The sequence below is a fragment of the Lactuca virosa genome, chromosome 2 (assembly GCF_052849685.1).
Source record: "Lactuca virosa cultivar CGN04683 chromosome 2, Lactuca_virosa_CGN04683_v6, whole genome shotgun sequence".
Taxonomy (NCBI): domain Eukaryota; kingdom Viridiplantae; phylum Streptophyta; class Magnoliopsida; order Asterales; family Asteraceae; genus Lactuca; species Lactuca virosa.
This window is the reverse complement of record NC_136427.1, coordinates 202,016,874-202,161,052: the sequence shown is the minus strand read 5'-3', so window position 1 is coordinate 202,161,052 and position 144,179 is coordinate 202,016,874. Positions and strand designations below refer to the sequence as shown.

At 34.7% G+C, this 144,179-nt stretch overlaps 1 pseudogene; it reads left to right on the top strand.

Moving 5' to 3' along the window:
* Positions 1 to 46,762: 46,762 nt before the first annotated feature.
* On the top strand, positions 46,763 to 136,504 carry LOC145158143 (isocitrate dehydrogenase [NADP]-like; annotated as a pseudogene).
* The last annotated feature ends 7,675 nt before the right edge of the window (positions 136,505 to 144,179 follow it).

Below are 144,179 nucleotides of genomic sequence, written 5' to 3'. Positions count from 1 at the left end.
AGAAAACACACAATTCCCGTATGGGTTATCCATGCAAATCAGGATAATAGCATAGTCAAGAAAAACAAGTAACATTATATCATAATTTATTTCAACCATATAGTTTTAACTTAACTCAATCGATTATTACATATAATTTAATTCACCGTTCATTATATGTAATTTTTAATTAAACCAATTAACTACTTTGGGGTTCCTTAGCGACAGTCTACCGAACAACTTAACCCCGTTCACTACTCGTGTGCTCAGCCAGTTTAGTGCTCTAAGTGGCTCATGACTTCCACCCGAATACACCAACCCCAAGACTTCCACTTTCGCTACTCCGACCAGCAAAGTACGAGTACTTTACGGTGTCATTCAGGATCGGTACAAACGATGTCAATTCTACCGATACACCTCCCGATTTCCATGTGATGTTTGATCCGGCCACACAATAAAGCCAACACCACTCCAGTACCCGTACGCTGAGGTGCACATGAACCACGTGTCACACGACCATCTAGAAGTTCGTGCAACTATCAACCGATAATGCTTAAGCTCTTTCAACCTATTAGACTTGCAAGGTTCTACCCATGTCATCATTACACCCCACAAAACATGCATACAGCAAAATAATCATGTTACTCATACAGCTTAAACGAGCAATTACCATGTAATAAAGTTCATCAAGATGTCACCATACTGTAGCATATGACTACCAATTCATGAAACAACATCTCCGCATGCAATTTACAACTATCACATAACATGAATATCACCATATCAACCGATTCCAAGGCACAACGATACTCAAGATGCAAACAATATATTTACAACAGTTATCACAACATTTATAAATCTAGAATATATCCTAATTTGCATCAACAATCCACCTATGAGATGTGGTTTTCGGTTATGCACTACAGTCAAGAACAATTGTCGACTCACCTTGTGTTTTGAAGTGAGTTCTCCTCTTACTTCAAGTCTTGGCCCTTCTTGAAGTTGTCAAGTTTTCACCTAATAATCAAACATACCAAACAATCATCAAAATGGGGTCCAAGTTTCATTAACACCCTTAATTTCTTAATGGGTTACATATTTTTTTTAAAGTTTCACAGCCTGACCACTGTTCAATGTTTTGGTCATAAAACAGAATATGTAACTCCGATTGAGCTGAATCTGGACTTTCTGAAAACTAGACTCGATTTCCTACATTTTTTTCTAAAATGGGGAATCGGCAAATTCTGCTCATATTAGCAGCTACAGCCCTTCCAAGATGGGGCAAAGTTTCTGTGCAAATTTCCAATAATTCCCAAAAATCACCATATGATTCATGACCTTGGACAAAGGATTAAAGCCACACAATTTAACACACCAAAAGCTTGAATGAACGTATTAAGACATCAAATAAGTGGTTTATGAAAAGAACAAGAATTGACTAAAAGATGATTGAAAGTAGGATGCCCTTATTCACCAAACACCAAAAATCTACATACACTAATAAAGACTTGTATTAGTTCAAAATCAAGATACATGTAGGGATGAACTTTAAGTGAACTTTAGACACGCATTATGTAGTATTAAAAGTTGTTATTTCAGCCTCCAATTCATGGTTTTGAAGACAAAAAATACAAACAATACTACCAAGAGTTGTGAGAACTTTCAAGTTAGACTTTTGACACAATCTTGGTTTGTCCAAACAACATAATTACCTACATATCAAAGCTTCTAGGGGCTGTTTTGAGGCTCTTATGGAGAGTTCAAAAGAGGATTTTTATGAAGAAAATTCTTACATAGGAATGTACACATTTTTGTGATTCAAGAATCAATAGGTAATTCACCAACAGAAAACAATTCAATCCATGATTTCAGTCAATTCATCAAGCATGAATTCAATCAATTCATAAAACAAACAAACATGGATTGAAGTGAAAGAGTGCATGATCAAAAACACAAGTGGAAGGTGATTAAACTCTAACATAGCAAGCAAATTTGAATCTAATTGAGGTATTGAACTTTATAGAAAGAAAATAAAGGGATTACCAAGGAGTATGTTTGATTCCTAGCCTCAATTGGAGTCACAACCACCGATTCTTCCTCCTGTTGATCGACCAACACCAAGAATCATAGGTCCTTTCCCTTTTTTTCTCCACATCGATGCTGCTACTCCCAAAGTACCATAGATCTCCTGCATTGCTCGATACCACACAATGACCCACAATTTTTTTTCTTTCATTCCTTCTATGTCGACGTCTAGCAATACGAGCCAATGATTGGATAACCGAGGCTCTTAAGTCGCACGAGGGGTAACGAGTGAGGAAAGAATAGATCCAGTTTCTTGAGGGTTACAACCGAATTCTACCTCCTAGTCCCTAAAATTTCTATTTTGGACCCTTTTAACCCTAACCCTAGGCAAGTTGACAATACAAGTTTTTTTTATGACATCTCAACTGCTCAACTTAAATTTACATCCTTCCATGAAATATAATCACATAATTAAATAATATCACCCTAAATTGATATTATATATATATATATATATTCCCACTATTATTTAACTTATTTTTCTTTTAGAATAAAAGAATAAATCGAGTAATGGAACTAACCTTACTGACGAAAGAAAATTTGGGTCATTACAATCCTCCCTTCCTTAAGTGGATTTTGTCCCGGAATCAGGTACCGACACGAACAAACGTGGATAACGAGCTCTCATGTCATCTTCAACTTCCCAAGTCATATCACCACCATGCTTGTTCTTCCACTGAACCTTAACAAGCTTGACCCTCTTCTTATGTAGTTGTTTAGTCTCCCGTTCCAAAATAGCCACCGATTCCTCCCTTAAGCGCTTCGCTTCATCCACTCGCAACTCATCAAACGGTAAGACACTCGGCTCTTCCGCTAAGCATTTTCAGAGATTGCAAACATGGAACACATCATGTATTCCCTCCAGTTCCGGTGGGAGCTTCAACCTGTAAGCCTGATCTCCGATCCGCTCCAACATAATGATTGGACCAATGAAAAGAGGTCCTAACTTACCCCGCTTCCCAAATAGAATGATACCTTTCCAAGGTGATACTTTAAACATCACATTATCCCCCACCTCGAAGGTCTTCAGTCGATGCTTCTTGTCTGAATACTTCTTTTGTTTTTCTAGAGCCACTCACAAGTGATCTATAGCTATTTTCACTTTATCCTCTATAATCTAAACGATCTCTGAACTCGCTAATTGTTTGTCCCCGGGCTCAAGCAAACAAGTAGGTGTATGACACCTTCTCCCATACAAAATTTCATAGGGTTCCATATCAATGCTAGCATGGTAAGTGGTGTTGTAGGAAAACTCCACCAAAGGTAAGTATTTATCCCAACAACCACCATACTTAATCACGCATACCCACAACATATCTTCAAACGCTTGGATGGTTCTCTCGCTTTGGCCACCGTTTGCAGATGATAGGACGTGCTCAAATGAACTCTTATGCCCAATTCCTCTTGGGGTTTATTCCAAAACCACGAAGCAAAGCGGCTGTCACGGTCAGAAATAATGGATGATGGAACTCCATTCCTCGTGACAACCTCATCAACATAAAAGCTTTGGTAGATTCTCCAACTTTTCCTTTTCATTGGTTGCCAAAAAGTGAGCACTGTTTGTCCACCGGTCAACGATCACCCATATCATATCGTTTCCGCGCGAAGTCCTTGGTAGTTTTGTGACAAAATCCATTGTGACCTTATCCCACTTCCATTCCTGTATTTCAGGTTGCTGCAATTCTCCATAGGGCTTATGATGATCAGCTTTGGCCTGAGAGCACGTCACACACTCTAAAACATACTTTTGTATTTCTCTCTTCATGCCTGGCCACCAATATTCCGGTTTTAGGTCACGTTACATATTTGTTGTACCTGGATGAATCGAGTATTTAGATCTTTGTGTGTCTCGCAACAATGTGTTGCGTACACCACCAACCTTAGGGACCTAAAGTCGCCCCCGAATGGTCTTGAGACCTTGTCTATCCTCCACCAGAAGATCCTGTTGTTTCACCATTACCTCGTCCTTCACATGGTCTTCTTTTAAACCCTCGATTTGTGATGCTCGAATCTGATAAAAAATGTTAGGAACAACCACCAGAACCATATGCTTTAGATGGTAGGACGGACTAGGCGCCTTACGACTCAGGGCGTCGGCTACCATGTTTTCCTTCCTAGGGTGGTAACTAATCTTACAATCATAGTCGGCCAGCAACTCAACCCAACGTCGCTGCCTCATGTTCAACTCATGTTGGCTCTGTATGTGTTGAAAACTCTTATGCTCAGTATATAACGTACACTTCGTCCCGTACAGATAGTGGCCTCATAACTTCAAGGCAAAAACCACAGCTGCCAACTCTAGATCATGAACAATATAATTCACCTCAACACTTTTCAGTTGTCGGGAAGCATAAGCTATCACCTTCCCTCGTTGCATCAATACACATCCCAAACCAGAATAGGATGCATCAATGTAAACCATAAAGTCCTCATTACCTTCAGGTAAAGAAAGAATAGGAGCCTGACAAAGGTGTCTCTTCAATGTATGAAATGCTTGTTCTTTCTTGTCAGTCCGAACAAATGGCTCTGACTTCCTTGTCAACTTTTTCAAAGGAGCATCAATTCTGGAAAACTTTTTAATGAACCTCCGATAATAGCCTGCCAAACCTAAGAAACTCCTAATTTTGGTAGGAGCTTTCGGATTGGACCACTTCTTTACTGCTTCAATCTTTGTTGGATCTATTTTAATCCCATCCTTACCAACCAAGTGTCCAAGCAATTGAACCAACCGTAACCAGAATTCACACTTGGAGAATTTCGTGTAGAGCTTCTCCTTACAAAGTGTATCAAGAACCTTGCGTAAATGTATCCGATGATCCTCAACACTATGTCAGTATATCAAAATGTTGTCAATAAGGATGTTGATCGATTTATCCAAGAAAGGATGACGAACCCGATTCATCAGGTACATAAATACCGCTGGCGCATTCGTCAAGCCAAAGGGAATGACCAAGAACTCGTAGTGGCCATATCGAGTCCTAAAAGTTGTCTTAAGAACATCCTTCCCCCTAACCCGCACCTGATGATAACCATATCGCAAGTTAATTTTTCAGAAATAACATGCCCCCCTGAAGTTGATCGAAGAGGTCATCGATCCTCAGAAGTGGATACTTGTTTTTCATGGTAATTTTGTTCAATTCCTTATAATCGATACATATTCGCATGGTACTATCCTTCTTCTTTACGAACAACACCGACGCTCCCCATGGTGAGGAACTCGGTCGGATGAACCCCTTGTCGAGGAGCTCTTGCAGATGAGACCTCATCTCCTTCATTTCAGAAGGAGCTAACCGATAAGGTGCTTTGGCAATCGATGCAACACCAGGGATGAGATCGATGTGAAAGTGTATCTGTCGTGGCGGTGGTAAACCCGACAATTTGTCAGGAAAGATGCCAACGTAGTCTCTAACCACATCCACCTCAGACAGACTTAATTTCCTGGAAGTGTAATCAACAACATGTGCTAAGAACACTGGACAACCCTTCGCGACACACTTGCATGCTTTCATAACATATATAAAAGACGTAGACCTGGAGTGGTGTTCACCGTAGGCGATGGCATAATCGTCAGAAGAGAGAGGTATACGTACAAGGTTTGCTGCACAAAGAATATGGGCTCGATTGGCCGGTAGCCAATCCATACCGATCACAACATCAAAACTACCGACCCCAATAGGAATCAGTTTCAATGGAAAAGTATGTTCACCGATAGAAATGACACACGCATCATAATCCACCCGAACAGTGACTAACTGACCCGTAGCCACCTCAATCTCTAATGCACACTCTAGTGGAGTCTGCAATATATCAAAATGAGCACAAAATGGTAACGACACAAACAATCTACTGGCGCCTGATGGGTTATGAGCATTCTAACACTTTTATGGTGTACATGCAACCCTATAAACCTTGGATCTATGTTTTCTCTATTATACATGCAAATATCAATATTCCAAGGTTTCATCCTAACTAGCATAATAAGAAGTATATACAATACAAGAATCTAGTAGAATGACATACCTTTTGATGGATATTAAAGTCTTGAACCTTTAATAGCTTAGTGCCCCAAGTGTTGCACCTCAAATGGTTCACACAACACCAAGAACCATTGGAATAACTTGAGAATAAGGATACTTGCACCAAAATTGGGTTTTCCCTCTTGTGTACACACACTAGTGCCCATTTCATGAACTAGAGACCTCTTTATATAGTGTGGAGGATTAGGGTTACATTCATGTAAACCCTAATACCCATGACCTTTCATTTCCATAGGATCCATGGGTTAAACACTCCGTGGACTATCCATGAAAGCTTAGCCCAACCTAAATGTACTTGGCCCATCCTATATATATATATATATATATATATATATATATATATATATATATATATATATATATATATATCTATAAGAGTCCATTTTTAATTAGTTCCTTTTTTATCACTAAATTAATTCTAAATCAATTCTTGATCAATACTAATTAAATAATATGATTCCATAACTGCCCATGTTTAATCGCAGTGTCCAACATCCAAATACTTTTGTTTTGTTCTACTTATATTACTGCTTTCGGTACGTATGCATACTTGTATACTTCTTATAAAATACTTATATTTTAAAAGTATAATTTTAGTTCAGAGCACTTCGACCCCTTAGTGTTTATATATGTATACCATGTAAGGTTCGATATACTTAGTTCACTATAAACAAGAGCTCTGATACCAATCTGTCACACCCCCAAACCGGAACGGCAGAAACGTTCGGGGGTGGAGGACGTCATATGTAGTATCACAACAATTATATCATAGCAATCATAGTAAACACAACCAAACATTGAATACATATATTGTGAAAACCCGAAATATTTTACCTTCTAGCCTTGTTAAGGGTCATTCTATTGGGTTTTAAGCCTAGTACACTTAAGGAATGAGTGTTAGAATGTACCTGCTAGAGACACTGCGCAACATTCAAGCCTAAGTACCACCAAAAAGGAGTTCATGGCCAAGACTCATGAGTTTACGGCCATAAAGTCATGGCTGGCCGTAAACTCCACCTTAAAGTATCAATCCCTCCACTTTTCCTTCTATCTTACACTTTCACCTCAAGAACACTTGAATTCTTTCTCAGGTATCATCGAGATTTTTACTACCGATCTTCCAAAAGTAAGTGATTCTTCCCTCTAGTTGTTGATTATCCTTCTTACTCATGAATCACCCTTTGATTTCATCCATGGAAATCAAACTTTTTGCTAGATCTTCATCTTTCACCAAGAACACACACTTGTTCTTGGTGGCCGCAAACTCATCTAAGGCCCTCAAAAGAGTGAGTATTCCATCTATCTTCTAGTTAACCATGTTATACACTAGATCATAGCCTTGAATCATCACCAAACTCAACATAAATGAGAGTTTACGGCCAAAGAGCATCTCCCTTGGCCGTAAACCCTAGTAATTGTCATGTTTTGAGCCTTAAACACTTCTAGATTCTTGCTAACCATTAGAACACTTGAGCCTTTGAAACCCCTTGCCTTTAAGACCCTAAATGAGACCATTTGGAGAGTTTACCGCCATACACTTTTTAGTGTGGCTGTAAACACCTCAACACCTCATAAAAGGTTAGTTTTGCTCACCCTCTTGAAGAGCAATAGTCCCACAAACTTCCCAAGCATTCAAACACCCACTTATGTTCCTTTTACCATGAGTTTACGACCCAAAGCTCCATAGACGTAAACCCATGGCCGTAAACACCATTTCTTGGCCTTAAACATCCCTTCGATGAATCACATGTGATTCTAACACTTGGTCCAAGTGTTTCCTAGTCCCTCAAGGTGTTCCTTGCATGTGGTTGCTTCTAAACACTATATTCATGCCAATATATGTCATTATATGTCATTTAGGACTTGTTGTGTCTCGGGACTTCATTCGTGGAACTTCTCATCCTTACGCGCATATTCGTTGAATCACCCACATAAGGTGAGTTCATACCCCGTAATCAATCTTTTAAATTGTTTTAAATGCTTTTAGGGGGGGGGGGGGATACAAGTTGAAAACAATGATAATTGTGTAATTATTTGATATAATTTTCTTTCAAAGATTGATTATGTCCTTTATAAGTGATCAAAACATTTTAAAACCTCTTTTAAACTTATGTTACTTTTTAGTTTAACAAAACTCCATTTTAAAGTACCAGCATAACTTAGTAGAAAAATGAGTCTTTTCAGTAACAGTTCAAGTAAAACACTAGTAAACTATAAGGGGTATAGTTTAGGGGTTCAGTTCATACTAGATACTAGAACATACTATAAAGAGAAACAGGGAGGTAGAAACAATACACGATAACAAAGAGAACATACTAAGATACTATAATAGAACGAACATACTAAGATGCTATAGCATGAGAACACTACAGGATCTAATTATACCAATGAATCACTAACTCATTGTTCTAAACAAAAGGTGATAGTAAAATTGGGTATACATGATCACATAACATTAATGTGAATTCTACACGACCTAGCAATTTGTTTGCGGAAGTCGCGTTTGGTCCCCAGAATCTCTTGCAGGGAGAGCGTATAGTATGGGTACTATTCCTAACATTATGACCTTAATAAAACAAACATGTTTTAAGGTAATCAGTACTACAGGATGTCAAGTCAAAAGACAACTGTGTACTTATAATTTCCCGTTACTTTCAGTAAGTGACAGTTCCACTTGAAAGTTAATGCAAACTATTTTCGAGTCAAGATAGTTATAAACTAGGGAAAACTTACATTTTACAACCGACACACAGAACAGTCGAGTCTAGTACATTCAGTAGAAAGGGACCTATAATGCTAACTTTATGATTCCTTAGTGTATGCATTCAGGGATATATATTAATCGGGTCCGACAGGTAGTAGGATGTGTGCTTTCCGCTTCATTTCCTGTTCCTTGTTTGGTTGTGGGCTTAGAGCAGATACACCCAGCCTACTATCTATCCGAGCTTAGCTATATATATGTTCCGTATACACCAAGTAATCACAAGGGGTACCATGTATGGGTCAGGTCATAGGACACAAATTCAATGCACCGTTTTCTAGTACGAAACATACTTTTCAAATAATTATCCGTTCGATAATACCTTAGTTTATACACCAGGGTTATATATAATCAATATCCGATAGATAGTTGGATGTGTGCCTTTCGCCTCATTCCCTGTTCCTTGTTTGGTTGTGGGCTTAGGGCAGATTTACACAATTAATTATCTGTTCGATATTAGATTATATATAGCTAGTATAAACTAAGTAATTATAGAAGGAACTACTGTGGTTATCATTTTATTATAAGAAATAAGGGTTTTCTTAAAGGATCTTTTCATCAAATATAAAGGAACTATTACAGTTAACTCCGTGAGTACCGAGTGAATACGCAGGGGTTATATACAACGATGATCTAACAAACAATGGGATGTGTGTCTTCCGCCTCATTTCCTGTTCCTTGTTTGGTTGTGGGCTTAGGGCAGATACACACAACCAATTGTTTGTTTACTCTGAGTTTTATATAACTTGTATCCATTTAATACTCATAGAAAGGATCGTAGAGTCATTTTTACTTATCTTTCATCAAAGCAAGAAATATATGATTTTCTGGAGGAACAGGCAAACTTTTCTAAAAAGAACTTACCACAACTTACTACAACTTTCTTACTACTCACATTACATCACTAAAATCTTATGAACTCACCAGCTTAAATGTTGATCTACGCTTTCAAAATAACTTGTATTCTCAGGAGACCAGTAGACATGTACGCGCTCTGGGATTCAGAAGATGGAGCAGTACAACTTCATGTCTTTTTGTTATTTTCTATATATTCTATATTATGTGAATCAAACCTTGTAAAGACTTTCTTTCTAATGAAATGGTTGTTTATTACTTCGCTTACTATGATGCATGACTTGTGATACTAAACATGACGTCCTCCGTCCCAGAAAGTTTCCGCCGTTCCGGTTTTGGGGTGTGACATATATGAAAAGGTTTACATTTGTTTGAAATATAGTTTTGTTTACGTCAAAAGTATAATAAAAATAGAAAGACGTGACTCTAACGCTCTGTCTTCTCAAAAATCTAGGAGGTACCTGTCTACCGATTTCCTGAGAATACAAGTTGTTTTGAAAGAGTATCAGCATAAAGCTGGTGAGTTCATAAGTTACGTTTTGTAATGAAAACCTGTTGATGACTTTGTAAAAATGTTCGCATGTTTTCAAGAAAATCCAATATTTTCTTTAGTGAAAGTGTGATGTTATCAGTTTTGTCTATAACTATGAATGTTCGTTACTGAAATCTGATGTAGCATGTGAAAATACTAGTTTGTATGTCTAGTTAATGCTAATCATAGTATGTATGTATTCTGTATGAAAATCATTGTATAATAGGTTCCGTTTGAAAACCCTGGCCACCACCAGTATGTATAGTATGTTCTGTTTGAAAACCTTGGCTACCACCAGTATGTGTAATATGTTTTATTATTTAAAATAAAACTAATGAAGAATGAAATCCCGTAAACAAATGGTTTGTTTATACTTATTGTGAGTCGTATAACCATGCTTGATATGACCAATGTGACCTTTTCGACGTTCTTCAGGTGTCGGTTAAATGACATTTGTCACCTCAGGCATGCCTGCCTAACTGTAGCTAGCAGTTCAGGTGTGGGATTGTCAATCCCGAATAGATCTATTCACAAATCTCATGCTCTCCTTCCCGGTGACTCTGGTTATACTATGATAGGATTTAGTTAAGTACCCCTAAGGGTACAGGTTCGAAGTAGAGTCTCACAATCCTGTATAATCTAGTTTACATGTAAATTTGTATTGTTCCCTTTTATTTGAATCCGTTGAATACTGTATGCGGTAATAACTATACTTAAATAATTATTAAATGTTGTACTCTTGTAGTGATGTATATCATAAACTAAATCTGTCATAGTTTATATGCTTAGTAATGTAAATCTCTGAATTCGTAGAAAAACTGTGCATTGAAACCCCAAACTATACCTATTATAGTTTGCATGTATGTAGTGTAGTTGATGAGATTATGGAATCTGAAAAACTATGAAATTGTAGTTGTAAGTTTGAAAACGTCCATTATGCTCAACATGGTACAAAAGGGATAAAATATATAGATGTTTTATACAAATACGGAAATCTTTTGTCTGTGTCAATTGCATAAGTTTTATACTTGTTGAAAGTCCTTTTGTATTAGTTCACAAAATCATTTGTGTTTGGCTTGTATTCCCCCTGAAAACGTTTGAAAATCGTAAAAGCGTAGGGGTATGAACTCACCTCGAGTGAGTAGTTTGTATGAAAGACTGATATGATGTGCTTGTTGGATTAGTGTCTAAGTCCATAACTATAATTGGTATATATACTTGACCCGACCCGACATGGTCCATTTGGGTTGCATGGCATCGTGCATTTGGATAGACTAAAATGAGAGAAATAACACTTAAGGCTTATTAATATATTATAAGTTCTAATATATTAATAAAGATTATTTAATTAGTATTGATCAATAATTAATTTAGAATTAATTAAGTAATCAAAAGAAGACTAATTAAATATATGGGTTGATTGTGTAAATCATCCATACTTATATAGTGGGCTAATGCTCCATGGATTATCAAGTTGGGCTAAAACCCATTAGGATGCTCCATGGTGTATTTGAACCCATGGATCCAAGGAAATGGAAAGACATGACAATTAGGGTTTACCCTAATTGTAACAACTATATAAGCATCTTATTTTGTGCAAAATCGGCTACTAAGAAAAAGAAGTGAGGGAAAACCGATTTGAGGAGTGTTCTAATTTCTCTCTAAGTTATTCCAAGTGCATATGATGTTGTGTGAACCATTTGAGGTGTCACATTTGGGGCACTAGGCTCTTGAGCTCCATGGAATCAAGCACCAACAAAGAGGTATGTATTTCTACTAGTTTTTATATTGCTTGTACTTCATAATATGCTAGTTAGGATAAATACCTTGGAAATTGATATTTGCATGTATAATAGAGAAAATATAGATCCAAGGTATTTAGGGTTGCATGTACACCATAGGAGTGTTAGAATGCTCAAAACCCAATAGTGCTGAGTGTCAAGTGATGTCTTGAACACAAATGGATCCTATTTAGCATGTAACAACACATATAGGAATCAAATTAGGGTATTTCACTACTAGACATGATAGGAAACCACCCTAAGTACTTGGAAACACTTGAACTAATGTGTCAAAATCATGTGTGATTGAATGAAAAAGGTGTACGACCACCCTAAGGGTGTGTACGGCCATGGGTGTGCGGCCCACGAGTGTACGGCCGTACACTCATGAAGAGGTGTTTGTTCGAGGTGTTTTCAAGGTCCTAACTCGCATCAAGGAAGTGTTCTAGGTCCCATGCTTCGTTGTAATGCAAGTTTGAGGCCTATAATGATCATCAAGGTGGGTTTACGGCCCTGTGAGGTGTGTACGGCTGTAGAAAGGGGTGTGCGACCGTACACCCTTCATGTTCATGACAAGTTTGTCGATTTTAGGGTGAATCAAGGCTAGGATTAAAGGTCTAGTATGTCTAACTAGCTGATCGGGGCTAAACTCTCACTTTGGAGGGCCTTTAAGGTGTGTACGGCCAGCCTTATGAAGGTGTGTGGCCGTACTCCTTCAAAGGATGAAGAACATGTTGAAACTTGAAGAATCAAGGCTTAAATCAAGAGGTCTTTTAAGTATAACAAGCCAAATGATGGAATACTCACATTTTTGAAGCCTTGAAGGGTTCACGGTTGAAGAAGCTTGAGAGAGTATGGAGTAGTGTGCAGTCAAGGGAAGGAAGGAATGAAGGAAATGAGGTCCACTCATATATATAGGGGTGGGTGACCCAGAGTGTGCGGCCATGAGGGGGTGTACGGCCGTACACCCATGTGTACGACCGTACACTCCTCCTGAAGGAGTGTATGCCCCAAAATGCTTCCTTACGACTTTGTTAACCCATCCCTAATCTTAAACATGATTGTACTTAAGCTTAGAACACTTAAATGAACCCTTAACAGTGCTAAATGATAACATAAACGAGTCTAGCATTGACTGAATTGAATAGTTGTACAAGATAGAAGTTTCGGGTTGTCACATCATCCCCCCGTTAGAGGGAATTTCGTCCCGAAATTCAAACATAGAATACACGTCATGAGCACGGGAAAAGATGGGGATACTTAAGTTTCATTGAATCCTCACGCTCCCAAGTGAATTCAGGTCCTCACTTGGCGTTCCAGCGAACCTTCACTATAGGGATACGACTTTGTTTCGTTCGTTTGACTTCCCGGTCCATGATTTCGACTGGTTCCTCTACGAAGTGCAAGTTCTTGTCTAGTTCGATCTCATCGAGGGGAATCACAAGTGTCTCATCGTACGGACACTTCTTCAGGTTCGAGACGTGAAAGACAGGGTGAACGTTACTAAGTTCTTGTGGTAAACGGAGTTTGTATGCTATGGGACCGATCCTAGCGAGGATCTCGAATGGTCCAATGTATCTTGGATTTAGCTTTCCACGCTTTCTGAAGCGTATCATGCCCTTCCAGGGTGAGACCTTCAAAAGAACACGGTTACCAACCTGGAACTCCAAGGGTTTTCGTCTCATATCGGCGTAGCTCTTTTGTCTATCTCTTGAAGCTTTTAGTCGTTCTCGGATGATTTTAGGACCTATGAGAGTGCAGTCGGGGACTTGACCCTTGACTAGCTGCGTGTCACCCACCTCAGCCCAGTATAGAGAGGATCTGCACTTACAGCCATAGAGGGCTTCAAACGGCGCAACCTTGATGCTGGTATGGTAGCTGTTGTTGTAAGAAAATACGACCAAGGGTAGATGAGTGTCCCATGACATCCCGAAGTCGATGACGTAGGCTCTCAACATATCTTCCAATGTCTGGATTGTTCTCTCACTCTGTCCATCTATCTGTGGATGATAAGCCATGCTCATATCCAGCTTAGTTCCAAGAGCCTTCTGTAATGACTACCAAAATCTCGAGGTAAACCTGCCATCTCGATCGGAGATAATGGATACAGGCACACCATGCAGATGAACTATCTCTTGGATGTAGATTTGTGTGAGTCTCTCCATTTTGAAGTTTTCCTTGATTGGCAGGAAGTGGGCAGATTTAGTTAGTCGATCGACAATTACCCAAATGGAGTCGTGCCCACTCGGAGATCTGGGTAACTTAGTGATGAAGTATATTGTAATCCTTTCCCATTTCTACTCAGGTATCTCTGGCTGCTGAAGTAGACCTGAGGGCTTTTGATATTCCACCTTCACCTTGGCGTAAGTCAGACACTTGCCCACGAAGGTAGTGATTTCTGCTTTCATGTTCGGCCACCAATATCGTTGTTTGAGATCCAGATACATCTTATCTGAACCTGGGTGAATGGAGTACCTAGTCTTGTGGGCTTCGTTCATGACAACCTCCCTGTAACTACCATACTTTGGGGTCCGGATACGGTTCATGAAATAGTAAAATCTGTCACCCTTGACCTCTAAGTTCTTTTCCATTCCTCTCAAGGCTTCATCCGACATGTTTTCTAGTTTTAAGGCTTCCAGTTGGGCCTCTCTGATTTGATCGGATAAGTGGGAATGGATGGTCATTATCAGTGCCTTCACTCTGTGACCTGAATATTCTTTTCGGCTAAGGGCATCAGCTACTACATTAGCCTTACTGGGATGATATCGTATTTCGCACTCGTAATTACTGAGTAGATCTACCCATCGCAACTGTCTTACGTTTAACTCTTTCTGGTCAAAGGTATGTTGTAGGGTTTTATGGTCAGTGAAGACAGTGCACTTGGTTCCGTAGAGATAATGTCTCCAAATCTTTAATGCAAAGACCACTGCTCCCAACTCTATACCGTGAGTTGTGTAATTGACTTCGTGTGTTTTCAGTTGTCTCGAGGCATAGGCAATAACCTTTCCTCGCTGCATAAGCACACAATCTAGGCCCTGACTGGATGCATCACAGTAGACAACGAAGTCTTCCGTCCCTTCGGGCAGGGACAGGATAGGTGCGCTGCATAGGGCCTGCTTCAAGCTTTGAAACGCAGTGTGTTGCTTTTCTCCCCAACTAAAGGTTACACCTTTCTGTGTCAGGGTGGTTAAAGGCTTAGCGATTTTGGAGAAGTTCTGGATAAACCTACGATAATAGCCAGCGAGACCCAAGAATTGACGGATTTCTGTGGGCGTCTTTGGTGCTGACCAATTCTCAATCGCTTTGATCTTGGAAGGGTCCACATGTATGCATTCCTCGCTAACCACATGGCCAAGGAAGGTTACTCTCCTGATCCAGAACTCGCACTTTGAAAACTTTGTATAGAGGTTTTCTGCCCTTAGCATTTCTAACACCTGCCTCAAGTGCTGTTTATGATCTTCCTCGCTTCGGGAATAGACGAGTATATCATCAATGAACACTATTACAAACTTGTCGAGGAAAGGGCGGCACACCCGATTCATCAGATCCATGAATATCGCGGGTGCGTTGGTTAGACCAAAGGGCATTACTACAAACTCGTAGTGTCCGTAACGAGTTCAGAATGCTGTCTTGGGAACATCATCCTTATGAACTCGAAACTGATGGTATCCTGATCTTAGATCTATTTTCGAGAAGTAACTGGCTCCCTGAAGTTGATCGAAGAGATCGTTGATTCTGGGTAAGGGATATCGGTTCTTGATGGTAAGCTTGTTCAGTTCTCGGTAATCGATGCACATTCGAAAGGATCCATCTTACTTTTTCACAAATAAAATCGGGGCTCCCCAGGGTGAGGAACTCGGTCTTATGAATCCTTCGCTGAGCAGCTCATTGAGCTGGCTGGATAGCTCTTGCATTTCTGCCGGTGCTAGACAGTATGGAGATTTAGCTATAGGAATAGCTCTGGGGATTAAGTCGATACGGAACTTGACTTGGCGCTCGGGAGTAATCCCTGGAAGATCTTCAGGGAAGACATTAGGAAAGTTGCAGACTTCGGGAATGCTCTCGAGGTCTTTAACTTTTTTTCTTTTCATCGACAACATTTGCTAGGAATGCATAACACTCCTTTCGCAGATACTTTTGGGCTTTGATGCACGAAATGATGCGAAGGTTTGAACTGAGTTTATCCCCGTAAATAGTGAGGGCTTCGCCAGCGGGAAGATTGAGACGGATAGCTTTCTCATAGCAAAGGATACCAGCACGATTGGGACTCAACCAATCCATGCCGATTATAACATCGAAGCTCTTTATGGAAACTGGCATAAGATCGATGGGAAAGGAATGATCGTCTAGGGTAAGAGTACAACCTATGAATATGTCGCTAGTCCTCTCTTTCTTCCCGTTAGACATCTCGACGGTAAATGTTTCAGTTAAAGGTTGGGATTTACGTTTGAGTAGATGTTTGAATGCATGACTAACAAAACTCCTTTCCACACCATAATCGAAAAGAATACATGCATAAGAGTTGTTAAGGAGAAACATACCCGTAACAACAGTAGGATCAGCGACTGCTTCCTCCTGGCCCATAGCTAGTACCCTCCCGGTGTTGCCACCTGTTGTTGCCTTGGGGCAATCCCTCTTGAAGTGCCCAACCTCTCCACAGCCATAACAGGCTTCACCAGCGCCCGATCCAGGAGCCTGGTTGGTTGGTTGGACTGGTGTCTTGCAGAATCGATTTGTGTGCCCCTTTTTACCATAGTTGTTGCAATGCAAATCATGGCAGGGTCCACGGTGCTGGAAGTTGCACTTGATGCACTTTGGAAGAGTACCAGCATATCAACTGTTAGGTGCTTGGATGGTGGGAACAGCAGCAGGAGTAGTAGCAACGTGGACTGCCACTGTTTGTTGTTTCTTGGAGGACTCCTGCGAAGAATGGGCCTTTCTCTTGTTCCATAACTTTTTCTTCTTCCCACCACACTCCTTTGATGGTTCAGGAGCAAATGCTACATCATCTAGACCAACCCCGTGATCTATCAAGGTCTGCGCCAGGCACTTGGCGCTGTCAAAAGTGGAAGGCTTAGCAGCCAAGACATTTCCTTGAGTTGGGGGCGTCAATCCCCAAATGTACCTCTCAATCTTCTTGCTTTCTAGGGTGACCATTCCCGGACAGAGGAGAGCCAGATCACAGAATCTAGCTGTGTATGCAGCAATGTCGGAACCCTTTATCTTCAGGTTCCAGAGTTCGTGCTCTAACTTTTGCACCTCGCCCCTTGGGCAGTACTCGGCAAGCATAAGTTCTTTCAGACTCTCCCAACCCATGGCATTTTCCACTGGCAGGGTTAGGGATTTGACTCGACCATTCCACCAGGTCAAAGCCCTATCGGTGAAGGTGCAGGCAGCGAACTTCACCTTGTTGGCCTCAGAACAGGCGCAAATCTCGAAGATGGATTCGATCTTCTCGAACCATCGAGTTAGGGTAATAACTCCTCCATTGCCGTCGAAGGAATTGGGTTTTGCATTCATGAAATCCTTATACGAAACACTCCTTTTGATGTCCCTGACTTCCATCTTGTCTTTGAGAATCGGGTCCACCTCCGGACCCACCAGAGTTTACTTGTGCCATTGTTGCACTCACGGCGGCTGTAACTGCTGCCTGGAACATAACGGGGTCGAACCAAGGAGGTGGTGGTGGCGGAGTGTCGTTGTTCCTTCTGTTGCTTCTGGGAGGCATCTTGTTCTAGAAACAATCAGGAAGAAGAGGATGGTAAGTCCTCAAGATATATGAAACTAGATATATCTCATCCTGATAATTAAAGTGTTCTACTAAGCGATAAGCAAGGAAAGATTAATAATGCAAGTAAGTTATCTCTTAGAAAAGAATAAGTAGCAACACTTGGAATGAATCTCTATACTGTATTCGGCTCTAGCTAAAATACTCCTATAGTATTTTAAGTCATATGATTTGTTCTTTCGATACTTGAGGTATATATACTTGGTAAGTTGTAGGCCTGCTGCAACACCACAGTCACCCCCAAGCAGATGTTGGTCATGTCTCGAATAAATATAGTTGATCAGGCTATATTGATCCTAGACATGATTACATAACTGCCCAGCTTTAACCGCAGTGTCCAACATCTAAATATTTTTGTTTTGTTCTACTTATATTACTGCTTTCGGTACGTATGCATACTTGTATACTTCTTATAAAATACTTATATTTTAAAAGTATACTTTTAGTTCAGATCACTTCGGCCCCTTAGTGTTTATAGATGTATACCATGTAAGGTTTGGTATACTTAGTTCAATATAAAAAAGAGCTCTGATACCAATCTGTCACACCCCCAAACCGGAACGGCGGAAACGTTCGGGGGTGGAGGACGTCATATGTAGTATCACAACAATTGTATCATAGCAATCATAGTAAACACAACCAAACATTGAATAAATATATGAAAAAAGTTTATATTTGTTTGAAACATAGTTTTGTCTACGTTAAAAGTATAATCAAAATAGAAAGACGTGACTCTAACGCTCCGTCTTCTCAAAACTATAGGAGGTACCTGTCTACTGATTTCCTGAGAATACAAGCAGTTTTGAAAGAGTATCAGCATAAAGCTGGTGAGTTCATAAGTTATGTTTTGTAATGAAAACCTGTTGAGGACTTTGTAAAAATGTTCGCATGTTTTCAAGAAAATCCAATATTTTCTTTAGTGAAAGTGTGATGTTATCAGTTTTGTCTATAACTATAAATGTTCGATACTGAAATCTGATGTAGCATGTGAAAATACTAGTTTGTATTTCTAGTTAATGCTAATCATAGTATGTATGTATTCTGTATGAAAATCATTGTATAATAGGTTCCGTTTGAAAACCCTGGCTACCACCAGTATGTGTAGTATGTTCTGTTTGAAAACCCTGGCTACCACCAGTATGTGTAATATGTTTTATTATTTAAAATAAAACTAATGAAGAATGAAATCATGTAAACAAATGGTTTGTTTATACTTATTGTGAGTCGTATAACCATGCTTGATATGACCAATGTGACCTTTTCGACGTTCTTCAGGTGTCGGTTAAATGACATTTGTCACCTCAGGCATGCCTGCCTAATTGTAGCTAGCAGTTCAGGTGTGGGATTGTTAATCCCGAATATATCTATTCACAAATCTCACGCTCTCCTTCCCGGAGACTATGGTTATACTATGATAGGATTTAGTTAAGTACCCCCAAGGGTACAGGTTCGAAGTAGAGTCTCACAATCCTGTATAATCTAGTTTACATGTAAATCTGTATTGTTCCCTTGTATTTGAATCCGTTGAATACTGTATGCGGTAGTAATTATACTTAAATAATTATTAAATGTTGTACTCTTTTACTGATGTATATCATAAACTAAATCTGTCATAGTTTATATGCTTAGTAATGTAAATCTCTGAATTCGTAGAAAAACTGTGTATTGAAACCCCAAACTATACCTATTATAGTTTGCATGTATGTAGTGTAGTTGATGAGATTATGGAATCTGAAAAACTATGAAATTGTAGTTGTAAGTTTGAAAACGTCTGTTATGCTCAACATGGTACAAAAGGGATAAAATATATAGAGGGGGTGTACGGCCAACATGGGTGTACGGCCGCACACACATGTGTGTACGGCCGTACACTCACTCAAATGGAGTGTAGGGCTTGATTTCAAGGCTAGGAACTTACGCGACCCAATCCTATACTCAATGCTTGAATGTACTGAGCTTTGAACCGTTAAACAGGATCTAAACAAGGCTAACTGATAGCGGAAACGAGTCTGACACTCAGTTGAGTTGAATGGCTGGACTTTACAAGGCAAAAATTGTCGGGTTGTCACAGATAGGGATGAACCTACTATACCTATTGAAAAGCCAGAACTGAACCTTGAACAATCTGATGAAGGAAACTATAGTCAGAATGTCAGCCAAGCTGAGACACGAGTGGAAATCATCTTTTGACTAGATCTTCAAATCTCACCAAATCTTCAAGAATGTAAGCCTTTCTTCCGTTTTGATTTGTTTTTTATTCTTCTTAACCTAGTAACGCCCTTTGATTTCATCCATGGAAATCATCTTTTGACTAGATCTTCAAATATCACCAAGAACACCAAGAACACACACTTGTTCTTGGTGATTGTGAACCTTCTTGAGCCTCTGAATCGTAAGTTCTCCTTCCCTATGCTTAGTTCATGTTAGGAACACTAGATTAACACCTTAAAAATGTCTACAACGCAAGAACATAAGGAGTGCACGGCCGTACATCCTTGTATGGCCGTACACCCGTCAAAACACCCCTAAAGGGCCTTCAAAGTGCAAACCTAGCTTCAACACTTGATGTGCAATTGTCCCACAAGCTTCCCTATCATTAGAAGACACTTTTGTGCACTTGTTACCATGAGTGTACGGCCGTACACTCCATGGCCGTACACCCATGGCCGCACACTCCTCATTGTGGCCGTACACTCCCCTGAGATGAATCACATGTGATTCTAACACTTGGTCCAAGTGTTTCCTAGTCCCTAAAGGTGTTTCCGTGCATTTGGTTGCTTCTAAACACTATATTCATGTCAATATATGCCATTATATGTCATTTAGGACTCGTTGTGTCTCGGGACTTCATTCGTGGAACTTCTCATCCTTACGCGCATATTCGTTTGAATCACCCACATAAGGTGAGTTCATACCCCTATAATCAATCTTTTAAATGCTTTTAGGGGGGGGGGGAATACAAGTTGAACACAATGATAATTGTGTAAATGTTTGTTATAAACATCTTTCAAAAGATTGCTTATGTCTTTTATAAGTGATCAAAACATTTCAAAAACTCATTTTAAGTTATGTTACTTTATAGTTTATAAAACTCCGTTTTTAAAGTACAAACATAACTTAGTAGATAAATGAGTCTTTTTCAATAACAGTTCAAGTAAACATACTAGTAAACTATAATAGGTATAGTTTAGGGGTTCAGTTCATACTAGATACTAGAGCATACTATAAAGAGAAACAGGGAGGTAGATACAATACACGATAATATAAAGAGAAACAGGGAGGAAGATACAATACACCAGAGAGAGATACTATACACTATAACAGAACGAACATACTAAATGCTATAGCAGGAGAACACTACAGGATCTAATTATACCAATAAATCACTAACTCATTGTTCTAAACAAAAGGTGATAGTAAAAATAGGTATACATGATCATATAACTTTAATGTGTGAATTTACACGGCCTAACAATTTGTTTGCGGAAGTCGCGTTTGGTCCCCAGAATCTCTTGCAGGGAGAGCGTATAGTATGGGTACTACTTATCACATTATGACCTTAATAAAACAAACATGTTTTAAGGTAATCAGTACTTAAGGATGTCAATTCAAAAGACAACTGTGTACTTACATTTTCCCATTACTTTCATTTTGTGACAGTTCCACTTGAAAGTTAATGCAAACTATTTTCGAGTTAAGATAGTTATAAACTAGGGAAAACTTACATCTTTTCAAACGGCAAACAGAACAGTCGAGTCTAGTACATTCAGTAGAAAGGGGCCTATAATTCTAACTTTATGATTCCTTAGTTTATACATCAGGAATATATATTAATCGGATCCGAAAGGTAGTAGGATCTGTGCTTTCCGCTTCATTTCCTGTTCCTTGTTTGGTTGTGGGCTTAGAGCAGATTCACCCAGCCTACTGCCTATCCGATCTTAGCTATATATATGTTTCGTATACACCAAGTAATCATAAGGGGTGCCAGGTATGGGCCAGGTCATAGGACACTAATTTAATGCACCGTTTTCTAGTACAAAACATACTTTTCAAATAGAACTTTTGGTATACAAAACTAGAAACTTACCCGGTAAAGGGTTTAATCCATTTTATTAAACCAGTATAACTTAAAGGACCTTAGGTGGTTAATTATATAATACCTTAGTTTATACATCAGGGTTATATATAATTAATATCCGATAGGTAGTTGGATGTGTGCTTTCCGCCTCATTTCCTGTTCCTTGTTTGGTTGTGAGCTTAGGGCAGATTCACACAATTAACTATCTGTTCGATATTAGATTATATATAGCTAGTATAATATAAGTGATTATAGATGGAACCACCGTGGTTACCATTTTTTACTAAAAGAAATAAGGGTTTTCTTAAAGAATCTTTTCATCAAATATAAAGGAACTATTACAGTTAACTCCGTGAGTACCAAGTGAATACGCCAGGGTTATATACAACGACGATCTAACAAACAATGGGATGTGGGCCTTCCGCCTCATTTCCTGTTCCTTGTTTGGTTGTGGGCTTAGGGCAGATACACACAACCGATTGTTTTGTTTACTCAGAGTTTTATATAACTTGTATCTATTTTGTACTCATAAAAAGGATTGTAGAGTCATTTTTACTTATCTTTCATCAAAGCAGGAAATATAGGATTTTCTGGAGGAACAGGCGAACTTTTCTAAACAGAACTTACAACTTACTACAACTTTCTTACAACTTACATTACATCACTAAAATCTTATGAACTCACCAGCTTAAATGATGATCTACTATTTCAAAATAACTTGTATTCTCAGGAGACCAGTAGACATGTATGCGTACTGGGATTCAGAAGATGGAGCGGTATAGCTTCATGGCTTATTTTGTTATTTTTTGCTTTGTATTCTATGTTATGTAAACCACATACTTTGTAAACACTTTCTTTCTAATGAAATGGTTGTTTATTACTTTGCTTACTATGATGCATGGCTTGTGATACTAAACATGACGTCCTCCACCCCCAAACGTTTCCGTCGTTCCGGTTTTGGGGTGTGACAGATTGGTATCAGAGCATTGTTTATAGTGAACTAAGTATATCAACCGATAAAAGATATACAACTATAAATACAATGGGGCTGAAGTGCTCTGGATACTAATATATTTTAAATATATAATGATACCTTATAAAAGTATACATACGTGCTTATACATATATACATACTAGAACAACTATCACAAGAAGAACAGAACAGAAGTATTTAAAGGTTGAACACTACGGTCAAACCTGGACAGTTATGTAATCATAGCTAGGATCAATATAGTCTGATCAACTATATTTATTCGAGATGTGACCGACATGTGTTTGGGAGTGATGTGGTGTTGAAACAGTCTTAAAACCTTACCTAACGCTAGTCAAGGGATTTCTAGATCAGAACATAAGGATAAGATACTATGGGAGTATTTTATGATACTATAACACGATAACAAGTTTAAAACATACCAAGTACATTACATTAAAATACTATATGAGTACTTTAGGCACTATATAAATAACTTATGTGAAAACTTAAAAGACCCTTACGGATAGGCCTATAATCTTGCAATGTATACTCCCAAGGTTATATATAATTGAGATTTTATAGACTTAGAATTTGTGATCTACGCTTCACTACCTGTTCCTTGTTTGGTTGTGGTTTTGGAGTAGGATCACTTATTCGAAGGTCTATTTAATCTTAAATTATATACAACTTGTATACATTGTGCAATTATAGGAGGACTCTGTAAGGATCACCCCATAATGTTTCACTTAAACCTCATAGATTCTTTAGACACTTCCATTCTCGCATGACAAACCCAGATAGATGCAACCACTTCCTCATAGTAGACAACAGAAGAGTCAAGGAGGAACAAGAGCAGGTTCATAAGAAGCTTTCAAAGAAGGATCAGCCGAAGTAACCAAAACGTCTTATGCGTCACACTAACAAATAATAATATTGTATAACTTAATGAGTTAGTAGAGACACTGCTCACATTATGTGTTAGGATTATTTTCTTAGATGCAGCTGGTAACAGTTATTCAGGTAACAGATATTCATTCGAGGATAGCCATTTCAAATTCATAAAGTTAATTAGGTATAGACTCTTTTATGAATTGTTTCCAGAACCATGTAGAAGTCAGGACCCGATACATTCAGAACTAGGATAACCTTGTCTTTCAGCTATCGGCTTATATCCACTGCTTTAGACTTATTCCATCTCGTCTTTGTATTCTTTTAGCAAAGATACCTCCTCGCAGATAAAATAGACGCACTACTCCGATAACTCCAACTCCAACGCCGCAATTCGATCATGCTGCTCTCCAAGCAGCGATATCCTCCACAGTGGCAACTGCTCTAGCTCACTTCGGCAAAAATGGTACCTTCGGATCTGGTAGCGGTACCCACTTAACCAACCCCGGAGTTACTCACGAACACCCAAGGGAGTGTTCGTATAAGGACTTCATGAAATGTAAACCCAATTCCTTTAATGGAAATGGTGGAGTCATGGCTCTGATGCGATGGTTCGAGAAAACAGATTTGGCCATGGCGTGGAAGTCCCCGTTCCCGAGCCATCAAAGGGAAAGGACTATAAACGAAAGTAGGGGAACAAGAGGAAGAAGAAGCGAACAACACAGGAAACCCCGCAGGAGGAACAAACGAGTACTATGTACGCCGCCACAACACCTGCTACTCTAGCACCTGCCAATCGATATGATGGAACCCTCCCAAAGTGTGGAAAGTGCAACTACCACCACATCGGAGTATGTCAGGAAATGTAGTGTCTGAACTGCCACAGAAAGGGACACACAGTCCGTTTCTGCAGGGCACCGACTCAACCGATCTCCCAAGTCCCCGGAGCTGAAGAAAACCAAGCCTGTTATGGCTGTGGTGAGACTGGACACTACCAGAGGGATTACCCGATAACAAAGAACTCAGGAGCGAATGGACGAATTCTGATGATCACCGCAGGAGAATCAACCCCGGAGTCGCCAGCGAGCAGCGGTACACTTTCGAAATAGTTATTACTTTAAAATTTTATATTATATATATAAGATTAAAACTTGGGGAAAACACTTAAAAGTAATTTTAATAACTCACTTATTGAAACAAGTCAGAGTATTCAAGAGAACTAAAAGATCCGTTCAGAGAAGCTATGATGGCTTAGTATGTACATTAGAGTTGTGCATAGCTAAGATTTTGCAGACTTAGAGTGAGTGGCTCCGCCTTAATTCCTGTTCCTTGTTTGGTTGTGGATTTGAGGCAGAGTTACTCAGTCGACTGTCTAATTCATCTTAATTATTCATAACTTGTATATTCCAGGCGATCGTAGTGGTACCGAGGAGGATCGTAGTATAAAGTATCGACACTAGTTATCAAAGCACTTTCAAAGTATGTACTTGCTCATCGCGGTACGATACGTAGAAGTGTTAACATCAGGGGGAAAAATAGAAAGCACTAGAACGTTTACAAAGAGTACATTTTCGAGCACACTAGGAGTACATCATCGCATAACAGACATTTCTTTCAAATCGGCCAATCTTGGTTCAGTAAAGAGTCTGTTGCTATCTTTCGTCATGAGTTGGCGTGGTCCTCACCATACTAAGTTCATATGTTTATATCGCCTTGACCGTCAAATTCACGAAACATTCGTCATTTGTAACGACAGTCCAACCTAGACCTCAGTTTTGTCCTTCGAATTCTAAACCCCGAAGTACTCATGCGATGAGTACTTTGTCCTCCGAAGCCTTGCCGTCGTAGGTTCAGCAGACCTTCCCAAAATACCACTCGTTCAGCAGACCAGGTTCAAGCACAGAGGCTAAGGACGAATACATCCCACCTATCACTATTTAGTGTATACGCGAGGGTGGTATATAATTATGATTACACAGACTTAGTATGTGTTCTTCCGCCCTATCTCCTGTTCCTTGTCTGGTTGTGGACCTGGGGCAGAGTTGCACATTCGACCGTTTAACTAATCATAATTATATACGACTTGTATACACGAGGTAATGATAGATGGACCAAGTATGAATCCTATCATTAACATTAGGGCAAAGTGGCCAGGTCTACGAGTGGGTATTCTGCCAATCAAAGGAGCGCAACCCCAGTAGTACTGCTAAGAAAGCTAATTTCGGGACGAAATTCCATCTAACGGGGGGATGATGTGACAACCCGAAAATTTTTGCCTTGTAAAGTCCAGTCATTCAACTCAACTGAGTGTTAGACTCGTTTCTGCTATCAGTTATCCTTGTTTAGAGCCTAGTTAATGGTTCAAAGCTCAGTACATTCAAGTATTGAGTATAGGATTGGGTCGCGTAAGTTCCTAGCCTTGAAATCAAGCCCTACACTCCATTTGAGGGAGTGTACGGCTGTACACATGGGTGTACGGCCGCGCACACATATGTGTGCGGCCGTACACCCATGTTGGCCGTACACCCCCTCTATAAGAGTGATATCCTTCCATTTCTAAGCCATTTCCTCAGTTTCCAAGTCAAGAACATCGATTTCTCTCTCAACTATCATCTAGCCTTTCACCCGATCTTCAAGAATGTAAGCCTTTCTTCGATTATGATTTGTTGTTATTCTTCTTCACCTAGTAACACCCTTTGATTTCATCCATGGAAATCATCTTTTGACTAGATCTTCAAATCTCACCAAGAACACAAACTTGTTCTTGGTGATTGTGAACCTTCTTGAGCCTCTGAATCGTAAGTACTCCTTCCCTATGCTTAGTACTTGTTAGGAACACTAGATTAACACCTTAAAAACGTCCAGAACACAAAAAAATAAGGATTGTACGGCCGTACACCCCTCAAAACACCCCTAAAGGGCCTTCAAAGTGCAAACCTAGCTTCAAAACTTGATGTGCATTTGTCCCACAAGCTTCCCTATCATTAGAAGACACTTTTGTGCACTTGTTACCATGAGTGTATGGCCGTACACTCCATGGCCATACACCCATGGCCGCACACTCCTCATTCTGGCCGTACACTCCCCTTAGATAAATCACATGTGATTCTAACACTTGGTCCAAGTGTTTCCTAGTCCCTAAAGGTGTTTCCTTGCATATGGTTGCTTCTAAACACTATATTCATGCCAATATATTCCATTATATGTCATTTAGGGCTCGTTGTGTCTCGGGACTTCATTCGTGGAACTTCTCATCCTTACGCACATATTCGTTTGAATCACCCACATAAGGTGAGTTCATACCCCTATAATCAATCTTTTAAACTGTTTTAAATGCTTTTAAGGTGGGGAATACAAGTTGATGTTGGGTTTTGAGAATTCTAACACTCCTATAGTGTACATGCAACCCTAAATACCTTGGATCTATGTTTTCTCTATTATACATGCAAATATCAATTTCCAAGGTATTGTTCTAACTAGCATAATATAAAGTACACATAATATAAATTCTAGTAGAATTACATACTTCTTGTTTGGTGCTTGATTCCATGGAGCTCAAGAGCCTAGTGCCCCAAGTGTGACACCTCAAATGGTTCACACAACATCATATGCACTTGGAATAACTTAGAGAGAAATCATCACTTCATGAAATCGGCTTGCCCTCCACACATAGACTTAGTGGCCGATTTTGACAAGAATGATATCTTTATATAGTGTCACACTATTAGGGTAAACCCTAATTGTCATGGCTTTCCATTTCCTTGGATCCATGGGTTCAAATACACCATGGAGCATCCATGGAGCATCTTATGGGTTTTAGCCCAACTTGGTAATCCATGGAGTCTTAGCCCACTATACAAGTATGGATGATTTACACAATCAACCCATATATTTAATTAGTCTTATTTTGATCACTTAATTAATTTTAGATTAATTCTTGATCAATACTAACTAAATAATCTATTAATATATTAGAACTTATAATATATTAATAAACCTTAAGTGTTATTTCTCTCATTTTAGTCTATCCAAAATGCATGATGCCATGCAACCCAAATGGACCATGCCGGGTCGGGTCAAGTATATACCAATTATAGTTATGGACTTAGACACTAATCCAACAGTCTCCCACTTGGATAAGTCTAATAACTATTATTGCAAGTACGCCTTCATAACCTGACCAGCAATCGTAGCTCTTAAAAGCTGCTGCCGAACTCTGAACAAATCAATGACGCGTCCATTAGATAAGTGATCATATATTCCTCCATTCTAGACATCATATGGACTGAGACATGGATTATAATCTATCTGTCCATCTGTTGTTTCCCGATTTCCGATTTATGACGACTGACTAATTGAACAAATCAAATCAGTCCAGGCCCGGCCGAGCACTTACATTTTGTCATCACTAAATCATCGAGGGGCCCATAGATATCGCTTTTATCCCTTTGAGGGTAAAAGGAATGGATAAACTTCGACTCATATGCTTGTACTGACTACTTGTTGAATTATACACAAAGGCACGTTTTATAACATCGAGTTACCAATGCGTTTTTGTGCAATCAATATATAACCAACTCATAGTCAACAACTCATATCTCTAGGTTTGAAGAATATAAGATATTATCGTCTCATGATTCACTCGTGATAAAATCCATGAAGTGATTCAAATGAGCGTGGGTTGAATCCAATACTCAGAACTTATGAGCACTCATGAATGTTGTAGCAACCACTGCTATGTCTAATGCACATTAGACAAATCATACAAGCCAAATTCATGACAGTCTTGATTCTTATCTACTTCCAACATATGACCGACTGTGGATGGTTTGAATAACTTAGTCATTCGGGAGGAATGACCTAGTTATTCTGGAAGTCAAAACATGCAAAGTGAAACACAAAAATAATACTAATCGTGTATGGCCTCAACACTTTGAGTGTAAATAAAAACACCTTTTATCTAAGCACCATATTGATTACTCATTATTCATGTTTCGATTAATCAACTTAATACTTGAATTGAAACAATAGTCATGCCATGCACCAAGCATGCATATTATGTTTACCTATGCTCTTTTCTTTTGTGAAATAGATCAATTGAACACGACTCCAACGATGCTCATTTAACAATCCCAATCCCTTTTGTAAACGTAAGAATACCAAACTCTTGCCATTTACTATAATCTGTTAGACTCTAAACATATATGCAATTATCCCCTTGTAATGACTATGCACACAAGTCACAAAGATTTGGCAACATACATTACAGAGTATTCCAATGGAAAGCAATCCCATGGAAATGATCCCAAATTCAAAGTACATTCCTTTTAACATCCTTCTTTGCATTAAGTTCTTTAATCTTACACAGATTCAAAGAATAACTTCCACCTATGGAAACAATTCCACATTCCTATTTTGACTATCACTTCTGAACAAGAGTTGCCTCCTTTCAGAATATGTCAATATGGTTCTTACTCTATACTTCTAATTGTCCATGAGTAACCAACCTTTGGAAAACCTCAAATTGTTCTCGACAATTGCTTAATCATTTTAGTCATATCCAGTTCTAATCCCTTTTCCCTTCTTAATGCCCTAAGCATTAGGAAAATTTAGAATGGATGAACATTATAGCACATGCAATCGATCCTATATCCGAAGCATATGGGACACAATTCATTCTATAAAAATTTTTATTTGCCATGTTCTCACAATTCGAACTATGAAGAGGTATGCCGTAATCATAATCGAAATTTTAAGAACGCAACATATATAGAATTTCCTTATGTTGAACTATTCCAACATAACATTCATATATATCCTTGACTAAAGTTGATTAAAATCTCAATCTAAGCTTGTAGAATTGGAATGAAGTATAAAATCCTCTCCCTTAATTATAGCAAAACAACTTTTCAAAGTGAATTGAAACTTTTGTTTTCTATAATTAACATTGCTAGCTTGCAACATAATCATCATGCTCCCACTAGCATAATGATTATTATCTTACTAGCATAACACTTATGCTCCCACTAGCTTTGACATGTATCTAGAAATCAACTGGACCTCTAGAAATCAATACTTTATTGTCTTTCTTACCAAAGTTCAGATTTCTGATACGAGATTGTTTTGATAAGACTTTATCAAAATCATACACCTTTCCTTAGATAGCTCACTTGTGTGTCTAAACAATTATGAAGAGGGATGCCGAAATCATAATGTTTAGACCTTTTGTCATTCTCACAATTGTTATCTACTTAAAATCTACTTAGTGAAAGAGTTTCCTCACCATCATTTTCATGAATCAGAGAGAAACCTTATGACACTTAGATTTTATGGTGTATGTGTTCCTATCCATGTGAATTTTTCATAACCATAATCACAAGACAAGGTTAGTGGCAAATCCAAACACATATGGACTGAACTTGTTCAATCTTAATTTCTTGCCACCCGGCAGCACAAGGGCCTACCATTGCTTCCAGGTTAATATGCTAACAATTGAGAACTCATTGAACTCACAAGCATAGTCAACTTTTAACTGGAATAGACACAGAAATAAAAATATGTCAACACGATAGGTTACAAACCTCAAGTCGTGGGCTAGTGATTAACAAATATCTTGATTAGTTCTTGAACCTATCTTAAGATCTTTTAGACTCCCACTGTCCTCTTGACATATAAGACTCTCTTTCCCAATATTCAAGAGATAGTGCGGATTCTTTTACAAACACTTCACACAATTGGCCTTAGTTGGTCTTTGTTTTATCCAAAACATCACAACTTACCAATTTCAAATGTACAAGAGTAAGAAAACATTTTACTCAACATTTGAAAAGTGTTTTAAACCTTTCTTAAGATTATGTCACTCAAGGCTCAATCTTGGAGTATGACTCTAAGATTTTATTTTGGAATGAAGTATCTTTTGATTTAACCATTTCCACAATTCACGATTCCTCTCCTTAGCCAACAAATGCACTAAGGTGTCCTTAGAGGATCAATTGTGATATGGTTCCATAATCACTAAGATAATCATAAAATAAGATACACAAGTACTCTCCCATCTCTTCAGATTGGAGAAACTTTTATCTTTCTGCCTTATTTGATTCTTCTTATTCATTCTGCCACATATTGAAACTTTTCCAATGTTTCAGAATTACACTTAAACTTGTAATCATAATCATATTTACTAAACTTTAGTAAATCATAACGAATAATCTTACCAACATTTGTGGTGGACCTGACTAGTGCACAACCTAATGTACCCGATCCTTTAGTCCTTCGCTTGACTCACATGCGAATGTGAACAAGGAATTAGTCTTAATTTACCAAAGATGAAAAATCTCATTCATCATACAATACAACTTGCATGATTCCAAGTTTCTATCCAACTGAAACTTGGGTGATGAGAATCTTTCCTTATTTGATCAATTATGACACTACCACGAAAGAATCAAATTGATTTTCCAATATTGCTTATCAATGGAAACATATAAAGAACAATTTTTCACAAATGCCCTTGTAAGGATACTTAAAATAAATAAAATCAAAACTTTTTCTTTTATTTTTTTAAAACTTGCGGAAAAGAACTTATCCTTACAATGCAAATTCATATGAAAACTTTGTTGTTATCTATTCCTAAGCAATATCTCATAACTCTTATGCAGTGGCTCAAAATTCTGGTCATCGAACCATGCGATCAGAATCAGCACACCTTTTCTTTAAGCTTCCTTTGATTCTTCAAAAACATCAAAATGTAATTACATTACATCATGTATTAAGAATCTCCAAAAGAGACTTAATAGAGTTAGATAACGGACTTTACCTGAAGTAGAGTCAAACTTTTGACTTTACCATCCTTATGAGGTTTCAGATAAATTCGGCAGCTTCGCAACCAATGCCCCTTTTCTTTGGCAATAGGCACATATGGAATCTTTGGGAATGGTGCATGGGACTATCTCAGACTTAGCCTTTCTCTTTACCATTTGGTCAACCGAGTTGACTATGGCCGATCCCTTTCCATTGGGAAGAGAAAGTTTTTTCTGGATTTCCAGTGTTACCATTGTCAATGTCCACAAAGTTATGGGAAGTCGATCTTTTAATCAAATTTGCTTTACCAGTGTTCCAAATCATTGCTGATTCAGCAGCACCAAGCAAATAGATAAGATCATTAAAAGGGTCATGTCGTGGTCTGTCATCAGGGAGTGACTGAAGAGCCAACTCAACAGCCAGCTTCCTCGAGACTTCGACACCCAACTCTCCCGGCTTGTCAATATGTGACTTAATCTCCAAGACCTAAGCACATATAGACTTTGTTTGCCAATAGGGATTGAGTGACTTAGAACTTATCAAGTATTGAAACTTGTGGGATAGGGAGATTTATTGGAGGAGGTAGAGGAAGTGAAGTATGATTTCCAGTCCCACTAATGCACAACAAAGGGATTGATCTTTCACCTTGGTTTCCATTTGGGATATCATCTTCATTAGGAAAGCTTGTTCCTAAAGATTTGGGAAGACCATAGTTGTCTGAAGGAGACATCTATAAGGGAGAAATTCAAGTTAGTTGATTTAAAGTCCTAAATATAACATCCAATATGAAGTATTAAGGCTAAGATCCAACAACCTATTTATAACTGGAAGAGGGATGCCGTAATCCGAGTTATAAAATAGTTGAAGGTAGGTAAATGACGATTTACCAATTTCCACCATAAAAACGAAATATAATTAAGTTTTAATTGGATTTGAAACTCCTAGATCTTTTGAGATACATTGAACTTTCAATGGCATGTTTGAATCTCGATTGTGCCCTCTCAAGTTTGTGACTGGGATGTCGAGGATCACAAACAAGGTGTGAATAACCATGCAAATTGACTTGGTACCCTTAACTTTATCACCTAATCGATGTGCCGGTTAACCACACACGCTCCACCGATCTATAATAAAGTCAAGTTACCCTTTGCCACTCTTACTAGTCCTTATTAGTGTGTCGGTTAACCACACACGCTCCACTAACGACTTGGTAAGGTACAAAGTGTAATTTCATGGGTTAGCACCTATTTCACATTTTCCTAAGTAACTAAGATTGGGAATTTATAAGTGTTTAGTTACTCAGTATTTATCATTATACTTTTAATGAAGGGAGAATTATAGTCATTTCCTACCCGTTCGGCTAACGACCCTTCACCAGTAAAGGAAGTAGTGGGTGAGAGTGGACACCCATTAAACCGTCATTTTATAGGCAGTAACCTTATACCCCTCTTATAGACCGGCTTCGTGAATGAGGCCTACTAACGGTAAGATTGACTTTATCTTATACATATCTATATAATTAAAATTATAATAATAGTATAAGGGTGTATTTTAAACATTTAAAATACTTGGTGGTTTAATCTATTAATTAAACTATACTCTTAATTTAATTAAACTTAAACCATGTCTTTATGGAATTATTAACTCTTTTAATTAAACACTTTAATTAATTTAATGAAGTCCATAAAGTTTGAATTTTAGCTTTTAAAATTCTAAGGGTTCAATTTGGAATTAAAGTATACATGAAGAGTAACTTTACAAATTTCAAAACTTGAGGGCAAGTTTTGAAACTATTCAAGACTTTTCATTCCATAACTTATGAGTTTAATGTACATTAAAATGAAGACTCTTCATTTTTATGTAACTCCTTATCTTTTAATGACATCTTTTAAAGAAGTGACTCTTTAACATCTATAACTTGAGGACAAGTTATGGAGTCATAATACTATTTAATGAAAAAGACTCTTCACTTTTATGTAACCTATGACACTTTTATGAGTTTTAAGATTCATAAATATGACTTTTCATATAACTTGAAGACAAGTTACAAAAACATATTTTATGAACTAACTCTAGATTAATTTGGATCAAAAACAACTAAAACACAATTTTTTTCATTAATCTAAACTAACTCATAAATCAAGGAAACATAAAAAACTTTTGGTAATCCATAACTTGAGGACAAGTTATGGAGTCCATACAATCTCATTGAGATCAAGAATTATACTAACAAACAATTTGCACATAATTCCTATGATCTACCAAAACTCATAAGCATGAACATTCATAATCAACATTTTTTCAAGAATTACATAAACACATATAAAACTTGAAACTTTGATTATAGCATTGAAATTGGTTTAACATAATCATTACCACATTAAAAACAAGTTTTATAAGACCAAAACAATCAAAGGTAATGATTCTAGACCAATTCCAGCACCAAAACTCGAAGATATGCTGTTTGGGGGTCCAACTCGTCGAGTGCATGAACCAACTCGGCGAGTTGGATGCATTTTGTCTTGGACTCGTCGAGTCCCTTAATGGACTCGTCGAGTCCCCTGTTCAGACAGCACAAAACTTCGATTTTTAAGCAGTTTGCATCAAGTATAAGTGAAAACAAGCCTAGGCTCTGATACCACTGTTGGGTTTTGAGCATTCTAACACTCCTATGGTGTACATGCAACCCTAAATACCTTGGATCTATGTTTTCTCTATTATACATGCAAATATCAATTTCCAAGGTATTGTTCTAACTAGCATAATATAAAGTACACATAATATAAATTCTAGTAGAATTACATACCTCTTGTTTGGTGCTTGATTCCATGGAGCACAAGAGCCTAGTGCCCCAAGTGTGACACCTCAAATGGTTCACACAACATCATATGCACTTGGAATAACTTAGAGAGAAATCATCACTTCATGAAATCGGCTTGCCCTCCACACATAGACTTAGTGGCCGATTTTGACAAGAATGATATCTTTATAGAGTGTGATACTATTAGGGTAAACCCTAATTGTCATGGCTTTCCATTTCCTTGGATCCATGGGTTCAAATACACCATGGAGCATCCATGGAGCATCCTATGGGTTTTAGCCCAACTTGGTAATCCATGGAGTCTTAGCCCACTATACAAGTATGGATGATTTACACAATCAACCCATATATTTAATTAGTCTTATTTTGATCACTTAATTAATTCTTGATCAATACTAACTAAATAATCTTATTAATATATTAGAACTTATAATATATTAATAAACCTTAAGTGTTATTTCTCTCATTTTAGTCTATCCAAAATGCATGATGCCATGCAACCCAAATGGACCATGCCGGGTCGGGTCAAGTATATAACAATTATAGTTATGGACTTAGACACTAATCCAACAGTTGAAAACCATGATAATTGTGTAAATGTTTGTTATAAACATCTTTCAAAAGATTGCTTATGTCTTTTATAAGTGATCAAAACATTTCAAAAACTCTTTTTAAGTTATGTTACTTTATAGTTTATAAAACTCCGTTTTTAAAGTACAAACATAACTTAGTAGATAAATGAGTCTTTTTCAATAACAGTTCAAGTAAACATACTAGTAACCTATAATAGGTATAGTTTAGGGGTTCAGTTTCATACTAGATACTAGAGCATACTATAAAGAGAAACATGGAGGTAGATACAATACACGATAACATAGAGAACATACTATAAAGAGAAACAGGGAGGAAGATACAATACACCAGAGAGAGATACTATACACTATAACAGAACGAACATACTAAATGCTATAGCAGGAGAACACTACAGGATCTAATTATACCAATAAATCACTAACTCATTGTTCTAAACAAAAGGTGATAGTAAACTTAGGTATACATGATCATATAACTTTAATGTGTGAATTTACACGGCCTAGCAATTTGTTTGCGGAAGTCGCGTTTGGTCCCCAGAATCTCTTGCAGGGAGAGCGTATAGTATGGGTACTACTCATCACATTATGACCTTAATAAAACAAACATGTTTTAAGGTAATCAGTACTTCAGGATGTCAATTCAAAAGACAACTGTGTACTTACATTTTCCCATTACTTTCATTTTGTGACAGTTCCACTTGAAAGTTAACGCAAACTATTTTCGAGTTAAGATAGTTATAAACTAGGGAAAAGTTACATCTTTTCAAATGGCAAACAGAACAGTCGAGTCCAGTACATTCAGTAGAAAGGGGCCTATAATGCTAACTTTATGATTCCTTAGTTTAAATATCAGGAATATATATTAATCGGATCCGACAGGTAGTAGGATTTGTGCTTTCCACTTCATTTCCTGTTCCTTGTTTGGTTGTGGGCTTAGAGAAGATTCACCCAGCCTACTATCTATCCGATCTTAGCTAATATATATATATATATATATATATATATATATATATATATATATATGTTCCGTATACACCAAGTAATCATAAAGGGGTACCAGGTATGGGCCAGATCATAGGACACTAATTCAATGCACCGTTTTCTAGTACAAAACATACTTTTCAAATAGAACTTTTGGTATACAAAACTAGAAACTTACCCGGTAAAGGGTTTAATCCATTTTATTAAACCAGTATAACTTAAAGGACCTTAGGTGGTTAATTCTATAATAACTTAGTTTATACATCAGGTTTGTATATAATTAATATCCGATAGGTAGTTGGATGTGTGCTTTCCGCCTCATTTCCTGTTCCTTGTTTGGTTGTGGGCTTAGGGCAGATTCACACAATTAACTATCTGTTCGATATTAGATTATGTATAGCTAGTATAAACTAAGTGATTATAGAAGGAACCACAGTGGTTACCATTTTTTACTAAAAGAAATTAGGGTTTTCTTAAAGAATCTTTTCATCAAATATAAAGGAACTATTACAGTTAACTCCGTGAGTACCAAGTGAATACGCCAGGGTTATATACAACGACGATCTAACAAACAATGGGATGTGTGCCTTCCGCCTCATTTCCTGTTCCTTGTATGGTTGTGGGATTAGGGCAGATACACACAACCGATTTTTTGTTTACTCTGAGTTTTATATAACTTGTATCCATTTAGTACTCATAGAAAGGATTGTAGAGTCATTTTTACTTATCTTTCATCAAAGCAGGAAATATAGGCTTTTTTGGAGGAACAAGCGAACTTTTCCTAAGAGAACTTACAACTTACTACAACTTTCTTACAACTTACATTACATCACTAAAATCTTATGAACTCACCAGCTTAAATGCTGATCTACGCTTTCAAAATAACTTGAATTCTTAGGAGACCAGTAGACAGGTACGCGCATTGGGATTCAGAAGATGGAGCAGTATAGCTTCATGTCTTATTTTGTTATTTGCTTTGTATTCTATGTTATGTAAACCACATACTTTGTAAACACTTTCTTTCTAATGAAATGGTGGTTTATTACTTTTCTTACTATGATGCATGACTTGTGATACTAAACATGACGTCCTCCACCCCCGAACGTTTCCGTCGTTCCGGTTTTGGGGTGTGACACTATCATGCAACATCTGTCTCATCTCCTCTCTTTGTTTGGTCATCATTGCCTTAATCATTTCTTGAACTCCTGCCATTGTGATTGGCTCAGGTGCAGCTGCTACTTCTGGTGCACACTCAATCACATGCCGTTGATTAGCATTTCCGTTAGCGTTTCCGAATCCGCTTCGGGTTCTCGCCATATTGATCTATACACCAAAGTAGGAGAATTTAGATCTTTATTTACGATAGACGTTTAATCCTCCTTTCCACTCCAATAAGTTACATGCTAGTTCTAATACCGTAATTTGTACGTTTAGAATTCCGAACACATAAAGTTTCCAGATCCGGTCAGCAACAGACCATAGATCCGATCAAATAATAGCATATAAGGCATCTTTATATCTATAGCATAAATCATTTAGCACATTAAAGCATTTTAGGTATCTTTCCTAAAATAAGCTAGTGCTCGTGTCTAAAATGTAGTAGACACTCATCTCACAATCATCGCTTATCATTCTTAGTTTAAGTCTAGAAATCCTACAAATTCTTAGTTCTCTTAAACTAATGCTCTGATACCAACTGTGACATCCCCAATTTCACGGCCAAAAAATACCGATTTGTTTATGCTTTATTTGAAAATCAGAGTATACTTTTGAAGAAATATTTTATGGAATTTGTTCCCAAAAATAGGATGAAGAATTTATCAAATCATTTCCGAAGAAATGTGTTTTCATTATATTAAAAACTTTGGGATGTCATTGTAAATACAGATCAAAAGCATAAACAAAAACAACATAGGCCTTACAACATCTATTTATTCTAGTGGCCTATAATCCATTGATCTCTCATCAGATCATCACTCATGCGCTCTCTTCCCATTACCTGTATACAAGAAACTGAGTGGGTCAGGTTTGGGAGCCTGATGACCACATAGGGTTTTCAACCCATAATAATTAAGTTTATTAATTTCGTCAATTCAATCAACCCGATTACCCGTTCCAGTTATCCTCACTTTCTGTCCCTAAAGCATCTAAATTAAGGGACCTAGCCTAAGGATTTTAAACGGGATGACAACACTGCTCAGGGGATTGCTCAGAAATATATGTCAAATAAGGCAACATTGAGGGGGATGAAGTACACCTGGTGAACAAGTAGTTCAAAAACACCTACAGGTTGTGGGCCTGCCAGCGTTCCACTAGACTGTCAAGAATAGTCTGTGGTGGTCATCTATACTCCGCTAGATGACTGGATCATCTTAAACATTGAGGCCTCTCATCAATTTTATTTCCTCTTTCATCATCTATTTCATCTACCCATCTTTACCCATCATAATCAAATGTATAAAGTACATATACAGTTTAAATCAAGTAAAACATGTATATTTTGTTCATCCAACATAAATATCAAGTACAGAGATAATATGCATACACACCACATATTTATATTAAATACTTCATATATATGTGTAAGATGAAAGTAATTATGCACTCACTTGTTAAAGAGATGATTCCAAACTTGGACAGCGCTTCGCTTCTAACAATTCTATTTTTCCTTCGACGAAACCTAGTATCATTACCGCTAGATTTTAGTCTAATATTTATTGTGACTATTTACGAGCGATATCGTTTTATAGGTGTTAAACAATACTTTTCAACCACTATGTACAGATAGAGGCTAGACACGAAACACCGGAGGGTAGGACCATTTTGGCATTATAGCACTTCTAAAGTCCAACAAACCTATGCAGATCCATTGGCTAATTTTTACATTCTTTATATCCACGCGTAGGTATCGACGGGATCTACAACTTTCGTTTAGTCTCCGTCGTCTAATTTTGACTTTATTTTTTAAAATTATATTTTAACAGGCTTAGACACGTTAAGTCCGTTAAAAATTCATAACTTTCTCATCCGACGTCCGTTTTCGTCTGTCTTTTTATCGTTCAGTTCCTATTAATGAGATATTCAATTCTTATTTAGGTTGTGTCGGCTAAAAATCGATCGATCTAACATTCGAATTCAGGGCTGTATATTGCCATTCGAAATCATAACTTTCTCATACAAAGTCAGATTTGGACGTTCTTTTTATGCACGCTCTCAGTTTAACATATACTACGCCTTTAGTTTAGATTGCTAAGGCTAAAAAATAGTTTATCAATAATTCACTTTTTACGTTACGCGGCGTCGTGCCGGTTTTGCCGCAAAACTTCGACATATCATAACTTCTTCGTTATAAGTCGGATTTCAGCGTTACTTATATCCCCGAAATCCTTGCTACGACTACTTCAACTTTCTTCATATATATTGGGTCTATCTATTATTTTATTTTGATGCTTATTTTTTATTATTATTTTATTACGTCGTTATAAATTAGTATAATGCACACAAAATCACATAAATCACATAATACTCAAATAATTCCTCTTTATTACTTCAAAATAGGTTACAATTTTTGACCCTAACTATTACACGATTATAATAATGCTTAGCGTAGAAACACGGGCGTTACACTGGGCGCGATGCACGTCCATTTTTCAGCCTATAAATTCAAATATATGCTCCTTTCTTTCCCACACAAATTCCAAACTTCGTTCTCGAGTTTCTCTCAACCGTAACCCCATTTTACCTTAGTTTTAAGTTTCTGGCGAACCCTTAAGGCCCCTAGGAGCCTGCCATCTAGTAGCTACCAGGTCGGAGTTCTGCCAGTGCAATCTTCAGACTTTTGTCTATGTAATCTTTGTAAGTTAAATTACACTCAACCCTATTTTAGTGTAATTTATATTTATAGTCATAGTCGTTGATATGAATCTATAAATAGGATTTGTAATTGATTCCATTTCGGTATACTGATTGATCTACTTATGAGAGAGGTGTTTAGAATGGTCATGTTGGCTTGGTTGTTAGATTTCAGAAAATCTATATGCTGAAATGATCATGCATCCCATCTATCCTACCTGGCTGATCATTATTTGATAGAACTATTTGTATTCTTTAGGATTAGTGATAGGTCTAGCCTATATTACCAGATTCCCATAGGAACTAATAAATATAGTATTATAGGTTAATCATCATTGGAGTGTTGCTCGTCAGTCAAAGTTGTTTGGTTAACTGTTTATCTCTTGAGTAACTGTCCATGTGAGTTCATATCACTATATTGTATGCTCCAGTATGTATCCATTGTATGCTAGGATATAGTTGTGTATAGTATGCACTTAAGCAATTAGGCTAGATAGTTGCTTGTAATGTTAGAATATTGCTTGTTATATGTGTTAATATATTATGTGAGAGTTGAGGGCAGACCAACTTCTTGCGGAAGGCCAATAGATTCGGGTGGAGAACCTTAAGTATAAAGGCCAAGGTATGGTCGAGCTATATGTTGTAGGCAAAATGGGGAAGACCAACTTTTGCTGAAGGAAAAGGGGCGGACCAACTATATGTTGAAGGCCATTATGTGTATGCATTGTATATATGTTGTGGTATGGAATATTTTGGGGGAATTCACTAAGCCTCGACTTACAGTTGTTGAATAACTATTTTATAGGCTGTTCAACTGAACATGGGAAGGCTCACGTGTGACTGTATTTGCATCGAAGCATCAATAAAGTTTTACAGATTTCCACTGAAACACTCTTATATAATTAACTATGTAATAATTGTAAGGTGTTTTAAGGCTTATATTTTAATAAATAAAACGAAACATTTATCTTGAAATTTGAGACGTAACAGATTTCAACCTCTTCATTAAATGAGTTAAACTACAACCCAACCTATGTCGACCCCTTTGCCAACTTTAATTTCGAAATTGATTAGCAACAATTAACTAGGGATATTAGAAGTTTTATATAAATTTACCTTTGTAGTTTTAATGAATGTGTATATCATATGATATTTTATAACATTAATTTGATCCAAATATTCGACAACAAACACATGTTAAAACCATTTTCCTATGTATTCCAAGAATATCGAATAATAAGTAAACCATTCTTTTTATCAAATAATGAATTTATACATATCACATGTTAAGTATGATTGAAGTTGTGTATATCAAAAAATCGGGATATAAGATCCTTAAGATCCAAAATAATGGTAGTTGATTTCTGAACAATAGCAACCCACACAACATATTAGTCTTTAACAAACTTTCACTTAAATGTCTATCGAATTAAGAAGTAGATACAGTTTTCTGTATCATATGGATCTTATTTCCCGAATTTCCAACAAAACAAGTTTAATAAATTTTGACATGTATTTCACTTTCTACCATCCATCTTTAATGTACAAATAAATTGAGTGGTTCGGGTTGAGAAACCTGGTGGGATACATAAGGTTTTCAATCCCACAATGTTTTAATAATATTTATCTTAAAAACTTGCAAGATCAACATTTATCATTAACATAGATATATCTCATATAAGCAATCTACCCCATATCGTCGATCCTCACATATTGATCATTTATGACCTTGTGACATTTAACCAGAAGGATTAATGTGAACAACAATTTGACTATGCCGATTCGGGGATTCCTTAGCATTATACGAGGATCAATAGAGACAACAAAGAAAAGAATGCAATACTCAGATTATTATATCTAAGCCATACTATCGGATCAGTGATAAATTATTGTACCTAATCCATACTCTCGGATCAGTGATAAATTATTGTACCTAATCCATACTCTCGGATCAGTGATGAATGACTATACCTAATACATACTCCTGGATCAGTGATGAATGACTATACCTAATCCATACTCTCGGATTAGTCATGAATGATTGTCCTAATCCATACTCTCGGATCAGTGATGAATGACTATACCTAATCCATACTCTTGGATCAGTGATAAATAATTGTACATAATCCAGACTATCATATCAGTGGGGGAATACTGAATAATTGTACCTAATCCACAAGAGATACTCTCGTCAAGGGTGGTCATCTATACTCCGCTAGATGACTTGCCAAAATTATTTGAAGAAAAAAGTGGGGGAACACTGAATACCATCCCGATTATCAATGTCATATTTTTCTACCCTCCGTTCACATCTCGCACATACTCTTAAGAAGATGCTACCCAATATCCGCTTAGGAAACACTATCCTACCTTAGTGTATTTATTTGACACCTAGTGTTTTAGGTATTAATATACTTTTATCTTTCTCTCTAATAATATTTCTATTATTAATATCACGTAATATATATATATATATATATATATATATATATATATATATATATATATACCTTAACACATGTAGAACCATAACTGGTTCAAATATCGTATATCATCAAACACATTTCTAACACATAATCTAGGCAATAAACATATAGCTCACATATGAAATTTTTGATAGATACTTAATACTTTAATTAATACTTGTTTTAAAATTATGTTCATGAAATACACTATGCAATCACCTGACTTAGGTGGGTAACTAGAGATTTCGGCAGCGCTCTGCCTAACACCTTGACTTTTCCTTTGACGTGACCTAAGTATTATGTATACTGAGTCTTAGTTTAATATTCGTCATGACTAATGATAGTCTAGAATCCTCAACATTCTCAATGTCTACATCAAGATCTATCAAGTAAGGAATAACCAGGTAGGATCATATCGGAGGTAGGGTTTGTTTGGTATACAAAGTATACTGTTTGGAAATTCCACTTTAAACAACTCACTAAATCCAGCCTAAACAATAACTCCGTAAGTAGAGCAATCAATATTTTGACATTGAATCACTAATAAATCTTATTTATAAATTCATAACGATCATTATGATTAAAAATATAAGTTACACTAAAAGCGATATAAGTACAGAGATTTTCCTAACAAAAGTCCAAAAATTGCACTGGTAGAACTCTAACCAGATAACTTCCACTTGTCGCGTCTATCAAGGTGCGCGTCGTGCACTTTGGTCGATGATGCTCCTCAGAAATACGGCCACATGTCAAGCTCTTTGTGTTATGTGTCGCCCTTCTAGAAGGTGTGCATGCCTCACAACATACCTGCGCGTGGTGTTTTTCTAAAAACTTCATAAAATCGTATATTTCTCATACGATCTCCATTTTGACGTTATTTATATCCACATCGACAAGATCTACAACTTTCTTTTAGATTCTGTCAGTTAATTATCACTTTATTTTGAAAGTTATATTTTTATAGGCTAAGATTGTTAAAGTCCGTATAAATATCTAACTCTCTCATAAGATATCCGTTTTCGTATGTCTTTATATCGGCATATAAGTATTGACGAGATCTTCAACTCTCGTCTAGATTGTTTTTCCTAACAATCAGCCGATTTCAATTTCGGTTTTTGTGTCGCGTATTGTCGCGCTAAAGCTTCGAAAAATCATAACTTCCGCATATAAAGTCATATTTGGACAATTTCTATATATACAGAATTCGCTTTTATGATTACTACGACTTGTTTAGATTATTTATCCTATTATACTTTAATCATCTAGCCCTATCTTGCGGACGATATAATTTTATATAAATTTTACCTTTGTATTTTTAATGAATGTGTATATCATATGATATTTTATAACATTTTTTTTACTCAGAATATTCGACAACAATGACATGTTTAAACCATTTTCCTATATAGTCCATAAATATTGAATAATGAATAAACCATTATTTTTATCAAATAATGAAATTATACATATTATAAAAATTCAAGTATGATTGAAGTTGTTTATATCGAAAAACCGGGATATAAGATCCCTAAGATCCAAAATAATGGTAGTTGATTTTTGAATAATAACAACCCACACAAAAAGTTAGTCTTCAACAAACTTTCAGTTAAAATTTTATCGAATTAAAAAGTAGATACAGTTTTTTGTACCATATGGATCTTATGTCCAAATTTTCCATCTAAACAAGTTTAATCACTTTTGACATGTTTTTCATTTTCTATCATCAGTCCATTAATGTGCAACACACTTCTTCAGATAATCACTCTGAAACACATTCACAACCCAAGTTATTGGTCTGCAACACCCTCATAGCCTTCTTTTATATATAACTAGGCGAATATTTGCATGTTGCGCAAAATAAAACTATATAGTTAAATGCAAAATATTATTTTATTATTCGTAAACTTTTAAAATGATTATTATAATACATTCATTTATTATGATGATCGCTATGCTCATGCTTGTGATGATGCTTATGTTTGTGTTTGTGCTCATGAGTAGTTTCTGGGACATGAGTAGTTTCTGGTGCATTTGATGGTGAAATGAAATTCTCATGAACTGGCATTGGCGTTGGCGGTGGTGGTGGCGGTGGCGGTGGCGGTGGTGGTGGCGGTGGCGGTGGCGGTGGCATTGGTGTATAGACTCGTTTGGAAGTAGATGGTGTTGCGAGAACCACAGTTGCAACAAGAAAAAGAAACATGCCTCTGGTATTCATGGATTCGGATTAAGGGGATTAGAGATATTGATGATATGAAATTGAGAGTAGATTTTGCTTCTTTTTATAAGCTAAAGTTACCAATAAGGATTTGACGCGTGACACTTTTTCATTAATGCACATACTATTAAAATGCATTTATTTACTATCCACCTACGGTCAAAACAAAAATATTTACTCATTAATAATAAACACAAAAGTCAACAAATCATCAAAGTTTGATTTAATAATAAGGTTCTGTTTGATAGTTGTTGTTCGGGAAAATGTTGTGTATGAAAGTTTTCTTACTGAGAAAGAAATCATGTTGTTTGATTATACATCTAATTGACTGTGTTGAATGATGAAAAATAATCATATTAACATGTTGTTCTATATTATGATGGATGAAGTTGCTGAATAATTATAAAAAAAGACAAATTGTCATACAAAATCAAAATTACACAATACTCATTTAAAAATCTAAATACAAACTGTCATACAAAGTAATTTAACATAAATCAATTAAAATCCAAATAGAATGTCGATTATGTTGTTTTTAGTTATTTGTTTTTCAAGTTGATGTTATGTTGTTATTCTCTTTAGCCATTATAGTTTTTTTTATAACCCAACATGTGATTCTTGACCTTGTTTACGTCCGATAGTGGTAGGATGGATGAGATTTTTTTAAAATAAATTACGATGATGGTGGTGTTGTCCAAAAAAAGAATTAATCCAATAAAAATGAATTAAACAAATTAATTAAAAGAAATTTGTAATTCAAAAAAAAAAATATTTATTAATATATAAATATTATATATTATAAATAATATTTATTAATATAATATAATCCAATAAAAAAAAAGAATTAATCCACAAAAATAAAATTAAAAAAAATTATTTAAAAGAAATTAATAATCCAATAAAATAATGTTTGTTAAAACATAAATAATATATATTAAAAATAATATTTATTAATATATAATAGTCCAGTAAAAAAGTAATAATCCAAAAAGAAATTAAAAAAATTATTTAAAAGATATTAACAATCAAGAAAGAAAGAGGCTTGGTTTGGGACACAATTGTCTTTCCGACCCATTCAGTCAAAAAGATATGGTTTTTGGGCTTTCTGGAAAAGACATAACTTACAGGGAAAGACCGATTTTTTTTTGTGCAAATCAAACAGTTTTTCCGATCCATTCAGCCAGAAATATATGTTTGGACCTAGAAAGATGTCTATCAAACGAGACCTAAATATTTAATTTGTTGGCATTCAATTACATCTTTTTTAGAACGACATTATAGGAAGTGTTTGTCACAGAGCGTTTAGGAGCTTCTAGCGTTTGATAAAACGCTCTGTTTTGTTCTCTCGTTTGACACTATAAACTTTTAACGTTTATTTTAAACAAAACGCTCAAAATCTAAAAGATATCTCATGTAGCATTTAACAAAAAGCTACCACTCGCTACCAACTAATTTTTTCGAACACGCCCTATATTTCTTAAATAATATAACCTTTTATCGTCCAATAGTTATAAAAATGGTAAAAACTGCTTGGACAATTTTTGAACATCTATTTTGTTATGAGCAAAAATACCAAACATAATCATTGGATGTTGCACGATCATATTAGATGCACGTCCATTAAACGAAGTTTAATGGAGACTCTAGGATGCAGACTCTATCATACTTCAGTACAAGTCTTAAACTAAAAAATCATAAAGTTTTGAATCATAACATATTAAAAATCATAATTTTTATTAATCAAAATATTTTAGGTTCATAAATTTAAGTATTATAAACTTTTGGAATCATAAACATTCTTAGATCAAATATTTTTTCTCCATATGGATGGTGGTTCGTAAAATTTTGGGTCATATTATTTCGGATCATTGATATTATAGATCATATCAATTTGTATCATATGATTTTGGATCATAACATTTTTTGAATCACATAAGTTGGAACCATAAATTATACGATTAAATATCGTAACATTTTTCAATCATAACAAATTAAAAATCATAAAAATATTGAATCATAACATTTTGGTTCATCAATATTTTGAATCGTCCCATTTGGGATATCATTTTCAATATTAGTTTTTTTTTAAATGGTAATCTTATAAAATAAACTATAATATCTAAACAACTTTATTTTTAAAATTTCGTTTTGAAAAGTTCATAATATAGCATATATAACAAACTTTTAAAATGTTTTTTGATTTGTATAAAAATTCAATCTCTTAGTAAGGTTGAATTTGTAATAAAAAAAGTATTGATGTGTGTGGGAAAATAAAATAATGGGTTGGGTAGTAGAGTGTCCGCCAACAAGGTTGAACATGTAATAAAAAAAAGGTATTGGTGTGTGTGTGTGTGTGTGTGTGTGTGTGTGTGTGTGTGTGGGGGGGGGGGGGGATACATCATATTTCTCTTCTCATTTTTTGTCATTTTATCCTCTAAACATTTAGGCTTCACTAATTGCCAAAATTATATATATATATATATATATATATATATATATATATATATATATATATATATATATATATATATATATAATCAATTTGAGAACCAATTCTTTGCAAAAACATCCTTAGAGAACCCATTCTTTGCAAAAACATGCCTAGGCTAATTCTAGGTGAATATTATCAATTTGATATATGGTTTGAAACTTTTTAAATAACATGGTTATATTTATATATTGGTTGTTTATATTTAGGGTGGAGAAAGCCTATATGCATTGGAAGACATAAGTTTGGTGATCGATATAAAGCTACTGATCCAGTCATTAAAGGACCTGGGAAACTGAAGTTGGTGTTTGGTATGTTTGTTTCTTCTCTCTACATAGGGTACCTATTTATATCTGTGTGTAATGCAAGAAAGAGCATTGTAATTTTGTTTATTTGTGTATTATAGCATTCTACTTCCATTTATTCTTATTACAACATTGTACTTTGAAAAATTATCCAATTATAACAATTTAGCTTTTAGTGCTATAATTTGGTAGATTATTCAAAATGTAATGTCCTAATAAGGAAAAAATGAAAATACAATGCTATAATACATAGATAAAAGTATGTTGCTATTTCTTGCATTTGACCCTTTATATCTTAACATGGTTCAATGGCGTTTGAGTACTAGATTTTTACAATCATCCCTCCGAAATAATCATTAGTTAATTTTTAAACTTTTTTTTTCATGTCAAAATTTTACAAGAGTCTAGATTTTTTGTTGCAGTTTCTGAAGGAGAAGTTGAAACGATAGACTTAGAGGTTTACAACTTCACTGGTGCTGGAGGGATACCTTTTTCAATGTATAACACTCATGAGGTATGCCTTTTAATTTTCTATTTTTTTCAACATAATTTTTCATATTAGTACGTCCACTGTTAAAGACATCCCTAATTTTTCATGATCCGAAAAGACCTTTTATTTATGCTTATTTTAAATCAGAGTGATATTTATAAATGCGGAATTTGTCTCATAAAAAGTATTTCCGAAGAAAATGTTTTTCTTTGATTATTAAAAACTTGGGATGTCATAACTGATATAAAACATAAGCATAAACGTAATCGTTACATGCCTTACGTTAACTAAACTCCTCAAATCTCTCAGTGTATTGTATCTTTGTACCGCTATCTGTGATAAAAAGGAACTGAATGGGTTAGGCTTGGGAGCCTGGTCAGCACATAGGATTTCAACCCAAAATATTGTAATTATATAGTTTTCACAATAAATAATTCCCGATTACCCATTCACATTATTTTTACTCTCTTATCCCTAATGCTCATCTCAAGAGACGTACCGTAAATGATCTCTATGACTAGACAATACCGCTTCAGGGAATCCATAGTAATATGTATCGACAAGGAAACCCTAGGGTGGATAGAGTATCCAAAGGAACAACTTTCCTTTTCCCTTAAAAGTATGATCGTTAACACCTACAAGTGATGAACCTGCTAGTATTCCACCAGACTACCTAGAATAGTCATTGGTCGTCACTTATACTTTATTAGAGGACTAGTCCCAGTAATACAATGTGTGGCCTCTCACCGTTGTTTTATTTTCCCAAAAACCCTTTACTACCCAACCCATTATTTTATTTTTCCCAAAACCCTTCACTACCCAATACGAATATGATAAAGTTGATGGGTTTTGAGCAAAAGAACATCCTATGTGCACATGAAAAACCCTAAAGCTTTGGATCTAGGTTTCTCTATTGTACATACAAATTTATCCAAAGCTTGCAAACCCTAATCTAGCATACTATGAAAAATGAGATCTATAATAAAACAAGTTTAGATTATACCTTTCAATAGTTGCAAGAATCTTCAATCTTCAAGAGCTTAGTATCACAAGTGTAATACCTCTAATGGCTTACAAACACCAAAGCAAGAAGATGATCTAGAAAAGAGGGAGGAGGAGGCACAATTTCGGGTATAGTAACTCTAGGGTTTCTCAAGTGGCCGAAATTTGTAGCCCTAGGGGTTCCTTAAATAGCTGAGTTGCTAGGGTTTCAATCAAAACCCTAATTGGATAACTTAGGCCCTAAGCAACGTCAAGAACCGTCTTGAATAAGTCCCCTTGGACGAAATTAGAGTGGGCTTCCACTCTAGATTTCGTACCCCTTATTTCCATAAGGATTCACAGCCCAAAATCAATTATCTTATAATTGACAGTTTCAGCCCCCCCCCCTTATTTAATTAATCACTTTCAGCCACAGAATTAATTCTCAAATAATTCTTGACCAATATTAATTAAACTATATGATTTCTCTTTTAATATATTATTCATATAATATATTAATAAACCATAATAACCTCTCTCTCTCTCTCTCCATAAATCATCTTGTCCAGTTGCTTTGGTGAAGGCAACCCAAAAGGACCATGCACAATCGGATCAAGTACATACCAAATATAGTTACGGGTTAGACACTAATCCAACAGTCTCCCACTTCGATAAGTCTATTAACTATAAATGCAAGTACGAATTTAGGATCCGATTAACAATTGTAGCTCTCAAGGACGTTGTCCAACTCTGATCTTATCAGTAACTTGTCGTTTAGATAAGTGATCGTATAATCCTCCGTTCTAGATATCGTGCAGACAAATACATGGAACATAGTCATACTTATTGTCCAGCAGTTTGTTTCTCGATCTCTGATTCGTCTGACATAGAACTTAATTAAACACATCAATTCAGTCCTGACTGGGCCCATCACATAAGTCAAACCAAATCATCGAGGGGCCCAGATATCGCTTTTACCCTCTGAGGATAAAAGGAACATATAAACTTCGACTTATATGCATTTACTATTCACTCATTAAATCATGCACAACAATTCGTTTTATAACATCCAGTTACTGATGCGTTTACGCATTATCAATGCACAACCAACTTGCAAACAATAAACCATATATCTAGGTTTAAAGACTATATGATATTATCGTCTTGTGATCACTCGTGATAAATTCCATGAAGTTATACCAGCAAGCGTGAGTTTATTCCAATGCTCAAATCTTAGTTCATAAGCACTCATGAACGTTGTAGCAAACTTTTGCTATGTCTAATACACTTTAGAAAGTCTACAAACCAATTCATGAAAGTTTTCTTTCATACCTACTTCCAAAGTATGAGCGACTGTGGACTGTTCGAATAATCTTATTATTCGGGAAGTCAAAACATGCAAAGTGAAACAATAGGTAAATAATTAACACAAGACAGTAACTTTACTTATAAATAATACACCTTTATTTAATCATCAAATGTGAATTACAATTTATCTATTACACGTTTCGAAGCTATCTAATCTAAACTAATATCGTCCTTCAGCCCAATGCTTCTAGCGTGCTGCAAGTGCTAAACCCTACTCAGTCCCTTCGTAAGGGGATATGTTGGGTTATCCTTTGACGACACCCTCTTCACTACAAGGAGTCCCTCTTCCACCCGATGTCTAATAAAGTGATATTTCCTGTCGATATGTCAAGATCTGCCATGATCCCTTAGTTCCTTGGTCAAGGCAACCGTTCCTACATTATCGCAGAATATTTCCATAGGCTCCTTTATGACTGGCACTGTTGGGTCAAAAATATGGTTTATACTTTACTTTTCTAGGCATTAATAGTTTTTGGTCGTGTAATATATTTTTGCAGTTGTATTTACGGCCCAATGGGTGTTTACGGCTGTAAACAGGTTTACGGCCGTAAACCTTGTTTACGGCCCATGTTTCTCATGTCTAATATATATAGGGTGAGGAGTGCATAATTGTAGTAAGGTGGAGAGCTTAAGTGTGTGAAACCCAAGGTGTTCTAGAGAGAAAGTAAGAGAGAAGAGAGGAGCTTTAGTGTGTCTAAGTGTGTGAATCTTGTATCTGGATCTTAATTCATATCAATTCATACAAAATTCATCATCTTCTTCTTCTCCTTCTCTTCTATTTTGATCTGGCATTATCCGTTTGATTGGGATTCCGCACCATCAAACGGATCTGATTGATACACAAGCAGATTGGGGACTTACAATTGGTATCAGAGCAAGGATTGTATCAGTCAATTTTGTCAGATCTGGAGCTTATTTGATCTTATTTTTTAAAGATTCCTGCGTTTTTGGATAGATCTTTGAAAATTAGGGGGGGGGGGTTGCTCTTCGTGTTTTTGATAAAAACGAGTTTTTGATCGAGTTTTGGAGCAAAAAGGGGTGGAAAAACGCTGTTTTTCACGTAATCTGCGAAGAGTTTACGACCGGAAACAGTTTACGGCCGCCGGAGTTTACGGTCGGCGGCGGCGGCGGCGTTTACGGCTAGGGTTTCCCCGGAGTTTGCGGTCCGAGATTACGGCCCTCCGAGGTTTACGGTGCGAGCTTACGGTCCGAAGTTCACGGTCACGTGTTCGGTCTGTGGTTCACGGTCAGCATCGCATCGCACGTGTACGGTCGAAGCTTACGGTTCTCGCCTCGAATTACATCTCGTCCTCGCATTGCAATCTCGGCCTCGCACATATGAAGCTCGCATCAGCGCTTTACTAAAAAAAAATTTATCAAAGCGAAATTGAGGGTGTCGGGTATCGAACCCGGGACCTCTGGTTCATAAACTCAGTGCGTTACCCAACTCGACTAGCTGATTCCTTGTGTCACTCCTCTCACATTTAATTCATAAGGCGTCCTTCTCGGTTCCAGTTTCGCATTTTTGACACTTTTAACCCCAAAATCAAATTTCTTTCAATTTTAAATTCTATTTTCTTCTAAAAGTTTAGCTTTTAATTTTTAAATTTCTAAATTGATTTTTTACTTAAAATTTTGACTTTGACTTTTAAAATTTGACCTTTAACTTTAAACTTTGACTTTCTCATCTAACTTTTAAATTTTTAAATTTGACTTTTAAGGTTGACTTTTGAGGTTTATAGTCAAAGGACATTTTTAAATTTAAGTTTGACTTTTGAGTTTGATTTTGGCTTCTAGTTGTGCTTTTAATGGCTTTTGAGGTCTACGAAGACATGAAAGAGAGTCAGATATGTTAAGACAAAAATTCAACATGTTCAACTATATCCCTGGAGAAACCCTTGAAGCTCAGTTGCAGCGATTTACTAAACTTACTACTGAGATGAATATAGTTGGGATCTTCTTAACCAAATCTGAGATAAACAAAAAGCTGCTGAATGCACTTCTGAAGTCATGGGATATGAACGTGGTTGTCATCAAGCAGACAAAAGATCTCAATCGTCTTAGTCTTGCTGCTGTAATTGAAGAACTTGACGCTTTGAAGTGTGGAAAAACAATGAGTTCCGCAAACATCCCGGTCAATGAAGTTTCATGTACTCCATCTTATGAAGATACGATTAAACTTCTTCGTGAACATAATGATTTGCTAAAAAGGGAAGTCGAGGACCTAAAATACGAAGGATATCAACTTAGGAAAGGACAGAAACCCCTAAAGGCTGAATTAGAAGCAAAACCCAAAGACTTTAGGAGGCTTCAAGAAGATTATAGCAATAAATGTGAAAAGTATGACTATGTTAAGAGACAACTTGTTGAATTAACTGCTGAGCTTAACACATTAAAAAGCAAATTTGAAACTGCAGATTTTGATTTTAGAAAATTTGATGTGTCAAGCGAAGTAGTTGCGAACATGATAGACCATTGCATGCAATTTAAACATAACCAGCAAAAGGGTTTAGGATACGATAAGGCGCCTCCTCCTTTCAATCATAATTATCAGTATCACCCTTTATCCAAAGAAGAGATTGCCAACGAACCATTCATGGTTTATGGCAAACCAGCTGGTTTTGTTTCAGGAGGTATTCAAGTTGAAAATTCTAATGCTTCTACTTCATGTGCAGGTAAAGTAGAAGAAGATGAGAACAAGGAGAAAACCATTGAACAAACCAACATCTCCTTGAGCTCTGAATCTGTTGCTTCGAACTTAGCTGCTTCTGATCAACCTGCTGTTGAGAAATACAGACCACCAATTCCAGTGAAACAGAGTGCCTTTTGTAATTGTGCTTGTGGGAAAAATAAGAGACAAGGCAAGGATACGCCACCAGGGGAAGGAAGAAACAACTTCACAGTGAAGAAAAAGACATGTTTTCACTGTGGAACACCTGGACACATTTCCAGAAATTGTCCTAATCGCGCATACGTTCCCTACTATGCACAAGGGTGGCAGAACGCGCCAAGAGGGAGATACTCCAAAAGAAACCCCTCAAGGTCACGTTCAGACAATGGTGACTGGAACGCGCAGAAGGCCAAGAATCAAACCCACAAGGCCAAGAATCTGAATCCCAAGGGCAAGACTGGAATGTTGGCCAAGAAGCCCAATCCAAGAGATGCTCCAGTGAAACAAAGACCGGTTAGGTCAAAGTCATCTCAACGAACGACATCAAGATCAAAAGAAAGTACTGAGCCACCCATCAGATCGAAAAAGAAATGGGTTAAACCCAACTACAAATGGGTTCCGAAGGCTCAATCTCCCAAATCAACTAATGACTCTAATATTTCTACGTCTTCTGTTTGTGATAAACAGGATATGTCATGGGAGAGAGTACCGTGCAAGGATGAAAAAGATCAACCCAGTTTCAAAATGGACTGGGTTCCAAAGACCAACTAATCCCGCTCTGTATCGGAGCAGCTATGGAGGCATATCATCAGACTTCGGTTTGTTGGTAATGGCTGTTCCAGGCACATGATATGGGACATCTCTCAACTGTACAACATTCATAACTTTGTTTGGGAGTATGTGTCCTTTGCGGGAAAGGAAGAAAAGAAGGGATCACACATGGGGTTAGTGCTTAATGACATGAATAATTTTCGGATCTGTTCTGAGATTATGCGTGCTGTTCTCAGACCTTCTGGATGCAAATTCAATCGGTGACTTACGGTTTGCGTTTTCTTCTCTATACGCCTGAGTTTATTTTACATTGATTCATTTAAAAGACAATTTTTATTTCTTTATATGTCTTTCTTTAGTAGGTTGTTTTGGGAAGTGATATGAAGTCTAGTGCTAAAGGGCTATATGCAATTCGTGTAATGCACTAAAGCCGAATTGTCTAGACTCTGTATTCAATGTGCTGGTAGGCATAAAGGATTCAAAAGGACTAGACATTGATTGACCATGAAAGGACTAGACAATATAGACTTAGATAGTTTCATTTGGACTGACCATACGACGCTCGGGTAGATTGAGCAGTGAGATAAACATGGGAACCTGCGAGATACACTAAAAGTTAATTATCAAGAACTGTGGCTCAACATTTCCTTGATGTATGGACTCATGTCCTTAATTCCGGTATTGATAGGGCAACTGGGGGGTTCTGATTAAGTAGGTCTGTAGGAAATTATTTTCTTGCTTTCTATCTGTCAGTCATATGTTGCTTCCTTTGCGTGATTGGAACATATCCGACCTGGATTGCAACATATGCAACTCTAATTCTACGCACCTCCTTATCTATGAAATTCTTTCTATCTGTTAGCCATATGTTGTCCCCTCTGCGTGATCGGAAGATCCGACCTGGGACACAGCATATGCAACATTCTACCTCTCAATCCCTCTATCTATGTTAGTCATATGTTGTTCCCTCTGTGTGATTGGAAGACATCCGACCTGGGATACAACATATGCACTTCTATATCTGACCTCTTTGTTAATGATTGAATATTCACCTAATGTAAGGAGTTCTTTGGAAGTTCTTGATTACCGGGGTATATCAGGAAGTGGGAAACATGTTCTAGTACATTTAAAATTGAACCATTTAGAGGTTGTTTGTAGATCTTGCTGCTTAATTTAAGTGGACAACAATATCCTTGGTCGTCGTCAGCTAAATGTCCATTTAGGAATATATATCACAATGTCTTGTCACTTATAATCTGTCCAAATTGTCAACATACTTTGTGTTTAAGTGGATCACAATACCGGTGATTGACCAGATCTAGACATGCAGGAGTGTGCTGATAAACGATATTGGATTGCTTGACAACTTTGATCCCAAATATTTTTGTTTTTGTTAAATTTGTTCATAGTTTTCCTCTATGCACAAATTTAGGGGGAGAATAAAAAAAATCAAAAATCAAACAAAAATCAGAAAAATTAAAAAAAAAACAAAAATAGTGTTATATTCTGTTTTATTTCTTGTTCAAGAAAATCAAAAATCCAAAAATATTTTTGTTTCTGTTTTATTTTTTCAGAAAATATGAAAAACCCAAAAATATTGTGTGCTAAATTTTCTTTTAGTTTTGTTTTGTCTTGAAAAGTGAATTCAGTTGTAGATGAGACTCATGGAGACTGAATCGAAAATTTCTGAGCTAAGGCTTCATCCGTGATGATCGAAATATTCTCATTCGAAGGAGCAAGAAATGAAGATTATTCTTTCGGAATTCAATCTTTTAACCTCAGAAGCAAGGTGAAGCTGCACTTGAAGATTAGGTGACAGATTGCATTGAAGCCTCCTCAATCAGTCTGCTGCTATCTTGAACCTGCTGAAGTGATCCAAAAGATTTGTTCTCTCTGATGTTCTCTCTGAAGATTCTAGCTGAAAGCGCTATCTTTCAAGAATCGGTACATCAAGCCTCCTCACCCGACGTGCGTTCAAAGCCAAATTCTGAAGAAAAACTCAAGTGCTCAAGATGAAGTCATTCATTGAAGATTCATCAAGTTCATCTTGAAGTTGTGAAGAATTTTAAGATAAATGCTGAAGCCAAGCTTACAATGAAGATGAACAAGAAAGCCAGCTACTTTTTGGGGGGAGCTTGTTGGGCCATTTAAGAAAAGAAAGCTGTAAACCAAGGGGGAGATTGTTGGGTCAAAAATATGGTTTATACTTTACTTTTCTAGGCATTAATAGTTTTTGGTCGTGTAATATATTTTTGCAGTTGTATTTACGGCCCAATGGGTGCTTACGGCTGTAAACAGGTTTACGGCCCAACCGTAAACCCATTTACGACCCATGTTTCTCATGCCTACTATATATAGGGTGAGGAGTGCATAATTGTAGTAAGGTGGAGAGCTTAAGTGTGTGAAACCCAAGGTGTTCTAGAGAGAGAAAGTAAGAGAGAAGAGAGGATCTTTAGTGTGTGTAAGTGTGTGAATCTTGTATCTGGATCTTAATTCATATCAATTCATACAAGATTCATCATCTTCTTCTTCTCCTTCTCTTCTATTTTGGTCTGGCATCATCCGTATGATTGGGATTCCGCACCATCAAACGGATCTGATTGATACACAAGCAGATTGGGGACTTACAGGCACAACTCCAAGGTCTCTAATGAAGTTCTTCAACCATATTGCCTCCTTTGACGCTTTGCTCGCCGTTATATACTCTGATTTGCACGTTGAATCAGCTACGGTCTCTTGCTTGGAACCTTTCCAAGTCACTGCTCCTCTATTTAGGGTAAACACCCATCCTGACTGAGATCGATAATTATCTCGGTCTGTCTGAAAACTGGCGTCACTATACCCTCGTACCCTTAAGTCATCACTCCCACCGAGGACTAGAAACCATTCATTGGTCCTCCGAAGGTACTTAAGAATATTCTTGACTGCGGTCCAATATGCTCTGCGAGGGTTCCCCTGATATCTGCTAACCATGCTCAAAGCGAAGGCCACATCTGGGCGAGTATAAGTCATATCATACATGATTGAGCCAACTGCGGAAGCGTAGGGTATTCAGCTCATCTCTGCTATCTCGGTCTCTGTACTCGGGCTCTGTACTCGGGCTCTGAGTCTTACTTTTGGCGTTGCTATGGATTGGTAACTCCCCTTTCTTAGAATTCTCCATACTAAAACACTTTAGTACTTTATCCAAGTATGTATTCTGACTAAGTCCTATTAGTCTCTTACTCCTGTTTCTCACTATCCTTATTCCCAGAATATAGGCAGCCTCTCCGAGATCCTTCATAACGAAACACTTCCCAAGCCAGGACTTAACTTCCTTCAGGGTCGGGACATCGTTTACTATGAGTAGTATGTCATCGACATACAATACCAGAAAGCTAACTATACTCCCACTGGCCTTGACATATACATATGATTCATCCTCGCTTCGTAGAAAACCAAACTCTTTGACTTTCTCATCGAAACAAAGATTCCAGCTACGAGATGCCTATTTCAATCCATAAATGGATTTCTCAAGCTTACACACTCTACTAAGATTCTTTGCATCGACAAAAGCCTCTGGCTGACTCATGTAAACATCCTCAGCCAACTTCCCATTAAGGAAAGCGATTTTGACATCCATTTGCCATATTTCATAGTCATGAAATGCAGCAATAGCTAGCATCACCCGAATAGACTTTATCTTTGCAACTGGTGAGAATGTCTCATCATAGTCAACTCCTGTAGTTTGAGTAAAGCCCTTCGCAACCAATCGCGCTTTATAAGTGTGCATCTTCCCATCCATGTCGGTCTTCTTCTTGAAGATCCATTTGCACCAGACCGTCTTACGACCTGGCACGTTGTCAACCAAATCCCAGACTTGGTTGTCATACATGGACTGAATCTCGCTGTCCATAGCCTCTTTCCATTTCGTAGACTTCGGGCCTGGCATGGCTTCCTTGTAGCTGTTAGGTTCATCCAAATTTATTAGTGTACTGTCACTAATAAACGTATCACCTTTACTTGTTATATGAAAACCATACAACACAGGTGGAACACTAACTCTACTGGAACGTCTAAGAGGTAAGGACTCGTCGATCGGTTCAACAAGAGTTTCCTCCTCAGGTTGAGTGCCAGCGTTAGAGGTTCCTTCATCGTTCGATTCTAGAATCTCTTCAAGATCGCTTTGCCTCCCACTGTCTTCTTGGCTTATGAGTTCTCGCTCTCGAAAAACCCCTCTCCTCGCAACGAAGACAACATTGTCACTCAGTCTATAGAAGAGATATCCAAAGGACTTCTGCGGATAGTTGATGAAAATATTGTTGGATTAGTGTCTCTAAGTCCATAACTATATTTGGTATGTACTTGACCCGACTCGGCATGGTCCATTTGGGTTGCATGGCATCATGCATTTGGATAGACTAAAATGAGAGAAATAACACTTAAGGTTTACTAATATATTATAAGTTCTAATATATTAATAAGATTATTTAATTAGTATTGGTCAAGAATTAATTTGGAATTAATTAAGTTATCAAAAGGAGACTAATTAAATATATGGGTTGATTGTGTAAATCATCCATACTTGTATAGTGGGCTAATGCTCCATGGATTATCAAGTTGGGCTAAAACGCATAGGATGCTCCATGGATGCTTCATGGTGGTTTTGTACCCATGGATCATGGAAATGAAAGGCCATGAAAATTAGGGTTTACATGGTGTAACCCTAATTGTGACACACTATATAAGCATCTTATTCTTGTCAAAATCGGCCACCATGAGAGAACTATGTATGCATGAAGAGGGCTAGTCGATTTCATGAAGTGTTCATTTCTTTCTAAGTTATTCCAAGTGTATTTGATGTTGTGTGAACCATTTGAGGTGTCACACTTGGGGCACTCGGCTCTTAAGCATCAAGGAATCAAGCTACATAAAAAGGTATGTCTTCTAACTTGTTTTATTACCCAAGTATCAAAGTTTGTATGCTAGATAGGGTAATACCTTGGAATATTCATATTTGCATGTATAATAGAGAAAACATAGATCCAAGGTATTTAAGGTTGCATGTACACTTAGGAGTGTTAGAATGCTCAAAACCCAACAGTGGTATCAGAGCCTAGGCTTGTTTTCTTGTTATACTTGCAAAGTTGGCTGAAAAATCGAAGTTTTGTGCTGTCTGCACAACAGAATCGCCGAGTCCATGAAGGGACTCGACGATTCCAAGGCAAAAAGCATCGAACTCGCCGAGTTGGTTCATGCACTCGACGAGTTGGACCCCCATACAGCATATCTTCGACTGTTTTGGCTGGAATTGGACTAGGAACATTACCCTAAGCTGTTTTTGAACTTATAAACTTATTTTTGATGTGGTAATGTTCATGCTAATCCAATTTCAAAGATAATTGTCAATAGATTCATGTTTTGTATTAGTTTAAAAGTTATGCTAATTACTTGAAAACTTTTGATGTGAATTATCTTTGATCATATGAGTTGCTTAGATTAATAGAAAAGTTAATTGATTATGTGTTTTGAATCCATTTTAATCTAAGAGTTGATTCTAAAATGTGTTTTTGTAACTTGTCCTCAAGTTACATGAAAAGTCACATTAAAGTTTCATAAAACTCATAAATATTCCATAAGTTATGAATAAGGAAGAGTCACATTCTTTTAATGGTTTAAAGTCTTCCATAACTTGTCCTCAAGTTATGGAACTTGAAGAGTTTTTTTAATTAAAACTACTTTAAACACATAAGTTATGGAATTGAAAAGTTTTTGAATAGTTCAAAACTTGCCCTCAAGTTTTGGAATTTGAAAAGTTTTCTTTCATGAATACTTTAATTCCAAATTAAGCCCTTAGGATTTTAAAAGTTAAAATTCAACCCTTATACTTTATAATATTATAAGTTAATAATATATATATATATATATATATATATATATATATATATATATATATATATATATATATGTATAAGAGCAAGTCAGTCTTACCGTTAGTAGGCCTCATTCACGAAGCCGATCTATAAGGGGGTATAATGTTAATGCCTATAAAATGGCAGTTTAATGGGTGTCCACTCTCACCCACCGCTTCCTTGACTGTTGGAGGGTCGTTAGCCGAACGGGTAGGGCAAGGACTATAATTCTCCCTTCATTAAAAGGATTAATGATAAATACTAAGTAACTAAACCTTTTATAAATTCCCAATCTTAGTTACTTAGGAAACTGTGAATAAGGTGCTAACCCATGAAATTTCACTTTGCACTTTGCTTAAGTCGGTTAGTGGAGCACGTGTGGTTAAATGGCACACTAGCTTGATTTAACAAGGTTGGCAAAGGGTTTCTTAAAGTTTATCATAGGCCGGTGGAGCGTGTGTGGTTTACCGGCACATCGGTTGGGTGATAAACATTTAAGAGTACCAAGTAATTTGCATGGTTACTTCACACCTTGTTTTGTGATCCTCGGCATCCCAGTCACAAAACCTGAAGGGCACAATCGAGATTGAAACATGCCATTGAAAAGTTCAATGAATCTCAAAAGATCTAGGAGTTTCAATTCCAATTAAAAACCTAATAAATTATTTCGTTTTTCATGGTGGAAATTGGTGAATCGTCATTCACCTACCTTCAAATATTCTATAGCTTGGATTACGGCATCCCTCTTCCAAGTTATAAAATATTGTGTTGGGTCCTAGCCTTAATATTTCATATTGGGTGTTATATTAAGGACTTTAAATCAACTATCTTGAATATCTCCCAAAAGATGTCTAGTTTAGACATCTGTGATCTTCCCAAATCTCTTGGAACTTTACTTCCTCCTCCTCCTCCAATTATTCTCCCTAACCCACAAGTTCAAGGTCACTCAAACCCTATTGGCAAGCAAGGTCTATGTGTGCTCACAACTTGGAGATAAAGTCACATATTGACAAGCCGGGAGAGTTGGGTGTCAAAGTCTTAAGAAAGTTGGATGTTCCATCACTTTCTAAGTCACATAGTGAGTTCCTTTGGGACTACTATGAGATAGACTATGACAAGACCCTTAATGATCTTATCTATTTGCTAAGTGCTGCTGAATCGGAAATGATTTAAGGCCTAATAAAGCAAATTTGATTAGAAGATCAACTTCCCAAACCTTCAATGGACATTGACAATGGTAACATTGGATACCTAGTAAGAGCTTTCTCTCCCCAATGTAAAAGGATCGGCCATAGTCAACTCGGTTGACCAAATTGTAAAGAGAATGACTAAGTCTGAGAGAGTCCTACCAAAGGGTCCATATGTGTCTATTGCCAAAGGAAGGGGCATTGATTGCGAAGCTGCCTATTTATCTGAAAGATCATAAGGTTGATTAAGTCAATAAGTTTGACCCAACTTCAGATAAAATCCACTATCTAACTATGTGAAGTTTCTATTATGAGATTCTTGTTACATGATGTGAATGGGTCACATGTTGATGTTTTAAGAATCAAAGAAAAGTGAAGAAACTTAAAGGAAGTATATGCTGATTCTGATCGCGAAGATGAATTTCGATCGCATGGTTCGGTGATCAGAATTTTGAGTTGTTGCTTAGGAGTTATGATATATTGCTTAGGAATAGATAACAACAAAGTTTTTCCATATGCTTTTGCACTGTAAGGATAAGTTTTCACTACAAGAAAATACCCTTTTATGACGCGCAAACCACGACACTCATTGATTTATGTTACGCAAAAGAGAATGACATTAAAAAAGTGTCATCTCTTCAAAAAAAATTTAAGGATTTAAGTCACGTATTATTGCGTGCCCTTAAATTAGTGTCTCATGTAAAAAAATTTAAAACACGGAAGGCACTGTGCGTCCTCTATGAATGTGGTTTTATATTTTTCTTTTTAAGAAACGCGCGTCTCTCCTCTTAGAGGGAAAATGAAATCCCCAAAAATTTTAAACCCGCTTTCTTCTTCTACATTTGTTTCGATCTGTTCTCTAATATCTCCTCTCCTTCGTCTCCGCCCCTCACCTACCTCCATTACCTCCAACCCACACCGACTCTTCAGGCCTGCACGACGACGATGTACCGGCCTTATCGACCAACACTTCATCCACCGTCACCGTTTGCAACTCTCTCACCCCATCCTCAAGGAAACCAACTCGCTAACACTCACGAAAACGAAAATGACCTATGATTAGGATTATTCGATCGGTGCAAGTCCCAAAGGAGAGGCTCTACTTCTATCAGCAATGGCGTCCTCCAATCCTCTCTTCCATCTCCACTTCATGAAGCTTTCTCATGATTTTTTGTTGTACTTAAAAGCCCTAGGTCCGATTTCAACCAATATCTCATTCGATTAACATAATTCATCAAACCCTAGAATCGTAAAGGAAACCTAGCCCCCATAGCTTTCTTCACACTTCACCTCCACAAAGATCTATCAGTAATAAATCAAATTATTCTTTGCTTTATACTCTTCGTATGCGACCTTCTAATCTCTTCGATCCAAGTTCTATTTAGGCTCCATCTGGAGGAAGTATCTTCGTATGCGACCTTCTAATCTCTTTCATCTCTTTTTACATCTCAACGTGTTTCTCGGAAGCATCATAACTGGAACCGCGCTTCAGCAACTAAAAGAGTTCTTGGATCCGTCGCCATCCCGGAGAAGACAGAGGAAACCATGGATCCTGGTTCATTGCTTTGGCCTGTAACCGAGCCTCGATTACAGTTGTACTTCTTGCTTGGACTCGTGTACTCAACCATCACCCCTATTCTCCTTCCATTCATCATCGTCTTCTTTGAGTTTGCTTATATGTTTTTTCGTCATCAGGTAACTTGATTTTGCTTATATCTGAAACAGAATATAAAGTTTGAATTTGTGAGTAATATCTGAATTGTGGAATTTTCGTTATGTGGTGTTAGATTATCAATGTGTAGCACCAGAAATATGAGAGGCAGCATCGTTTTGGACAGATGTTCATAGACTTATTATTATTGGTTTGATGATTTCACTTATGCTTTTCTTTTTCTCTTTCAACTGGGTCTTTTCCTAAAACCCTAATCCAACTCTTGATCTCTCTCATTAGAACATAAATACTCCATTAGTCTATTTGGACTTTATTTGTCCAAATCAACATAAAGAACTTGCTGATTGATGCAAATAAGTTTCTATTGGCTGTTACATACTTGCTTTGCTAAAAGGTATTTCCATTGACAGGTTAAAGAAGAAGATGATGTAAATATTGATTGTAAGCTTCTATCCCATTTGGAGCTGGACGCATACTGGTGGAGCATTATGCTACAACGTAAGTTGTTTCATTTACTTGCATGACTGATAAATGAATTACAAAAATAATTCCAATTGTCAAACAGTTATCAAAGTCTCATTATATTGATGGCCTTTTTTGTAAATATTCCAGGTCACTGCCTTTGCTTCAGCCAGCTGTATAAGACGAGATATTCAACGATAATTGACGAATCCTTCAAAGTTCTGTGGAACTTTTGGGTGATCTTTTATTTAAGGTTGATGGTACTTCTGGAAAAGCACTTCTTGAAGGTGGTAGTGATGATGAAGGTGCCAGTACTGAAGCACAAGGGCGTGCAATCATTGAGGTTCTTGGCAGAGAGAAGCGTAATGAATTGCTTGTTGCACTCTATTCGTACATCTCTTTGTAATAGGTACATTTATGTTTTTACCTTTTTCTCCTGTTTGTTGGTTTCTGTTAGTACTTGACATGTGAAATCTATCTCACTTACAGTGAGGTTTATGGTTTAAATTTGGCATTTCAATACAAATTCTAGTGTTATGCAATTTACCCTATGTGATATGCCATGTAATGGGTTCAATACCCAATAAATACAATGAAATACTATTTGTCCCGGTTAGTGGTTAATTTTTCAGAATAGGTTAAGAATTCAAACATTGACACGTCAAAGATATTTCTAGTGTTGTAAGTAGGTTCAAGATTCAAATATTAACACACCAAAAATATTACTAGTATTTTACATTCTACAATATACCCCCAAGTAATTGGAGATTATGACGATTTGACATGGGCCTCAGAAATCGTAACCATTATATAGAGTTTGGATGAAAGTTACCAGTGGTTGATTAATTCTTAAAAGTAAGTGATTGATAAAGAAATACTAAAAAGTAGTTATTTTGTGATGTTACTCCATGGGCTCTTTGCAATTAATACTTAAAAAGAAGCCTAAAATCTCAATTCAAGCTCGATACAGTTAAAGCCTACGTCTATTAGAACTTTCTTTTTAACAGTTGGATCTATATGTAAGAAGTTACCTCAAATTCCCTTTAAACGTTGAAATTTTTTACTTTGTGAAACAATCACATTTTCAAACAATATCACAAAGGTACATGAACAATGAACAAGGTACAACAAATGATACAAAAATATCATACAAAAAGATGGATAAAGAAATTATTTGTTGGTTCGTGAATCTGCAGGGCTTGCGTTTAGCACTCTGTACAAGGTACTTTACATACTTTTAAACTACCTTTTATCTTTTGTGTTGTACTCTGCTTCTTATGTTAATTATGCATCTGTAGAGTGCGGGAATGCAAGCAATTGATGAAATTGTCCCAACACTCCTCCGTGGTTTGGAAGATGATGACATGGCAAATACTGCCCTTGATGGCCTTAAACAAATTTTGAGGTATCAAGGACCATAATTTATAGTTTTGAGATAATCTTACACTTAACTAGTATCAAATACTAAAAAGCTTCCTGGAATTATGACAGTGTCCGAACAGCAGCTGTGTTGCCTCATATATAGGAGCTGTTGCGTAGGTTGGAGGTGCTGGTCTAAATGTCCATCTTTCAACACTTCTTCCTGCTTTGCTCCTTCAAGGATTTAGGACGGTCAGGGCGGTTGAGAGAAGTTTGCACCATAAGCTCCTTCAAGGATGAAAAAGAGACAGTCAATTTCTGCATCTGTGTTGAGATCTAGTCCATTTTCCCCTCCTAAGTGGTAACGTGAGCATCAGTGCCCCTCAAGTGATGCAACAAACTATGACATCACTTTACACCTGTCCTATTTTCTTCTTGCGTGAGTAGACCTTCCAAGGCCTGGGCTCTTTGGTGGGCTTGTTAGTTGGACTGACCTGTTCCTTATCAGATACACTTGAAGAATCTGCTCACCATGAGGTATTTCACTCTCATTCTGTTAAAAATATAGTAGAATTAGATGCAATAAGTAGCAACATACTTTCATTGATCTGTTTTTATAATGAAATGAAGTTATATTGATTCTTATTTTGTGTTCAGAATAAGTTGAAGATAAAAGCTTTTGGAGGGAGATCTGCAGTTCATGCACATAGATTGTTATCGTAGTCTGAAAGATTCTACAGGTCCATGGTTTTGTGAGTTATGTGAAGATTCATCGTCTTCTAGAAACAGGGGGTCCCATCTTTCAGTTACTCAGAGAAGGCGTCTCGTGTAGCGGAATTTTGCTTATGTGGTGGCAATACTGGTGCTTTTAGGAAGTCAACTGATGGTCAATGGGTCCATGCCTTCTGTGCTGAGGTAATATTCTTTGATTGTGATTCTTACTTGTGTTCCTTTTGTATTATATGGTGATTAATAGATCTTCATGAATGTGAGAACAAGTGGTGGAAAAATACAACACAAGGCTTACTGTGAGAAGCACAGCCTGGTGGAGAGGACAAAGGTGATATATTATTATTATTATTATTATTATTTACCATAACATTAATCACATGGAGTTGAAGAAAGTGGTGAAAAACAATTATATAACGAATTAACATTTTTGGGGGTTTATTATATTTTATATGTAAGAAGAAAGTGGTGAAAAACTGAAAATGATAACAAGCTTTCATTATGTTTAATATTTTATTTTATGTATAAAAATTCATTAGTTATAATTATATTGCAGAGATTATCCACATTTGTTGCTTGCCTAACCAAATAATCAACTTGCTCTGCAATACTTATATCTCTGCACCCATCAAATTTTAAATTCTTTTTATATTTATTTGTGATAAATAAATTTCAGGTAGAAGTAGAACTCAACACATATGTATGTACCTGTTATCAGTGATATCTCGACCTTCTATTTTCATTTCTACTCGCCTTAAAACTGACACAGCATATGCATTTTTACCTACTCAAACATCAAAAAGCAATAACCAGATGAGTTTAAAGTTTGAACAGATGCAAAGTAATGGAATGAATGATTACATTCAATGATCATGTTTGGTTCGCTTGCAGGAACGGAATCAGCTTTCAAATGATTTTTCTTTAAATTTTATGTTTTATGTAAATGGTAAATACAGTTTGTGATTATAATACTCTATTGATTATTATAATTATAACTAATGAATTTTTATACATAAAATAAAATATTAAACATAATGAAAGCTTGTTATCATTTTCAGTTTTTCACCACTTTCTTCTTACATATAAAATATAATAAACCTGGTGGAGAGGACAAAGGTGGAAAAATACAATACAACCTTCTTGTTTTTCTGTTTCTGGTTTTTATCAAATATGATACTAGTTTCTTACAATACTTTATTTGTTGTTTATTCTAGGCCGAGACTCAAAAACATGGAGTTGAAGAATGGAACATGATGAACCTGGTAAAGTTGTACTTCTCACATTTGTTCTTGTTTGTGTAGAAAATGATCATTAATGGAGGTACAGTGTGAATTATTGGGCGATTGCCAACTTTTTTTCTCCTTCTTCTTGAGACCAATTTGATAAAGCCTTTTTTTATATTGAATTTGATTGATTTGTTATAGTGTTTGTGCTTTTTTATCTTGTTCTTGTCCGATCAAGTACCTTCAATTGTGATTGGGAGCTGACAATCATATGATAAATGTCCAGGAAAATGATTTATGGTTCTAAATTCTAATGTCCTTTTTGCAAGTTTAATCTTAATCTTATCATGATTTAGGGTTCTAAATTTCCATTCAGTTTCATTCTTTGCTCCTTCAGTTCAATGCCATATAGTTCTCACAAAGGCAGCAATTACTATGATGCTGCTTCATATAGATCAAGGTATTTCTGAATTGTGATTCTATATCATTTTAACAAGTCAATAGAAAAGTAAACTTTATCCATTTTTTTATTATGTTTAAATATTTCTTGTTCTTAATTTTTTTATAAGTTTCAAAAGGAGGATACAGTTAGTTGCTATTCATGTGAAGAGTTTTTCACTTTCACATGGCATAATGAAAAGTTATTTTTTTTAACTCAGCTTTCTTTATGTTGTGCCTTTGTTATGCAGGAACCTTGACTAAAAAAGTTCCCCTTTTATAATTCTTCTTTATCTGAAACACTGAAAAGCTTTGTAAAAAGTCCAAATTCGGGATATGTGTTTTCTTTTGTTCTCCTCTTGAATGTGGTTGCTGTTATAATTGAAACAACAGTATGGCCATAAACCCTTACATTTCACATGAATTTACTATTAGCTTGCTTTGTTTTTGAATCGATTATTTAACTGATCCTCTAAAGTCAAACTCTTTCTTTCACAGCTTGATATACAAAACAACTCTGGTCAGAAATTCTGGCAGAATGTGGAGTTTGTCTTTGGTAAAGAACTCATGAATTATACTAATTCTGATGAAATCCAGCTTCGAATTGATCCAGTGCATGCTGACCTGGATGATGAGATTGGTGGCCTCTGCAAACAAGTTAGACAGTTAAAGAATGTAAGTAGCTTTTTTTTTAATACTTATCTTTTGTTCTTATGTTACAATATCATTAACAGGTAGTCACAGAGATTGAGTTAGAAGCCAAGAATCAAAATGAGTTTATCAATCAACTGGTATGGAATTAATTATTAATCTAATCCTTGTAGTTTCTTATTTCTTTTTTCCCTTTATGGATTAAGTGGCTGAATGGGTTAAGTCAAAAAGAAATAACTACATATATCTGAAAATATTGAATTCTATATCCTTTAAAAAAAATTAGACTTTCCTATTAAGTTTTAAATTTTACAAACTTGCCCTCATCTGTCTTTTCCTTCTCATTTTCTCAAATTTTGATGGATGAATTATGAACTTACAACACTGGCCCTTAAACATTGATATTGAAAGTATGCTCCTTTTATGTTCAATTTTCCCTTTCTTTCTTTCTTATCTTTTTATTTTTTATAATATAACAGTTGTGTTATTAAGCAAATTTTTATACATTTGTTTAATTAGGTTTGTATAAAACCTTTGCTTGCAGGAATCCCTTAAGAAGTGTTGTAGTCAGCGTGTTTTCCTTGTATGGTTCATTCGTGTAAGAAACATTGCAAAAGGTGTCCCTTAATAGAATGTAGTATTAGGTTATATAGTTAGGGAAAACCTCTTAATAACAATGTACAATTAGATCTCTTTAATATCAATGTATTACAATTTTTTGACATGATGTTATTGGATGAAATTGATTGTTTTGGTATATATTTGTTTACATATTTTTGTATTATGCGTAAATGAGTATCGTAAGTACGCGTCGTAAATGCATATTGGAAATGGTTACTGAAGTTTATGACACGCAAATACGTGTCATCTTCATTTATGACAGGGGCTTTCTTGATACGCATTGCGTGTCATAAGCACGCGCGTTGTAAGGTTACGACACGCAAATGCGTGTCGTCTTACTTTATGACAAAGCCTTCCTTGATACGCATCGCGTGTCATAACTGCGCGTCATAAATGCGTGTCATAAATGCGCGTCGTAAATAGATGACGCGCAAAAGCGTGTAGTCTCTCGTTATGACAGGGCCTTCCTTGACACGCATTTGCGCGTCGTTTGAGCGTTTTACGACACGCATTGCGCGTCGTAAAAGGCTGTTTTTCTAGTAGTGTTTCCGCGAAGTTTTTAAAGGAAATTTTTGATTTCATTTATTCTAAGTATCCTTACAATGACATTTTTTGAAAAACTGTTGCTTATATGATTCCATTGATAGCAATATTGGAAAATGGATTTGTTTCTTTCATTTGCGGTAATGTCTAATTTACCAAATAAGGAAAGATTCTCATCACCCAAGGTTTCAGTTGGATAGAAACTTGGAAATCATGCAAATTGTATAGTATGATGAATGAGAATTTTCATCTTTGGAAAATTAAGATTAATTTCTTGTTCACATGTATATGTGAGTCAAGTGAAGGACTAAGGGATCAAGTACACATTTTGGTGCACTGATCAAGTCCACCACAAAAGATCGATAAGACTATTCGTCATGATTTACTAAAGTTTAGTAAATATGTTTATACTTACCTGTTTAAGTATAATTCTGAAACATTGGAAAAGTTTCGATGTATGGTAGAACGAATGAGAAGAATCAAATTAGGCAGAAAGATAAAAGTTTCTCAAATCTGAAAAGATGGGAGAGTACTTTAGTATCAGGTTTTGTGATCATCTTAATGATTTAGAAACGGTATCACAATTAGTCCTCTAAGGAAATCTTAGTGCATTCTTATGGTGTCACACCCCGCCAAAGCGGAAACACGAGGCGTGGCAGTATAAAGGGTTTCATAGCAAAAGTTAAAAGACAACACCAACCATAGTATTAAAAATCATTACAATTTTACAATGGGTTTGAACAACTTTTAAAAGAAATTACAATGTAAATTGAAATACAACACATGCGAATGCTCCTAAAAGTGAAGTGTCCCTAAGTGCCACTTACTCGACGATTCCTGAAAAAGCATGTAAAACGAGCGTCAACTATAAAAATAGTTTGTGAGTACTCACAGATAAACAAAATAATATTGGTTCTATGAATTGAAATCAAAGTTTTGATAAAAGTTTCCAATAATAAAAGTATATTGTTAAAATGAGTAAATAAGTTTGTAAAAACAAAGTTCTTTGTCATCATGAGAGATAAAGTATGTTGCCCAAATAAGATGCAACATTCATATTCTCATGGAAGATAAAGTTCGTTACTCAAACGAGTAAACAAGTTTCATTGCTAAAATGAGCAATCAATTTCGTTGCTACAAGGAGCAAACAATTTCATTGCTAAAACATGTATATAAGTTTTCAGTAATAAAAGTTCGTTGTTGTAATGAGAAACAAAGTTCATTGCTATAATTAATAACAAGTTTATTGCTATAACGAGAAACGAGTTTGTATGTGTATGAGCAAACAATGAGTCTCAACCAAACCTATGACTGAAGCCCTATCAAGATCTATACTTATCGTTCCATAGATGAATATGGTATCATGCACTCCAGCAATAGGGCGAGTGAGGAGTTGTCAATTCCTAATAGCGCTATCCACAATGACCATTGGCTCAAAGAGTTAATGGTTAGAGAAAAGTGTAAGGGAAGGGCCTTAATACGATAAGTTCTCATGTTCCGTGTTGCATAGACATACATAGAGAGATATAGCAATAAAATAGCAATCATGTTTGATACAAATCAATTTAAATACAACGAACAAATAATAGTTTTTCGGGACATGCTTTTCCACCCCAAAACATAAAAACTGAAAATAGGGGAGTGCGTGAATACTCACAATGCATTTAGATGATGCAAATGGTGCCTTGAACTACGTTCCACGTGTACCACTACCGATTCCTACAATAATGGTATTCGCTAGTGAGTCTCTAATCGAAATCTAACACTAGTATACTTACTACTACAATAGAATTATGCCAATAATGTGTCAAAATTTAATATTGATAAGTTACAAACATTTTTCTGTGGAAATTAAGTTTCAAAGAATCAATTGTTATATAACAATTTAAGTGGAAAATTTCCATTATTGAAATGTTAATATTTGACATTTTAGAGGTGTTCCAATGATTAAATATTCAAAACTAAATCAATTTAGTTCTAAACTTTCCCAAACTTTGCATTTAAGTTTTAATTGAAGTCAAAGACCTTAAGATAAATTTTCTTGAATTTTTGATTTGTCTGACTATTTTTCACGATTTTAGTTTCTTGAATAACCATAAAATCATGAAAAATACTAAACAGTTAATAAAAATTACCAAACTTCAGATTTTGGTTCTAAATGTACTAAAAGACTTCTAGATAAATTTTCATGGATTATGAATATGTATAACCATTTTTCACATATTTAATTCTCTAAATAGATACAAATTCATGAAAAATAGAAATCAGTTATGAAAATACTCCAAACTTTTTATAACAATGTCATTACACATACTTAAGCTGGGAAAAATATAAAAAGGGGTTTCTAAACTGTTTAACCTAATTTTATGATTTTTATGCATTTATTCTAATAAAAATGGGGATAAATAGAAAACAGTTTCCAAAATTACCCAAACTTTTTGTGATATTGTTATTAAACATTCTTAAGTTGGGAAAAATATAAAAATTGATTTCTAAACTGTTTAACCCAATTTTATGATTTTTGAGCATTTATTCTAATAAAAATTGAAATAAATAGAAAACAGTTTCCAAAATTGCCCAAAATTTTTGTAACACTTTTATTATATATGTAGAAGCTGTGAAAAATATAAAAGATATTTTTCAATTAGTCTTTCTATTTTTCTTTGTTTTATCCTCTTAAATAATCATTAATTGGAGAATAATTATTAAACAGTTAAAGTAAATTACCAAAAATTTTGTAATGTTCATGTATAGTGTAAATAATCTGGGAAAAATCCCAAATGTGGTTTTTATCTACTGGAATCCGATTTTGTGTATTTAAGTGTATTTAATCTTAGAAAATAGGAGAAAAATAGTATACAGAAGGGAAAAGTCATCAACATTTTTATGTAGCCTCCTAATGTACTGCAAGGTGTTCTGGTTAATTTTTATGAATTTTGGATAAGCAGAACTATTTTTCCTGTTTTTAGTCCATAATATACACAAAAATCGGGGAAAAATAGGAATACATTATGAAAAATTCTGAAAATATTTTTCTAAGTCTTCCACAGAGAGTATAAGCTGCGAAAATTATTATATAACCTTTTCAAATTATCTAAAGCGGTTTTATGATTTATTGGGGCTAAACAAAAAGAAAATTCAAAACCATATTAAACAGTAACAAAAATCGATGAAACTTAATGAGGGATCATTATTTAGCATAGGGGTGTCCACGAATTTAACTAGGATTTATAGACCCCAGAAAGTATTTTATATGATTTATTGCCCTATTTTTTTGCATTAATTATAATAATTCTAGAAAAATGAATTATTTTCTGAAAATTTACAGATCATCTTATTTTGTTGATGGGAATGTAGGAAAAATCGGATTTGGTCAGAAAAGGAGTTTTAGATATTTTCTTGGAAATAAATCATTCATGAACATATTTGAAAGCTTTTAACAACATACTTTGATGATCTAGCATATTAGCTTGAAGATCATCACATGCATGTTGGTTTGAAGATCATTCATGAGTTTGAAATGTTCAAAAATCGTTTTTTATAGAAAACATAGGGTGCATGTGGTGTTTTTCCACCAAAACATATAGAAAAGTGCATTTCCATGGTTTTGACTTAGGTTTAGCTCATGGATCTTCACCATTTTGTAACATGCAAGATGTTTTTGGTGAAAATCTACCACCATCATCATCAAAACTGAAGTGAATGAATATTCACACAAATTTTCTAAGAGAAAGGTGTAGAAGAAGAAGGAAATGCAAGAAAAACCTTGAAAACATGGAGGAAAATGAAAGGAAATCGTGTTCTACCTTAATGAACACCACTAGATGATGAAGATTTTGAGTTTGAGGTGTGTTCTTGGACTTATTCTCTGGAAAATTTCGTGGGTATAGAGAAATGAAGAGAGAAATGGAGTGGTGGTGATGAAGAGTGTGAGAGAGAATGAGGGGTAGAGTGAGAGAGAAGATGGAGTGTGAGGGTGAAGTGAATGATTAAAAATTTTGGGAAGAGGGTGCCTAGGAAAGAGGGGGGACGAATTTTGATGAGGAGAGAGGTTCCCTCACTCTTCCATTTTTATAAAATTCTAATTATTTTATAAAAACACCAAATTTTTATAAAATATGCACCTTAATATAGTTTTTACTCATAAAATATTGATTTTTGACTTATAAATTAAGGGTAAATGTTAATGACTTAAATTTTTATTTTCTTGATTATATTTCCTTGAATTTAATTATTTTAAGATAATATTATAAGTTTCATAACTAATTTTATAAAATTCTTGATGTTAAACTTTATAAAATGTAGGTTTTAGGGCTTTTAGGGTTTTGGAGTTTAATAAACTTTGAATATCAAAATAAATTGAATATTTGAGACTTCAAATTATCTTATGGTATTATAACTCTTTTATAGTTATAAATAATGTTTGTAATTTATTTTTATCGGTTTATTGGCATTCTATGTAGTGATTCCGAGATTCAAGCGAAATTGAGGAATCAAGTATACTAGTCTTAGTCTTCAACTTTGACTTAAGTTTCTATGAGACTCTGACCTAATTTCTACCACTAGGTAAAGTGCATGATGTGTGTATATGATTCATGAAAAGGTGTTCGAGTCAAAGAGTGACCTAAATATGGATATTCACTACAGTTAAGTAGTTGTAGAATTCACATATCAATGTGAAATCTAAGTATACTATCCATTGATTCTAATTGTTTCCAAGCTTCTAGTAGGATATAACTTAGTTTCTAGTTACTTAGTCTAGTATGTGTCGTGCCTATACGTGAAACTAAGTTTAGTCAAATCTAGAACCGAATCGAATTTTGATGGTTGTCACAGTATGTGTATGAGCAAACAATGAGTCTCAACCAAACCTATGACTGAAGCCCTATCAAGATCTATGCTTATCGTTCCATAGATGAATATGGTATCATGCACTCCAACAATAGGGCGAGTGAGGAGTTGTCAATTCCTAATAGCGCTATCCATAATGACCATTGGCTCAAAGAGTTAATGGTTAGAGATAAGGGAAGGGCCTTAGTACGATAAGTTCTCATGTTCCGTGTTGCATAGACATACATAGAGAGACATAGCAATAAAATAGCAATCATGTTTGATACAAATCAATTTAAATACAACGAACAAATAATAGTTTTTCGGGACATGCTTTTCCACCCCAAAACATAAAAACCGAAAATAGGGGAGTGCGTGAATACTCACAATGCATTTAGATGATGCAAATGGTGCCTTGAACTACGTTCCACGTGTACCACTACCGATTCCTACAATAATGGTATTCGCTAGTGAGTCTCTAATCGAAATCTAACACTAGTATACTTACTACTACAATAGAATTATGCCAATAATGTGTCAAAATTTAATATTGATAAGTTACAAACATTTTTCTGTGGAAATTAAGTTTCAAAGAATCAATTGTTATATAACAATTTAAGTGGAAAATTTCCATTATTGAAATGTTAATATTTAACATTTTAGAGGTGTTCCAATGATTAAATATTCAAAACTAAATCAATTTAGTTCTAAACTTTCCCAAACTTTGTATTTCATTTTTAATTGAAGTCAAAGACCTTAAGATAAATTTTCTTGAATTTTTGATATGTCTAACTATTTTCACCATTTAATTCCATGAATAATCATAAAATCATGGAAAAATAGTAATTATCATGAAAAATTCTTGTAATTTTTGTGTAACTATTTTACAGTGTACATAATCTAGGAAAAATATTAATATGTGTTTTCAAAAAGTTTAACACAATTTTTCTGATTTTTGTACATTTAAGTGTATTAAATCTTGGGAAAATAGAAGAAAAATAGCATACAGAAGATAAAAATCATCAAAATTTTTATGTATCATCCTAACATATTATAAGAGTTTCTGGTAAATTTTCATGAATTTTGGATGAGTAAAACTATTTTTCCTGTTTTTAGTCCATTATAAACACAAAAATTCAAGAAAAATAGATATACATTTTCAAAAGTTCCCAAAATATTTTTCGGAGTCTTAAATATAAGGTACAAGCTGCGAAAAATAAGAAATAATATTTTCACATTCCCTAAAGTGGTTTTATGATTTATTAGAGCTAAATAAAAAGAAAATTAAAAACCATACTAAACAGTAACAAAAATCGATGAAACTTCATGGGAGATGTTTATTAACTTAAAGGGTCATCCACAAATATTTCCAGAATTTATTTACAAGTTTAAGTATTTTATATGCTTTAACACTCTATTTTATTATTATTTTCATGTAAAAATAAAGAAAATATATATTCAGCTGAAAATTTCCAGAATGCAACTTCAAACAATTTAATAACAATGAAAAATTGTTTTCTTATTTTTGATGTCGAAAAACATGCCTAAAGGCTCAAACAATTATAGAGAAAACTTGATTCTTATGATTTTGGTAAAAATTATTGATGTTACTTTGAGAATTTTTGCAACATGTTCCAAAGGCTTTTGAATCAAGATATTTTTATACCTCTTAATACATGATGTTAAGTGCTCAAGTTAATTTTTCCTTGATTTTTAGTGATGAATAAGATCTTTGAACATGCAATACAAAACTAGTATTCACAAAAAGGTGCTGATTGAGCAACAGTTTTGTAAAAATTGCTAAAAATCGAAATATTTGAATTTTCCAGTGAGGTCAGATGGGTTTGAAAGCTAACTCAAAATATTATATTTCAGAAAAAGAATCCCGAATTTTGGTTAAGAAATGAGTGAGATATGACAGTTTAAAGTCAGGTAAAGAAATCTGGCAGATTGCATGAATGGTGATTGGTTAGAAAAATGAGTTTTCATCATTTCTTTGAGTAAATCTTTTGAAATATTTTAAAAGATATCATGATAAACTTATATTCTAGTCATGTTTCCAGAGATCAAAAGATTAAAACTTATCAAAATGTATACATTCATTTATGAACAAAATTTTGTTTCTCAAAAACTCTTAACTTGAGTTTGATGTTTTAATCCTTAAAATCGATTTTTGCACTAAGATCATGAACATGCAACCTTGTTTATCATACATGCATGGTGTTAAAACACATCCATGATGTTCTAAAAACCATTTTAACAAAAAGAAAACAAGTTTGAAGAAGATGAAGAAGTAGAAGTCGATTTTTGAAGTAAAATGCACATGCATGGCTTAAATCATTGTTGTGGTTCTTCAAGAGATGTATGTTCTTTACCTTAAATTTATTTGTGGCTTGAAAAACCCTTATGAATCTCCATAATTTCGTGGTTAATAGGCTGTGGTTGTGGTGTTTGGAGAAAAAAAATTAGAGAGAAGGTAGAGAGAGTTTTTTAGAGAGAGAAAGAAGAGAGATGTGTGTGTGTTGGAGAATGAGAGTGTGAGAGAGAGATATGGGAAGAGAGGGGTCCGAAATTTTGAGTATAATAACCCTTTCTCATTCATTTTGTTTTATAAAATTTAAGTTATTTTATAAAATATCTAAATTTTATATAAAATGTGCACTAAAATCAAGTTTTTATTCATGAAACCTTGATTTTTGACTTATAAATTAAGGATGAATGTTAATGACTTAAAATTTTATTTTCCTTGATTATATTTCCCTGAATTTAATTGTTTTAAGATAATATTATAAGTTTCATAACTATTTTTATAGAATTCTTGATGTTAAACTTTATAAAATTTAAGTTTTAGGGTTTTTAGGGTTTTTGAGAGTTTGTAAAAATTTGGATATCAAAATAAATAGAATATTTGAGACTTTAAATTATCTTATGGTATTATAACTCTTTTATAGTTATAAATAATGTTTGTAATTTATTTTTATCGGTTTATTGGCATTCTATGTAGTGATTCTGAGATTCAAGCGAAATTGAGGAATCAAGTATACTAGTCCTAGTCTTCAACTTTGACTTAAGTTTCTATGAGACTTTGACCTAATTTCTACTTCTAGGTCAAGTGCATGATTGTGTATATGATTCATGAAAAGGTGTTCGAGTCAAAGAGTGACCCGAATATGGATAGCCTCTACAGTTAAGTAGTTGTAGAATTCACATATCAATGTGAAATCTAAGTACATTATCCATTGTTTCTAGTTGCTTCCAAGTTTCTAGTAGGTTATAACTGAGCTTCTTGTGACAACCGTCAAATTTCGGTCAAGTCAAAGTCAAACAAAGTCAACAAGTCAAACCGGTCAACTCCAATAACCCTTGTATGTTAGGGTTTACGTTATGTAATCACTATACAATTCGCTATTTTAATGAGAAATCATCATTTGGAAAGTTCATGTGTTTGATTTTCCTTAGCCTTAACAGTGCTAAACAACGAACCAAAGCGATAAAACACTATTGCACAATCATCGGGATTGTGTACGACACTAAAACACGGTTTAACGGGGTTTACGAACCTTGCGTTGTGAAGCCGGACACTCAAATTAATCACAAACGAAACCTCTCTAAATCATTTTCACTCTATCTCTTTCTATTTGAAATCTCTCCCAAATCTCTCTCAAAAGTTACTTTAACTTTTTGTAATCATTTGGGTCATATCGACCCTTAACCGGGTCAAAAATCGCTTGAAACGGGGTAAAAACGGGTAAAATAGCCTTAAGGACCTGGAACTGAAGCTTCAGGACCGAAGCCTCTCATCCGAGGCCTCGGATCCGAAGCCTCTCATCAGGACCGAAGCTGAAGCCTCTCAGGAGACCGAATCCGAAGCCATCAGACAGCAACCTCGCATGCGAGGGTCCGAATCCGGCCTCCATGCGAGGGGTCTCGCAGACGGCCCCTTTTTACCGGTTTTTCGACTACGACTTCGTTTTAACTCCGTTTTTCATTATTTTAACGTGAGATTTTCACCCAAAACTTTATTTTATAAACTAAGGCCCCAAAATATATAAATCTCCAGGGTTTTTATAAAAATATATTAAAAGAATTAGTGGTTGAACTAATTATTGAGGGAATATTTGCTTTTCCTTAATTTATGGCAAAAGCAAACCACCACCACCTCACTCTATGATCAGCCACTCTTTCCCACTACCCCTTGTCTCCTTAGTGGACCTTTACACCCAATCTCCAGCTCTTCCCACGTTCTAAGAGCTGGAGGATTGATCCTCTCTCCTCATTCTCCATAAAGTTCTTTCATTCTACACTTAGCAACCAAAGGACACTCTCCAAAATTCTCTCATCTTTTCTCTCAACTTCAAGAACTTCAAGGCTTTCTTCAGGGATTTCTTTCTTCAATTAGTAAGTATCTTCATCATTCATATAATTATTACACTCCATTCTACTCAAATCATTGATATCTTACACAAATTCCATCTTATTCGATGTTAGATTCTCGAATCATCAAGACATCTTCTTAGTGTCCTTGGGTTGAACACTTCCTCTCTCTCACTTTCATCTACTGAAACCACATAGGGTGAGTTCATACCCCTACATTTACATGTTTTTCTTAAGTTTTAAGGGGGGAATACAAGTAAAATCATCAAGAACGCAATTAAACTTTTCTATCAGATTACATCAGAAAAGATGAACTTTGATCACGGACTGTTTTGGTCAACTTAAATATTTTAGTTTTCAAAACTGTTCCAGGTGCAAGTAGTTCAAACTCTTAGCTTTAAAATGGATACTTGCACATCTCCATATGATTTTTCTACAATTTATGGTGATTATTACAAAACTGCCTGTCATTTCAGAGGCAAACCCGGACCAGTCTGTGATTATGAACATTTTCACCTCTGTTAGAGATCACTAAAAATCATGATAAAATTTACGAACAAACTAGACTCATATTCCAAACTCTCAGAATTTGCGGATTTGGATTTAGAGCTTTGATGATGTTTCTATAAATTTTCTAAGAACAGTAACAGAAACTGTATTCGACCAAAAGTTGCTGTCAATTTCATCTCACCTTGTAACATGTTGAGCAAGGTGTATATCTTTATGTGATTATATGTTATTGCAATATATGACATTTCATCTTAATATTTAGACACACATCAGTTTACAAATGGATTGGACATATAAAATATAAAGAATAACAAGTGATTATAATCAAAGTACAACCGATACATTCAAACATTTAATAAACTATTTTGAATATAGTTTGCATACATTACTACGTACTACCCTTGGTTGATAAACTATAATAGGTATAGTTTATGATACATTACATAACACATACATTTAAAAAGGGTACATTTATACAAAGGATATTTTCATTAAGCAAGGTACGGCCATACGGTACCAAGTTTTCATAACATGTAATTCCGTTAATGACTTTGTGAGACATTTACTTCAAACTACCATTAAGTCCTGTATTGTAACCAGAGTCTCCTTGAAGGAGAGCGTGATAGTTGTGTATAGATCTATATTGGGTTTGACAAACCCACACCTAAACTGCATGCAACAGTTAGACCGATAGGTCTGGGATGACAAATGTCATAACATTTCCGACTCCTGAAGAACGTCGTTTTAGGCAACCTTGGTCATAGTATGGTTATAATAAACTCACATAAAGTATTAATAAACATTGGAATTTACGGGAACTTCATTAAAATTTAACGAGTTTATGTTGATTTAAACTTGCATTGTTTTACTATAAATATGACAAATTACTTGTACATTTCGGTCTTTGGGTTTTAAGACTACATTTACACATTAAGGAAAATATTGGATTTTCTAACACAAATACTAATTTTACAAACGAAAGTCTTTTAATAATACCAAACAAAAGCTTATGAACTCACCAACCTTTGTGTTGACACTTTTTCAAACAACTTGTATTCTCAGGAAATCATTAAACAGGTAACCAAGTGCTTTTGAGGATGGGGCGCTAAGGCGTCTACTATTTCATATTTTGTCAACATATTGTAATTGATTCGTAAACATGTAATTCATACAATGATGTCATTTTTTCAATTATATATATGTTGGTTGTGTTTGCTTCAATTACTATTACAATTGTTGTTATGATACTATACATGAAGTCCTCCACCCCCGGACGTTTCCGCCATCCTTGGTTTGGGGGTGTGACAGATTGGTATCAGAGCACAGTTTATAGTAAATTAAGTATATCAAACCACATAAGATATACAAACTATAAACACAATTGGGACTAATAGTCTCTGATTTGTGCATTTTTCAAATAAATATACTCTTAGAAAATAAATGATTTTCTTGATTAAAGTATACATACATACATTACATGCTCGCATGGTATCATAACTAGCGAAAACATAAAGCAAAGGAAGAAGAGTTGAACATTTTGAGTATGCCTTAGTATATGTGGATTAAATCTGGGAAGGATATAGCCTGATCAACTATATCTGTCCGGGAATTGACTTGCATATACCGGGGGATGGTCAGGATGGGCAACAAATCTAACAAACCTAATAACACACTACAAAAGGATACTTTAAGAACTCAAAACTAAACATTTACAAATACTATAGGAGTATTTTGTGTTACTATAATAAATTATCTGAGAATTAAATAGGTCGTTATTTATAGATCAATAGCTGCTAAGTGGATGCGCTAAGGTCATATGTAACTAAGATGCTATAGACTTAGAATTTATGTATCTTTGTTTCACTTCCTGTCCTTGTTTGGTTGTGGTCTTGGAGTTAGGGTCATCTATTCGAAGGACTATTATATCTTAATCACATATGACTGGTATGCACTTTGCAACTAATTAAGTAACCGATAAAGATCATTTTAAAATATAATATATTAATTATGTCCCGACTAAATTAGTATATGTGAAACTTTTACAAACAGTCATATACTTGGAAACAAGGAAACTCAAATAAAATATTTTATACTTTCATTTTACCTCATAACCTAATGTATTGGGTCAATTAAAAGTATAAAATCGTATGTATCGTAAACATACCGGAAAACAACGTAATAATATACTTTATGTATAAAAGATTTCTCTTCCTATAAATATACTTTTACTAAAAGTACATTGGTTTACGACTTATGACAGAACCATGCCGCCAAGGAGAAGACCAAGACCTTCCGGCAACACAGCAACACCTCCTCCGCCGCTGCCTCCACAGTTTGATCCTGCGATGTTCCAGGCTGCAGTAACAGCAGCCGTAGCGGCCGCAATATCATAGATAGGGACAAACGGAGCTGGTGGTTCTGGATCGGGTGCTACAAACTCTAACCACGGAGACAGTACGTGGCGTACAAGAGAGTGTTCCTACAAAGACTTCACCAATGGCAAACCCGACAACTTCAATGGGAGCGGGGGAGTCATCACTTTAATGCAATGGTTTGAAAAGACTGAAGTAGTCTTTCAAGTGTGCTCTTGCCCCGAAGCGAGCAAAGTTAAGTTCGCAGCCTTCACTTTCACCGGCCGGGCCCTTACTTGGTGGAACTGTCGGATTAATTCACTTACTCTCGAAGTGGCTAGCTCCATATCCTGGGCAGAACTAAAAACCTTGATGATGAAGGAGTACTGCCCGAGAGGTGAAATTCAAAAGCTGGAACAAGAACTTTGGAACCTCAGGATGACGGGCTCCGACCTTGAAACCTACACCACCCGATTCAATGAATTGGCTCTCCTCTGCCCAACAATGGTTACTCCGGAGGAGAAAAAGGTGGAGCGATACCTTTGGGGGCTGTCTCCCCAACTGCAAAGTAGTGTCCTGGCTTCAAGGCCAACTACTTTTGACAGTGCCAGGGAGCTGGCACAACAACTTGTTGACCACCGAGCCGGTCATAATACTACAACCACCACCACCGATCAATCAAAAGGGGGAAACAACAAAAGGAAGTTCTGGAACCAAAAGAAGAGCCAACCAGCACAGGACCCCGCTAAGAAGCAACAAACTGTTGCTGTCCATGCTGCCACTAATGCTGCCACTACTGCACCACCGAAGCCATATGCTGGAACCCTACCCAAGTGCAACAAGTGCAAATTTCACCACAATGGTGCTTGTAGGGAGATGCACTGTAACAACTGCGACAGGAAGGGGCACACAGCTCGTTTCTGTAAAGCGCCGGCTCGACCAATCAACCAAGTCGCCAGTACGGGGGCAACCCGAACCTGCTACAACTGTGGAGACGCAGGTCACTTCAAAAGAAACTGCCCCAAAGCACAAGCCCCTAATGCTGGTGGAGTAGGAAGAATCCTGGCAATAGGACATGGGGAAGCAGTTGAGGATCCCGCGGTGGTTACCGGTACGTTTCTCCTCAATAACTCTTATGCATGCGTACTATTCGATAGTGGAGCGGAGAGGAGTTTCGTGAGCCACCAATATAAACAATTACTTGAACAAAATCCCCAATCACTAAAGGATACTTATGTAGTAGAAATGGCAAATGGGAAAGTAGAACGCACTAGCGATATATACTCAGAGTGTACTCTCACTCTAGACAACCATACATTTAAAATTGACCTGATGCCGGTCACCATAAAAAGCTTCGACGTAATCATCGGGATGGATTGGTTAGTTCCTCACCGTGCCGACATTCTATGTTACGAAAGGGCCGTTCGCCTCAATCTACCAAATAACGAAACCCTTCTCATCTATGGTGACAAACCTAGTGCAAATTTACAAATCATATCATGCATCAAAGCCCAAAAGTATCTCCGGAAGGAGTACCACGCCTTCTTGGCCCACGTAGTAGACAAGAAACAAGACGTGAAAGACATCAAAGACATCCCCGAAGTGTGTAACTTCCCGGATGTGTTCCCAGAAGATCTTCCTGGTGTACCACTCGCACGACAAGTCGATTTCAGAATTGACTTAATACCCGGAGCTACCCCCGTAGCCAGAGCTCCATACCGCCTCGCACCAACAGAAATGCAAGAGTTGTCCAGTCAGTTGAACGAGCTTTTGAGCAAAGGGTTCATCAGACCAAGCTTCTCACCTTGGGGAGCACCAGTCCTTTTTGTAAAGAAGAAGGACGGATCCTTTCGCATGTGCATCGACTATCGGGAACTAAACAAACTCACCATCAAGAACCGATATCCTCTACCCCGAATCGACGACCTTTTCGACCAACTCCAAGGAGCAAATTTCTTCTCAAAGATCGACCTAAGGTCAGGTTACCATCAGCTACGAGTTCAAGAAGAAGATATTCCCAAAACTGCATTCAGAACTCGCTATGGGCACTACGAGTTTGTGGTGATGTCCTTCGGTTTAACAAACGCACCTGCGATATTCATGGACCTAATGAATAGAGTGTGTCGACCCTACCTAGACAAGTTTGTAATCGTATTCATCGACGATATCTTGATCTACTCGCGAAGCGAAGAAGAGCATCGCCTACATCTACGCCAAGTGCTAGAGACACTAAGAGCGGAGAAGCTTTATGCTAAGTTCTCTAAGTGTGAATTCTGGATTAGAGAAGTGGATTTCCTTGGCCATGTGGTAAGTGAGAAAGGCATACATGTGGATCCCTCCAAGATCAAGGCAATCGAGAATTGGTCAGCACCCAAGACGCCAACCGAAATTCGACAATTCCTTGGGCTTGCTGGCTACTACCGAAGATTTATACAAAACTTCTCCAAGATTGCGAAACCACTCACCACCTTGACGCAGAAAGGTGTGATATTCAAGTGGGAAAATAAACAAGAAACTGCTTTCCAAACGTTAAAACAAGCCCTATGCAGCGCACCGATCTTGTCTCTCCCAGAGAGAACCGAGGACTTCGTAGTGTACTGTGATGCTTCGAATCAAGGCCTCGGATGTGTGCTCATGCAGAGAGGGAAGGTTATCGCGTATGCATCAAGACAACTTAAGACGTACGAGGTTAATTATACTACGCACGACCTGGAATTAGGAGCAGTGGTATTCGCTTTGAAGATCTGGAGACACTACCTCTACGGCACGAAATGCACTATCTTCACTATTCACAAAAGTCTTCAGCATATCCTCAATCAGAAAGAGCTCAACATGCGACAGAGGAGATGGGTAGAGTTGCTGAATGACTACGAGTGCGAAATTCGTTATCATCCGGGCAAGGCCAATGTAGTGGCTGATGCTCTAAGCAGGAAGGAGTACTCGGGCCGCCGAGTAAAATCCTTAACAATGACGATCCATTCCCACACGACCATACAAATCAAGGAAGCTCAACTAGAAGCTTTGAAACCAGAAAAGGTGGCAGGAGAGACATTAAGGGGAATGGATAAAAACTTAGAAGTCAAGGATGATGGAGTACGTTATCTCATGAATCGAATCTGGACACCGAAGTTCGGTGGACTCCGAGACGTCATCATGAATGAAGCACACAAGACTCGATATTCCATCCATCCCGGGTCAGATAAGATGTATCTGGACCTCAAGAAATTATACTGGTGGCCGAACATGAAAGCTGAGATTGCTACCTATGTGAGCAAGTGTCTGACTTGCGCCAAGGTCAAAATCGAATACCAGAAACCATCCGGGCTATTACAACAGCCGGATATACCTGAGTGGAAGTGGGAACGAATAACCATGGACTTCATAACCAAGCTGCCTAAGACATCGGGCGGGCTTGACACCATATGGGTAATCGTAGACAGATTGACCAAATCAGCACACTTCCTACCGATAAAAGAAACCGACAAGATGGAGAAGCTGACTAGAACGTACATCAGAGAGATTGTACGACTCCATGGTGTGCCGATATCCATTATCTCCGATAGAGATAGTAGATTTACCTCACGGTTTTGGCAGTCTCTACAAAAATCATTGGGAACTAGGCTTGACATGAGTACGGCCTACCACCCACAAACCGACGGACAGAGCGAACGAACCATTCAAACGTTGGAAGACATGTTAAGATCTTGTGTGATAGACTTCGGTAAAGCAAGGGATACCCATCTACCGCTTATCGAATTCTCCTACAATAACAGCTATCATACTAGCATCAAAGTCGCTCCATTCGAAGCTCTTTACGGTCGCAAATGCAGATCACCCCTGTGTTGGGCTGAGGTGGGGGATACACAGCTAGCTAGAGGGCAAGTCTCTAATAGCACCCTCACTGGCCCTGAAATCATAAGGGAAACCACAGAAAAGATCGTTCAAATTCGAGAAAGACTGAAAGCGTCTCGCGATCGGCAAAAGAGTTACGCAGACAAACGACGCAAACCCTTGGAATTCCAGGTGGGTGATCGTGTACTACTAAAAGTTTCCCCTTGGAAAGGAATGATACGATTCGGCAAACGCGGGAAACTAAATCCAAGGTACATCGGGCCATTCGAAATCCTTGCTAGGATTGGGCCAGTAGCATACAAACTTCGATTACCTCAGGAACTCGACAAAGTACATCCCACATTTCACGTGTCGAACCTAAAGAAGTGTTTGTCTGATGAGACACTCGTAATACCACTCGACGAAATCGAAGTTAACGAAAATCTCCACTTCGTGGAGGAACCAGTCGAAATCATGGATCGGGAAATCAAACGAACAAAACAAAGTCGTATTCCCATCGTGAAGGTCCGTTGGAACGCTAAACGAGGACCCGAATTCACCTGGGAACGCGAGGATCAGATGAAACAAAAGTATCCACATCTCTTCCCAAACTCTTGAAATCCCAGTCGAAATGAAAATTTTGGGACGAAATTCCTTCTAACGGGGGGATGATGTGACAACCGTCAAATTTCGGTCAAGTCAAAGTCAAACAAAGTCAACAAGTCAAACCGGTCAACTCCAATAACCCTTGTATGTTAGGGTTTACGTTATGTAATCACTATACAATTCGCTATTTTAATGAGAAATCATCATTTGGAAAGTTCATGTGTTTGATTTTCCTTAGCCTTAACAGTGCTAAACAACGAACCAAAGCGATAAAACACTATTGCACAATCATCGGGATTGTGTACGACACTAAAACACGGTTTAACGGGGTTTACGAACCTTGCGTTGTGAAGCCGGACACTCAAATTAATCACAAACGAAACCTCTCTAAATCATTTTCACTCTATCTCTTTCTATTTGAAATCTCTCCCAAATCTCTCTCAAAAGTTACTTTAACTTTTTGTAATCATTTGGGTCATATCGACCCTTAACCGGGTCAAAAATCGCTTGAAACGGGGTAAAAACGGGTAAAATAGCCTTAAGGACCTGGAACTGAAGCTTCAGGACCGAAGCCTCTCATCCGAGGCCTCGGATCCGAAGCCTCTCATCAGGACCGAAGCTGAAGCCTCTCAGGAGACCGAATCCGAAGCCATCAGACAGCAGCCTCGCATGCGAGGGTCCGAATCCGGCCTCCATGCGAGGGGTCTCGCAGACGGCCCCTTTTTACCGGTTTTTCGACTACGACTTCGTTTTAACTCCGTTTTTCATTATTTTAACGTGAGATTTTCACCCAAAACTTTATTTTATAAACTAAGGCCCCAAAATATATAAATCTCCAGGGTTTTTATAAAAATATATTAAAAGAATTAGTGGTTGAACTACATATTGAGGGAATATTTGCTTTTCCTAAATTTATGGCAAAAGCAAACCACCACCACCTCACTCTATGATCAGCCACTCTTTCCCACTACCCCTTGTCTCCTTAGTGGACCTTTACACCCAATCTCCAGCTCTTCCCACGTTCTAAGAGCTGGAGGATTGATCCTCTCTCCTCATTCTCCATAAAGTTCTTTCATTCTACACTTAGCAACCAAAGGACACTCTCCAAAATTCTCTCATCTTTTCTCTCAACTTCAAGAACTTCAAGGCTTTCTTCAGGGATTTCTTTCTTCAATTAGTAAGTATCTTCATCATTCATATAATTATTACACTCCATTCTACTCAAATCATTGATATCTTACACAAATTCCATCTTATTCGATGTTAGATTCTCGAATCATCAAGACATCTTCTTAGTGTCCTTGGGTTGAACACTTCCTCTCTCTCACTTTCATCTACTGAAACCACATAGGGTGAGTTCATACCCCTACATTTACATGTTTTTCTTAAGTTTTAAGGGGGGAATACAAGTAAAATCATCAAGAACGCAATTAAACTTTTCTATCAGATTACATCAGAAAAGATGAACTTTGATCACGGACTGTTTTGGTCAACTTAAATATTTTAGTTTTCAAAACTGTTCCAGGTGCAAGTAGTTCAAACTCTTAGCTTTAAAATGGATACTTGCACATCTCCATATGATTTTTCTACAATTTATGGTGATTATTACAAAACTGCCTGTCATTTCAGAGGCAAACCCGGACCAGTCTGTGATTATGAACATTTTCACCTCTGTTAGAGATCACTAAAAATCATGATAAAATTTACGAACAAACTAGACTCATATTCCAAACTCTCAGAATTTGTGGATTTGGATTTAGAGCTTTGATGATTTTTCTATAAATTTTCTAAGAACAGTAACAGAAACTGTATTCGACGAAAAGTTGCTGTCAATTTCATTTCACCTTGTAACATGTTGAGCAAGGTGTATATCTTTATGTGATTATATGTTATTGCAATATATGACATTTCATCTTAATATTTAGACACACATCAGTTTACAAATGGATTGGACATATAAAATATAAAGAATAACAAGTGATTATAATCAAAGTACAACCGATACATTCAAACATTTAATAAACTATTTTGAATATAGTTTGCATACATTACTACGTACTACCCTTGGTTGATAAACTATAATAGGTATAGTTTATGATACATTACATAACACATACATTTAAAAAGGGTACATTTATACAAAGGATATTTTCATTAAGCAAGGTACGGCCATACGGTACCAAGTTTTCATAACACGTAATTCCGTTAATGACTTTGTGAGACATTTACTTCAAACTACCATTAAGTCCTGTATTGTAACCAGAGTCTCCTTGAAGGAGAGCGTGATAGTTGTGTATAGCGTAAGTGTAAGTGTTATGCTAACAATCATCATGTTAGTGGGAGCATGATAATTATGATAAGTATTGCAAGTTAGCAATGTTAATTATAGAAAAACAAAAGTTTCAATTCATGAAGTTGCAGGGGTTGAAAAAGTTGTTTTACTATAATTAAGGGATAGGATATACTTCATTTCAGTTCTAAAGGCTTAGATTGAGACCTTAATAATCTTTAGTCAAGAATATATATATGAATTTCATGTTGGATTGGTTCAACTTAAGGAAATTCTATATATTGCGTTCTCAAAATTCGGTTATGATTACGGCATCCCTCTTCATAGTCAAATTTTGAGAACATGGCAAATAAAAATATTGTAGCAAAAGACTGGTCCAGAATCATGTCTTTATGTAAGACATCATGAATCGTGTCCCATTTGCTTTGGGTACAGGATCGATTGCATGTGCTATAATATTTGTCCTTTCTGAAATTTTCCAAATGCTCAGAGGCATTAAGAAGGGAAAAGATCTAGAATTGGATATGACTAAAATGATTAAACAATTGTCGAGGACAATCTAAAGATTGGTTGCTCAGGGACAGTTGGAAGTATAGTGTTAATTTTTGGAAGGATCGTATTGACATATTCTGAAAAGAGGCAACTCTTGTTCAGGAGTGAAGTCAAAATGGGAATATGGAGTTTTCTCCATAGATGGAAGCAATCTGTGTAAGATTAGAAAAAGAAAAAAAAAACTTAATGCGAGAAGCATGTTCAAAGCAATGTACCTTGAATATGAGACTTTGTTTCCATTTAGTCAATCTTCATTGGAATACCCTGTAATGATTGTTGACAAGTCTTTGTGACTTTGTACATATTCATTACAAGAGGGTCAGTGCATATAAGTTTAAAATCTAACAGATTTCAGTAAATGATAGGAATTTGGAATTCTTATATTTTCGATAAGGATTTGGGAGTGTGAAAAGAGAATCATTGGAATTATGTTCAATCGATCTATTTCACAGAGTAAAGATCATAGACAAAGTTAGTGTGCATACTTGATGTATGGCATAACTAATGTTTGGACGAACATAGTGTACATGCTTGGAGCATGGAACAACTAGTGTTTTTTAATTCAAGTCTAAAGTTGATAAAACCAAAACAATGAATAATGAGTAATCAGTATGGTGATAAATAAAAAGTGTTTTATTTATATTCATAGGTTTTGATACCATATTAGATTCAATTATTTATATTCTTCCCGAATGACTAAGTTATTCAAACCATCCACAGCCGGTCATATGTTGGAAGTAGATATGAATCAAGACTGTCATGAGTTGGCTTGTAGAGGTCTAAGATGTTGGACAAAGTGGTGCTACAACACTCATGAGTGCTCATAAGTTCTGAGTATTGGATTCAACCCGCGCTCATTTGAATCACTTCATGGATTTTATCACGAGTGATCATGAGACGATAATATCTTATATTCTTCAAACCTAGAGATATGAGTTGTTACTATGAGTTGGTTGTACATTGATTGCGCGAAAACGCATTGGTAACTCGATGTTATAAAACGTGCCTTTGTGTATGATTCAACAAGTAGTAGAACAAGCTATATGAGTCGAAGTTTATCCATTCCTTTTACCTTCAGGATAAAAGCGATATTTGTGGGCCCCTCGATGATTTAGTGATGACAAATGTAAGTGCTCGGTCGGGCCTGGACTGGTTTGATTTGTTCAATTAGTCAGTCGTCATAAATCGGAAATCGGGAAACAACAAATGGACAGAGAGAATGATTTATAATCCATGTCTCAGTCCATATGATATCTAGAATGGAGGAATATATGATCCCTTATCTAATGGACAAGTCATTGACGAGATCAGAGTTCAATTACAACGTCAGAGTTCGACAGCGGCTTAAAGAGCTACGATTGCCAGTCGGTTCTTGAAGTCATACTCAATAATAGTTTTAGACTTATCCAAGTGGGAGACTGTTGGATTAGTGTCCAAGTCCATAACTATATTTGGTATGTACTTGACCCGACTCGGCATAGTCCATTTGGGTTGCACGGCATCATGCATTTGGATAGACTAAAATGAGAGAAATAACACTTAAGGTTTACTAATATATTATAAGTTCTAATATATTAATAAGATTATTTAATTAGTATTGGTCAAAATTTAATTTAGAATTAATTAAGTTATCAAAAGGAGACTAATTAAATATATGGGTTGATTGTGTAAATCATCCATACTTGTATAGTGGGCTAATGCTCCATGGATTATCAAGTTGGGCTAAACCCATAGGATGCTCCATGGTGGTTTTGTACCCATGGATCAAGGAAATGAAAGGCCATGACAACTAGGGTTTACATGGTGTAACCCTAATTGTGACACACTATATAAGCATCTTATTCTTGTCAAAATCGGCCACCATGAGAGAACTATGTATGCATGAAGAGGGCTAGTCGATTTCATGAAGTGCTCATTTCTTTCTAAGTTATTCCAAGTGTATTTGATGTTGTGTGAACCATTTGAGGTGTCACACTTGGGGCACTCGGCTCTTAAGCATCAAGGAATCAAGCTACATAAAAAGGTATGTCTTCTAACTTGTTTTATTACCCAAGTATCAAAGTTTGTATGCTAGATAGGGTAATACCTTGGAATATTCATATTTGCATGTATAATAGAGAAAACATAGATCCAAGGTATTTAGGGTTGCATGTACACTTAGGAGTGTTAGAATGCTCAAAACCCAACAAATACATCACTCACTAAGAGGTTCGAGCTTGCCGTCAGTGTCTCGTCTTACGAAAGCCTCGCAACCCCAAACCTTGATATGTGCCAACGAGCGAGCTTTCCCCTTCCACATCTCGTGAGGTGTTTTGGCAACCTTCTTTGTAGGGACTAAGTTAAGGATATGGGTGGCAGTCTCTAAGGCATAACCCCAGAATGAGATAGGTAGTGAAGCACGACTCATCATGGAACAAACCATGTCTAGCAAGGTTCGATTACGCCTCTCAGCTACACCATTCAACTGTGGTGTCCTAGGTGGCGTCAATTGCGAAACGATTCCGCATTCCTTGAGGTAGTCATGGAATTCAAGACTAAGGTACTCTTTACCTCGATCAGATCGAAGCATCTTGATTTTCCTGCCCAACTGATTCTCCACTTCCTGCTTAAACTCTTTGAACTTTTCAAAGGCTTCTCACTTGTGCTTGATTAAGTAGATATAGCCATATCTGCTATAATCATCAGTGAAAGTCACATAGAAGCGGCTCGCATCCCTTGTGGTGGATTTAAAGGGCCCACACACATCTGTGTGTATGAGATCCAATAAACCCTCATCCCTTTCACAAGAACCAATGAAGGATGACTTGGTCATATTTCCAAGTAAACAACACTCGTACACGTCATCGTCCCTAAGGTCGAATGACTCCAACACTCCATCCTTTTGGAGTTGGGCTATGCATTTCTTGTTGACATGTCCAAGACGACAATGCCACAAGCATGCTTTATCCAAATAATTGGAAGAATTGATATACAACACATCATTTCCTAAATTGCCTACAACCATCACAGTTTAATATATTCCATTACAAGGCAATGCTTCAAAATAGAAACAACCATTAAGAAAAGCATTAATTGAACCTTTTTCATTATCAAACGAAAATCTAAATCCTTGTTTATATAAACCATGAAAAGAAATGATGTTTCTTGCCATTTCTGGCGAATAGCAACAATTATTCAACTCTAGTCCTAACCCACTACTAAGCACTAAAGAGTAAACTCCAATCTTGGTGACAGGCGAAGATCTTCTGTTTCCCATGACCAGATTTATCTTCCCATGCTCTACAACCCTATTTCTTCTTAGGCCCTGCAAATCAGAACAAATGTGAAAACCATATCCTGTATCAAGAACCCAAGAAATAGAATGCGATGAGTTATTAGATTGAATAGTATAAGTATCTACTTAGGATGGTTTTATCTTTCCATCCTTGATGTCTTGCAGATACTTCGAGAAGCTTCGTTTCCAATGCCTCTTCTCATGGCTGTAGTAACACTCTGCATCCTTTGGGTTGGAGGTGGGTGTAGGGGTACCAGCATTGGTTCCACTAGAAGAGGTACCATCATGAGATTTTCCCTTATGGTGGCTCTTAGAAGGAGCCTTCCTCTTCTTACCCTTCCCCTGCCCAATAGCCAAGACGGGGGCAGCTGTAGCGGGAGTTGATGCAACAGATTTATCCTTGAGGTTGCTCTCAGCAGTCCTCAACAAGCCTTGAAGCTTGCTCAAGCTGACCTCCTCTTTGTTCATGTGGTAGGTCATGCGAAACTGGTTGAAGCAGGTTGGCAGTGAGTGAAGAATAATATCAATCTCTAGCTCTTCATCGAAGTTAACATTTAAATTCAGCAGGCGATCGACATATCTTTGCATTTTCTGCAGATGAGCAGTGACAGACTCTCCGTCTCTCATCTTGGTCGTGATCATCGAATTGATGATCTCGTATCTTTCCTGCCTGGCACTCTGGTGGTGCTTGTCCAGTAAATCCTGGTGCATCTCATAGGGATAGTAGTCCTCGTAGGACTTTTGGAGTTCTGCAGTCATAGTCGCGAGCATGATGCAATGGACTTTCGTAGCATCTCACTCATGGGCCTCAAAGGCAACAATCTCCTCTGGAGTAGCAGTGTTGAGATTCACCTCCTTCAGTTCCTTGTCGAGGACATATTCCTTGTCCTCATAGAGGGTAACCATTCGAATGTTGCGGATCCAATCATTGAAATTGGTCCCATCAGAAATCACCCTCCCACACAAATTCATGAGTGAGAATGAACCTGAAGAGGTTGAGCCTGAAGTGTTATTGTTGTTCGAGTTAGACATCTGAAAAGAAAAGAGACAAAGTTTGATTAGATAAGGATCCCCAATTAAACACCAAAATGAGAAATTAGGGCTAGGATCCAACAACATTATTTTCAATTTAGAAGAGGGATGCCGTAATCTAAACAACAAATAATTTGAAGGTAAATGAATGACGATTCACTAATTTCCACTATGAAAAACGAAAAAGAAATTAAGTTTTAAATGTAATGAAAATTCCTAGATCTTTTGAGATTCATTGAACTTTTCAATGGCATGTTTAAATCTCGATATGCCCTTCAAGTTTGTGACTGGGATACCGAGGATCACAAACAAGGTATGAATAACCATGTAAATGTACATGGTGCCCTCAATGTTACAGTCACCTAATCAATGTGTCGGTTAGCCACACACACTCCATTGATCTATGAAAAACATCGAGTCATCCTTTTCCCCCTTTGATAGACCCAAATTTGTGTGACGGTTAACCACACACGCTCCACTAACGTCTTGGCAAGGGTACAAAGTGTAATTACATGGAATAGCATCATTTTCACATTTTTCCTAAAGTAACTAAGAATGGGAATTTTATAAAAACATTTAGTTACTTTGTATAATAATTATACTTTTAATGAGGAATTGGTTGCCCTATCCTACTCGTTCAGCTAACGACCCTCCACCAATCAAGGAAGCAGTGGGTGAGAGTGGACACCCATTAAACTGCCATTTTATAGACAACAACCTTATACCTCCCTTAGAGATCGTCTTCATGAATGAGGCCTACTAACGGTAAGACTAGCATTTATCTTATACATATATATTAATTATTCTTATAATATTATAATAGTATAGGGTGAATTTTAAACTTGTAAAATTCTAGGGTTTAGAATTTAAATATTTCAAAATTAAACTTTTAATCCAAATATTCAAATTCAAAACTTGAGTGCAAGTTTTGAAACATTTCAAAACTATCTAGATCAAAATTCAAATAATTCAAATAAACAATTAATTTGGTGATTATCTAATTTTGACCTAATCCAATTTCATGAAAGATAATGATTAAATAATTCAAATAATTAATATTTATCAAATAAGGTAATAATTATCTAATTAAATGACAAAATCTTTTATTTTGACAAAGATAATCATGAGGAATCAATAAAATTCGTATTTTATTAATTAGAAACAATTATGGTAATTATCCTAAGTCAAAATAAGAAAAAATCCCGAAAATCCGTCTGTCTGACAACCCGACTCGCCGAGCCCCTTACAGGACTCGCCGAGTTCATCCTACTCGTCGAGTACCTCATTGGGCTTGATGAGTCTTTCTAGCAGATTGCATGAAAAACGATTTTAAGCAATGGAAAAACATACCAAGCATCAAATACAATAGAAACCAAGCAAGTCTTTGATACCACTGATGGGTTTTGAGCAAAAGAACATCCTATGTGTACATGCAAAACCCTAAAGCTTTGGATCTAGGTTTCTCTATTGTACATGCAAATTTATCCAAAGCTTTCAAACCCTAATCTAGCATACTATGAAAAACGAGATCTATAATAAAAAAAATTTAGATGATACCTTTCAATAGTTGCAAGAATCTTCAATTTTCAAGAGCTTAGTATCACAAGTGTAATACCTCTAATGGATTACAAACACCAAAGCAAGAAGATGATCTAGAAGAGAGGGGGGAGGAGGCACAATTTCGGCTATAGTAACTCTAGGGTTTCTCAAGTGGCCGAAATTTGTAGCCCTAGGGGTTCCTTAAATAGCTGAGTTGTTAGGGTTTCAGTCAAAACCCTAATTGGATAACTTAGGCCCTAAGCAGCTTCAACTGATGAATCTTAATTATAGGTTCATAATAACGACCATGACTGTAACAATATGTTACACTTAAGAAAGAGTAAGTGTAGCTCGACTTACAGAGTATTCTGATGAAAACCGGGAATTATGTTGGCAAAATGCTAACCTGAGAGCATCTGATCGCCGGCTATCTAACACCGTAGGGCCTACTAAAAGTAACCGAGAACTATGGAGTAAAGGGAGCAAGGGCTATAAATGATCTCAAGAGGATTCAGAGGAAACAATTTGAAAAAATTAGTGTGTCGATCTGATACGAATTTTAACATGATGACGAATTAATAAAAATTAGGATAGGATGATACCTGAATGATGCATCGGGATGATCTTGATGATGATTAGATGGATGGTTTTGGATAAACGCTCTGCTATTTAGAAATAGATAAACTATTCCAACAGAGGGCTCTGCTATTCAGAAATAGACGAACTATTTCAACAGAGGAAGAACGTTGAGATGAACTCAAGTCTTAAAACTCTCAAACTTATCTTGTATTTTGGTTGTAATAAAGGTACTGTTTGGGTTAATATTTGTTTTTCTTCTACTCATTAGAGTTAGTTTATAATTTCTATTAATTAATGTTTCTACTTTTTCTTGCAAAGTTTTCATATTAACAAGTTGTGTTTGTTAGTATAGTTGAAACATTGTGTATTGTTTCTAAATTACAATTTTGTGATTTTTTATATTTCTTAATTCCTTCTTTTAATCGAGATGTCTTTTTTGTAGCTTATTATACTCATCCTTCTCTGGTTGTAATCTTAACAAATAGTTTTCTTCATATAATAAAGTATTTTTGAAGTATTGAATAGTTTTAGAGATATTAGAGTTTATTTTCCAATGATTTTTCAATATATTAGTCCAAAGCATGTTATCTTTTGAAGAATTAACTTGTACTTTTGAATTCATTTTAACAAATTATTAAAGCGTCCGAAAGAAAATTAATTGAATTGTTAATATTTTTTATTACTATTTTAAAATGATTAATTTCAGTTTTTAATCTTCCAATTAAAATTAATTGATATGCAGTATAATTCTTGTTTTTAGAAATTAATTCATTTACTTCAGATTCTTTTTCTTTTAAATGTTTTGTGGATTTTTCTAAATCTTTCCATAATTTTTTAAGTAGATTAACTTTATATTTATTATCGTAATTACAATATACTTGGGTTTTATTACTCATAATTTTTATTTTTACCATGTGAAGGGTCGTTTAATAGTAAGTGGTTTTTCTTTAAGTAATGGTTTTTTATTAAGTGGTTCTTCTTTAATAGTTTTTAATTTTAAATATTTTTCAAGTAATATTTTCTGTAGAGTTAAATTTTGTAATAATTCAGGAATTTGTTTTAATACAAGTAAACTTTCTATTGCTATAATATTGTTTAGTTTTGACTAATTATGTTTAATTTGTGTCCTATTGGTTTATCTTCTTCAGAACTAAGACCAATATTATATACTGTTCCTTGTGGTAAATTTTGCGGTATGTCTATAATCATTTTTTTATCTGGTATACATGGTTTTGTATTTTGATATGAGCCTTCAAGTGTTTTAAAATATTTTAAGGAATTACTAGATGATTCTGTCATATTCTTAAACTTAATGATCTAATCATTTCTTTAATATCTTCTAATTTTTCATCGTTATTTTCATTAGATGTTGTAGGTTGACATTCCGAAATGGATGATCTACCCATTATAGTTGAAAATGGAGGTTCTATAATTGGACTTCTTTTTATTAACGGAATAGTTATTATTGGTTGAAAATTTGCTTCATTAAATATTCTATTATTAGTCATATTTGGTGATTCAAGTGATAATAAAGGAGTAAATAATTTATCTATATAAATTCTATCTTCTGTTTTAAACATGATACTATGATGAGAGTTTGTTAATGCATAATTTATTTGATATGTAATAGTAAATGGATGATTACATTTTAACATAAAATTTTGTCTTAATAATTTATATCGTACGGTAATACTATTACTTAAATTTTTATCTTTAAGACTTAATCCTAGTTGAATATTAATATTAAATTTTATTTTTCCTTCAATTAGATTACTTTTTCCTTTTGCTATAATACTTTCTTGATTATTAATTATATGATCATCTCTGATTTCTAATTCTAATGGTGTATCTAAGTCACTGAAAGTACTTTTTAAAATTACTTGAATTGTTGATATGTGAATATAAGCAATCTTTATTCTATCTATTTCTTTAATATTAGATAATCTATTCCTAATTTGTTGTTTATTTATTATGGGTATAATAATATTTCCTTGAGTTGATTCTATAGGTATTGGTTCTTCTCCTATAATTTTTCCATAGTATATAATATTTTTTCTAGAAAAGAAGTTTTTTAATGAGTTATTTCTAAAATTATGTTTTTCTGATAATGTAAAATTTGATTTTCTTATAGCATCTTTATTAATATTATTTTTACTAATTAGAGCATCAAAAGTATATCCAGATTCATTTTCTTTGTTATTAATTTCTTTGTTATTAATAATTATTGGTGAATTTTCTATTTCTTGAGACATATTTAATAGGTTATAGCTTTAAAAATAATTGTGAAGTTTATTATTTTTTTATGATGAGTATGAAAAATGATATGCATAAATGTAATAACATTTATAATGATTCATGATGAATATTTTTCTTATGAAAGAACGGATGAATACTCATATTTATAATAAAAATGATAAGAACGAAACTTAGCTCTGATACCAATTTGAAAAAATTAGTGCGTCGCTCTAATACCAAATTAAACATGATGACAGATTAATAAAAATTAGGACAGGATTGTACCTGAATGATGCGTCGGGATGATCTTCTTAATGGATGATTAGATAGATGGGTTTGGATAGACGCTCTACTATTTAGAAATAGATAAACTATTTCAACAGAGGGTTCTGCTATTCAGAAATAGACGAACTATTTCAATAGAGGAAGAACGTTGAGATCAACTCATGTCTTAAAACTCTCAAACTTATCTTGTTTATTTCATATGGGCAAAGGCCCTATTTATAGGCTCAAGAGAGCTGATTACATAATTGAATTGCAATCGTATGATTGCAATACGACAAACATATTTACAATATAGCCCTCTAGACTATTGAGGGTTACACACTTTATATCACATCTTACAAACACTATGACTTATTCTTACAAACTAGACATCATATTCCATAGATGACATATAACCTATCGACATATGACACTTAGTCTACTAACAACGACAAATATCAACAAATACAAATAATATACAAATTATAAAATACATCCTTCCACAACGAAAGGACGCGTGTCTTCGGTAATGTATTCAATAATAATGGCTTTATACGTCATTACTTACGTCATTCCTCCCGCCACCGAAAGGACAAATATTTCTGAATAATGTTTGCTTATGTCATGGCTGACGTTAATCCTCCGTGAATGGATGCTTGTTTGAACTGTTGTTGTTGTCGCTTCATGATTGCTTCCATTCTCTCGTCAATGTGTCTGCTATATGATTGTTTGCGCTTTTGATGTATCTGAGATAGGGATGAAATTGATGTAATTGTAATTGCCAACAAATCAACCGTCCACGACAATAATCTTCTTGTAATTTATAGTGCCAAAATCCGAGTAGATACTTGGAATCTGTTCATAACTCGAATCTTGTTTGTAGAAGCTCGACTTTCTATTTCTTCAATGTACTTAGACAAGCTAGTGTTTCTCGTTCATGTGTGCTATAATTTTGCTCCGTTTGGGAAAATGTTCCCGAAATATACTTGCATAATTTTTCCGCATATTTATCTGTTTTTAATACTTCAGATGATACATACGTATCAATGTATGCTTTTGGTGATATCTTCATATCAATGTATACTTTATCATTGTTTACTTCAGATGGTATTTTCATACCAATGTATGCTTTATCATTGTATACTTTTGATGGGTCAGATATGAGGTTTCCCTCATTATCTAGTCCCGATAATACTTTTCCATGTATAATTGCTTTTAGGCATCCTGCCCAAGTGTCTTGTGATGCATCTGTCTCCACAATTAGAAAATCGTTGATTTTTGCATTATATAAAGTAGGGAGAACCTGAATTTTTTGTTTTATATTTTGCACCAAAAAATTATATGTATTGGTCCAAAACCAAGGTATTTTTTCTGATATTTTCTTTTGTAAAACTTTTCTTTCTTTTGCTAAAATTTTCAAAAATCCTTGTTCTGCAATATAATTTAAACAACCAAGAAATCCTTGTATTTGTTTTCCATTTTCAAGTTTATCAGGAAACATATGTAATTTTTCTCGTATGTTGTCTGTTAAAGATAGTTGATCATTTTCTCCAATTTTTAAACCAAGATATTCAACTGTAGATTGAAAAAGTTTCGATTTCTTTTTTGATAAAACTAAACCTTTTTCTTTGATTCTTTGTAAAACTTTGATAACTGCATCGATATGTGTTTGTTCATTTCCTTTTGTAAAAACAATTATATCGTCAGTGTATGCAAGACAAATATGATATAAACCATTTAAGGTTTCATCCATGAATCATTGATATATTGCCGGTGCCTCCTTTAAACCGAGTGGAAGGACATTCCATTCATAATGCTTCTGAGGAGGACATGAAAAAACAGTTAGTGGTTTCGTATTTTCATGTAAGCGTAATTGCCAATATCCGGATTTTGCATCAAATGTACGAAAATGTGTATTTCCTTTTATTTTTTCTAAAATATATTCTTTTCGTGGTAATTTATATGAATCTCCTATAGTAGCATCGTTCATCTTTTTATAATTAATTACCATTCTTCGTTTGCCTCGTTTTATTTTATTATTATTTTCTACATAGAATGCAGGTGCAGAATGAGGACTCGTGCTAGGTCGAATGATTCCTTTTTCTAATAGTTCAGTGCATTCCTGTTTAAATTCAGAAACATCTTTTATACTATATGAAATTTTATTTGGAACATTAACTTCATCATTAGGGTTTTTTAATAATATTATTATTTCTTCATTATTTCTATTTTTTAAATGATCTAGCGAGTTTTCACTACATACTTCTTCAAGTTGTTTTTCAGCAATTTCTTTAGCAAACGTTAGTAATATGCGTAGTTGAAAACCAACTTCTTGTTTGATTATCTTAATAAGATCAAAATGTTTGATAATTGTAGTTTTTATAATACCTTTTGTTGGGTGATTGAGACTTATATGATCATTTGTTTGTATAAATGGTTGATATAGTTTGAGGAAATTATTTCCTATTAATAAATCTATTCCCGAATCATGTTGATATATAGTTGGAGTTTTAAATGGTGCTTTTTCAATTACTATATCTATGTCTCTTCCTACGAACCAAATTTTATGAATTGATTTATCATCAATTGTAATTTTTAATGGTTTTTCTAATTTTTCCCAATTTTTTAATATCTTTCTTCTTTCAAAATATAAAGTAGCTCCTGTATTTCTGAATAGCAGAGCCCTCTGTTGAAATAGTTTATCTATTTTTGAATTGAAGAGCGTCTATCCAAAATCATCCATCTAATCATCCATTAAGAAGATCACCTTTACCCATATGGAATAAACAAGATAAGTTTGAGAGTTTTAAGACTTGATTTCATCTCAACGTTCTTCCTCTGTTGAAATAGTTCGTCTATTTCTAAATAGCAGAGCCCTCTGTTGAAATGTTTTGGAAGAAGAAAGATATTAAAAAATTGGGAAAATTTAGAAAAACCATTAAAAATTACAATTGCTGATAAATCAATTCATAAAATTTGGTTCGCAGGAAGAGACATAGATATAGTAATTGAAAAGGCACTATTTAAAACTCCAACTATATATCAACATGATTCGGCAATAGATTTAGTAATAGGAAATAATTTCCTCAAATTATATCAACCATTTATACAAACAAATGATCATATAAGTCTCAATCACCCGACAAAAGGTACTATAAAAACTGCAATTATCAAACATTTTGATCTTATTAAGATAATCAAACAAGAAGTTGGTTTTCAACTACGCATATTACTAACGTTTGCTAAAGAAATTGCTGAAAAACAACTTGAAGAAGTATGCAGTGAAAACTCGCTAGATCATTTAAAAAATAGAAATAATGAAGAAATAATAATATTATTAAAAAACCCTAATGATGAAGTTAATGTTCCAAATAAAATTCCATATAGTATAAAAGATGTTTCTGAATTTAAACAGGAATGCACTGAACTATTAGAAAAAGGAATCATTCGACCTAGCACGAGTCCTCATTCTGCACCTGCATTCTATGTAGAAAATAATAATAAAATAAAACGAGGCAAACGAAGAATGGTAATTAATTATAAAAAGATGAACGATGTTACTATAGGAGATTCATATAAATTACCACGAAAAGAATATATTTTAGAAAAAATAAAAGGAAATACACATTTTCGTACATTTGATGCAAAATCCGGATATTGGCAATTACGATTACATGAAAATACGAAACCACTAACTGTTTTTTCATGTCCTCCTCAGAAGCATTATGAATGGAATGTCCTTCCATTCGGTTTAAAGGAGGCACCGGCAATATATCAATGATTCATGGATGAAACCTTAAATGGTTTATATCATATTTGTCTTGCATACACTGACGATATAATTGTTTTTACAAAAGGAAATGAACAAACACATATCGATGCAGTTATCAAAGTTTTACAAAGAATCAAAGAAAAAGGTTTAGTTTTATCAAAAAAGAAATCGAAACTTTTTCAATCTATAGTTGAATATCTTGGTTTAAAAATTGGAAAAAATGGTCAACTATCTTTAACAGACAACATACGAGAAAAATTACATATGTTTCCTGATAAACTTGAAAATGGAAAACAAATACAAGGATTTCTTGGTTGTTTAAATTATATTGCAGAACAAGGATTTTTGAAAAATTTAGCAAAAGAAAGAAAAGTTTTACAAAAGAAAATATCAGAAAAAATACCTTGGTTTTGGACCAATACAGATACTTTTTTGGTGCAAAATATAAAACAAAAAATTCAAGTTCTCCCTACTTTATATAATGCAAAAATCAACGATTTTCTAATTGTGGAGACACATGCATCACAAGACACTTAGGCAGGATGCCTAAAAGCAATCATACATGGAAAAGTATTATTGGGACTAGATAATGAGGGAAACCTCATATCTGACCCATCAAAAGTATACAGTGATAAAGCATACATTGGTATGAAAATACCATCTGAAGTAAACAATGATAAAGTATACAGTGATGTGATACGAATGTATCATCTGAAGTATTAAAAACAGATAAATATGAGCAAAAATTATGCAAGTATATATCGGGAACATTTTCCCAAACGGAGCAAAATTATAGCACACATGAACGAGAAACACTAGCTTGTCTAAGAACATTGAAGAAATGGAAAGTCGAGCTTCTACAAACAAGATTCGAGTTACGAAGAGATTCGAAGTATCTACTTGGATTTCGGCGATATAAATTACAAGAAGATTATTGTCGTGGACGATTGATTCGTTGGCAATTACAATTACATCAATTTCATTCGTTGGCAATTACAATTACATCAATTTCATCCCTATCTCAGATACATCAAAAGCGCAAACAATCATATAGCAGACACATTGACGAGAGAATGGAAGCCATCATGAAGCAACAAAAACAAGAGTTCAAACAAGCATCCATTCATGGAAGATTAACATCAGCCATGACATAAGCAAACATTATTCAAAAATATATATTCTTTCGGTGGCGGGAGGAATGACGCACGCAATGACGTATAAAGCCATTATTATTGAAGACATTATTGAAGACACATGTCCTTTCATTGCGGAAGGATGTATTTTATAGTTTTTATTTTATTAGTATTAGTTGGTATTTGTCCTTATCGGTAGAATAAGTGTCATGTATCGATAGGTTATATGTTATCTGTCGAATATGACATATAGTTTGTAAGATGTGAGATAAAGTGTGTAAACCTCAATAGTCTAGGGGGGCTATATTGTAAATATGTTTGTTGTATTGCAATCATACGATTGCGATTGAAGTATGTAATCGGCTCTCTTGAGCCTATAAATAGGGCCTTTGCCCATATGGAATAAACAATATAAGTTTGAGAGTTTTAATACTTGAGTTGATCTCAACGTTCTTCCTCTGTTGAAATAGTTAATCTATTTCTGAATAGTAGAGCCCTCTGTTGAAATAGTTTATCTATTTCTGAATAGCAGAGCGTCTATCCAAAACCATCCATCTAACCATCCATTAAGAAGATCATCCCGCCGGATTAATAAAAATTAGGATAAGATTGTACTTGAATGACGCGTCGGGATGATCTTCTTAATGGATGATTAGATGGATGGTTTTGGATAGATGCTCTGCTATTTAGAAATAGATAAACTATTTCAACAGAGGGCTCTGCAATTCAGAAATAGACGAACTATTTCAACAGAGGAAGAACGTTGAGATCAACTCAAGTCTTAAAACTCTCTAACTTCTCTTGTTTATTCCATATGGTTAAAGGCCCTATTTATAGGCTCAAGAGAGCCGATTACATAATTGAATTGCAATCGTATGATTGCAATATGACAAACATATTTACAATGACTACAATTGTGTCGTGGAACATGCATCACGTGTTTACATAGTTGTTTTTTAAGTTCAGCTGGTAATTCGGCTAGGTGATGAGAGAACTTTTCGAATGGCTATTCGAATGTTTCAATGGCTCTTAGTACGTCGGCTGTAATTTCATTATCTTGAAGAGAATAAATAATGAATGTTTTACTGGAGTAATTGATTCTGACTCTAGATTTTTGGTCCTTTCCATTCCCTATTCGTGATGATGCCAGATAAACCCCGGCTAATGCAAAAATTAGATGGTCTTGTGTAGGTACTTCATGAGGTAGGTCATCTCTTGTTGATATGAGATTTCCCTCAAGTTCTAATCCCAATAATACTTTTTCCATAGGATCATGTATCTGCATCTGAATCTGAATCAGTTGTATATTCATAAATATCTATGTCTGAATCTATATCTGAATCTTCTATAGGTTCATATCCAAGATCATATGCAATTTTTATTAGATTTGTTTCTTTTTCTTTTTTAGTCTTTTTTTTGGCATTCATAAGCTTTGTGTCCGTCCTCTTGACATAGCCAACATTTACAATCTTTTTTATTCGATGGGCAATAATTTGTTTTAGATTGATATTTTTGTTTATATTGTTTTCTATTTCGAAAATATTTTCTTTCTCCTTGTTTATAATATTCTTTATATTTAGGTTTATAAGTTTGTTTTTTCCAAATTTTCTATATATATCGTTGTCTTTTATTATCTTTACAACCATATTGATTAACTTTATTAGAAATGGTGTCACAACATAAATCAATTTTTGCGTCTTGTGTTGTTTTTTGTTCTAAGCATTTCTTTTGCATTCATGTTTTTAATATACTTATTCGTGCTCGTAGAGTGTTTGCAATTTTATTTTGTTGTAAAGCTTCTTGAATATCTTTTATTACACTTTGGCTTACTAATGATGATAATTTTTGATAAAACATGTCTAATGCTATCTTTTTTCTAGTGGAGTCTACATTTTAATAATTTTCAGAATATTCGCATATAAACGAATCTAGATAACACATATTACAGATTCGTAGATTAGTTAAATGCCATAATGATTCTAATTGAAAAGCTTTATGTGATACTTTATCTTCAATTTGTTTTCCTATGAATTCCTGAATAAGACGACTTAATACATTTTTAAATGTTTCCATAGCATCAGTAGTAGCTATCATCATTGTTTCAGTTTCATCAAGAGATGAGAGAAAACGATATGCATTGCCTTATGTTTTATGAATGATATAATTAAGATAATGTGTTGTGTGTAAATTTCTTAATTCTTCAGTTAACTGAATTTGTACTCCCATTTTATTACTCCATTCTTGAATTTTTGCTTCAGGATTTTGATCACAATCAATAAAAAGAATATCTGAATTTTTTGGAAATGTAAATAATTTAGGTATGTATTGTGGAGCTATTTTTTCCCATTTGTTTTGTTTATTTTTAACCATTCGTTGTCTATATAAAAAGATTTCTTCTAATGAAGGTGGTCCATAAATATATTGACTTTGATAATCATCTTCAACATATGATTGTTTTCGTTTTAATCCAAAATTATTTTGTAAATTTCTATATGGATTTGAATAAGGGTTTTCATCATCGGATGAAAAATCATATATTACTTCTGCATCATTATTATCTGAATTATTTTCTATTTCTGTATTATTTTCTTGAATTTCGGATGAAATTTCTAATGCTGGAAATAATTTAGTTAATTTTTCTACTTTTTCTTGTAAAGTTTCCATATTAATAAGTTGTGTGTATTTTGTATTAAAAATGAAATATTTAGTTTCTTTTTACTAACGAAGTAGTTATTATTAGTGATTTTTCTATTTCTTGAAACATATTTAACAAATTAATATTGTTATCTTATCTTCAAGATCTTTTATTTGTTCTTGTTTCCAATTTATACTATTATCTATTATATGTATTGCGTTAATATTAGATATGCAATTTATTATCGACATGTCCGAATCTATTTTTATATTTAAAAGAATTTTTTTAGATTAATTTAGTGTTTTACGAAAAAATTTTAATTCTTGTTTATTACTATCTAGACTTGAAAAACTCATGATTATAACTTTAAAAGAACAATAATTTAGTTCTGTTTTAGATCAAAGTTACGATTAAAATTTAGAGTTTTTAAAAATGATAGTGATAGTAGAGTTTATTATGACTATTAAATTTTATGATGATTATCACAAATGATATGCATGAATGTAATAAGATTTATAATGATGCATGATGAATATTTTTCTTATGAACGAACGGATGAATACTCATATTTATAATAAAAATGATAAGAACGAAACTTAGCTCTGATACCAATTTGAAAAAATTAGTGTGTCGCTCTGATACCAAATTTAACAAATTAGTGTGTCGCTCTGATACCAATTTAAACATGATGAAATTAGGATAGGATTGTACCTGAATGATGCGTCGGGATGATGTTCTTAATGGATAATTAGATGGATGGTTTGGATAGACGCTCTGCTATTCAGAAATAGATAAACTATTTCAAGAGAGGACTCTGCTATTCAGAATAAGAAATAGACGAACTATTTCAACAGAGGAAGAACGTTGAGATGAACTCAAGTCTTAAAACTCTCAAACTTATCGTGTTTATTCCATATGGGAAAAGGCCCTATTTGTAGGCTCAAGAGAGCCGGTTACATAATTGAATTGCAATCGTATGATTGCAATACGAAAAACATATTTACAATATAGCCCCCTAGACTATTGAGGGTTACACACTTTAAATCACATCTTACAAACACTATGTCTTATTCTTACAAACTAGACATCATATTCGATAGATGACATATTACCTATCGACATATGACACTTAGTCTACTGACAACGACAAATATCAACAAATACATATAATATACAAATTATAAAATACATCCTTCCACAACGAAAGGACGCGCGTCTTCAATAATGTCTTCAATAATAATGGCTTTATACGTCATTGCTTACGTCATTCCTGGTGGAAGTTTGAGAGTTTTAAGACTTGAGTTCATCTCAACGTTCTTCATCTTTTGAAATAGTTCGTCTATTTCTGAATAGCAGAGCCCTCTGTTGAAATAGTTTATCTATTTATGAATAGCAGAGCGTCTATCCAAAACCATCCATCTAATCATCATCAAGATCACCCAGACGCATCATTCAGGTATAATCCTATCCTAAGTTTTATTAATCTGTGGTTTCGTATTTGCATGTAAGCGTAATTGCCAATATCCGGATTTTGCATTCAACTGTACTAAAATGTGTATTTCCTTTTATTTTTTTAAAATATATATTCTTTTCGTGGTAATTTATATGAATCTGCTATAGTAGCATCGTTCAATTTTTTATAATTAATTACCATTCTTCGTTTGCCTCGTTTTATTTCATTATTATTTTCTACATAGAATGCAGGTGCATAATGAGGACTCGTGCTAGGTCGAATGATTCCTTTTTCTAATAGTTCAGTGCATTCCTGTTTAAATTCAGAAACATCTTTTATACTATATGGAATTTTATTTGGAACATTAACTTCATCATTAGGGTTTTTTAATAATATTATTATTTCTTGATTATTTCTATTTTTAAATGATCTAGCGGGTTTTCACTACATACTTCTTCAAGTTGTTTTTCAGCAATTTCTTTAGCAAACGTTAGTAATATGTGTAGTTGAAAACCAACTTCTCTGATACCAATTTGAATAAATTAGTGCGTCGCTCTGATACCAAATTTAACATGATGACGGATTAATAAAAATTAGGATAGGATTGTACATGAATGATGCGTCGGGATGATCTTCTTAATGGATGATTAGATGGATGGTTTTGGATAGACGCTCTGCTACTCAGAAATAGATAAACTATTTCAACAGAGGGCTATGCTATCCAGAAATAGACGAACTATTTCAACAGAGGAAGAATGTTGAGATGAACTCAAGTCTAAAACTCTCAAACTTATCTTTTTTATTCCATATGGGCGAAGGCCCTATTTATAGGCTCAAGAGAGCCGATTACATAATTGAATTGCAATCGTATGATTGCAATACGACAAACATATTTACAATATAACCCCCTAGACTATGGAGGGTTACACACTTTATCTTACATCTTACAAACTTTACATCATAATCTAGATGTCACACTATACCTAGTGACATATGACGTATAACCTAGCGATAACGACAAATAACAACTAATACAAATAAAATACAAATTATAAAATACATCCTTCCACAATGAAAAGACGCGTGTCTTCAATAATGTCTTGAATAATAATGGCTTTATACGTCATTGCTTACGTCATTCCTCCCGCCACCGAAAGGACATATATTTTTGAATAATGTTTGCTTATATCATGGCTGACGTTAATCCTCCATGAATGGTGTTTCTTCTGTATTCTCTTCACAATGACTACAATTGTGTCGTGGAACATGCATCACGTGTTTACATAGTTGTTTTTTAAGTTCAGCTGGTAATTCGGCTAGGTGATGAGAGAACTTTTCGAATGGCTGTTTGAATGTTTTAATAGCTCTGAGTGCGTCGGCTGTAATTTCATTATCTTGAAGGGAATAAATAATGAATGTTTTACTGGCGTAATTGATTCTGACCCTAGATTTTTGGTCCTTTCCATTGCCTATTCGTGATGATGCTAGGTAAACCCCGGCTAATGCAAAAATTAGATGGTCTTGTGTAGGTACTTCATGAGGTAGGTCATCTCTTGTTGGTTTTAAGCCGTTGCTTATTCCCATATTTGCGAAAGTAATGCTTGGAACAAGTAATATAGAATATTCATCAAAAATTGGGTAAATTGAATGCATCTTGATAAATAATCCTCTTTCTGGTTTTTAAAATCGTGTTTTGTAGCTTCTGATTACTGTTTGAACATCTGATGGGAATTCGCTAATTCAATGTAAATGTGTTCCATCAAGATAGATAGTGTCTATGAATCCATGACTGAAATAGTCTCATAAGGTCATGGGGTCAGTGAGGTCTTCTACGAATACTGCTTTAGGGCCTGGTCGCCTAGCTACTAGGTAAAAGCCCATCAAAGAATGGACTTCAGTGTATGAAATGAGGCTGTCCCATAGTTTAGCAAATTTTTGAGCAGATGGTTTTTTCATAGCTTCTTTTTCTTTAGTTGATGGAATGGCTTCAAGGGCAATTTTGGCATTTAATTGGTTAAGAGATCTAGGGATGGATACAGGTTTTTGTGGTGTAAAGTTGGATATGTATTTTTGTGGTGTAAGAAGAACTGTTTTTGAACATTCGACATTATCTTTCATGATTGCTTTGTATGCTTCGTTGTGTGCGGCTTCTGCTTCATTTTTTGTTTTGTAACTTTTGTGAATGACATTTTTTCCAAGAATGTATGAATTGGCAATTCCCTAATCGTCATAAATTCCTTTGTTTTCTCCGTTGAAAATTACATACCATTTCTTTATATTTTTATGATCGGCTTGAAGTGGTGGATATTCTTCTAGATTTGGTGTCATAGGTTGTTTTTCTGTTTTGAGTACTGTTTGTGGCTGACTATCATCGGATGATATTTCTTGAATGTCTTCTTTTGGTTGCTTTGTTGTTGAGCTGCTAGCTGCTTCTTCTTTAGGTGCTGAATATGATAGAATTTGTAATGTTTGTTGCAGTTGCTCTTCTTCACGTTTGACTACCTCAAGTTGTCTGATTGACGATGCTTTTTGCTCCTGCTTCTGTTTGAGCTGGTGTTGTATTTGCTTCATGATTGCTTCCATTTCAATGTATCTACTATCTGAATACTTGCGCCTCTTGGGTGCATGAATGTTTGATCATATTTGTTTGCTTTTAATATTTCAAATGATGATATGAAAATTTTCATATCAATGTATGCTTTTGGTGATATTTTCATATCAGTGTATACTTTATTATTGTATGCTTTTGGTGATATTTTCATTTCACTGTATGCTTTCTCAATGTATACTTCAGATGGTATTTTTATACCAATGTATTCTTTAGCAATGTATATTTCGGATGGGTTAGATATGACATTTCCCTCAAGTTCTAATCCCAATAATACTTTTTCCATAGGATCATGTATTTGCATATGAATCTGAATCAGTTGTATATGCATAAATATCTATGTGTGAATCTATATTGAATCTTCTATAGGTTTCATATCCAAGATCATATGCAATTTTTAATAGATTTGTTTCTTTTTCTTTTTTAGTCTTTTTTGGGCATTCATAAGCTCTGTGTCCGTCCTCTTGACATATCCAACATTTACAATCTTTTTTATTCGATGAGCAATAATTTGTTTTAGATTGATATTTTTGTTTATATTGTTTTCTATTTCGAAAATATTTTCTTTCTCCTTGTTTATAATATTCTTTATATTTAGGTTTATAAGTTTGTTTTTTCCAAATTTTCTTTTCATATCGTTGTCTTTTGTTATCTTTACAACCATATTGATTAACTTTGTTAGAAAGGGTGTCACGGCATAAATCAATTTTTGCGTCTTGTGTTGTTTTTTGTTCTAAGCATTTCTTTTGCATCCATGCTTTTAATATACTTATTCGTGCTCCTAGAGTGTCTGCAATTTTATTTTGTTGTAAAGCTTCTTGAAAATCTTTTATTACACTTTGGATTACTAATGATGGTAATTTTTGATAAAACATGTCTAATGCTATCTTTTTTCTAGTGGAGTCTAAATTATAATAATGTTCAGAATATGTGCATATAAACGAATCTAGATAACACATATTACAGATTCGTAGATTAGTTAAATGCCATAATGATTCTAATTGAAAAGCTTTATGTGATACTTTATCTTCAATTTGTTTTCCTGAATAAGACGACTTAATACGTTTGTAAATGTTTCCATAGCATCAGTAGTAGCTATCATCATTGTTTCAGTTTCATCAAGAGATGAGAGAAAACGATATGCATTGCCTTATGTTTTATGAATGATATAATTAAGAAAATGTGTTTGGTGTAAATTTCTTAATTCTTTAGTTAACTGAATTTGTACTCCCATTTATTACTCCATTCTTGAATTTTTGCTTCAGGATTTTGATCACAATCAATAAAAAGAATATCTGAATTTGTTGGAAATGTAAATAATTTAGGTATGTATTGTGGAGGTATTTTTTCCCATTTGTTTTGTTTATTTTTAACCATTCCTTGTCTATATAAAAAATGTTCTTCTAATGAAGGTGGTCCATAAATATATTGACTTTGATAATCATCTTCAACATACGATTGTTTTCGTTTTAATCCAAAATTATTTTGTAAATTTCAATATGGATTTGAATAAGGATTTTCATCATCGGATGAAAAATCATATATTACTTCTGCGTCATTATTATCTGAATTATTTTCTATTTCTGTATTATTTTCTTAAATTTCGGATGAAATTTCTAATGCTACAAATAATTTAGTTAATGTTTCTACTTTTTCTTGTAAAGTTTCCATATTAATAAGTTGTGTGTATTTTTTATTAAAAATGAAATATTTAGTTTCTTTTTACTAACAAAGTAGTTATTATTAGTGATTTTTCTATTTCTTGAAACATATTTAACAAATTAATCTTGTTATCTTATCTTCAAGATCTTTTATTTGTTCTTGTTTCTAATTTATACTATTATCTATTATATGTATTGCGTTAATATTAGATATGTAATTTATTATCGACATGTCCGAATCTATTTTTAGATTTAAAAGAAAATTTTTAGATTATTTTAGTGTTTTACGAAAAAATTTTAATTCTTGTTTATTAGTATCTAAACTTGAAAAACTCATGATTATAACTTTATAAGAACAATAATTTAGTTGTGTTTTAGGTCAAAGTTACGATTAAAATTTATAGTTTTAAAAATGATAGTGATAGTAGAGTTTATTATGACTATTAAATTTTATGATGATTATGACAAATGATATGCATGAATGTAATAACATTTATAATGATGCATGATGAATATTTTTCTTATGAACGAATGGATGAATACTTATATTTATAATAAAAATGATAGAAACGAAACTTAGCTCTTATACAAATTTGAAAAAATTAGTACGTCGCCCTGATACTAAATTTTTCCTTATGATTTGCTCTGTTACCAAATTTAACAAATTAGTATGTCGCTGTGATACCAATTTGAACATGATGAAATTAGGATAGCATTGTACCTGAATGATGCGTCGGGATGATGTTCTTAATGGATAATTAGATGGATGGTTTGGATAGTCGGCTTTGCTATTCAGAAATAGATAAACTATTTCAACAGAGGGCTCTGCTATTCAGAAATAGACGAACTATTTCAATAGAGGAAGAACGTTGAGATGAACTCAAGTCTTAAAACTCTCAAACTTATCTTGTTTATTCCATATGGGCAAAGGCCCTATTTATAGGCTCAAGAGAAGTAATATATGATTTTTCATCCGATGATGAAAACCCTTATTCAAATCCATATACAAATTCACAAAATAATTTTGGATTAAAACGAAAACAATCATATGTTGAAGATGATTATCAAAGTCAATATATTTATGGACCACCTTCATTAGAAGAAAATTTTTTATATAGACAAGGAATGGTTAAAAATAAACAAAACAAATGGGAAAAAATACCTCCACAATACATACCTAAATTATTTACATTTCCATAATTCAAATATTCTTTTTATTGATTGTGATCAAAATCCTGAAGCAAAAATTCAAGAATGGAGTAATAAAACGGGAGTACAAATTAAGTTAACTGAATAATTAAGAAATTTACACCCAACATATTTTCTTAATTATATCATTCATAAAACACAAGGTAATGCATATTGTTTTCTCTCATCTCTTGATGAAACTGAAACAATGATGATAGCTACTATTTATGCTATGGAAACATTTAAAAATATATTAAGTCGCTTATTTAGGAATTCATAGGAAAACAAATTGAAGATAAAGTATCACTGGAAGCTTTTCAATTAGAATCATTATGGCATTTAACTAATCTACGAATCTGTAATATGTGTTATCTAGATCCGTTTATATGTGAATATTCTGAGCATTATTATAATTTGTACTCCACTAGAAAAAAGATAGCATTAGACATGTTTTATCAAAAATTACTTTCATTAGTAAACCAAAGTGTAATAAAAGATTTTCAAGAAGCTTTACAACAAAATAAAATTGCATACACTCTAGGAGCACGAATAAGTATATTAAAAGCATGGATGCAAAAGAAATGCTTAGAACAAAAAACAACACAAGACGCAAAAATTGATTTATGCTGTGATACCCTTTCTAATAAAGTTAATCAATATGGTTGTAAAGATGATAAAAGACAACGATATGAAAAGAAAATTTGGAAAAAACAAACTTATAAACCTAAATATAAAGAATATTATAAACAAGGAGAAAGAAAATATTTTCGAAATAGAAAACAATATAAACAAAAATATCAATCTAAAACAAATTATTGTTCATCGAATAAAAAAGATTGTAAATGTTGGATATGTCAAGAGGACGGACACAAAGCTTATGAATGCCCAAAAAGACTAAAAAAGAAAAAGAAACAAATCTATTAAAAATTGCATATGATCTTGGATATGAACCTATAGAAGATTCAGATATAGATTCACACATAGATATTTATGCATATACAACTGATTCAGATTCAGATGCAAATACATGATCCTATGGAAAAAGTATTATTGGGATTAGAACTTGAGGGAAATGTCATATCTAACCCATCCGAAATATACATTGCTAAAGAATACATTGGTATAAAAATACCATCTGAAGTATACATTGAGAAAGCATACAGTGAAATGAAAATATCACCAAAAGCATACAATAATAAAGTATACACTGATATGAAAATATCACCAAAAGCATACATTGATATGAAAATTTTCATATCATCATTTGAAATATTAAAAGCAAACAAATATGATCAAACATTCAGGTACCCAAGAGGCGCAAGTATTTAGATAGTAGATACATTGAAATGGAAGCAATCATGAAGCAAATACAACACCAGCTCAAACAGAAGCAGGAGCAAAAAGCATCGTCAATCAGACAACTTGAGGTAGTCAAACGTGAAGAAGAGCAACTGCAACAAACATTACAAATTCTATCATATTCAGCACCTAAAGAAGAAGCAGCTAGCAGCTCAACAACAAAGCAACCAAAAGAAGAAATTCAAGAAATATCATCCGATGATAGTCAGCCACAAACAGTACTCAAAAGAGAAAAACAACCTATGACACCAAATCCAGAAGAATATCCACCACTTCAAGCCGATCATAAAAATATAAAGAAATGGTATGTAATTTTCAACGGAGAAAACAAAGGAATTTATGACGATTGGGGAATTGCCAATTCATACATTCTTGGAAAAAATGTCATTCACAAAAATTACAAAACAAAAAATGAAGCAGAAGCCGCACACAACGAAGCATACAAAGCAATCATGAAAGATAATGTCGAATGTTCAAAAACAGTTCTCCTTACACCATAAAAACCCATATCCAGCTTTACACCACAAAAGCCTATATCCATGCCTAGATCTCTTAACCAATTAAATGCTAAAATTTCCCTTGAAGCCATTCCATCAACTAAAGAAAAAGAAGCCATGAAAAAGCCATCTGCTCAAAAATTTGCTAAATTAGGGGACAACCTCATTTCATACACTAAAGTCCATTCTTTGATGGGCTTTTACCCAGTAGCCAGGCGACCAGGCCCTAAAGCACTATTCTTAGCAGACCTCACTGACCCCATGACCTTATGGGACTATTTCAGTCATGGATTTGTAGACACTATCTATCTTGATGGAACAAATTTACATTGCATTAGCGAATTCCCATCAGCTGTTCAAACAGTAATCGGAAGCTACAAAACAGGATTTGCAAAACAAGAAAGAGGATTATTTATCAAGATGCATTCAAGTTACCCAATTTTTGATGAAGATTGTCAATTACTTGTTGCAAGCATTACTTTCGCAAATATGGGATTAAGAAACGGCTCAAAACCAACAAGAGATGACCTACCTCATGAAGTACCTACACAAGACCATCTAATTTTTTCATTAGCCGGGGTTTACCTAGCATCATCACGAATAGGAAATGGAAAGGACCAAAAATCAAGAGTGAGAATCAATTACGCTAGTAAAACATTCATTATTTATTCCCTTCAAGATAATGAAATTACAGCCGACGCACTCAGAGCCATTGAAACATTCGAACAGTCATTCAAAAAGTTCTCTCATCACCTAGCCGAATTACCAGCTGAACTTAAAAAATAACTATGTAAACACGTGATGCATGTCCCACGACACAATTGTAGTCATTGTGAAGAGAATACAGAAGAAACACCATTCATGGAGGATTAACGTTAGCCATGACATAAGCAAACATTATTCAGAAATATCTGTCCTTTCGGTGGCGGGAGGAATGACGTAAGCAATGACGTATAAAGCTATTTTTATTGAAGACATTATTGAAGACATTATTGAAGACACACGTCCTTTCGTTGTGGAAGGATGTATTTTATAATTTGTATATTATTTGTATTTTTTGATATTTGTCGTTGTCAGTAGACTAAGTGTCATATGTCGATAGGTAATATGTCATCTATCGAATATGATGTGTAGTTTGTAAGAATAAGACATAGTGTTTGTAAGATGTGATATAAAGTGTGTAATCCTCAATAGTCTATGGGGCTATATGTATTGTGGAGGTAGTTTTTCCCATTTGTTTTGTCTATTTTTAACCATTCCTTGTCTATATAAAAAAAAAATTCTAATGAAGGTGGTCCATAAATATATTGACTTTGATAATCATCTTCAACATATGATTGTTTTCGTTTTAATCCATAATTATTTTGTGAATTTCAATATGGATTTGAATAAGGGTTTACATTATCGGATGAAAAATCATATATTACTTATGCGTCATTATTATCTGAATTATTTTCTGTTTCTTTATTATTTTCTTGAATTTCGGATGGAATTTCTAATGCTGCAAATAATTTAGTTAATGTTTCTACTTTTTCTTGTAAAGTTTCTATATTAATAAGTTGTGTGTATTTTTTAAATGAGGTCTTTAGTTTCTTTTTACTAACGAAGTAGTTATTATTAGTGATTTTTCTATTTTTTGAAACATATTTAACCAATTAATCTTGTTATCTTATATTCAAGATCTTTTATTTGTTATTGTTTCCAATTTATACTATTATCTATTATATGTATTGTGTTAATATTAGATATGCAATTTAGTATCGACATGTCCGAATCTATTTTTAGATTTAAAAGAATTTTTTTAGATTGTTTTAGTGTTTTACGAAAAAAATTTAATTCTTGTTTATTAGTATCTAGACTTGAAAAACTCATGATTATAACTTTATAAGAACAATAATTTAGTTGTGTTTTGGATCAAAGATACGATTAAAATTTATAGTTTTAAAAATGATAGTGATAGTAGAGTTTATTATGACTATTAAATTTTATGATGATTATGACAAATGATATGCATGAATGTAATAACATTTATAATGATGCATGATGACTATTTTTCTTATGAACGAACGGATGAATACTTATATTTATAAAAATGATAAGAACGTAACTTAGCTCTGATACCAAATTTTTCCTTATGATTTGCTCTGATACCAAATTGAATAAATTAGTGCGTCGCTTTGATACCAAATTTAACATGATGACGGATTAATAAAAATTAGGATAGGATTGTACCTGAATGATGCGTCGGGATGATCTTCTTAATGGATGATTAGATGGATGGTTTTGTATAGACGCTCTACTATTCAGAAATAGATAAACTATTTCAACAGAGGGCTATGCTATGCAGAAATAGACGTACTATTTCAACAGAGAAAGAACATTGAGATCAACTCAAGTCTTACAACTCTCAAACTTCTCTTGTTTATTCCATATGGGTAAAGGCCCTATTTATAGGTTCAAGAGAGCCGGTTACATAATTGAATTGCAATCGTATGATTGCAATACGACAAACATATTTACAATATAGCCCCCTAGACTATTGAGGGTTACACACTTTATATCACATCAACAGAGGGCTCTGCTATTCAGAAATATACGAACTATTTCAACAGAGGAAGAACGTTGAGATGAACTCAAGTCTTAAAACTCTCAAACTTATCTTGTTTATTCCTTATGGGCAAAGGCCCTATTTATAGGCTCAAGAGAGCCGATTACATAATTGAATTGCAATCGTATGATTGCAATATGGAAAACATATTTACAATATAGCCCCGTAGACTATGGAGGGTTACACACTTTATCTCATATCTTACAAACTTTACATCATAATCTAGATGTCACACTATACCTAGTGACATATGACGTATAACCTAGCGATCACGACAAATAACAACTAATACAAGTAAAATACAAATTAAAAAATACATCCTTCCACAATAAAAAGACGTGTGTCTTTAATAATGTTTTCAATAATAATGGCTTTATACGTCATTGCTGTTGGATTAGTGTCTAAGTCCACAACTATATTTGGTATGTACTTGACCCGATTGGCATTGTCCATTTGGGTTGCATGGCATCATGCATTTGGATAGACTAAAATGAGAGAAATAACACTTAAGGTTTACTAATATATTATAAGTTCTAATATATTAATAAGATTATTTAATTAGTATTGATCAATAATTAATTTGGAATTAATTAAGTGATCAAAAGGAGACTAATTAAATATATGGGTTGATTGTGTAAATCATCCATACTTGTATAGTAGGCTAATGCTCCATAGATTATCAAGTTGGGCTAAAACCCATAGGATGCTCCAAGGTGTTTTTGTACCCATGGATCATGGAAATGAAAGGCCATGACGATTAGGGTTTACATGATGTAACCCTAATTGTGACAAACTATATAAGCATCTTATTCTTGTCAAAATTGGCGACCATGAGAGAACTATGTGTGTATGGTGAGGGTTAGCCGATTTCATGAAGTGGTTCATTCCTTTCTAAGTTATTCCAAGTGTATTTGATGTTGTGTGAACCATTTGAGGTGTCACACTTGGGGCACTCGGCTCTTAAGCATCAAGGAATCAAGCTACATAAAAAGGTATGTCTTCAAACTTGTTTTTATTACCCAAGTATCAAAGATTGTATGCTAGATAGGGTAATACCTTGGAATATTCATATTTGCATGTATAATAGAGAAAACATAGATCCAACCTATTTAGGTTTGCATGTACACTTAGGAGTGTTAGAATACTCAAAACCCAATAATGGTATCAGAGCCTAGGCTTGTTTTCTTGTTATACTTGCTAAAATTGCTGGAAAAAACCAAGTTTTTGCTGTATGAACAGCAGAATCGCCGAGTCCATAAAGGGACTTGACGAGTCCAAGGCAAAATTCATCCAACTCGCCGATTTCGTTCATGCACTCGACGAGTTGGACCCCCAGACAGCATATCTTCGACTGTTTTGGCTGGAATTGGACTAGGAACATTACCCTAAGCTGTTTTTGGACATGTAAACCTGTTTTTGATATGGTAATGTTCATTCTAATCCAATTTCAAAGATAATTGTCAATAGATTCATGTTTTGTATTAGTTTAAGAGTTATGCTAATTACATGAAAAATGTTTGATTGAATTATCTTGTTCTTATGAGTTGCTTAGATTAATAGAAAAGTTTTGTGAAATTGTTGTTTTCAATCCAAATTAATCTAAGAGTTGATTCTAAAATGTGTTTTTTGTAACTTGTCCTCAAGTTATATGAAAAGTCACATTTAAGATTCATAAAACTCAAAAAGTTTTCCATAAGTTATGGATAAGGAAGAGTCACATTCTTTTAATGGTTTAAAGTCTTCCATAACTTGTCCTCAAGTTATGGAACTTGAAGAGTTTTTTGAATTAAAACTACTTTAAACACATAAGTTATGAAATTGAATAGTTTTGGATAGTTTCAAAACTTGCCCTCAAGTTTTGGAATTTGTAAAGTTTTCCCTTATGACTACTTTAATTCCAAGTTAAGCCCTTAGAATTTTAAAAGTTAAATTCAACCCTTATACTTTATAGTATTATAAGTTAATAATATATATATATATATATATATATATATATATATATATATATATATATATATATATATATATATATATATATATATATATATATATAAGAGCAAGTCAGTCTTACCGTTAGTAGGACTCATTCATGAAGTCGGTCTATAAGGGGGGGGGGGGTATAAGGTTGTTGCCTACAAAATGGTAGCTTAATGGGTGTCCACTCTCACCCACCGCTTCCTTGACTGGTGGAGGGTCGTTAGCCGAACGGGTAGGACAAGGACTATAATTCTCCCTTCATTAAAAGTATTATTGATAAATCCTAAGTAACTAAACTTTTATAAATTCCCAATCTTAGTTACTTAGGAAAATGTGAATTTGGTATTAACCCATGAAATTACACTTTGCACTTTGCTTAAGTCGGTTAGTGGAGTGTGTGTGGTTAATCGGCACACTAGCTTGACTTAACAAGATAGGCAAAGGGTAACTTAATGTTTATCATAGTATCGATGGAGCGCGTGTGGTTAACCGGCACATTGATTAAGGGGTAAATATTAAGGGTACCAAGTATATTTGCATGGTTATTCACACCTTGTTTTGTGATCCTCGGCATCCCAGTCACAAAACTTGAGAGGGCACAATCAAGATTGAAACATGTCATTGAAAAGTTCAATGAATCTCAAAAGATCTAGGAGTTTCAAATCCAATTAAAACCTAATATTTCTATTTCGTTTTTCATGGTGTAAATTGGCGAGTCGTCATTCGCCTACCTTCAAATATTCTATAGCTTGGATTATGGCATCCCTCTTCCAAGTTATAAAATATTGTGTTGGGTCCTAGCCTTAATATTTCATATTGGGTGTTATATTAAGGACTTTAAATCAACTATCTTGAATATCTCCCAAAAGATATCTAGTTCAGACATCTATGATCTTCCCAAATCTCTTGGAACTTCTCTTCCTCCACCTCCTCCAATTATTCTCCCTAACCCACAAGTTCAAGGTCACTCAAGCCCTATTGTCAAGAAAAGTCTATGTGTTCTCACATCTTGTAGATAAAGTCACATATTGACAAGCCGGGAGAGTTGGGTGTCAAAGTCTTAAGAAAGTTGGATGTTCAATCACTTTCTAAGTCACATGGTGAGTTCCTTTGGGACTACTATGAAACAGACTATGACATGACCCTTAATGATCATATCTATTTGCTTGGTGCTACGGAATCAGCAATGATTTGGAGGACTAGTAAAGAAAATTTGATTAGAAGATTAACTTCCCAAGCTTCCATGGACATTGACAATGGTAACATTGGAAACCCAGAAAAGCTTCCTCTTCCCAATGGAAAGGGATCGGCCATAGTCAACTCGGTTGACCAAATGGTAAAGAGAAAGTATAATTCTGTGATAGTCCCGTGTACCATTTCCATAGAGTCTATATGTTTATATTGCCAAAGGGAGGGGCATTGGTTACAAAACTGCCTATTTACCTAAAGGATCATAGGGTTGATCAAGTCAAGATGTTTGATTCTACTTCAGGTGAAGTCCACTATCTAACTCTGTTAAGTTTCTATTCTGAGATTCTCATTACATGATGTGACTGGGTCACATGTTGTTGTTTTAAGAATCAAAGAAAAGTGAAGAAACTTAAAGGAAGTATATGCTGATTCTGATCGCGAAGATAGATTTCGATCGCATGGTTCGGTGATCAGCATTTTTGAACTGTTGCTTAGGAGTTATGATATATTGCTTAGGAATAGATAACAACAAGTTTTTCATATGCATTTTCATTGTAAGGATAAGTTTTTTCCGCAAAGTTTTGAAATAAAATAAAAAGGTTTTAATTGTATATTTATTTTACATATCCTTACAAGTGGCATTTGTGAAAAATGGTTGTTTATATGATTCCATTGATAGCAATATTGAAAAAAATGGACTTGATTCTTTCGTTTGTGGTAGTGTCATAATTTACGAAATAAAGAAAGATTCTCATCACCCAAGGTTTCAGTTGGATAGAAACTTGGAAATCATGCAAGGTATATAGTATGATTAATGAGAATTTTCATCTTTGGAAAATTAAGATTAATTCCTTGTTCACATGTAAATGTGAGTCAAGTGAAGGACTAAGGGATCGAGTACACATTCTGGTGCACTGATCAAGTCCACCACAAAAGATCGATAAGACTATTCGTCATGATTTACTAAAGTTTAGTAAATATGGTTATACTTACTAGTTTAAGTATAATTCTAAAACATTGGAAAAGTTTTGATGTATGGCAGAACGAATGAGAAGAATCAAATCAGGCAGAAAGATAAAAGTTTCTCAAATCTGACAGGATGGGAGAGTACTTTAGTATCATGTTTTGTGTTCATCTTAATGATTAAGAAATCATATCACAATTAGTCCTCTAAGGATATCTTAGTGCATTCCTATGGCTAAGAAGAGGAATCATGAATTGGTGAAATGGTTAAATCAAGGAGAGGAGTCATACTCCGTTCCAAAACAAGTCTTAGAGTCATACTCCAAGATTGTAACTTGAGTGACACATCTTAAAGAAGGTTTATAACACTTGTCAAATGTAAGAGTAAAAGTTTCCTACTCTTGTACATTTGAAATTGGTAAGTTGTGATGTTTTGGATAAAACAAAGACCAACTAAGGCCAATTATGTGAAGTGTTTGTCTTGATAAAGAATCCGCACTATCTCTTGAATATTTGGCAAGATAGTCTTATATGTCAAGAGGACAGTGGGAGTCTTAAAGATCCTAAAAGAATTTCAAGATCTAATCAAGAATAAAAACCTGTAGTTTGACACTAGCACACGACGTGAGGTTTATAACCTATCGTGTTGACATATTCCTACTTCTGTGCCTATTCTAGTGAAAGTTGGCTTTGATTATGAGTTCTGAGAGTTCTCAGTTGGTTATATAATAATTTGGAAGCAATGACAGGCCCTTGTGCTGCCAGGTGGCAAGAAAGTAAGATTGAGTTCAGTCCATATAAGTTTGGATAAGAACACTCACACCATAAACAATCTTAGTGTCATAAGGTTTCTCTCCGATTCATGAAAATGATGGTGAGGAAACACTTTCACTAAGTAGATTTTAAGTAGATAACAATTGTGATATTTGCATTCTCAAAGTCGTTAGTGGAGCGTGTGTGGTTAACCGACACACTAACATGGACTTGTGAGGAATGGAAAAGGTCTAAACAACTGAGACTATGATTACGGCATCCCTTTTCATAGTTCTGAAATTGATTAGACACACATGTGTGCTATCTAAGGAAATGTGTATGATTTTGATAAAGTTTTATCAAAGCATCTCGTATCGGAAGTCTGAACTTTGGTAAGAAAGTCAATAAAGTATTGATTTCTAGAAGTCCAGCTGATTTCTGAGTACATGTCAAAGCTAGTGGGAGCATAAGTGTTATGCTAATAATCATCATGTTAGTGGGAGCATGATAATTATGATTAGTATTGCAAGATAGCAATGTTAATTATAGAAAACAAAAGTTTCAATTCCGGAAGTAGCAGGGGTTGAAAAGTTGTTTTGCTATAATTAAGGGAGAGGAAATTGTACTTCATTTCAATTCTAAAAGCTTAGATTGAGGTTTTAATCATCTTTAGTCAAGGGTATATATGAATTTTGTGTTTGAATGGCTCAACATCAGGAAATTCTGTATATAGGTCCATTATTTTGTGTTCTAAAATTCGATTATGATTATGGCATCCCTTTTCATAATCTGAATTATGAGAACTTGGCAAATAGAAATAGAAATATTATAGCAAAAGACTGGTCTAGTATCATGTCTTTATGTGAGACATCATGAATCGTCTCCCTTATGCTTCAGATATTGGATCGATTGCATGTGCTATAATATTCATCCTTTCTAAAATTTTCCAAATGCCTGGGGCATTAAGAAGGGAAAAGGTCTAGCATTGGATATGACTAAAATGATTAAGCAATTGTCGAGAACAATCTAAGGTTTACCAAAGATTGGTTGCTCAGGGACAGATGGAAGTATAGTGTTAATTTGGAAGAACCATATTGACATATTCTGAAAAGAGGCAACTCTTGTTCAGGAGTAATAGTCAAAAGGGGAATATGGAAATGTTCCCATATGTGGAAGTTATTCATTGAATCTTTGTAAGATTAGGAAATTTAATGCAAGAAGGCTGTTCAAAGCAGTATACTTTGAATTTGAGACTTCGTTTCCATGGAATGACCTCCATTGGAATACTCTGTAATGTATGTTAGTCTTTGTGACTTTATGCATAATCATTACAAGAGGATCAATGCATATAAGTTTAGAATCTAACAGATTTAGGTAAATGGTAAGATTTGGAATTCTTGCATTTGCGGTAAGGACTCGGGATTGTGAAATGAGAATCATTGGAATTATGTTCAATCGATCTATCTCACAAAGTAAAGATCATAGAAAAACTTAGTGTGCATACTTGGTGTATGGCATAACTAATGTTTAGACCAACATAGTTTGCATACTTGGAGTATGGAATGACTAGTGTTTAGAAAACATAGTGTACATGCTTGGAGCATGGGATAACTATTGTTTTAATTCAAGTATAAAGTTGATAGTTTGAAACAGTATACAATGAATAATGTGTAATCAATATGGTGATAAATAAAAGATGTTTTATTTATATTCATAAGTTCTGAGACCATATTGGATTCGATTATTCTTGTGTTTCACTTTGCATGTTTTGACTTCCAAAATAACTAGGTCGTTCCTCCTGAATGACTAAGTTATTCAAACCATCCACAGTCGGTCATATGTTGGAAGTAGATATGAATCAAGACTGTCATGGGTTGGCTTGTAGAGGTCTAAGATGTTGGACAAAGCAGTGCTACAACATTAATGAGTACTCATAAGTTCTGAGTATTGGATTCAACCCACGCTCATTGGAATCACTTCATGGATTTTATCACGAGTGATCATGTGATGATAATATCTTATATTCTTCAAACCTAGACATATGAGTTGTTACTATGAGTTGGTTGTACATTGATTGCGCAAAAACGCATTGGTAACTCGATGTTATAAAACGTGACTTTGTGTATGATTCAACAAGTAGTAGAACAAGCCATATGAGTCGAAGTTTATCCATTCCTTTTACCTTCGAGATAAAAGCGATATATGTGGGCCCCTCGATGATTTAGTGATGACACATGTGAGTGCTTGGCCAAGCCAGGACTAATGTGATTTGTTCAGTTAGTCAGTCGTCGTGAATCAAAAATCAGGAAACAACAAATGGACTGAGAGAATGATTGATAATCCATGTCCCAGTCCATATAATATCTAGAATGGACGAATATATGATCCCTTATCTAATGGACAAGTCATTGACGAGATCAGAGTTCAGTTACAACGTCAGAGTTCGACAGCGGCTTAAAGAGCTACGATTGCCAGTCGGTTCTTGAAGTCATACTCAATAATAGTTTTAGACTTATCCAAGTGGGAGACTGTTGGATTAGTGTCTAAGTCCATAACTATATTTGGTAAGTGCTTGACCCGATTGGGATGGTCCATTTGGGTTGCATGGCATCATGCATTTGGATAGACTAAAATGAGAGAAATAACACTTAAGGTTTACTAATATATTATAAGTTCTAATATATTAATAAGATTATTTAATTAGTATTGATCAAGAATTAATTTGGAATTAATAAAGTGATCAAAAGGAGACTAATTAAATATATGGGTTGATTGTGTAAATCATCCATACTTGTATAGTAGGCTAATGCTCCATAGATTATCAAGTTGGGCTAAAATCCATAGGATGCTCCATGGATGCTCCATGGTGTTTTTGTACCCATGGATCATGGAAATGAAAGGCCATTACAATTAGGGTTTACATGGTGTAACCCTAATTGTGACAAACTATATAAGCATCTTATTCTTGTCAAAATTGGCGACCATGAGAAAACTATGTGTGTATGGTGAGGGCTAGCCGATTTCATGAAGTGGTTCATTCCTCTCTAAGTTATTCCAAGTGTATTTGATGTTGTGTGAACCATTTGAGGTGTCACACTTGGGGCACCGGCTCTTAAGCATCAAGGAATCAAGCTACATAAAAAGGTATGTCTTCAAACTTGTTTTTATTACCCAAGTATCAAAGATTGTATGCTAGATAGGGTAATACCTTGGAATATTCATATTTGCATGTATAATAGAGAAAACATAGATCATAGCTATTTAGGGTTGCATGTACACTTAGGAGTGTTAGAATGCTCAAAACCCAACAATTGATTACGTCATTCCTTCCGCCACCGAAAGGACATATATTTCTGAATAATGTTTGCTTATGTCATGGCTGACGTTAATCCTCCATGAATGGTATTTCTTCTGTATTCTCTTCACAATGACTAAAATTGTGTCATGGAACATGCATCACGTGTTTACATAGTTGTTTTTAAGTTCCATCTGGTAATTTGTCTAGGTGATGAGAGAACTTTTCGAATGGCTGTTCGAATGTTTCAATGGCTCTGAGTGCATCGACTGTAATTTCATTATCTAGAAGGGAATAAATAATGAATGTTTTACTTGCGTAATTGATTCTGACTCTAGATTTTTGGTCCTTTCCATTGCCGAATCGTGATGATTCTAGGTAAACCCCGGCTAATGCAAAAATTAGATGGTCTTGTGTAGGTACTTCATGAGGTAGGTCATCTCTTGTTGGTTTTGAGCCGTTGCTTATTCCCATATTCGCGAAAGTAATGCTTGGAACAAGTAATTGAGAATCTTCATCAAAAATTGGGTAACTTGAATGCATCTTGATAAATAATCCTCTTTCTTGTTTTGCAAATCGTGTTTTGTAGCTTCTGATTACTGTTTGAACAGCTGATGGAAATTTGCTATTGCAATGTAAGTTTGTTCCATCAAGATAGATAGTGTCTATGAATCCATGACTGAAATAGTCCCATAAGGTCATGGGGTCAGTGAGGTCTGCTAAGAATACTGCTTTAGGGCCTGGTCGCCTGGCTACTGGGTAAAAGCCCATCAAAGAATGGACTTTAGTGTATGAAATGAGGCTGTCCCATAGTTTAGAAAATTTTTGAGCAGATGGTTTTTTCATCGCTTCTTTTTCTTTAGTTGATGGAATGGCTTCAAGGGCAATTTTGGCATTTAATTGGTTAAGAGATCTAGGGACGGATACACGTTTTTGTGGTGTAAAGCTGGATATGTATTTTTGTGGTGTAAGAAGAACTGTTTTTGAACATTCGACATTATCTTTCATGACCGCTTTGTATGCTTCGTTGTATGCGGCTTCTGCATCATTTTTTGTTTTGTAACTTTTGTGACCGACATTTTTTCCAGGAATGTATGAATTGGCAATTCCCCAATCGTCATAAATTCCTTTGTTTTCTCCGTTGAAAATTACATACCATTTCTATATATTATTATGATCGGGTTGAAGTGGTGGATATTCTTCTAGATTTGGTGTCATAGGTTGTTTTTCTGTTTTGAGTAGTGTTTATGGCTAACTATCATCGGATGATATTTCTTGAATGTCTTCTTTTGGTTGCTTTGTTGTTGAGCTGCAAGCTGCTTCTTCTTTAGGTGCTAAATATGATAGCATTTGTAATGTTTGTTGCAGTTGCTCTTCTTCACGTTTGACTAACTCAAGTTGTCTGATTAACGATGCTTTTTGCTCCTGCTTCTGTTTGAGCTGGTGTTGTATTTTCTTCATGATTTCTTCTATTTTAATGTGTCTACTGTCTGAATACTTGCGCCTCTTGGGTACCTGAATGTTTGCTCATATTTGTTGCTTTTAATATTTCAAATGATGATATGAATACTTTCCCTCAAGTTCTAATCCCAATAATACTTTTTCCATAGGATCATGTATCTGCATCTGAATCTGAATCAGTTGTATATGCATAAATATCTATGTCTAAATTTATATCTGAATCTTCTATAGGTTCATATCCAAGATCATATGCAATTTTTAATAGATTTGTTTCTTTTTCTTTTTTAGTCTTTTTTTGGAATTCATAAGCTTTGTGTCCGTCCTCTTGACATATCCAACATTTACAATCTTTTTTATTCGATGGACAATAATTTGTTTTAGATTGATATTTTTGTTTATATTGTTTTCTATTTCGAAAATATTTTCTTTCTCCTTGTTTATAATATTCTTTATATTTAGGTTTATAAGATAGTTTTTTCCAAATTTTCTTTTTATATTGTTGTCTTTTATTATCTTCACAACCATATTGATTAACTTTATTAGAAAGGATGTCACAACATAAATCAATTTTTGCGTCTTGTGTTGTTTTTTGTTCTAAGCATTTCTTTTGCATCAATGCTTTTAATATACTTATTCGTGCTCCTAGAGTGTCTGCAATTTTATTTTGTTGTAAAGCTTCTTGAAAATCCTTTATTACACTTTGGCTTACTAATGATGGTAATTTGTGATAAAACATGTCTAATGCTATCTTTTTTCTAGTGGAGTCTAAATTATAATAATGTTCAGAATATTCGCATATAAACGGATCTAGATAACACATATTACAAATTCGTAGATTAGTTAAATGTCATAATGATTCTAATTGAAAAGCTTCCTGTGATACTTTATCTTTAATTTTTTTTCCTATGAATTCCTGAATAAGACGACTTAATACATTTTAAAATGTTTCCATAGCATCAGTAGTAGCTATCATGATTGTTTCAGTTTCATCTAGAGATGAGATAAAACAATATGCATTGCCTTGTGTTTTATGAATGATATAATTAACAAAATGTGTTGGGTGTAAATTTCTTAATTCTTCAGTTAACTGAATTTGTACTCCCATTTTATTAATCCATTCTTGAATTTTTGCTTCAGAATTTTGATCACAATCAATAAAAAGAATATTTGAATTTGTTGGAAATGTAAATAATTTAGGTATGTATTGTGGATGTATTTTTTTCCCATTTGTTTTGTTTATTTTTAACCATTCCTTATCTATATAAAAAAATTTATTCTAATGAAGGTGGTCCATAAATATATTGACTTTGATCATCATCTTCAACATATGATTGTTTTCGTTTTAATCCAAAATTATTTTGTAAATTTCTATATGGATTTGAATAAGGGTTTTCATCATCGGATGAAAAATCATATATTACTTCTGCGTCATTATTATCTGAATTATTTTCTATTTCTGTATTATTTTCTTGAATTTCGGATGGAATTTCTAATGCTGCAAATAATTTAGTTAATGTTTCTACTTTTTCTTGTAAAGTTTCCATATTAATAAGTTGTGTGTATTTTGTATTAAAAATGAAATATTTAGTTTCTTTTTACTAATGAAGTAGTTATTATTAGTGATTTTTCTATTTCTTGAAACATATTTAACAAATTAATCTTGTTATCTTATCTTCACGATCTTTTATTTGTTCTTGTTTCCAATTTATACTATTATCTATTATATGTATTGCGTTAATATTAGATATGCAATTTACTATCGACATGTCCGAATCTATTTTTAGATTTAAAAGAAATTTTTTAGATTGTTTTAGTGTTTTACGAAAAAATTTAATTCTTGTTTATTAGTATCTAGACTTGAAAAACTCATGATTATAACTTTATAAGAACAATAATTTAGTTGTGTTTTGGGTCAAAGTTACGATTAAAATTTATAGTTTTAAAAATGATAGTGATAGTAGAGTTTATTATGACTATTAAATTTTATGATGATTATGACAAATAATATGCAAGAATGTAATAAGATTTATAATGATGCATGATGAATATTTTTCTTATGAACGAACGGATGAATACTTATATTTATAATTAAAATGATAGAAACGAAACTTAGCTCTGATACCAAATTTTTCCTTATGATTTGCTCTGATACCAAATTTAACAAATTAGTGTGTCGCTCTGATACCAATTTTAACATGATGAAATTAGGATAGGATTGTACCTGAATGATGCGTCGGGATGATGTTCTTAATGGATAATTACATGGATGGTTTGGATCGACGGCTCTGCTATTGAGAAATAGATAAACTATTTCAACAGAGGGCTCTACTATTCAGAAATAGACGAACTATTTCAACAGAGGAAGAACGTTGAGATGAACTCAAGTCTTAAAACTCTCAAACTTATCTTGTTTATTCCATATTGGCAAAGACCCTATTTATAGACTCAAGAGAGTCGATTACATAATTAAATTGCAATTGTATGATTGCAATACGACAAACATATTTACAATATATCCCCCTAGACTATGGAGGGTTACACACTTTATCTCACATATTACAAACTTTACATCATAATCTAGATGTCACACTATACCTAGTGACATATGACGTATAACCTGGCGATAACGACAAATAACAACTAATACAAATAAAATACAAATTATAAAATACATCCTTCCACAATGAAAAGACGTGTGTCTTCAATAGTAATTGCTTTATACGTCATTGCTTACGAGGAGGCACAATTTCGGCTATAGTAACTCTAGGGTTTCTCAAGTGGCCGAAACTTGTAGCCCTAGGGGTTCCTTAAATAGCTGAGTTGCTAGGGTTTCATTCAAAACCCTAATTGGATAACTTAGGCCCTAAGCGGCTTCAAGAACCTTTTGCAATAAGGCCCCTTGGTTGAAATTAGAGTGGGCTTCCACTCTAGATTTCTTCCTCCTTATTTCCATAAGGATTCACAGCCCAAAATCAATTATCTTATAATTGACAGTTCCAGTCCCCCTTATTTAATTAATCACTTTCAACCACATAATTAATTCTCAAATAATTCTTGACCACTATTAATTAAACTATATGATTTCTCTTTTAATATATTATTCATATAATATATTAATAAACCATAATAACCTCTCTCTCTCTCTCTCTCTCCATAAATCATCCTGCCCAGTTGCTTTGGTGAAGGCAACCCAAAATGACCATGCACAACCGGGTCAAGTACATACCAAATATAGTTACGGGCTTAGACACTAATCCAACAAAAGTAATTTAAATAAGTAAAATCATGATATAGAAAAAATATCTAGTACACAGATAACAAGCATATATAACATTTAATAGATACTTCAAATCTATATGTAAGCTAAAAGTAACTATGTACTCACTTGATAAGGTGGGTGAATGGTGATTTGGGTAGAGCTTCACCTAACATCTTGACCTTTCCCCTTGACGTGACCTAGGTATGATTATTACTAAGTTTTAGTCTGATATTCCTTATGACTAATGATAGTTTATATTCCTCAAAAATCTCAATGTCTACATCAAGATCTGTCTAGTAAGGAACAACCATGTAGGATCATATCGGAGGTAGGGTTCGTTTGGTCTATAGAGTATACTATTTTGAAATCCCACTATAAACACCTCGTTAAATCCAGCTTAGACATCACTCCCATAAGTAGATCAATCAATATAATGACTTTGCAATCACTGATAAATCTTAATTATAGTTTCATAATAACGACCATGACTGTAACTATATGTTACACTTAAGAAAGAGTGAGTGTAGCTCGACTTACAGAGTATTCTGATGAAAACCAGGAATTATGTTGGCAAAATGCTAACTTGAGAGCATCTGATCACCAGCTATCTGACACCGCAGGGCCTACTAAAAGTAACCGAGAACTATGGAGTAAAGGGAGCAAGGGCTATAAATGATCTCAAGAGGATTCAGAGGAAAGATGTGGGAAAATAAGCTGAGAAATGCATAATTTATAGGCTAGAACCTGAAGCGCGCCTCGCACCTGGTTCCTGCATGCCATACAATTGGTCGGTGTGGGTGACATGGCTCCAATAGGTGTTTGACACGTGTCGTCCATTGGGTGCGTTGTCAGAGGCGCGTTGCGCACCTTGTCAGCGAGCGCGCCTGTGCGCGAAGTTTTTTTTTATAAAACGTAAAAAATCCTTATCTTCTTCATACGATCTACGTTTTCGGAGTATTTTATATCCACATGTAGTTATCGATGAGATCTGCAACTTTTATTAAGACTCTATCGGCTAATTTTAAATTTTTTAAAGTTATATTTTTAACAGGCTTAGACTGTTAAAGTCCGGTAAAAATTCATAACTCTCTCATCCGATGTCCGTTCTCGACTGTATTTATATCGACAGACTCCTATTAACGAGATTTTCAACTCTCATTTAGATTGTTTTTCCTAACACTCGACTAATTTCAACTTCGGTTCCGAAGCTGTATACTGCTACGTTGAAACTTTGACAAATAAAACTTCCTCTCACGAAGTCAGATTTGGACGTTCTCTATTTTCCCGTTCTCGGTTTTATGTCTATTACGGCTTTTGTTTAGATCAATTAGGATAATAAGTAATCTATCAAAAATTTAGTTTTTAAGATACACAGAGTCTAGTAAGTTTAATCATAGAATTTCGAAGAAGCATAACTTCTTCATACGAAGTCGGATTTCAGTGTTCTTTATATATATGGAATCCTTGTCACATACACTATAACTTTGGTTAAGATTATTTATCCTAAAATCTGTTATCAAAAAGTCATATTTATCCCTCATTATATCTTAATCGTTTAGTCTGAATCTGTGGGTGATACAATTATCTCCCCTTAGGATGATTACGTCCTGAAATCATCAGTAAGGCAGGGCTAGATGACGATCCCACGAGTAACTTTTCCATCCTAAGTAATATTTATCCAAGATGAGGTCTTCACCCTCACTACCGTAATAGACCGAATGGTTATAACCTTATGGCCTTCTATTGCATGATGCATTAGCTAGAATCAAGTCTCTTTGAGTCAGAATCTAGCATGGAGGATACCTTCCTTCATGTTCTAATGTGGTACAACCCCATTAATGTTGGTAACGTTTTTAGCTACTGTCTGCTTAGTCTTAACGACAATTACGATACTTTTGTCGATCGCTTCGATTGTCCTTCTCTTTAATCTTTTGACTCAATTCGGATGCTACATCGAACTTGGTTCCCTCAACCGAGTAACTTACTTTGTAGTTTTTATCTTAGTCGGACTCGATTTGCTTGACCACTAAGTTCAGATTAACATTTACCTTCTTAGTCATTACCGAAACGTTGGTAATGACAGACATGAACAAAATTAACAAATTCAAATACTAGTTCCTTAGTAACCTTGTGACTAACTCTGGTTCAAGTACACATCCTACTTCTGGTAGTACGGGCCCATACTACCTTCCACACATATTCATACTTATCCCAAGAATTGTCTCGCACTTCACCAATCGCTTCACAAAAAGTTCACTTAGCACATAAGAATGTGTCCATTCAATTATACATAACAAATTTCCTAAACTTCACTAGGATTTCTTTTATGCGTATCTTCAACCCCAATTCCACTTCCCAACCTTTAGTATAAATTCTTTCTTGTGTAGTGTCCTGTCTATAAGGCATACTATACCATAATTTATTCTTAACCAACCATTATGTTGAAATCATAATTACTTATTGTCACACACCGAACAATGTAACATAACTAGAAATTTTTATAACTTCTGAAATGATTTCAACATTTATTCATTCATCTTGCCTTATATATTAGGATACAGATCCTATTATTATCTAAATAGGATGATGACTTTGAGTCTTGAACCTTGGAGAAGTGGATTCCTTCTCTTTGTCTTCCTCAGGCATCATCTGCTTGTACATCCAAGATCATCTGGAATGGCCTCTCCTTTGGCGCATTTGATTTAGCAGCTCCTTTCTTCTTCGGGGAGTCATCTTTGAAATGTCTGACTTCTTTACATTTGAAGCACAACGTTTGGTTGGCTATACATATGCTAGCATAGTGACCAGTCTTTCCATATCTGTATCAGGTCACTCCTTCTGGGCATTGTCCAACATGCTTCACCTTGTACTTTTCACACCACCTTGTTTTACTTTTATCCCGGACTTCCTATTACTGGTGTCATATTTTGAGAATTTTCACTTCTTGTTGGAATTTGGGAGTCCTTCGCCCTTTCTCTTTTCGCCAACTTCAGTATTGTCGGTGCTTCTTCTCTTGATCATGTATTCTACTGACCTTGCGGCCTAGATGGACGCCTCAAAAGTATGTGCCTTCTTAACTGATACAAACTACTCCCATGTTAGTCTCTTGGAGTACCTATAATTCTTGAATAATTCATCAGGGACCATACGCAAGGTAAATTCCATTTTGAAAGTGAAGGCGTTGGTATATTCATCAACGGTCATGCTTCCCTTCTTCAATGTTAGGAGTTGATTCTCTAAGTCTAACATGTTCTCAGCTGATTAGAATCTACGGTTGAAGTAGGTCAAGAATTCTTCCCACGTCAGTTGCAACGGCTAGTTAGGGCTAAACGTTTTTCCCAACATATTCCACCAAAGGATTGATGCACCCTTAAATTGTCTCACAACATAGGTGGTTTGAATCTTTCCAGTGCAACCGCATGTAACGAAGGCTAGTTCCGTTTCCGAAATCCAGTCCATTACTCCCACTGGACCCTCCTTCCTGTTAAATGATGACGGCTGGCAATCCATGAAATCTTTATACTTGCAGTAGCCTTTAGGCTCATTATTTCTTCGGATCTATGGTTCTCCTGGTCCTTTATAACTCTTAGACTCATTGTTTCCTTCCTGTACCATTGTTGCGTGAGAAGGAACCGACCCATGGTTAATTCGCTCAACGACCATCGGTTCCTTGGTCACAAGTACTCCACCCCTAACGTTAGCTAGCCCATGGTTTAGGAGTTCCATAATCTCATGCCTTTGTTAATCTAGCATGTTCTGCATCATCAATTGGGAGCTGAGCAGCTCCTGCTCCGACGTTTTGAGATGTTGGACCTCCTTCATTATTCACGACTCTACCACTCCTTGTGATCGTCATGACGTTCTATGTTTGTAGGTTCGAGTATTTTAATATAGTAATACTTTACTTATTATACATATATATATATATATATATATATATATATATATATATATATATATATATATATATATATTCTAGCAATTAAGGCATCTTCCTATAGCATGCTATCATATAGATCATTTAGCACATAATATCAATTAAGGCACATTCCCTAAGTATTTTAGTGCTTGTGTCAATTTAGATATACCACCTAAAGTAAAATAGACACACACCTCACAATCATTGCTTAGTATTCTAAGTTTAAGTCTATAAATTTCCTAAAATTCCTAGTTCGCTTAAACTAATGTTGTGTTACCAACTGTGACATCCCCAATTTTCATGGTCTGAAAATACCTTTTATTTATACTTATTTTAAATCAGAGTAATATTTATAAATGAGGAATTTGTACCATAAAAAGTATTTCCGAAGAAAATGTTTTCTTTGATTATTAAAAAGTTATGATGTCATAACTCATACAAAACATAAGCATAAAGGTAATAATTACAAGCCTTACATTAACTAAACTCGTCGAATCCCTCAGTGGATTGTACTTTCATACCGCTACCTTTGATACAAAGAAACTGACTGGATCAGGCTTGGGAGCTTGATGAACACATAGGATTTTGAACCAACAATATCGTAATTATGTGGTTTTCATAATAAATAATTCTCGATTACCCATTCCCGTTATTCTTATTCACTAATCCCTAATTCTAATATCAAGATACCTACCGTAAACAAGGTAACCTTGAGGGAGATAAAGTACCCAAACGAACAACTTTCCTTTTCCCTGAAAAGTATGATCGTTAACACTTACAGGTGGCGAACCTGCTTGTGTTCCACCAGATTACCTAGAATAGTCAGTGGTCGTCACATATACTCTGTTAGATGATTGGTCCTGGCAATACAATGTGTGGCCTTTCACCATTGTTTTATTTTTCCAGAAACCCTTTACTACCCAACCCATTATTTTTTTTCACAAAACCCTTCACTACCCAATACGCGAATATGATAAAGTAATTTAAATACGTAAAATCATGGTATAGCAAAAATATCAAGTACACATATAGAAAACATATATATCATTCAATAGATACTTCATATCTATGTGTAAGATGAAAGTAACTATGCACTCACTTGATAAGGTGGGTGACTGGTGATTTGGTCAGAGTTCTGCCTAACACCTTGACTTTTCCCCTTGATGTGACCTAGGTATGATTATTACTAAGTCTTTTTCTGATATTCCTTATGACTGTTGATAGTCTAGATTCCTCAATAATCCTAATGTCCACATGAAGATCTATCAGGTAAGGAACAACCAAGTAGCTTCATAACAGAGGTAGGTTCTGTTTGGTATATAGGGTATAAAGTTTGGAAATCCCACTTTAAACACCTCACTAAATCCAGCCTAGACATCACTCTCGTAAGTAGATCAATCAGTATAATAAATTTGGAATCACTGATAAATCTTAATTATAGGTTCATAAAAACGACTATGACTATAACTATTAGTTACACTTAAAGCAGAGTAAGTGTAGCTCGACTTACAGAGTATTATGATGAAAATCAGGAATTATGGAGGTAGAAATCTGACCGGAGAGCTTGACTATCTGACACCGCAAGGCCTTGCTAAAGTAACTGGGAACTAGGCAGTTAAGGGAGCATGGTCTAGAAATGATCTCTAGAGGATTCAGAGGAATGATGTGGGAAAATGAGCTGAGAAACGCAAAATTTATAGGTTGGAAACTGAAGCGCGCCACACACCAGGTTCCTACGCGTCACACACTTGCACAGGGCGGATGACGTGGCTACAACAGGCGTTTGACATATGACGTCCATTGGGTGGGTCTTCAGAGGCGCTTCGTGCACCTTGTCGGGACGTGTACCTGCGCATGATTTTTCTTTTGTAAAACTTCAAAAGTTCTTATCTTCTTCATATGAGCTCCGTTTTCGACGTATTTTATAGCCACGCGAAGCTATCGTCGAGATCTATAACTTTCATTTAGACTTCATCGGCTAATTTTGAATTTATTTTTAAAGATATATGTTTAACAGACTTAGACTATTAAAGTCCATAAAAATTCATAACAATCGACCGATTTCAAAAGTTATATTTCTAACAATCGACCGATTTTAATTTCGGTTTTTGAGCTATGTGCTGTTACGTTGATATTTTAAAAATCATAACTTCCTCTCACGAAGCCATCTTTGGACGTTTTCTATGTTCCCGTTCTTGGTTTTACGTCTACTACGACTTTCGTTTAGATCACTTAGGTTAATAAGTAACTTCTTCATACAAAGTCCGATTTTAGCGTTCTTTATATATATGAAATCCTTGTCACATACACTATAAATTTGGTTAAGATTAATTATCATCAAGAATCTTCTATCAAAAAGTCATATTTATCCCTCATTATATCTTAATTGTTTAGTCTGAATAAATGGGTGTAACAAATTTATATTTTATTTTGTTGACGCTTTTAAATAGTCCATTGTTGCTTTTGTTGAGGCCTCGGTGAACACAATTTATCTAAAAAATGGCCATTTTATCTTAGCACCAAAACATTATCCTCAAAAAATATGGTGGAAGGTATATGAAACATTCATTTATATTTGTTATATATCTACATTTAGTTACCTATTTATATCTATTATATATTCATTTTGTTTTCATAAAGATTCAAGGACATATTTCAAGAAGTCTACGAAAGAAACTGGAAGTAAAAGTTTGGGGTTGTTGGGATATGGTGAGAGTAGTCAACGATTTATTTACAATATCTTAATTTTTATAAAATTTTCATTATTGATCGAGTGTCTTCTTGTAAATCGTGACTCATTTCTTGTAAATCGTGACTCATTTTTAGGTATGAACACTGTCTTACTGATGATATGGATTCTTATGCTCTCAAGAGTGATGAAGCATATATGGGCAGGAAAAAATTATAATGGTGATGTTCAAAGTGATCTCTAAGCACATGGTAGTATCATAGTTTATCTGTCAACAACAATACCCAAATTCCTTACTGATATACCTCGTACCCTAATCCAGAGTTAGAGAGACTGGTTCCATAGATGACCTAGAAACATAGTGGTACATATAAATGTAAGCATATACTGACAACAAAGCATTGGGATACATACAATAAATCATAAAGCATGATTCAGACAAAATTGCTTTAAGCAAATATCCGTCCAACAAAGCATAAAGTTGATATCCGGACAATAAAGCATAATACAGAAGTAACAAAACATCATAAAAGAGAAAAATGAAAAGTATAATAAAATAAAGCAAATATACAAACAATAAATCAGAAAGCAGAAATAATATTAAGCAGGAGTCATATGTGTCACATTTAATATATGGTTTTTCTTTCATGACTTCAATTGATTTCACACATTTATAGGTTTTAGATCTCTTGGAATGATGACGCCAGTTTTGTACGCTTCATTATTTATATTTTCTTGATCCATTTCCAAATTTAATATTGATATTTTCATAAATAATTGTTTTTGTTTTTTTTTCAATTTTTCTAGGTCTGTCCTGATGGAAAGCAGCCCATGGCACAGTGACACGCTGCTACAGGGTGCACCAAAAAGGAGGGGAAACGAACACAAACATCATAGCCTCCATCTTTGCATGGCCCCGAGAGCTCACCCACAAGTTTAAATTTATTTTATTTTATTTTTCACAAAAATAATTTTATTTTGATAAAAAGATTTTTATATTTCTAAGGCTAAATTGGATAACAATTCTAAGCTTTTTGAGTTCATTGAGAAACTTGAAGCTGCATTTATTGGCACTGTTGAATCTGGGAAAATGACAAAGGATCTTGCATTCATTCTTTATGGATAAAAGTATGTGTCTTTTCGTTTTCATATGAATTGTGCTTACAAAAAATAAGGAATTTGAGAGAGGCCAAAAAGTAATTTCACTAATTTGTATTTATGAATGGTTTTGAGACTAAGTAGGGAGCATTATTTGAACACAGAAGAATTTATTGATGCTATAACAAATGAGCTGAAAGCAAGACTTGTGAGGAAATCATCATTGTATGGTATGCTTTCAGTTTTATTTATTGAATATTAACTTGTTTTAACATATTATTATTATTATTATTATTATTATTATTATTATTATAAAAATAAAACAATATTATTACTTTAGATATGAATGTAAGTGGATGGATGGTTGAGGGTAATGGAAAATGAGGAAGATCTATATGGGTTAATTTTAAGAGTTATGTTTTATTAAGGACTTCATTTGATAAATTTCCTTCTTGAGGGATGTTTTTTGCTTATAACTTAATGTTATAGTTTGAAGTTGCGATGATTAATTATTTATGTTTGGATGCAATGTTTAAAATTATGATTATATAAACATTTTGGAAAGTAAATAATGTGTCCCTAACTCCCTATAATCACTTTTATATCCCTCTCTTGTATTTGATTTTAGAAAAAATATGTATCCACTTTATGTTAAATATTCTACAAAGAACATTATTGTTAAATTTATATATATATATATATATATATATATATATATATATATATATATATATATATATATATATATATATATATATATATATATATCTTCTCTAATAAAACACTCTCTAAGTTGCCACATGGCTCCTTTATAAGCTTACTCTATACCACGTGTCATCTTCTAATGAAACTATTTTGATGTTTCCCGCTCAAACTATTAATCTGGTGTCTCTAAATCCGATTTATCTTAATAATTTTGAATTTTAAATTTGGATAATAGTTGGAAACTGATAAGAGTTTCCAATTTGAAGCCGAGAAATCAGCTACTCGTCATCGAGAATCATGACCGCCGGCATACTGTCTCCAACATCTTTAAAAAACTCATAAAACCCTAGAAGCGGGTTCTTGCTTCATCGTCAAAACTTGGTTCTCAATTTTCACACATTCATTTATCTTGAAGGAAATCCCATTTGATTTTCATTCATATACGCACATATCTTCTCGATTTTATATGTTCTTCATACATCACAGAAAACTTACGACCATCACAGTCCGTCACTCACCTTTCGACATGATAGAAATCCTAACTCTACAGTCCGTCTCCCTCTTCATCTTAGTTTCTGTCAAGTACTACACAAGTACACAACCAAAGAACATTGTAGACATCACTGATGTTGCTCTCTTTGAAAACGCTAGCTCTCCAACCGCTGCCATCAGGCTTCGCCATGAAAAAAACCATATAAGCCACGATGCAGGTATATTTCTTCTTCTTCTTTGACTGAAATACTTGATTTACCTTTTGCATTAGAACCATCTTTTGTTGCTTTTTGGTTTATTGAAGACAAAAAATTGAATTTATTAGTCATTGGGTTTGGTTATTGTAGGCAGAGTTTTAACAATCACTCCACCAGCAAAGGTAAACTACATTTGCAGTTTTTAAATATGTTTCATTTCTTCTTTATGTTGTTATGTATATTTCTGTATATACATATGTGTATATATTGTTTTGAGCACTAATTTGAATTTTTAATATGTTTCTATTGTGTAGAGTCTATATTGGTTGATAATCCCCTTCAGGTACAATCATCTTGCTCTGATCAATTCGAGAATTCAATTCGTCTCTCTAAAGGTGAGATGGATTCATCCGAAGATCCATCTGTGTAGGTTTTGTTGTTTTTTTTAATGTTTAGACACAACCACACACACACAATCACTCACTAATAATGTCTAATGCTTATAAAGCTCTTTCATATATTTACTTTATTTTTGTGACCCTTATACATGGTCCGTTGTATCCATACATAATCAATAGGTAATATTTATTTTGGGTAGATCTTGGTGTTGAAATATTGACACGTTTTAGCGTCCTTATGGTATGCCCTCTAAAGTAGTCTTTTATTAATCTTTTTGTTCTTAAGTTAACTAAATCTGGCTTCACATATCTTCTTCTTATATGCAAGGTCCACATAAGGATAAACACATAATCGTTTGTGATATGGAGATACTCATGAGAGCAAAAAAGTAAATCATTACTACTGGCTCATTACCCTTAATCCCCAAGGGGGTTGAAACCGATGGAAAGTGTTTTCTTCATACATTGTACATTTCAACGTTTTTTAGCAACAATAACATAGAACAAAGTAAAAAAAGAAGATATAGTTAGTAATTTTGTTTGATTTTATTATATATTTACATGTTCTTGCATTATTCAGTTCTTTTTTTTTTTTTACTATTCTTTTTCTTTACCATTAATGGAATTATATTATGTTTATCTTTACAAAATTGGATGCTTATTTTTGTGTATATGTCGTTGTTTCTGTGTAGGTGATTATTAATTATAGCATCTTAGTTTCAAAGAACAATGTTGCTACCATGACATTGTACATTGGAAAAATGGCAAAATGGCAAAATACTTTGTACACTTGGTTCAAAATGAACATATTTTGGTAACAATGTGGTTGTTTCTGCATCCAGTCAAAATTGTGCAAAATGTGCATTTTTTTTAACAACATACTTTCATTTATCCAAATGTTACATTTTCCTTTAAGCCTTATGTGGAAGGCCTCATCATAGCTATGTGTTCAATAGAAATTTTTTGGGTATTATTATTCATCTTCATTATCACCATTTAACATTTTTTTCCTTTTATTTTCTAAATTATTAACTTCCAATTTTCATGAAAAATTAGGAAACATTGCAAATCTTCTATTGATAATGATTCGTGTAATCGACATGGATGATGGCAACCCGTTCGGTGATCATGGCATTTGTGAGGCTATGGGTCTCTCTTATGCATCATTTTGCATGGTAGTAAGCATTCACCATTAACTCAAATGTTTAAAATGCCCTTGGAACTAAACTATATAATAATGGTAATAACTCATCATGTATATTTCATATATGATCATTTGTCTTTAACCTGCCATAAATCAAACATATAATTGAACGAAAATAAATCATCTTCAATTTATAGCAATGTACTTTGGTGCAAATGCCACAAATGACAATTTACTTTGGTGAAAATGTTAAAATAATGTTCATTTTCTTTATTTTTTTTACAGTAGGCATGTTCTCAATGATAAAAAAAATGTGTAAATTCTTCTTTCCAAAAAATGATTTTGCTTGCCTGAAGGCAATTTTCAGGTATTTTTAACACCGTTACTTTGCATGCAAGCTATGCAGCTAAAAAGACTATTTTCCAGGCCTTTTGTCAAATTTATAAAGATCAAAACAGGCATTTTTATAGCATACATTTTCGTCTAGATGACCGTTTTTGTAATTTTTTATAGGAAATCATCGAACATCGAACATGTTAGAGTGCTTTTTTGCAATTCACTTTGGTGAAAATGGGAAAAAAACTAAAATGGTTATTTCAGCTAACTTTTGACAGGAAATATTCCAAATGGTTATTCTGTTTACAACAATATATTTTGCTGATATTGTTAAAAAAATGTTCATTTTTTTACCAGAAATCATCCAATTTGTTAGAGTGTTGATAGCAATGTATTTTGGTAGAAGTGTTGTCGAAACTGAGCTTGAAAAATATGATGATGGCCACCATATAACTTTTTTGATAAAATAAAGATATACATTTTTCGTAAAATAGAAATTGGTGCACAAATGGCTCAATAGAAAATATTTAATATAAAAACCCCTCTTCTTATTGTATAATTGTTTGAATAAAAAAGGTTAATACATTAAGAATGGTAAACGTTTGGCTTTTTATTTTGTTATTTTGATAAAAATCAAAAATAAAAAACACAAAGTATATCGGGTGGCTGCCGATGGTCTAAAAATACAAATTGTCGTTCCGATATTAAAGCCACTATACTTTCGTTATTTCAACTAATCACTATATCATTATGAAATTACTGAAAAAACATATATATTTACTAATTTTTAATTTTTTTATAATCATTTCTTAATTATTAAGTTATAATTTAATTAAAATTATTTTTAACCTTTTCATCCATGGTGTCCACGGGTTATAACCTAGTATATATATATATATATATATATATATATATATATATATATATATATATATATATATATATATATATATATATAGTTTATAACAATTTTTGAATCCGTTCGGCTAACGACCCTCACCATACAAGAGAGCGGTGGGTAAGAGTGTATACCCAATGACGGTCATTTTATAAGTTGCTTCCTTAAACTCTCCTTATATTAATAATTAAGCTTTTAATTTTACATATATTAATAATTAAGCTTTTAATTTTACATATAGTATAAGCTGTATTTTAAACTTTTTCAAAATACTAGGGTTTATATTTTAAATTTTGAAATTAATAAGGTTTTTCACTGTTAACTTTCACCTTTGAATCATGACATATTTCTTTTCCTTTTCCCATCGAATTGATATTAATAACAGATAATTGAGAACAATCGACACTTTCCTCAGCCTCAATTTAACTGATATTATCATAATCATCTACCATATCAACAAAATTTTGTTGAGAATCAAATATCGACTTATCAGTAGTGTTCAAAACTTTAACTTGTTCGTTTTTAGTTAGAGTTTCATTAACAATATGCACAAGATCATCAACATTTAAGCATTCATAAATCTTAACTATTCTATATGCATACGAATCATTAGGAACTTTATCATACTCATATATTTTCTTTTCATAATCATAAGAGGTTTCATCTACCTTTTCTCTCTTATAAACTAAGAAAGGAAGCAACTTTCGATGTTGTTCGTTGCATATGTCAGATGAATGATGCAAATCAGGCAATGTAGCATACAAATGTTTTTCAAAATTACAATAAATATTCCTATGTTTAACTAACAACATATTATCAGTCCTAACAAAATCTCTATCTACTGTAACATTCCTTAATTGAAGCTCTAAACTCTACATAACACTCTTCTTAACTTCCAATTTGTTTTGAACATCATATAGTAATGATTTTGATTGTTCAGCTTCTCTACTCATGGAAATCAACATATCATTAAGATAAGAAAGAGTATCATCAAAATCTGTTAAAACTGCATGATATTTATTTGAAGGAATATTAAGATATTCAAGAATATTACGTACCTTCGACATCATTGGAGATTTGTCAGCGCCTGTTGAGACAAAACATCTTCCTAAGATCTTCTCATCATCATAACCACCTTCTTCGAACTGAGCATACATAGCTCCATGCGTAGGATTTTTGATCTCCTCATCATCAGAACCCAAAGACCAGATCTGATACGTACCGTCGTCCTCATTTCCTCCTTTAGCCATCAAGGAGATTCCCTTGGTTTGAGCTTTTATCTCCTCAATCTTTCCTGCGTAGTATGCTTAGTCCTTCACTCTCTCCTTCTTATCCTCCTTATTTCTCAACATACAGTCCTTTGCTGTGACATCCCCATTTTCACGGCCAGAAAAGACCGATTTGTTTATGCTTTGTTTGAAAATCAGAGTAACCTTTTAAAGAAAAGTGTTGCGGAATTTGTTCTCAGAAAAACATGTTAAATACGTTATCAAATCATTTCCGAAGAAATGTATTTTATTCATTTTAAAACGTTGGGATGTCATCGTTAATACAAAAAACATAAGCATAAACAGAACTTACATTCATTTACACTAGTGATCTACATCTCTTTTAAATCTCTCAGTGTAAAGTAGCTTCATATCGACACCTGTGATACAAATAAGCTTGAGTGGGTCAGGTTGGGAAACCTGGTGAGTACATAGGGTTTTCAACCCACAATAATGTAATTATTATGTTTAAACATCAAACAATCAACCCAATTACCCATCCCCGTTATCTTCTTTACTCGTAAGGATCTACCCTAAGAATCAGCTATTCATCGTTCATTCATTCCTAAGGATTATCCTAAGGAATAGGCACGAAGTCTATCGTTGCCAATGACACAGTTGTCAAGCACGGCTGCTAATATTATCATTTAGGCGCAGCTGCCATAATTGTGACATTCTTTATGAGGCGCAACTGTCGGTATTGTTCTTTAGGCGCAAATGCCATGGTTATGATGTTCTATATTAGGCGCAGCTGCCGATACTATCCTTGGAGCGCAGCTGCTAGGATGTTTAGAGTACATCGTATATTGTAAACATCTACAAGTTGTGGCGTAACTGCCAATGCTCATCTATAGGGTACTAAGTCCATTGCTGCCAATGTTCACCTATAGGGCACTATGTCTATACTACTAATATTCCTCTATATCAGCTTTCATCATTAATCTACCCATGTTTTACCCAACATATTTTATAGATATAACTACATATACAGTTTAAATCATTAAAAACATGTATAAAATCGTTCATCCAACGTTGATAGCAAGTATAGAGATAATATACACACATAACACGTAATTTATATAAAATACTTCATATCTATGTGTAAGATGAAAGTAACTATGCACTCACTTGATAAGGTGGTGACTCGGTACTCGGACAACGCTTCGTTTACTTTAAAATAATTTCTTTCGACGAAACCTAGTATTATTACCACTAGATTTTAGTCTAATATTTACCGTGACTAATTATTAGTCTTATTATTATTATTATTATTATTATTATTATTATTATTATTATTATTATTATTATTATTATATAAGCGTTTAAACAATACTTTCCAACCACTATGTACAGACAGGGGCCAAACATAAAACGCCGGAGGGCAGGACCATTTTGGCATATAGGACTTCTGAAATCCAACAACCCTATGCGGCCCTTTAAACCAGATTCCCCGTACCGCGAGTAGTTAAAAAGATATTATAACGACACTTATATAAGTCATAATAATAGCTCAAATATTTATTATAAGTTCATAATAACAATACTAATTTTAAATATAAACTATATTTAAAATAGGGTAAGCATAACTTACTTACAAGGGGGTTTTAGCTAGGAGTCGGGCTCTGCAGGGGCAGAACTTCGTCGCTGAATCTTTCTAAAAAAAATTCGCGCAGCGCTTCAGCGCTCACCTTACTATACTAAAACTACAGAAAGAGAAGTCGAATCACGAGGGACCAAAATGCTCGGGGGATAAGAAGAGAAAGACTCTTGAATCAAGAGAATGGTGCAAGAAATATGAGAGTCTAAGCCTCTTATTTATAGTAATTGAATTTACAAAAAATACCCTCCATAATTACTAAATGACCTTATAGTTATATAAACGACTAAACACCCCTTCATAATACTATTTTAAATAGATTTAACGATATTTGTACTAAACTAATGTCGAAAGTACTCAAAACTAGTCTTATAATAACCGCATCGTCGATACCTTTCTAATGATATATATATATATATATATATATATATATATATATATATATATATATATATATATATGTGTGTGTGTGTGTGTGTGTGTACGTATATATGATTTATACTTTATTTTAATACATAAATATGCTATTATAATTTGTAACTCGTTCATACGAACTCCATTTTTGACGTTCTTTATATCCACGCGTTGGTATTTACGAGTACTACAACTTTCATTTATACGCCGTCAGCTAATTCTCATTCTATCTCAGATTTACAAAACTGTATCGAATTTATCGCGCTCGAAGAGTAGGGACCAAGTTTCGTCCATATCTTTAACATACGAGCTCTACTCTCGACATTCTTTATATCCACGTGTAGGTAAAAACAAGATCTAAAACTTTCATTTAGACTCTGTCGGTTAGTTCTCGACCGGTCTTAAATTTAACAGTAGGAGGAGATTATATTGTTAAATGTTCGCGTAAAATTCATAACTTCTACATACGGACTCCGTTTTCGTCTGTCTTTTTACCGTTGAGTTCCTATTAATGAGATCTTCAACTCTCATTTAGGTCGCGTAAGCCAAAAACTACTCGAACTAAAATTCGAGTTTCGGGTCGTGCAATGCTATGCCAAATCTTAGAAAA